Here is a 122,564-nt window from a genome sequence, read left to right as displayed (position 1 = left end):
TTTTTCCAACAATTGTTTACAGACAGATTATTTCACTTATAATTCACTGTATCACAATTCCAGTGGGTCAGTAGCTTACATACACTAAGTTGACTGTGCCTTTAAACAGCTTGGGAAATTCCAGAAAATTATGTCATGGCTATAGAAGATTCTGATAGGCTAATTGATAGAATTTGAGTCAATTGGAGGTGTATCTGTGAATATATTTCAAGGCCTACCTTCAAACTCAGTGCCTCTTTGTTTGACATCATGGGAAAATCAAAGGAAATCAGCCAAGACCTCAGAAAAAAAATTGGAGACCTCCACAAATCTGGTTCATCCTTGGAAGCAATTTCAAAATGCCTGAAAGTACCATGTTCATCTGTACAAACAATAGTACGCAAGTATAAACACCATGGGACCACGCAGCAGTCATACCGCTCAGGAAGTAGATGTGTTCTGTCTCCTAGAGGTGAACGTACATGGGTAAGAAAAGTGCAAATCAATCCCAGAACAACAGCAAAGGACGTTGTGATGATGCTGGAGGAAACAGGTACAAAAGCATCTATATCCACAGTAAAACGAGTCCTATATCAACATAACCTGAAAGGCCGCTCAGCAAGGAAGAAGCCACTGCTCTAAAACCGCCATAAAAAAGCCAGACCATGGTTTGCAACTACACATGGGACAAAGATCGTACTTTTGGATAAATATCCTCTGGTCTGATGAAACAAAAAGAGAACTGTTTGGCCATAATGACCATCGTTATATTTGGAGGAACAAGGGGGAGGCTTGCAAGCCAAGAACACCATCCCCACCGTGAAGCACGGGGTGGAAGCATCATGTTGTGGGGTGCTTTGCTGCAGGAGGGACTGGTGCACTTCACAAAATAGATGGCATCATGAGGTAGGAAAATTATGTGGATATATTGAAGCAACATCTCAAGACATCAGTCAGGAAGTTAAAGCTTGGTTGCAATTGGGTCTTCCAAATGGACAATGACCCCAAGCATACTTCCAAAGTTGTGGCAAAATGGCCTAAGGACAACAAAGGCAAGGTATTGGAGTGGCCATCACAAAGCCCTGACCTCAATCCCATAGAACATTTGTGGGTATAACTGAAAAAGCATGTGCGAGCAAGGAGGCCTACAAACCTGACTAAGTTACACCAGGTCTGTCAAGAGGAATGGGCCAAAATTCACTCAACTTATTGTGGGAAGCTTGTGGAAGGCTCCCCGAAACGTTTGACCCAAGTTAAACAATTGAAAGGCAATGCTACCAAATACCAATTGAGTGTATGTAAACTTCTGACCCACTGGGAATGTGCTGAAAGAAATTAAAGCTGAAATAAATTATTCTCTCTATTATTATTGTGACATTACACATTCTTAAAATAAAAAGTGGTGATCTTAACTGACCTACAACGGAGTATTACTTGGATTAAATGTCAGGAATTGTGAAAAACTCAGATTAAATGTATTTGGTTGTGAATGTAAACTTCCGTCTTCAAATATATTTATTATTTTTTAAACAGGCCAAATCTGAGAAGGCATGAGCCCCTTTGCCCCATATGGGAATGACGCCTCTGGATGAGGTTGCAGGTTTTCGAGCACCCCCTACAAGGGTTATCAACTCTTCAACCCCCAGGATAAGATGGGCATCAGGGCCACGTTCAGTAGCCGAACATTGCAGATAGAAATGCCACAAAAAGAGCCATTGAGATTCCTTATTCTACATGTCTTAGGCATGTTTGTTCTAAATAGTATATTTCTATTTGAATGTTTAAAATGTTGCCTACTGCTGAACGCGACCCAGGTGTACCTCTATTACACATTATAAACTGGGTGGTTCGAGCCTTGAGTGCTGATTGGCTCACGGCCGTGGTATTTCAGACCGTATTCCATGGGTATGACAAAACATTTATTTTTACTGCTCTAATTACGTTGGTAACTAGTTTATAAAAGCAATAAGGCACCTCTGGGGTTTATGATATATGGCCAATATACCACAGCTTAGCCGTGGTATATTGAGCATATACCACACCTCCTCGGGCCTTATTACTTAATTATACAACATTTATTTAAACCATTTCTCCTTTCACCCCTGCAATGCAGTACAATCATGTAAATGTGCTACTTGCAAGTACAAACTTGCTATTTGCTCGTTGAAAGAAACATTTTCACTAACAGAAGGCTAAGTGTTTTAGACATACTATGTAATGGACATTCAGTTTATCTTGTAAATAAATATATTTATCTGATCAACACTGTGGAATTGGAGTTTACACAAATTGAAATCATAGACTAACATCTGTTTTTCCACAAGTCAACACCAGAGGGAACTGATCAGCTACAAAAATTCTCCACTACTACACAATCAAGAGATACTGAACAAAAATATAAATGCAACATAAAAAGTGTTGGTCCCATGTTTCATTTAAAATATCTCATAAATGTTCCATATGCACAAAAAGCTTATTTTTCTTAAATTTTGTGCACAAATGTTTTCATCCCTGTTAGTGAGCATTTTTCCTTTGCCAAGATAATCCATCCACTTGACAGGTGTGGAATATCAAGAAGCTGTCTAAACAGCGTGATCATTACACAGGTACACCTTATGCTGGGGCCAATAAAAGGCCACTTTTTGTCACACACCACAGATGTCTCATGTCTTGAGGGAGCATGCAATTGGCATGCTGACTGCAGTAATGTCCACCTGAGCTGTTGCCAGACAATTTAATATTAAGCTATCTACCATAAGCCACCTCCAACATTGTTTTAGAGAATTTGGCAGTATGTCCAACTGGCCTCACAACTGCAGACATTGTGTATGGCGTCGTATGGACGAGCGGTTTGCTGATGTCAATGTTGTGAAGAGTGCCCCATGGTGTTGATGGGGTTATGGTATGGGCAGGCATAAACTATGGACAACAAACACAATTCTATTTTATCAATGGCAATTTGAATGCATAGAGATAGCGTTATGAGATCCTGAGGACCAATGTTGTGCCATCACCTCATGTTTCAGCATAATGCACAACCTCATGTCACAAGGATCTGCACAAAATTCCTGGAAGCTGAAAATTTCCCACTTCTTCCATGGCCGACATCCATACCAGAAATGCCACCCATTGAGCATGTTTGGAATGCACTGGATCGACGTGTACGGCAGGGTGTTCCAGTTCCCGCCAATATCCATTAACTTCGTACAGCCATTGAAGAGTGGGACAATATTCAACAATCAACAGCCTGAGCAACTCTATGCAAAAGAGATGTCACTGCATGAGTCGAATGAATGGTGGTCACACCAGATACTGACTGGTTCTCATCCATACCCCTAGCTTTTTTTAAAGGTATCTGTGACCAACAGATGCATATCTGTATTCCCAGTCATGTGAAATCCATCCAATAGGGCCTAATGCATTTATTTCAATTAACTGATAAATTGTAACTCAGTAAAATCTTTGAAATTGTTGCCTGTTGCATTTATAGTTTTGTTCAGTGTATATATTTTTATTGTTTGCAGTGAAGCATTTTACATTTGTTGCATTTACGATGTACAACCATAGCAAAACCATGTACAGAAATAACTCATTTCAAAGCCATTCATTACCTTCAAACTGATTTAAAAAAAATCTTAATTCAAATTGTATGTGTAGTTGTGTAAAGTACTTAAGTAAAAATACTTTAAAGTACTACATAAGTATCTGTACTAGTATGTATATATTTCTGACAACTTTTACTACATTCTTAAATAAAATAATGTACTTTTTACTCCATAGTCTCCATGACACCCAAAAGTACTCATTACATTTTGAATGCTTAGCAAGCAGGACAGGAACATTGTGAAATTCACACTTACCAAGAGAACATCCCTGGTCTTCCCTTCTGCCTCTGATCTGATGGACTCACTAAACAGACATGCATTGTTTGTAAATTATGTCTTGAGTGTTGGATTGTGCCCCTGGCTACTCTTTAAAAAAAAAAAAAACAATTACATTACTTTAGCAATTACATTTACTTAAGTATATTTAAAACCAAATATTTTTAGACTTTTACGCTTGTAGTATTTTACTGGGTGAATTTCACTTCAGTCCTTTTCTATTAAGGTATCTTTACTTTTACTCAAGTATGACAACCGGGTACTTATTCCACCACTATTTATGTATGTGTGTGCGTGTAGGTTGTTCTGTGTTATGAGTCGTGACTGTGAAATCAGACCATGATAGCGAGCCATCACAACGCTACCCTAGCCGTCCGATTGATCAAATAGGAAACTTTCATTCTGCAGTTCAGTAAGAACATCAACTTTAGATCAGACAAATCCATCCTTAATCTCCAACCTAAACAGGTTATCACCAACCATACAATTCCACACAATCTAGAGGAGATTACTTGAACTGAGTGTCCTACAGTTTGTTTCCACAACAAAGAGAAATCAATACGCCACTGTTGGTTGTTTAAAAAATGAAAAGTTGACGAAGTCAGCCAAGCTTCAGACCTCTTCTTCAGTAGTATGGCCTCCTTGGGTTGTTCTGAGAAGAGAGACAGGCGTATTACTCCAAACTCTTGCCGGTGCAAGGTCATCTAAACAGAACAGCTTACATGTTATGTAGTAGTTACCAGTGGGTTGGGCCTGAAGCGGTAGGCCAGCATCATCCTCTTTCTGAAAGCATCATACCCATCGTCCTGTCCTGAGAGCACAGAGGGCCGGTCCATGCCAAACCCTGCCCCGTCAACAGCCGTGGTTCCCCTGGAACAAACACACCACATCAGCTGGCTAGGTGTATGTCTGTGAGTGTGTGTGTGTAAGCTGTGTAGAAGACCTTGTATCAGACAATAGTGTGTGTACTCATGTGAAGTGTTTGTGTCCATGTCTGAGTACAAATGCGTATACATTTACATTACATTTAAGTCATTTAGCAGACGCTCTTATCCCGAGCGACTTACAAATTGGTGCATTCACCTTATGACATCCAGTGGAACAGCCACTTTACAATAGTGCATCTAAATCTTTTAAGGGGGGTGAGAAGGATTACTTTATCCTATCCTAGGTATTCCTTAAAGAGGTGGGGTTTCAGGTGTCTCCGGAAGGTGGTGATTGACTCCGCTGTCCTGGCGTCGTGAGGGAGTTTGTTCCACCATTGGGGGGCCAGAGCAGCGAACAGTTTTGACTGGGCTGAGCGGCAACTGTACTTCCTCAGTGGTAGGGTGCGAGCAGAGGTGGATGAACGCAGTGCCCTTGTTTGGGTGTAGGGCCTGATCAGAGCCTGGAGGTACTGAGGTGCCGTTCCCCTCACAGCTCCGTAGGCAAGCACCATGGTCTTGTAGCGGATGCGAGCTTCAACTGGAAGCCAGTGGAGAGAGCGGAGGAGCGGGGTGACGTGAGAGAACTTGGGAAGGTTGAACACCAGACGGGCTGCGGCGTTCTGGATGAGTTGTAGGGGTTTAATGGCACAGGCAGGAAGCCCAGCCAACAGCGAGTTGCAGTAATCCAGACGGGAGATGACAAGTGCCTGGATTAGGACCTGCGCCGCTTCCTGTGTGAGGCAGGGTCGTACTCTGCGGATGTTGTAGAGCATGAACCTACAGGAACGGGCCACCGCCTTGATGTTAGTTGAGAACGACAGTGTGTTGTCCAGGATCACGCCAAGGTTCTTAGCGCTCAGGGAGGAGGACACAATGGAGTTGTCAACCGTGATGGCGAGATCATGGAACGGGCAGTCCTTCCCCGGGAGGAAGAGCAGCTCCGTCTTGCCGAGGTTCAGCTTGACGTGGTGATCCGTCATTCACACTGATATGTCTGCCAGACATGCAGAGATGCGATTCGCCACCTGGTCATCAGAAGGAGGAAAGGAGAAGATTAATTGTGTGTCGTCTGCATAGCAATGATAGGAGAGACCATGTGAGGTTATGACAGAGCCAAGTGACTTGGTGTATAGCGAGAATAGGACCTAGAAGGGCCTAGAACAGAGCCCTGGGGGACACCAGTGGTGAGAGCGCGTGGTGAGGAGACAGATTCTCGCCACGCCACCTGGTAGGAGCGACCTGTCAGGTAGGACGCAATCCAAGCGTGGGCCGCGCCGGAGATGCCCAACTCGGAGAGGGTGGAGAGGAGGATCTGATGGTTCACAGTATCGAAGGCAGCCGATAGGTCTAGAAGGATGAGAGCAGAGGAGAGAGAGTTAGCTTTAGCAGTGCGGAGCGCCTCCGTGATACAGAGAAGAGCAGTCTCAGTTGAATGACTAGTCTTGAAACCTGACTGATTTGGATCAAGAAGGTCATTCTGAGAGAGATAGCGGGAGAGCTGGCCAAGGACGGCACGTTCAAGAGTTTTGGAGAGAAAAGAAAGAAGGGATACTGGTCTGTAGTTGTTGACATCGGAGGGATCGAGTGTAGGTTTTTTCAGAAGGGGTGCAACTCTCGCTCTCTTGAAGGCGGAAGGGACGTAGCCAGCGGTCAGGGATGAGTTGATTAGCGAGGTGAGGTAAGGGAGAAGGTCTCCGGAAATGGTCTGGAGAAGAGAGGAGGGGATAGGGTCAAGCGGGCAGGTTGTTGGGCGGCCGGCCGTCACAAGACGCGAGATTTCATCTGGAGAGAGAGGGGAGAAAGAGGTCAGAGCACAGGGTAGGGCAGTGTGAGCAGAACCAGCGGTGTCGTTTGACTTAGCAAACGAGGATCGGATGTCGTCGACCTTCTTTTCAAAATGGTTGACGAAGTCATCTGCAGAGAGGGAGGGGGATTCAGGAGGGAGGAGAAGGTGGCAAAGAGCTTCCTAGGGTTAGAGGCAGATGCTTGGAATTTAGAGTGGTAGAAAGTGGCTTTAGCAGCAGAGACAGAGGAGGAAAATGTAGAGAGGAGGGAGTGAAAGGATGCCAGGTCCGCAGGGAGGCGAGTTTTCCTCCATTTCCGCTCGGCTGCCCGGAGCCCTGTATACAATGTGTTTGTGAGTATTTGACAGCCCCCAACCTGTGGACCGGAGTCTTGATGCCCTGTCTGCCAGAGCCAAGCCCATTGCCCTCCTTCCAGCCCATCTTCATGAGCATCTGGAAACCAAGGTTCTCCACCGTCAGCTTAAACTCCTTATACTCCGAGTAGTCTGGGTCACGGCCCTCCTGCAGAACACAAGGCAAGAACATGTGTTTCACAGGTAATTCCTTTTGGGCAGAGGCTAGACAACAAAGGGGTCAAGGACCAAGTGGTGGAGAGAACAGATGGGGAGTGGACCGACCTTGAGTGCCTTGAAGGTCTCCATAAACTTCTCCAGCTCCTCCGGAGGTAGGAAGTCACCAATGAAGTGCTTCCCCTTTCCCATGTCAGTCAGCGACTCCGCCCACTCTGGAGGAAGACACAAGCAGCCATTTCCATAAACACAAATCACTTCAGGGCCGTGGCCAGCAGGACACAATGTATTGGAACTTTCAGATTAAACATGGCCCATGTTATTATGACAGAGTTCATCTCAGAGTAGATTCATGAATAATAGTAATAACAAACTGATCTTTTGAAGAATGAAATCTCACATTCAAATGGACGAAGTTGAAAAATGTTGACAATTCCCTTCATATTCATCATCTCCAGCACCACCCCAACATTAACATATGTGATAATTGTGCATTTCTATGTTTTGTAGCAAAACAGATAGAGGAATATAAGTGTTTCCAATGTCATCATTGGTGTGCATCGTGTCATTTTAACCAATTATGAGGAGGCATTGCCTACTAATTGGTTGATGTTATTGTAAACACTTATCTTTTTAACTACAGAACATTAAAATGCAATGTTGGGGTGGTGCTGGAGATGATGAATATGAAGGTGGATTTTTTTTTATCCCTTTAAAGCCTTTTCACTTGAACAGAAGCAAATCGTTCCACATTGCAGCTGACTTGAAAGGCGAGTTAAGACTGACTGATCTAAAATCAACTTGCATCATAAATAACTACTCAATATGATTTGTAGATCAGTCAGTCAGTCATAATTTACCCATGATACATCACAGTTCTGAAAATCATGAACACTGTCTTCATGAATCTTACCACGTGTTTTCTCCATCTCCATGTGCCGGAGGCGGTGCTCCCAGGTGCCAGCCTGCTGGTCCACTTCCTCATCACTGTCGTACTCATGGGAGTGGTCCTGCACCGCCTTCTCCCACATCACCTGCATCTCCGCCATCGCACGCTTATGCTTCATGATCATGTCAAACATCTCCTGCATCTGCGGTGGGAACACAGACACACCACACACACGCATGTGCAGGCCGGACACACACCTCAGGCAAGGTTTCAGGGACAGATTGCAAGGTGGTTGAGAACGAACACAACCAAGCCCATCTGATTTTGTTAAAGGTTTGAAGTATGCTATGCACCCCCATACCAAACCAAGGATTAACACCGCCCAGTCCCCGACAATTCAAACTGGGAAAGTACAATGTGCTCCCATAGTCTATTGTGCTGTCTGTCTGTCAGTCATGTAGTACCTCCTGTTGCTCTTTGAGCTGTTTCTTCTGGTCATCTGAGAGCTCAGTCACTCCCACCAGGCCCATAGGCTTTCCTTCTTATAGCCCAGATCCCTCAGTTCATTAACTGAAACACACACACCACAAACACAGGACATACCTTACAAACACTGTTTTTAGTCTTATACTATAACGTCTGTCTCTGTGTGTGTTATACAAGAGAGGCTGAACATACACTGAGTGGACAAAAAAAAAAAAATCAGGAACACCTGCTCTTTTTATGAGAGATTGACAAGGTGAATCCAGGTGAAAGCTATGATTCCTTATTGATGTCACTTGTTCAATCCACATCAATCAGTGTAGACGAAGGGGAGAAGACAGGTTAAAGACAGGTTAAAGACGAAGGGGAGAAGACAGGTTAAAGATGAAGGGGAGAAGACAGGTTAAATTATGATTTGTAAGCTTTGAGACGTGAGTTGTGTATGTGTGCCATTCAGAGGGTGGATGGGCAAGACAAAAGATTTCAGTGCCTTTGAACAGGGTATGGTAGTAGGTGCCAGGCACACTGGTTTGAGGGTGTCAATAACTGCAAGGCTGCTGGGTTTTTCATGTGCAACAGTTTCCCGTTTGTATCAAGAATGGTCCACAACCCAAAGGACATCCAGCCAATTGACACAACTGTGGGAAGCATTGGAGTCAACATGGGTCAGCATCCCTGTGGAACGCCTGACACCTTGTAGAGTCCATGCCCAAACAAATTGAGGCTGTTCTGTGGGCAAAGGGAGGTGTAACTCAATATTTGGATTGTGTTCCTAATGTTTTGTACACTCAGTGTATGTGTGTTTGATTACCAGAGAGACACGGGCTGGGCTCTGGCTCCTCCTCCTTGGGAATGATGATGGGTTGCAGTGACAGATCCACCTTGTCGTCCTCCGACCCCCAGCGGCTCTTCCTCTTCCTCTTCACCACGGGCGGACCTGACACTTCCTGTTTTATCCCCAGACCCGGCTCCAGCTTTACTTGACCCACCAGGTAGGGGTAGTGAGGGGGAGGAGGAGGGGGAGGATAGATCAGGGGAGGGGCGGCCGGTCTCTTGAGCTCTACACCAGGCTCCTGCTTAATCATTGGAGGGGGGCTCTGGGCATTTTTGGCCTGGCGGTACTCCTCCACCTTCTCCTTGTAGAAACGGTGGGCGGGGCTTTGGAGGTCATATAGAAAACTGAGAAAAGGAAGTAGAAATATGCTGTCTTTTGTGGTACTTTATCCAATTTACATGTTAGCATTACTTACTTTATTTTATTCAAAGCTTATGACAAATCAATGTCTTCTTAAGCAACAATAAAATACAATTGAATGAATACATTAAACGCTCTCGTTACAATATCTGAGACTGTCACTAACCTGAAGGCGGGGTTTTCCTGGTTGTGCTGGGCGGCGATGGCTTCCACCTCGGGGCCACCATCGGCCACAAACATGGCCAGCTTCTCAGCCACCCTCTGTGTCTCCTCGTCCACTGGGGGGGAGACTTTAAGCAGCCTATCAGTACTGGGGCTCAACTCACACTACTACCGTACCGTACTCAACTGGCCCTGACACACCTGCCTACAGCCAGTAGGGGATAGGAAGAGGGGGGAAGGAGGAGGAGGAGCAGGGGGACACGGTGGTGATTGGGGAAGTGGATTTTATGGATTTGATAATGGAATACAGACCTAATCTTAAAATTGGTGAACAAATAACACCATGAAATGTTGTGGGTAATCATAATGTGTCGTGAATGACTTGTATCATGGTTAAAGTATTCAGTAAATAATTGTGTATCTTCGATCCTCATCCTTTTTTTGTTTTAATGGTTACTTTCAACATAAACTAAAACTCTCCAAGGAGGGCAATTATATTTATCTCACATATGACTCGTTCACATGTGTAAATATAGATTACAGATTAAAAGAACACCATCAGTCTTTGAGAGAGTGAGGAACTGTGTGTGGTAGAGAGAGAGAGACAGATAAGAGTGAGAGAGAAACTGATATAGGTAATCTTACCATGAGAACGTGATGGCGTCTCAGGTTTTGAGTGATCCTTTCGGAGTTCAGCAACTCTCTTTCGGTAATAAAGATAATCCCGGCTGTTATCATACAAGAATCTGTAAGGTGGAGGGAAAATATATTTATATCAGGACTAAAAGAGGCACCATTACATACACTATATACTAGCTATAGATTTAACATGCTGTTCGTAGCTACATCCATAGACTTATACTTACGAGAAAACAGGGTTGTCCTTGTAGTCCTCTTTGGCCTTCCGCTCTAGCTCAGGCCCTCCCTCAGCCACAAAGGCCGCCATCTTGTCCAGAATAAGTCGTGTGTCTGGGTCTTCTGGGGGAAAGACTTTAAGAGGACTATGAGTACATTACCTTTACTCTACTGTAGAAGGCTATGAGAATTCAGGCAAAGCATTAGTCTCAGGAAGCAGCTACTCTGCAACTGAAATATACAGTTAATGACATGGGTGAAATGACAACATGTAAGAATAGGACAGAATCTGACTTGCACCCAGGCTCCTGGCAGTTCTTTGATATTTAAAAACACAGATCATGAATTACCTTTGATTTCTAGGAAGCTTGAGTCATCAACTTCCTCCTCATCATCATCATCTTCATCTGGGGAGCTGAATATGCTAGGTCTTTGGGGGCGAAGTAGGTTCTTCTTGGCCTGGGAGTAGTTCTTAAACTGGTTCAGCATGCTGCTGATCCCTAGACCAGGGCGCTTGCCGATGAGAATGCTCTTCATCTGGGGCTGAGACACTCCTGACGACGGACTGGGGGTGGATGATGACGGGGCTTTGGTGTCACTACTGGAGCCTGTAGAGGGTACACAACTGGGTTCAGTAAGTATTCAGTAAATAATTGTGTGTCTTCGATCCTCATCGTTTTTTTTTTTGTTTTAATGGTTACTTTCAACATCAACTAAAACTCTCCAAGGAGGGCAATTATATTTATCTCACATATGACTCGTTCACATGTGTAAATATAGATTACAGATTAAAAGAACACCATCAGTCTTTGAGAGAGTGAGGAACTGTGTGTGGTAGAGAGAGAGAGACAGATAAGAGTGAGAGAGAAACTGATATAGGTAATCTTACCATGAGAACGTGATGGCGTCTCAGGTTTTGAGTGATCCTTTCGGAGTTCAGCAACTCTCTTTCGGTAATAAAGATAATCCCGGCTGTTATTATCATACAAGAATCTGTAAGGTGGAGGGAAAATATATTTATATCAGGACTAAAAGAGGCACCATTACATACACTATATACTAGCTATAGATTTAACATGCTGTTCGTAGCTACACCCATAGACTTATAGACTTACGAGAAAACAGGGTTGTCCTTGTAGTCCTCTTTGGCCTTCCTCTCTAGCTCAGGCCCTCCCTCAGCCACAAAGGCCGCCATCTTGTCCAGAATAAGTCGTGTGTCTGGGTCTTCTGGGGAAAGACTTTAAGAGGACTATGAGTACATTACCTTTACTCTACTGTAGAAGGCTATGAGAATTCAGGCAAAGCATTAGTCTCAGGAAGCAGCTACTCTGCAACTGAAATATACAGTCAATGACATGGGTGAAATGACAACATGTAAGAATAGGACAGAATCTGACTTGCACCCAGGCTCCTGGCAGTTCTTTGATATTTAAAAACACAGATCATGAATTACCTTTGATTTCTAGGAAGCTTGAGTCATCAACTTCCTCCTCATCATCATCATCTTCATCTGGGGAGCTGAATATGCTAGGTCTTTGGGGGCGAAGTAGGTTCTTCTTGGCCTGGGAGTAGTTCTTAAACTGGTTCAGCATGCTGCTGATCCCTAGACCAGGGCGCTTGCCGATGAGAATGCTCTTCATCTGGGGCTGAGACACTCCTGACGACGGACTGGGGGTGGATGATGACGGGGCTTTGGTGTCACTACTGGAGCCTGTAGAGGGTACACAACTGGGTTCAGTAAGTATTCAGTAAATAATTGTGTGTCTTCGATCCTCATCGTTTTTTTTGTTTTAATGGTTACTTTCAACATCAACTAAAACTCTCCAAGGAGGGCAATTATATTTATCTCACATATGACTCGTTCACATGTGTAAATATAGATTACAGATTAAAAGAACACCATCAGTCTTTGAGAGAGTGAGGAACTGTGTGTGGTAGAGAGAGAGAGACAGATAAGAGTGAGAGAGAAACTGATATAGGTAATCTTACCATGAGAACGTGATGGCGTCTCAGGTTTTGAGTGATCCTTTCGGAGTTCAGCAACTCTCTTTCGGTAATAAAGATAATCCCGGCTGTTATTATCATACAAGAATCTGTAAGGTGGAGGGAAAATATATTTATATCAGGACTAAAAGAGGCACCATTACATACACTATATACTAGCTATAGATTTAACATGCTGTTCGTAGCTACATCCATAGACTTATAGACTTACGAGAAAACAGGGTTGTCCTTGTAGTCCTCTTTGGCCTTCCTCTCTAGCTCAGGCCCTCCCTCAGCCACAAAGGCCGCCATCTTGTCCAGAATAAGTCGTGTGTCTGGGTCTTCTGGGGGAAAGACTTTAAGAGGACTATGAGTACATTACCTTTACTCTACTGTAGAAGGCTATGAGAATTCAGGCAAAGCATTAGTCTCAGGAAGCAGCTACTCTGCAACTGAAATATACAGTCAATGACATGGGTGAAATGACAACATGTAAGAATAGGACAGAATCTGACTTGCACCCAGGCTCCTGGCAGTTCTTTGATATTTAAAAACACAGATCATGAATTACCTTTGATTTCTAGGAAGCTTGAGTCATCAACTTCCTCCTCATCATCATCATCTTCATCTTGGGAGCTGAATATGCTAGGTCTTTGGGGGCGAAGTAGGTTCTTCTTGGCCTGGGAGTAGTTCTTAAACTGGTTCAGCATGCTGCTGATCCCTAGACTAGGGCCCTTGCCGATGAGAATGCTCTTCAACTGGGGCTGAGACACTCCTGACGACGTACTGGGGGTGGATGATGACGGGGCTTTGGTGTCACTACTGGAGCCTGTAGAGGGTACACAACTGGGTTCAGTAAGTATTCAGTAAATAATTGTGTATCTTCGATCCTCATCGTTTTTTTGTTTTAATGGTTACTTTCAACATCAACTAAAACTCTCCAAGGAGGGCAATTATATTTATCTCACATATGACTCGTTCACATGTGTAAATATAGATTACTGATTAAAAGAACACCATCAGTCTTTGAGAGAGTGAGGAACTGTGTGTGGTAGAGAGAGAGAGACAGATAAGAGTGAGAGAGAAACTGATATAGGTAATCTTACCATGAGAACGTGATGGCGTCTCAGGTTTTGAGTGATCCTTTCGGAGTTCAGCAACTCTCTTTCGGTAATAAAGATAATCCCGGCTGTTATTATCATACAAGAATCTGTAAGGTGGAGGGAAAATATATTTATATCAGGACTAAAAGAGGCACCATTACATACACTATATACTAGCTATAGATTTAACATGCTGTTCGTAGCTACATCCATAGACTTATAGACTTACGAGAAAACAGGGTTGTCCTTGTAGTCCTCTTTGGCCTTCCTCTCTAGCTCAGGCCCTCCCTCAGCCACAAAGGCCGCCATCTTGTCCAGAATAAGTCGTGTGTCTGGGTCTTCTGGGGGAAAGACTTTAAGAGGACTATGAGTACATTACCTTTACTCTACTGTAGAAGGCTATGAGAATTCAGGCAAAGCATTAGTCTCAGGAAGCAGCGACTCTGCAACTGAAATATACAGTCAATGACATGGGTGAAATGACAACATGTAAGAATAGGACAGAATCTGACTTGCACCCAGGCTCCTGGCAGTTCTTTGATATTTAAAAACACAGATCATGAATTACCTTTGATTTCTAGGAAGCTTGAGTCATCAACTTCCTCTCTCATCATCATCATCTTCATCTGGGGAGCTGAATATGCTAGGTCTTTGGGGGCGAAGTAGGTTCTTCTTGGCCTGGGAGTAGTTCTTAAACTGGTTCAGCATGCTGCTGATCCCTAGACCAGGGCGCTTGCCGATGAGAATGCTCTTCATCTGGGGCTGAGACACTCCTGACGACGGACTGGGGGTGGATGATGACGGGGCTTTGGTGTCACTACTGGAGCCTATAGAGGGTACACAACTGGGTTAATCTCACATTCATTGTTTAATGAATCCAAAAGAAAAAAGTAATTCATAAATTATTATTGTGTTATTACCATTTTATTGAATCATTTCTGTACCATTAAAATAAAGTTATATTGAAACCAATTAAAGAGCTCGCTATCTCACCAGAGTCAGAGCTGGGTTTGTCCTTCTGAAGCTTCATAAACTGCTGCAAGAAGCTTCCATTGTTCACATACTTGTTGTTGTTCGAAGAGTGTCCCTGTAAACTGTGTAAACTGTGGGGATAAGAAGTCAAAAATCAATGGCTACAGTCAAGTGGGCCAGAATCAAGTACTTCCAGCAGGGATTGAGCAGAGTTTTGATGAGAGGTATTTGTAGTGTTTCAGAAGACTAGGATATACTGTACCTTGGTGGCAGTGGCTTGTTGGGAGTCTGAAGGCTCTTTTTCTTGGCCTGCTCTGCCATCTTAGCCTCGATCTCCCGCTTCTTCTGGGCGATCAGCTCCTCCTGACGGAGAATGTTCACACTCGTCCTGTTCTTCTTGGCTGGCCGGAACTTTTTGTTCCTGCCTCCTCTCCCTGCAGTGGGAATAAAACAAACAGTGGAAGAGTTGGGTGCAGTTGTTATTGGTGTCCTACTACCAATAATGTTAGTCACAAGAGGTCATCTCGTTTGTAATTGCTCTAGCTATCTTCGTGATTATTTTAGTAAAAGTCGTACGTGACTAGCTATCTATATCTTATGAAGAGTAAACGACCCTGAATGTTAGTAATGTGTAGACATGTCAGGGACTATATCTTGCTGCATTGAGGATGTCTCCATTCCCTTTGATTATCTTTGTTGCCACAGACTTGAGAAGCAGCCAGCAGGCCAGGGTTGGTAAAACATTTTTTTCTAAAACTGGCTAGTTAACTCGCTACAAGGTGGCATCAAGACGTTTGCAATAAATAGCTAAAATACCAAACTACAACTAATTATGTAATGAATTTGACATTATGTGGTTGATTCTGATTGTGGCTACTGATTTTTTTGATGTATCAACTACAAATCCTGTTGATGGGCGGTGGTAACTAACGTTAGCTAGCTAAGTAGCTAACGCGTTGGTTATGTAGCGCAAAGAACCACATTTGATGAGGCAATAGTTTATTGTTAAGCATTTTAAAATAGTTACTATATTAAGGTATGCCATTTAAATTATTTCGAGCGTTTACCTGTATCTCCGGACCCCATAGTTGCCGCTAACCAGATCTGTATTCCCTGATACGAGCTATCTGTTGCTAAGCTAGGTAGCGCTTCGCTAGTTTCCGCTTCCTGTTCGTCTCGCAAATCGATTAATTTTGTCGTTTGTCGCTACCCGTACACGTTCCCTCTCGGTTGTCTGGTAGAGAATCCGAAGATGGCTGAAGCTCCCCCACGGTCCTGTCGGTTTTTCTGTCACCGATGTTCAGCAGAGATCAACCCCCGTCTCCCGGTAAGCATTCCAGAGAGGTTTTTGTTGTTCACGAAAGGAAACCATGGCCAGCTAAGTGGGGTTTGTATTATTTTATCCACGATTTCCTCTGGCTGAAGCATGACAGCTAGCTAACGTTAGCTTGTAGCTAGTGGAACGTTCACGTTGCCAATCATTTGACAGCTATAGTTTCGTTTGTATTCTAGTCAGCTACTAAAATAGCTTGTAGTTTGCCTGTTAGGATGTTTCGAGATCATGCCTCTGTGACTTGTTGGATTAGCTAAGGAGTTACACACTGTCACTGTAAAACATGGGTATGTCTCTTTTTATGATATGAGACCTGTTCATGATAATGACAGCTTGCCGGCCCCTAGCACCTCCAAAGTTAGATAGCTACCTAACTTTAAAGCTGAAATCAGCAGTTGAAACAATAACAAAGCGACTGTCCACCACTGTTTCATGTCTGGAGAAATGTAGCCACTCTCAAATTCAAAGCTATAGATGCAAGAAATTACCATCCATGTTATCAAAACTATAGTTTAACCATGCTTTTAGGATAAATCGTATTTGTTTACATTTACTTTGTTTACAAACAGTGGATTAAATAAACTTATATTTTGGGCTCTGATGGGGTAGGACAGTTGAATTTATTACAAGTTCTATTCTTCAAGAATCAATGGGTACATATAATTCATTTATACATCCACAAATGGATGAAGCAACTGCTGATTACCCCTTTAAGCTATGATCTCACAAAGTGTGACTTTCAAAAAACACAATCATTAGACTATGTACACCACCAACTCATTTCCATAGCTGCAACAACCTGTTTTAACATGCCTGTTGTTGTATGGTCATTCATAGGAAGCTTCTTGAATTGTACAGTGCAGTAGCTTTCAGATATCTACCTGCATGGAGAGCCTTTGCAAAGAGCTAATGGTACTCAACGATCTCTCAATAGCAATGGATTGAATGGATCATCAGCTATTGTTAAAATGATCAACTCTGTGAATGGAGCTACAGCGGGTCAAAGTGTGAGGTCAATAGCTAACTTGTTTGATTTTGAATTCAAGCCACAACTGGTTGAAGCTATCTAACAACCTTAATTCCCAGGTACATACATAGCCTACATAGGCAAGGTTTTTGTTTTGCTTCAGATCAAATGAAAACATTCAAGTTTATGAGACTGACAGATGACAATTATGATTATGTTATAAATGAGATGTATCTCTGCTTTCCTGCAGGAGTACACATGTCCGCGGTGTGAATCTGGCTTCATTGAAGAGCTATCAGTGGAGAGAAGGTAGCCTACAGTATCATCTGCCTGTCTATCAGAGTTTAAAGCCCTTTCAGCAGCACTTCTCCATTGACAATGCTATATTTGTCTGCGAAACAGGCTGTCGGTGTTTAGGCTCATTTCTATCACATTGGTTCATAGTTGAAGATTAGATGAGAACCTGCCATTTTTTTGTGTTTTATTTATTTTCCAGCACTGAAAATGGGTCCAGATCCACTGCCTCCACCAGCGATCAGAACCGTCCGACTTTTGAGGTTAGTGACACAGAACTCCTTTGTTCCTCAACTCAACAGTTGGTCCTCGTGAACTCATGCACCTTGGTTGGACTGCAAGTTAGTGACAGTATATGTTTCACTCTTTGTCCTTCCTAAGAGTATGGACCACCAGCACATGTTTACATTTCCGCCCGGATACGGCCAGTTCGCTCTGGGGATTTTTGACGAGAATTTTGACCTCCGAGCGGGGCTGCCAGCAGAAGACAACCGCGAGACGGAGAACCGACGGGAACGGGAGATGGCGTCACGGCAACGGTACAGTGCTCGGCAACCACAGGGACGACACATGCCACGGCGACCGGGACAGAGACACGAAGGAGTGCCCACATTAGAGGGGTAAGGAACACTTTCCAGCTTGCTTGCCCAATGAAACATTGTTTGCCCTGTAGGAAAGAGATGAAAAGGAATTATGAAAGGAATTCATACACTAGTTGTGTAGTGACATGACTCAGTTTTCTTCAGGAATAATTCAAGAAGTCAAATCAAATGTTATTTGTCACATGCACCGATTACAACAGGTGTAGACCTTACAGTGAAATGCTTAAGTGACTGAGATATTTTTCATTGTCCCTCTGCAGAATCATCCAGCAGCTAGTGAATGGAATCATAGCACCCACAGCCATGCCAAACATTGCAATGGGACCATGGTATGTGCACAGTGTTATTATATAATTACCAGGAAAATCGATGTTGTGTCTGTAAACGTACTAGTTACTGTGTGTTTCTAGTCATTTCTTGGAATTCTCTTGATAGGGGCATGCTGCACTCAAATCCAATGGACTACGCTTGGGGTGCCAATGGACTTGATTCTATCATTACCCAGGTATACCAAAATCCTCTAACATTTCACAAGGGATTCAATTACAAATTCTGGTGACACATTTGCACAATCTAATGAAACAACTTTACCTTTCTCCTCTGTAGTTATTAAATCAGTTTGAGAACACTGGTCCTCCTCCTGCTGACAGAGAGAGGATAAAGAACCTGCCCAGCATCCAGATCACAGAGGAACATGTGGGTGAGTCAACAACAACAACTTTTCACAGTCCCTCCAGGATTCTGGGATCACATTTTTTGGGTGCAAAAGCAACAATTCCCTGCATATTATACAAGGGCTTGCAAATTTAACCAATCACTGCACCATTTCCACATAAAAAAGTAAAATAATCGCATATTATCGCATTACAGAAAGAGGGCTCGCAATTTCAACCAATCACTGCACATCTACTGTATAATATGCTTCAATCAAGCCACACGTCAACAAACTTTTCCCCATGTCAGCGCATTGTCACGACAAATTGGACAAAATCATTGCATTTTGCCATGCAAAATGTCAGAATTGCCACAGCAAAATCAAGTGGAATTTTGGAGGGACTGATCACTCAACCACAAAATATTGTATTTTATTGCAGGTTCCAGTTTAGAATGTTCTGTGTGCAAGGAAGACTACAGTGTAGGGGAGACTGTGAGGCAACTTCCTTGCAATCACCTGTTTCACAATGACTGCATAGTACCATGGCTGGAACAGGTATGTGCGTTTTCACCTTCGTTTAATTCCTTTTAAATGCAGTGGTTTGCATGTTAATGTGTTCCCATTGTCTAAGCTGAACCTCGTTTCTGTGACCCACTCTCCCTCCCTCAGCACGACACATGTCCAGTGTGCAGAAAGAGCCTCAGTGGACAGAACACAGCCACAGACCCCCCGGGACTTTCAGGAATGAACTTCTCCTCTTCCTCATCCTCTTCCAGCTCCCCCAGTAATGAGAACGCTGCCAACAACTCCTAGATCTCCATCACCATCATACCTCGATCACACCACCTGCACACAAACAACACCTCACCCCCACCCCAGGCAGACTTTCACCCCCGCTCTACCACTGGCTCATGAGAGTCTGGAGGGCCGCCCCTCTCAGTGCTCTCTTTTAAGGCCCACTGGGAGAAGCTGCTGGGGAGATGACTCTACTCTGGAAGTGAAACGATAAACACAATATGGACTATGAGACGTTATTTTTATTTTATTTTATCCCCTTTCTATTGTGAACTTTGAACACACGATCATTCCTTCCCATGTGTGAGGACTGGAGTGGATGCCGTCACCAGTATTGTTGCGATGCTTCTGTAAAAGGAGAGAGTGAAGATGAAACTGGAGAAGGATCCGAACAGGTTGTGGTGTATAATAGTATCCACGTTTGGACCGCAGTGGACTGCGACTTGACTGAGACATTATCATGTCTTTTTGCCATAAGATGGGGACACACATTTTATATTTAAAGAGAAAATGTTAAGTTTTTAAAGTTTTTTTTTACTCAACTGTGGTGGTACAGACTTCCATGCCGAAGGAGAGAGATATGTGTACATAGAGGTATTCATATTTAAGAACATTAACAAGCAGGTCAGTCACTGTACAGCCAACTGAAGAATACAGAGAGAACTAAGAGAGAACTGAGTGTAATGCATCTGATTTTAGAATGATTTATTTGCACTTTTCTGTTGCACTACATTCTGTTTGGTTTCAGGATTGGGAATTTTGGGAAACTACAACTGAACAAAAATGTTATTGCATCTCTGAACTTTTCCTCATTAATTTTAATGCTCATATTATCGTTCTCACATTAAAGTCTCAATTTATCAGCATTTTTCCAAAATGTTTTGTATTCTCTAATTTCTTGTAGGCTACTATCAAAAGTGACAAAAATTCTCACTCTGTTTCCTCGAATGTCCCATACAATGAATTTCAGTTCAATACATTTTTATATACCTATTCTATTGTAAGTTAATAATTTGTTAGGGTAAAATAATAATACAACACCAAACCTGGACGATACTGCAGTTTTGATGATAGCGCTATACTATGCCAGTAAGTAAGTAGAACATGGATTTATTCTAGACGATTCTAGAACGTTCTGCTGTGTGTTTTTTTTTATTTTTATGGTGAAATATGAGGTGTCTGGAATTATCTGCCTTGTTCTAATACTTTAGAAATGCACCCTTCCTTCCTCCCTTGTACAACATTCTCACTAATTATTCCTGATGGGAGAGGTGAAGTGCTACAGTAGCACCAGTATAGTCATGTCAGCTCAGTAGTTAGTTACTTCAAGGAAGGAAGGTAGGTAGGAACTAGGAATGGTGGATTTCTGAAGTATTTAAACCGGGCGCTGAACGATAAGCAGGGGCTGAAAACCATTATACATGAAACTATTATATACTATCGGCTAAGTGGTGCCATGCTGATTAGTAATCACCTAATAACCCAATCAACACAGTTTAATTATGAGCACAGCATAGGAGCCAATCATAGCTCTGCTCCCTCAGGAGCCCTGTCCTGAAGGAGGAAATGGAGAGAGAATTCTGTCTCAGTCTCTGGAGACAGATGGCCGTGGTACACTTCTCACTGTCTCAGGCAGCAGGCTCTGGAGACAGATGGCCGTGGTACACTTCTCACTGTCTCAGGCAGCAGGCTCTGGAGACAGACGGCCGTGGTACACTTCTCACTGTCTCAGGCAGCAGTCTCTGGAGACAGATGGCCGTGGTACACTTCTCACTGTCTCAGGCAGCAGTCTCTAGAGACAGATGGCCGTGGTACACTTCTCACTGTCTCAGGCAGCAGTCTCTGGAGACAGATGGCCGTGGTACACTTCTCACTGTCTCAGGCAGCAGTCTCTAGAGACAGATGGCCGTGGTACACTTCTCACTGTCTCAGGCAGCAGTCTCTGGAGACAGATGGCCGTGGTACACTTCTCACTGTCTCAGGCAGCAGTCTCTGGAGACAGATGGCCGTGGTACACTTCTCACTGTCTCAGGCAACAGGCTCTAGAGACAGATGGCCGTGGTACACTTCTCACTGTCTCAGGCAACAGGCTCTGGAGACAGATGGCCGTGGTACACTTCTCACTGTCTCAGGCAACAGGCTCTGGAGATTGATGGCCGTGGTACACTTCTCACTGTCTCAGGCAACAGGCTCTGGAGATTGATGGCCGTGGTACACTTCTCACTGTCTCAGGCAACAGGCTCTGGAGATTGATGGCCGTGGTACACTTCTCACTGTCTCAGGCAGCAGGCTCTAGAGACAGATGGACATGGTACACTTCTCACTGTCTCAGGCAACAGGCTCTGGAGATTGATGGCCGTGGTACACTTCTCACTGTCTCAGGCAGCAGGCTCTAGAGACAGATGGACATGGTACACTTCTCACTGTCTCAGGCAACAGGCTCTGGAGACAGATGGACATGGTACACTTCTCACTGTCTCAGGCAGCAGGCTCTGGAGATTGATGTCCGTGGTACACTTCTCACTGTCTCAGGCAGCAGGCTCTGGAGACAGACGGCCGTGGTACACTTCTCACTGTCTCAGGCAGCAGTCTCTAGAGACAGGTGGCCGTGGTACACTTCTCACTATCTCAGGCAGCAGGCTCTGGAGACAGACGGCCGTGGTACACTTCTCACTGTCTCAGGCAGCAGTCTCTAGAGACAGATGGCCGTGGTACACTTCTCACTGTCTCAGGCAGCAGGCTCTAGAGACAGATGTCCGTGGTACACTTCTCACCCTGCTATGCACACTCCATTTCACTACTCATATTTGATCGACTTTTCAAATATGGTACCTGATGTTGTTTTATTAATTCTTTATGTGCATCGTAGGAAGATGGAGGGTGTGTTCTGTGTAGTCCAGCCTAACTATTCCCCTAACCCCTACACTTGGGTTAGGGGAATGGATCATTGGAACATTGAAGGGGCCAATGTCACTGAAGGGATCATTAGAACATTTCAATGTGTTTCTTCCCAAGCAATGTGCCGATAGTTAAGGTTCAAGCATGTTTTAGTCTGTGTGGCCCCTAACCAAGTCATGTACAGTCAGGTCCACAATTATTGGCACGCTTGATAAAGATCGGCAAAAAAACTATAAAATAAATAATACAAATAATGAGCTACAAAACATGGGGAAATTATATTATTTTATATTAATACAATTGTTCAGAGAAAAATATTTTGTTTAACAAGTAATACTTTTTTGGGGGATAAACGGCATTGGCACTTGGATTTGGTCAGATGACATGAAATGTATGTTCTAGTCTATGTGGGGCCCTCACCCAAGTCATGTCCTGCTGGTCCTGTCACTTCTCTCTCTACTGCTGCAGCCCTATCAGCCTAAACACATGAGGACCCATTTAGAGCTGCCTTGTCTTTCTTTGTGTGTGTGTGTGTGTGTGTGTGTGTGTGTGTGTGTGTGTGTGTGTGTGTGTGTGTGTGTGTGTGTGTGTGTGTGTGTGTGTGTGTGTGTGTGTGTGTGTGTGTGTGTGTGTGTGTGTGTGTGGGGGGAAGAAAATAAGAGAGGGAAGAAAGGGGTGGGGGAGAGAACCAAAACAGAGAAAGAGACCACCTGGCTTTGTTGATTAGCTTTCTGAGAATAACAGGCGGTTACTGTGTCTTTCACTAAACCTTCTGTGCATGACTGAAATGCTTATTGTTACCCTATAAATATGTTATAGCCAGTCCACATACACCTGGGATGTCATTGTGGAAAAAGGGTAGTTGAGGTTTTAGCACAAGGTGGACAACTACAGATTTAGGACCAGATTATGCTAACCCCAATGTTAACCTAAACCATTAGAGGGTTGAACGAATAACTGACCCTGTGTAAGTGGTTATAGCTGCAACTTCAAATTCTCATACAGCAATGATGAATGTTGACACTGCCAGTATACGCTGCTCTCAGGTTAGTTCCACCAGACCACCCAACAGCAGCATCTGTTCAACCAGCCTGACACTCTGCCTCTCTCTGGGATTCCTCGTAGCTCGTTGGACCTCGTCCAAGATCAATTAGGCTTTTTTATATTTTGGAACTGGAACTCTGCCTTTTATGCAAATGAACCCAGAGCATCATTCTTCTAATGTGTCATCATACCAGGAAGTGGAATTGAGGCAGGCAGCCTCTGCAGAGCGAGAGACACACTCCATCTGCCAGCTCAGACTGGACCCGGCATCTCACTGTGAAAAGGTAAGAGACCTGCGGCAAGTAGACTCAGAACAGTCACGACAACCCCATTGACCCCTGGGAAACGGAGTTTAACATTGCTGCATGGATGTTTAAGACAAGTTCAGTGATTGCAGACAACCTCTGAATGTCATTGACACAGACTGTGTGCAATCAGCGTCAGTGATTCTGAAGGCTGTGTGTGTGTGTGTGTGTGTGTGTGTGTGTGTGTGTGTGTGTGTGTGTGTGTGTGTGTGTGTGTGTGTGTGTGTGTGTGTGTGTGTGTGTGTGTGTGTGTGTGTGTGTGTGTGTGTGTGTGTCCTCATGTAGGTCTCACTGGTTCAGTGGTCAAGGTAAAAATTCAGATCATATATACAGTTTGGCCTGGATTATCATGTGTATGAGGTAGATATGGATGAAATAGGACTTGGCAATATAAAAATACTAGGCACGTTTTTCCTAACCAAATGCATCCTTGTCCTATATCAGATCCAACAGTGTGTCTGGGACTTTGGGTCCTTTGTCAGGGCTGTTCGTACATATCCTACTGCTGGTCTGATTTGATTCAATTGATTCAATTTCAGTATGCTCACCGGTTGTGAATGCTTGGGTACACTTAGTGATGGACTAAACATTGTTTCTGTCCTGTAAAGGGGTCCTGAAATAAGCATGTTGTTACAAAAAGCTACATGTACCTGTTGATGGAGGTAACAGCAGACTAGAACCGGAGATAGAATGGAACCATACCAGCAAGAATCATTTGGTGCTTGCCTGCACACATTACTGTATCTGTTCTCTCATTTTTTTATCTAATTTTTGGGTGACAACAATTCCAAAACATAATTTGATCCTTATTACAGTCCCATTTGGATTCTTGGAATGTTTGGTGTAAATTGAAAGCTCTATCTTTGAGGAGAATCTTTAATGAAAATCCAAACAGTTCGATTCAAGGACATGATGCTTATAAAAGGTCAATTTCGATAGCTGTGGCCTCCTCCCTTCATATCTTCATTGTCATCCACTGATATGGAAAAATGCCACAGGGGAGAGTATGGTGGATGCCTATTGGAAAGTTACTGTTGCTGTGGAAGTTTACCTGCTCAGCTATTTCACATCAGTGCAGATGATGAGGTAAAGGAAACAGACTATTGCTTTGAGATCTCATTCTCTGTATTCCACCTGTATGGACAGTAGAGGGCGCTACGCGCCGGTTTGACATCTTGTCATTGAAAACACCCTCTAAAAAATGACATCATTGCTTCATTACTTTCATGCCGTTTTAATTGAGCATTTGAAAGCTGTATGAGTCATTGACCCTACCTGATTTCACACGAATTTAGATGATATCTTGTTGAATATTTTGGGAGTTGGATTGATTAGAATGTAATTGAAAGTTCATTTAATAAGGCAATAGGTTTACATTAGCCTATGTTTTGCTGAATGGGACTTAATCACAGAGCAACTGCCACTAAACGTGTTATTAGATGTGATAAAATATAAACAATGGGGAAGTGAAGCTTACATGATCTCTGAAAGTGAGTACAGATACCTACTCTTGTAGTTTGCAAAGAAGTCACGTCCACCCCCTCCTCTCTCTCCTTTCTCTCTCTCTCCACTCTCTCTCTCCCCCACTCCTCTGTCCTGATCGGTTTTCACTAAAGATAATTGGAGGCAACATTTGATATGGACAAGAATGAGGTTCCACCAGGCTCATCTGCTGCGACCATGAAAAAGAAGGCGGCAGGCGGTAGCGGATGTAGCCACATCAGCGCGCCCAAAGCTGCCACGTCCAATTGTACGAGAAGCAAAAGCAGCAATTGTGTTGAGTCTGCCCCCGCTGCAGCTGCCAGCCAGAGCGCCCCGAATGTGAAGCACCCCGGTGTGGCCAGTAACGCTGTCATAGACGGTGCGGAGGACGGTGAGGACGAGTCCAAGTTTCAGTATCCGAGGCTGCGCCGAACCGGGGGGAGCGGCAGTGGCGGTGGTGGTGGAGGCGGTAGTATCAGGATGAAGAACTTTACGCCAGGAGGTGGAGCCGCGGCCACGGCTACCAGAAAGAACTCCACCAACAACGAGTCCATCCTACTGCAAACAGAGGGTGCGCCTGCTGCTACTAAGCCCACTGTAGCATCCAAAGCGACTGATACCACAACCTGTCCGGGAGATGCTGCCGGGCGCTGCGAGACCAACAGAGCGGCAGGGGCGGAGGCGTCTGGAGCAGCGGTCGCAGTAGAGGTTTTAAACGCGACAGCAGGTGCTTGTAACAACAGCACCGCTCCAATTTCAAGAATGAAATGCAACAAAAACGGAGAATGCAGGAGGGACTCCGGCACCGGGAGCCTGCGCTCGATCATCTCCAACAAGACTGCCGGGGCGGGGAGGGCCGAGGACGGGTCCCTTAGGCGTGGTGCCTGTAACTCAGCCAGGGCCAGCATGGATGGCTCCGCGACAGGCTCCATGACGCAGGGCCAGGGGGAAGGTAGCGCAAACCCCAGCGTCACCCCTGTTTCCACCGGCGTCCCCGAGAAAAAGGACTCCAGGGTGTCCTTCTCCAACGCGCCAAGCAGGAAAGCCTCCTCATCGCTGCACGGATCGACCCAGACCCAGACGACCCAGCAGCCTAGAAACTCGGTCACCTTCCAGAAGCCGGAGGATGGATCCCAGATCCAGGCCGAGGATGCCGACACTGACGGAAGCACCTTCATGCAACGGCAATTCAGTGCCATGCTGCAGCCTGGAGTTAACAAATTCTCCTTACGCATGTATGGGAGTCAAAAGGCGGTGGAGAGGGAGCAAGAGCGGGTTAAATCAGCGGGCAATTGGATTATCCACCCCTACAGTGATTTCAGGTAAGAATTATGCTATGTATGTATGTGCATGTTGACAATGTCATGGAGGGCCTTGGTTTGGCCCCATAGCCTCATCAACAAGTTATACTGAGAATCCAGGAGCCCAGCAGTAGAATGCTATTGTCATTGTACATTGTGTAACACATCCATTGTCATTAGTTATTCTAAAATATACATTTTACCCCTTTTGTTCCACAAGTTCTGGCTGATATTTTAGCCACTACATGTATATCACATTTTAATGAATGAAGCCCATCTATGCAGTGCTTTTCATTAAACAAGGGGCCATTGACAAAGCAGGTTTTTTAGAAATGCTTTTTAGAGGATTTCAAAGACAACCTGTGCGCAAAGCTCTCTGCATAGGCTTTATGAATAACGATGCCCTTTCAAGGTTGTAAACACTAGGTAGTCTGTTGAATGTCCTGGATACCCCAACCAAGCCTCGCGTTTGTTTCAATTCGTGAATAAATTCGCATCGATCGCATTCAGAACAATAGGCGAATCTTGGCCCACAATCATTAAATTCCGTAAATTACTAGGCTATTTACCGTTGGGGCTAGATTAAAAATGATTTGTTTTTGTTTCGAGTCGAGGTTAGCGTAGTGGCCTATGGCTGTCGGCCAGATCCTTGGCTGATAGGACTGCCGGGGTGTGTGATGCACTCAGTAATTGAATGTCACCTTGAGCCAAGTGTGCTAAAACCTCAAGCATGCTCATTCGAGACATATCCGCCTCTATTACTCTATGACTCCCCGGATCAGGCATTTTAATGAGGGGTTTTCTTTACCCGTTCATCACGGTTTTATCAGCGATAAGGCTACTTGACTTCTCACGCCGTTTGTCACAATATAGGGGTTCACTCGCGTTTGAGAGGGTCATGTTGATTATGAAATGCTTTATTTTGGTGAATTGGGCCCTGTCTCTGAGTGATATGCCATTATTTACATGGTCGTGAAATTGCATCTTTGCGTCACTGGATTTCTTGATAGACACATGGGCGCTACCTTCCTCTTTCAGCACCACTCGTCACAAGTGGACAGCTCCCGCCTAACGGAAAGTGGAGCCGGCAGAATGATCAACTCTGTAGCTTACTTTCGATTCACAAATCACACCTCGTGCTTATTTTCGACTCCGCTCATCTTAACGAATGGAATCAAATAATGTTGACTCAGAACAAGACATATAATACTAGGGCCTAGGAGACCTTGGCGCAAAGTAACAATTTCAGTATTTTGCTTCTTTATGAAATTGTTATTTGAGTTTGTTTATACAAACTACGTACATATATCTCAGATACCATTACACACTGTAACCTGGCTACGTTTCTAGGACATACCAGACGTTTATAATTCAACCCGAAAGTGGTGGAAGGTAACATTTTACAATTAACCCCGTAGGCGGTAGTCTTCAATGGTAAACATTTGGGGTAATTTAAACATGTTCGGATGTTAAATTGATATTTGGATATAAATACACTAAATTGCCACTTTTTTCATAATTTCATCGAGTCATATTGACTAAAAACGGAGTAGCCATGTTTTAGAGCGATTCTCTTAGCTGTACTGGCAAACTTGATGTAAATAAGTGCTATTTTATATCATTATTTAAATGTCTCTAAATACCATTGAATTTGAGGTAATAGGTTAATTGTAACAAATGTTACAATGTATCCCCATTACAAATCTGAGTCTAATCCGAGTATTGTGACAAAATCCAACAATAATTATTGGCATCAACTATACCAATCAAAAAATCTATTCTATCTGATAAAACATGATATGATTAGATACATGTTTCACAGGTCAATAATCAAAAAAGGGAGGTGACAAGAATATTTAGAATTTGTCCTGTCAATATATATATTTTGATTGTATGGATTTGAGCAACATTTCCTAGGCATGTATATACACTAACCAATTATACGCACATTAAATAAGACCTTTCTAAGGGGCTTCTAATCTGAGTTATTTAGCTGTTACTTAGTGCCCTGTGTTACTTAGTGCCCTGTGTTACTTAGTGCCCTGTGTTACTTAGTGCCCTGTGTTACTTAGTGCCCTGTGTTGCTTAGTGCCCTGTGTTACTTAGTGCCCTGTGTTACTTAGTGCCCTGTGTTGCTTTGTGCCCTGTGTTACTTAGTGCCCTGTGTTACTTAGTGCCCTGTGTTACTTAGTGCCCTGTGTTGCTTTGTGCCCTGTGTTACTTAGTGCCCTGTGTTACTTAGTGCCCTGTGTTACTTTGTGCCCTGTGTTACTTAGTGCCCTGTGTTACTTAGTGCCCTGTGTTACTTAGTGCCCTGTGTTACTTAGTGCCCTGTGTTACTTAGTGCCCTGTGTTGCTTAGTGCCCTGTGTTACTTAGTGCCCTGTGTTACTTAGTGCCCTGTGTTGCTTTGTGCCCTGTGTTACTTAGTGCCCTGTGTTACTTAGTGCCCTGTGTTACTTAGTGCCCTGTGTTGCTTTGTGCCCTGTGTTACTTAGTGCCCTGTGTTGCTTTGTGCCCTGTGTTACTTAGTGCCCTGTGTTGCTTTGTGCCCTGTGTTACTTAGTGCCCTGTTTTACTTAGTGCCCTGTGTTACTTAGTGCCCTGTGTTACTTTAGTGCCCTGTGTTGCTTAGTGCCCTGTGTTACTTAGTGCCCTGTGTTACTTAGTGCCCTGTGTTGCTTTGTGCCGTGTGTTACTTAGTGCCCTGTGTTGCTTTGTGCCCTGTGTTACTTAGTGCCCTGTGTTACTTAGTGCCCTGTGTTACTTAGTGCCCTGTGTTACTTAGTGCCCTGTGTTGCTTTGTTCCCTGTGTTGCTTTGTGCCCTGTGTTACTTAGTGCCCTGTGTTACTTTGTGCCCTGTGTTACTTTGTGCCATGGTCTCCTCTATCCAATAACTCTTGAGTGTACACACACTAACAACACCTGCTCTTTCCATAACATAGACTGACCAGGTGAATCCAGGTGAAAGTTATATGATCCCTTATTGATGTCACTTGTTAAGTCCACTTAAATCAGTGTAGATGAAGGGAAGGAGAGCGGTTAAAAAATGATTTTTAAGACATGAGACAATTAGGACATGGATTGTGTCCATGTGACATTCAGAGGGTGAATGGGAAAGACAAAACATTTAAGAGCTTTTAAACAGGGTATGGTAGTAGGTGTCAGGTGCACCGGTTTGTGTCAAGAGCTGCAATGCTCAACAGTTTCCCATGTATTTCAAGAATGGTCCACCATCCATAGAACATCCAGCCAGCTTGACACAACTGTGGGAAGCATTGGAGTCAACATGGGCCAGCATCCCTGTGGAACGCTTTCAACACCATGTAGAGTCCATTCCCCAATGAATTGAGGCTGTTCTGAGGGCAAAAGCAGGTGCGGGTGGGGGGGATACAACTCAATATTAGAAAGGTGTTCCTAATATTTGGTCAACTCAGTGTATGTAATTTGAGCATATAGTTTTCAGGAGAGTTATGCAACACAAGAAATACAAGTCTCATAGGAGTTGGCATGCCATAGTTCTCACAAATAACATGACTAACAGGGTTTATTCACACCTTGTTGCTTCAGTCGCAGTGTAATGACTCAGCGTTGCACCTGCAGTGAGCCCTCTCTGACTGTGTGGATCTGAACACTCACTAGCCTACCTCTCCCTTCTGCCTCTACCTCTCCCTCCCCTCTGCCTCTACCTCTCCCTCCCCTCTGCCTCTACCTCTCCCCTCTACCTCTACCATTACTCTCTACCTCTCCCCTCTACCTCTACCATCTGCCTCTACCTCTCCCCTCTGCCTCTACCTCTCCCCTCTGCCTCTACCTCTCCCCTCTACCATCTGCCTCTACCTCTCCCCTCTGCCTCTACCTCTCCCCTCTACCTCTCCCCTCTACCATCTGCCTCTACCTCTCCCCTCTGCCTCTACCTCTCCCCTCTGCCTCTACCTCTCCCCTCTGCCTCTACCTCTCCCCTCTACCATCTGCCTCTACCTCTCCCCTCTGCCTCTACCTCTCCCCTCTACCATCTGCCTCTACCTCTCCCCTCTGCCTCTACCTCTCCCCTCTACCATCTGCCTCTACCTCTCCCCTCTGCCTCTACCTCTCCCCTCTACCATCTGCCTCTACCTCTCCCCTCTGCCTCTACCTCTCCCCTCTACCATCTGCCTCTACCTCTCCCCTCTGCCTCTACTTCTCCCCTCTACCTCTCCCCTCTACCATCTGCCTCTACCTCTCCCCTCTGCCTCTACCTCTCCCCTCTACCTCTCCCCTCTACCTCTACCATTACTCTCTACCTCTCCCCTCTACCTCTACCATCTGCCTCTACCTCTCCCCTCTGCCTCTACCTCTCCCCTCTGCCTCTACCTCTCCCCTCTACCTCTCCCCTCTACCTCTACCTCTCCCCTCTACCATCTGCCTCTACCTCTCCCCTCTGCCTCTACCTCTCCCCTCTGCCTCTACCTCTCCCCTCTGCCTCTACCTCTCTCCTCTACCATCTGCCTCTACCTCTCCCCTCTGCCTCTACCTCTCCCCTCTGCCTCTACCTCTCCCCTCTGCCTCTACCTCTCCCCTCTACCATCTGCCTCTACCTCTCCCCTCTGCCTCTACCTCTCCCCTCTACCATCTGCCTCTACCTCTCCCCTCTGCCTCTACCTCTCCCCTCTACCTCTCCCCTCTACCTCTCCCATCTGCCTCTACCTCTCCCCTCTGCCTCTACCTCTCCCCTCTGCCTCTACCTCTCCCCTCTGCCTCTACCTCTCCCCTCTGCCTCTACCTCTCCCCTCTGCCTCTACCTCTCCCCTCTACCTCTCCCCTCTACCTCTACCATCTGCCTCTACCTCTCCCCTCTGCCTCTACCTCTCCCCTCTACATCTCCCTTCTACCTCTACCTCTCCCTTCTACCTCTCCCTCCACTCTGCCTCTACCTCTCCCTTCTATCTCTACCTCTGACTGTCATCAGTAGCACCCAACCGTTTAACCTGCTCTTTACACCTCAGCTAAATGGATTGTATGTACTGACAATTGAGAAATCATTTAACTAAATAAAAAGAAGAAGAAAAGGTACGATGAAACAAAGATACATTCTATAAAGAATGATTGTAAAAAGCTTTGGAGGACCTTAAATACAATTTTGGGCAAAAATAAGATGGTTCAATTCACACAATTTGTAATTCTGTTAAAGTGAGTGTGGAAGAGGTGAACAACGATTGTTGTCAATGACAAGTCACCTGCGTCTGACAACTTGGAGGGAAAATGTCTAAGGATGATGGTGGACTACAAGGCTTTCAGAAAGAATTCACATCCCTTGACTTTTCCCACATTTCGTTGTGTTCCAGCCTACATTTAAAATGGATTAAATTGAGATTCATGGTCACTGACCTACAAACAATACCCTGTAATGTCAAAGTGGAATGATGTTTTTTACATTTTTGCAAATGAATTAAACGTGGAAAGCTGAAATGTCTTGAGTCAGTAAGTATTCAACCCCTTTGTTATGGCAAGCCTAAATACGTTCAGGAGTAAAAATGTAATTAACAAGTCATATAATAAGTTGCATGGACTGTGTGCAATAATAGTGTTTAACATGATTTTTGAATGAGTCCCTCAGTGCTTGTAAGTAAGTATGTCACTGTAAGGTCTACTACACCTGTTGTATTCAGCGCAAGTGACAAATAAAATGTGATTTGATTTGATCTCTTTACCCTCAGACAAGCTACCTCATCTCTGTATCCTCAGTCGAGCAGTGAATTTAAAACTAAGACCAGGAAGGTTTTTCAATGCCTCGCAAAGAAGGGCACCTATTGGTAGATGGGTAAAAAGAAAGCAGACATTGAATATCTCTTTGAGCCTGGTGAATTTATTAATGAACCTTTGGATGATGCATCCATACACCCAGTCACTACAAAGATACAGGCATCCTTCCTAACTCAGTTGCCGGAGAGGATGGAAACCGCTCAGGGATTTCACCATGAGGCCAATGGTGACTTTAAAACAGTTACAGAGTTTAATAGCTGTGGATCAACAACAATACTAACCTAATTGACAGAGTGAAAAGAAGGAAGCCTGTACAGAATAAACATATTATAAAAACATGCATCCTGTTTGCAACAAGGAACTAATGTAATACAGCAAAGAATGTGGCGAATCAATTAACTTTTTGTCCTGAATACAAAGTGTTATGTTTTGTGTAAATCCAATGCAACACATTACTGAGTACCCCTCTCCACATTTTCAAGCTTAATGGTGGCTGCATCACGTTATGGATATGCTTTTAATCATTAAGGACTGGGGAGTTTTCGAGGATAAAACATAAATGGAATGGAGCTAAGCACAGGCAAAATCCTAGAGGAAAACCTAGTTCAATCTGCTTTCCACTAGACGCTGGGAGCGGAATTCGCCTTCCAGCATGAAATTACCTTAAACACAAGGCCAAATATACACTGGAGTTGCGTACAGAGAAGACAGTAAATGTACCCGAGTGGCCGAGTTACAGTTTTGATTTAAATCTGCTTGAAAATCTATGTCAACACTTGAAAATGGTTGTCTAGCAATGATAAACAACAAATTTGACAGAGGTTGAAGAATTTCGTGAAGAATAATGGGCAAATATTGTACAATCCAAGTGTGCATATCTCTCAGAGATTTACCCAGAAAGATTCACAGCTGTAATCTCTGCCGAAGGTGATTCTAACATGTACAGTTGAAGTTGGAAGTTTACATACACTTAGGTTGGAGTCATTAAAACTAGTTTTTCAACCACTCCACAAATTTCTTGTTAACAAACAAATTTCTTGTTAACAAACTTGCCAAAAGTTTTGGCAAGTCGGTTAGGACATCGACTTTGTGCATGACACAAGTAATTTTTCCAACAATTGTTTACAGACAGATTATTTCACTTATAATTCACTGTATCACAATTCCAGTTGTTCAGAAGTTTACACACACTAAGTTGACTGTGCCTTTAAACAGCTTGGGAAATTCCAGAAAATGATGTCATGGCTATAGAAGCTTCTGATAGGCTAAGTGCCTCTTTGTTTGAGATCATGGGAAAATCAAAATAATTCAGCTAAGACCTCAAAAAAAGAATTGTAGACCTCCACAAATCTGGTTCATCCTTGGGAGCAATTTCCAAACGCCTGAATGTACCACGGTCATCTGTACAAACAATAGTACGCAAGTATAAACACCATGGGACCACACAGCCGTCGTACCGCTCTGGAAGGAGCGTTCTCTCTCCTGGAGTTGAATGTACTTTGGTGAGAAAAGTGCAAATCAATCCCAGAACAACAGCAAAAGACCTTGTGAAGATGCTGGAGGAAACAGGTACAAAAACATCTATATCCAAAGTAAAACGAGTCCTATATCGACATAACCTGAAAGGCCGCTCAGCAAGGAAGAAGGCACTGCTCCAAAACCACAATAAAAAATCCAGGTTACGGTTTGCAACTGCACATGGGGACACCGATCATACTGTTTGGAGAACTGTCCTCTGGTCTGATGAAACAAAAATATAACTGTTTGGCTATAATGACCATCGTTATGTTTGGAGGAAAAAGGGGGGGCTTGCAAACCGAAGAACACCATCCCAAACGTGAAGCACGGGGGTGGCAGCATCATGTTGTGGGGGTGTTTTGCTGGTGCACTTCACAAAATAGATGATATCCTGAGGAAGGAAAATTATGTAGATATATCGAAGCAACGTCTCAAGACATTAGTAAGGAAGTTAAAGCTTGGTCGCAAAGGGGTCTTCCAATGGACAATGACCCCAAGCATACTTCCAAAGTTGTGGAAAAATGGCTTAAGTACAGCAAAGTCAAGGTATTGGAGTGGCCATCACAAAGCCTTGACCTCAAACCTATAGAAAATTTGTTGGCAGAACTGAAAAAGCGTGTGTGAGCAAGGAGGCCTAGAAACCTGACTCAGTCACACCAGCTCTGTCAGGAGGAATGAGCCAAAATTCACCCAACTTAAGCTTGTGGAAGGTGACCCGAAACGTTTGACCCAAGTTAAACAATTTAAAGGCAATGCTACCAAATACTAAATGAGTGTATGTAAACTTTTGACCCACTGGGAATGTGATGAAAGAAATTAAATCTGAAATAAATCATTCTCTCTATTATTATTCTGACATTTCACATCCTTAAAATAAAGTGGTGATCCTAACTGACCTAAGACAGGGAATTTTTACTAGGACTAAATGTCAGGAATTGTGAAAAACTGAGTTTAAATGTATTTGGCTAAGAGGTATGTAAACTTCCGATTTCAACTCTATTGACTCAGGGGTGTGAATACTTATTTAAATTAAATATTTCTGTTTTTAATTTTCAATATATATGCTTAAATGTCTAAAAACATGTATTTACTTTATCCTTGTGGGGTATTGTGTGTTGATGGGTAGGATTATATATATATTTTTCCCCAATTTGAATTCAGGCTGTAACACAACAGAATGTGGAATAAGCCAAAGGGTTTGAACACTTTCTGAAGGCTCTGTATATTGCCACTCCTTTTTGCCATCTTTTCAATCTAAGCCTACAGGAACGTGTGCCCTCAGGCCTGGAGGGAAGGAAAAGTCATTCGGCTACCCAAGAATATCAAAGCATCCCTTACTTGCTCTACCGATCATTAGTAAACTTTTAGGAAAAATTGTGTTTGACCAGATACAAGGCTATTTCACAGTAAACAAATGATCAACTGACTATCAGCACTTACACAAATGACTGATGAGTGGCTGAAATAAATTGATTATTAGAAAATTGTTGGAGCTGTATTGTTAGACTTCAGTGGAGATTTTGACGTTATCATCATAATTCAGTGGAGATTTTGACATTATCGTCATAATCTGCTGCTGGAAAAACGGATGCGTTATGGCTTTACATCCCTGCTATAGCGTGGTTCGAGCGTTCTGTCTAACAGAGCACAGAGGGTGTTTTTTTTTAAATGGAAGCCTCTCCAACATAATCCAGGTATAGTCGGGCATTCCCCAGGGCAGCTGTCTAGGCCCTTTACTATTTTAAATCTTTACTAATGACCTGCCATTGGCACTGAGTAAAGCCTGTGTGTCTATGTTTGCTGATGACTCCACACTATACATCAGCTACCACAGCAAGTGAAATCACTGCAACACTTAACAAAGAGCCCAGTCAGTTTTAGAATGGGTGGCAAGTAATACGCATTGTATTTGGGACAAATCATTCACTAAACCCTAAACCTCAACAAAAACTTGTAATGAATCATGTGGAAATTGAGCGGTGAGGATACTCAACTGCTTGGAGTAACCCTGGATTGCAAACGGTCATGGTCAAAACATATTGATACGATGGTAGCTAAGATGGGGAGAGGTCTGTCCTTAATAAATGACCTAGTTTTGTTGTACCTGGACTATTGCCCAGTCATATGGCCAAATGCCACATAGGCAAATTACAGTTGGCCCAGGACAGAGCAGCACAGATGGCACTTAAATGTACTCGGAGAGTTAACATCAATAACATGCATGTCAATCTCTCCTGGCTCAAAGTAGAGGACAGATTTACTTTATCACTACTTTTTTTTGTGGGGGGCATTGACATGTTAAATGCACCAAGCTGTCTGATCAAACAACTAGCACACAGCTCAGACACCCATGCATACCACACAAGACATGCCACCAGAGGTCTCTTCACAGTCCCCAAGTACAGAACAGACTCTGGAAACACACAGTACTAAACAGAGCCATGACTACATGGGACTCTATTCCCCATCAAGTAACTCATGCAAGCAGTAAAATCTGATTTGAAAAACTGATAACACTTTATGGAACAATGTGGACCGTGAGGACACACACACTCGCACACACACGAACACACGCATAGGCCTATGTTTACTACAATAATAATAGGTTAATATTTTTTACTAAAACAATGATTTACAACAATCATACTCATTTTACTTCATCAATAGTAATTAGCTTAATATTATCCTTCACCCTCATCTATTGTAGGTCTATGTAGTTTGTTTCCACTCTCACCAGCCTTTGTTAGGATGTCTCCTCTGCCTGTCAGCTTCGCTGTCTGTTCTCGCTCACTCTGTTTTTGTCCTCTACTCCACCCCTTTCCTCCTCCTCTCGATTCTCCCTTTCCTGCCTACACACACTCACACGCACGCACACACACACACACACGCGCACACACACACACACACATACGCCGGCACGCGCGCACACACGCACGCACGCACGCACACACACACACACACGCCGGCACGCCGGCACGCACGCACGCACGCACGCACATACACACACACACACACACACACACACACACACACACACACACACGCCGGCACGCACGCACGCACACACACACACACACACACTCGCGCGCGTGTGCTCTCTCTCTTCCTCTCTCTCCAGGTTCTACTGGGATTTCACGATGCTTCTCTTCATGGTGGGTAACCTGATTGTCATCCCGGTGGGCATCACCTTCTTCAACGATGGGACGACCACTCCCTGGATCATCTTCAACGTCATCTCCGACACCTTCTTCCTCATGGACCTGGTCCTCAACTTCCGCACTGGCATCATCATCGAGGACAACTCTGACATCATCCTGGACCCCAAGACCATCAAGAAGACGTACCTGAAGACCTGGTTCATCGTGGACTTTGTCTCCTCCATCCCCGTGGATTATATCTTCCTGATCGTGGAGAAGGGGATCGACTCTGAGATGTATAAGACGGCCAGGGCCCTGAGGATCGTACGCTTCACTAAGATCCTGAGCCTGCTGAGGCTGCTGAGGTTGTCCCGGCTCATCCGCTACATCCACCAGTGGGAAGAGGTAGGACCCCCCCCACCCCTAAACGCTACATCAACCAGTGGGAAGAGGTAGGACCCCCCCACACCCGCCCCTAAACACTACATCCACCAGTGGGAAGAGGTAGGACCCCCCCCCCACCCCTAAACGTTACATCAACCAGTGGGAAGAGGTAGGACCCCCCCACCCCTAAACGCTACATCAACCAGTGGGAAGAGGTAGGACCCCCCACACCCGCCCCTAAACACTACATCCACCAGTGGGAAGAGATAGGAGCCCCACCCCCACCCCCCACCCCGCCCCTAAACACTACATCCACTAGTGGGAAGAGATAGAACCCCCACCCCTGCCCCTAAACACTACATCCACTAGTGGGAAGAGATAGGACCACCACCCCCACCCTCGTCCCTAAACACTACATCCACTAGTGGGAAGAGATAGGACCCCGCCCCGCCCCTAAACACTACATCCACTAGTGGGAAGAGATAGGACCCCCACCCCCACCCCCGCCCCTAAACGCTACATCCACTAGTGGGAAGAGGTAGGACCACCACCCCACACCCCCACCCCCGCATCTAAACGCTACATCCACTAGTGGGAAGAGGTAGGACCACCACCCCACCCCTAAACACTAAATCCACTAGTGGGAAGAGATAGGACCCCCACCCCCGCCCCTAAACACTACATCCACTAGTGGGAAGAGGTAGGACCACCACCCATACCCCCACCCCCGCCCCTAAACGCTACATCCACTAGTGGGAAGAGATAGGACCACCACCCCCACCCCACCCCAAAACACTTCATCCACTAGTGGGAAGAGATAGGACCCCCACCCCCGCCCCTAAACACTACATCCACTAGTGGGAAGAGATAGGACCACCACCCCCACCCCGCCCCTAAACACTACATCCACTAGTGGGAAGAGATAGGACCACCACCCCCACCCCGCCCCTAAACACTACATCCACTAGTGGGAAGAGATAGGACCCCCACCCCCACCCCGCCCCTAAACACTACATCCACTAGTGGGAAGAGATAGGACCACCACCCCCACCCCGCCCCTAAACACTACATCCACTAGTGGGAAGAGATAGGACCACCACCCCCCACCCCGCCCCTAAACACTACATCCACTAGTGGGAAGAGATAGGACCACCACCACCCCCCACCCCGCCCCTAAACACTACATCCACTAGTGGGAAGAGATAGGACCACCACCCCCACCCCGCCCCTAAACACTACATCCACTAGTGGGAAGAGATAGGACCACCACCCCCACCCCGCCCCTAAACACTACATCCACTAGTGGGAAGAGATAGGACCCCCACCCCTGCCCCTAAACGCTACATCCACTAGTGGGAAGAGATAGGACCACCACCCCCCACCCCGCCCCAAAACACTACATCCACTAGTGGGAAGAGATAGGACCCCCACCCCTGCCCCTAAACGCTACATCCACTAGTGGGAAGAGATAGGACCACCACCCCCCACCCCGCCCCTAAACACTACATCCACTAGTGGGAAGAGATAGGACCACCACCCCCCGCCCCTAAACACTACATCCACTAGTGGAAGAGGTAGGACCACCACCCCCCACCCCTAAACACTACATCCACCAGTGGGAAGAGGTAGGACCACCACCCATACCCCCCACCCCCGCCCCTAAACACTACATCCACTAGTGGGAAGAGGTAGGACCACCACTCCACACCCCCCACCCCCGCATCTAAACGATACATCCACTAGTGGAAAGAGGTAGGACCACCACTCCACACCCCTAAACACTACATCCACTAGTGGAAAGAGGTAGGACCACCACCACTGCTCGACCTCGCCTCATACACTATTTGTGGTCATGGTGAAAGGATGAATGATTGTAATGATAGTAGACATAGAGCACCATTCACTTGGACTCTTAGAGCTTGTAACATGGAAACTCATCTCATCCACTATTAATCTGTAGTGCCCACTCACAGCATCATGGCTACATGCTACATGGTTTAAGATAGTCACTATAGATGGAAATGCTAATAAAGCTAGATGGCTATTAGTGATGAGGAGGAAAAATCGATAGTTACACGTCCAGTATTTTCCCTTCATAGCTTGTTCTCCATTTTATTTTTAAGTAGGGAGACAATTTGTTTTCAGCACTTTTATTTCCTTGATAGATTAAAACTAATTCTCATGGCTTTCTCTTGTCCGTCTGCGGCAAACATATGTTGAGCAATATGTTTGGAACATCGAATTGCAATAAAATCACAGTATTGAGTAAGATGGATCCGGAGGATATACGGCTCGCTCGGGAACAGGCCCCGACCCCAGTCATCTGCGTGAAGAGGAGAAGGAGAAAGAGACGCTGGAGAGCGGGCAGCCTTCTGAGAAGTCGGAGGCGATCGAATAAACCCCCACTTCCCTCAATTCTGCTAGCAAACATGCAATCCTTGGACAATAAAATGGACGAGTGACTGGGAAGATTAAACTACCAATGGGACATTCAAAACTGTAACATCTTATGCTTCACGGAGTCATGGCTGAACGACGACATTATCAACATACAGCTGACTGGTTATACGATGTACCGGCAGGATAGAACAGCGGCGTCTGGTAAGACAAAGGGGGGCGGTCTATGTATTTTTGTAAACAACAGCTGGTGCACGATATCTAAGGAAGTCTCGAGCTGTTGCTCACCTGAGGTAGAGTTTCTCATGATAAGCTGCAGACCACACTACCTACCGAGAGACTTTTCATCGATATTATTTGTAGCTGTTTACAGAGCATAGTCAATGGCTGGCACTAAGATAGCATAGAATGAGTCCAGAGGCGACGTTCCTAGTAGCCCGGGGACTTTAATGCAGGGAATCTTAAATCAGTTTTACCAAATTTCTATCAGCATGTTAAATGTGCAACCAGAGGGAAAATAACTCTGGACCACCTATACTCCACACATAGAGATGCATACAAAGCTCTCCCTCGCTCTCCATTTGGCAAATCTGACCATAATTCCATCTTCCTGATTCCTGTTTACAAGCAAAAATTATAGCAGGAAGAACCAGTGACTAGATGAATAAAAAAGTGATCAGATGAAGCAGATGCTAAGCTACAGGACTGTTTTGCTAGCACAGACTGGAATATGTTCCGGGATTCCTCCAATGGCATTGAGGAGTACACCACATCTGTCATTGGCTTCATCAATAAGTGCATCGATGACGTCGTCCCCACAGTGACTGTACATACATACCCCAACCAGAAGCTTTGGATTACAGGCAACATCCGCACTGAGATAAAAGGCTAGAGCCTCCGCTTTCAAGGACCAGGACTCTAACCCGGAAGCTTATAAGAAATCCCGCTATGCCCTCCGATGAACCATCAAACAGGCAAGCGTCAATACAGGACTAAGATCGAGTCGTACTACATTGGCTCTGACGTTCGTCAGATGTGGCAGGGCCTGGAAACCATTACAGATAACAAAGGGAAGCACAGCCGAGAACTGCCCAGTGACACAAGCCTACTGGACGAGCTAAACTACTTCTATGCTCACTTTGAGGCAAATAACACTGAAACATGCATGAGAGCACCAGCTATACCGGAAGACTGTGTGATCACACTCTCCGCAGCCGATATGAGTAAGACCTTTAGACAGGTCAACATTCACAAGGCCGCAGGGCCAGACAGATTATCAGGACGTGTACTGCGAGCATGTGCTGACCAACTAGCAAGTGTCTTCACTAACATTTTCAACCTCTCCCTGTCCGAGTCCGTAATACCAACATGTTTTAAGCAGACCACCATAGTGCCTGTGCCCAAGAACACTAAGGTAACCTGCCTAAATGACTACCGACCCATAGCACTCATGTCCGTGGCCATGAAGTGCTTTGAAAGGCTGGTCATGGATCACATCAACACCATTATCCCAGAAATCCTTGACCCACTCCAATTTTCATACCGCCCCAACAGATCCACAGATGATGCAGTCTCTATTGCACTCCACACTGCCCTTTCCCGCCTGGACAAAAGGAACACCGATGTGAGAATGCTATTCATTGACTACAGCTCAGCGTTCAACACCATAGTGCCCTCAAAGCTCATCACTAAGCTAAGGACCCTGGGACTAAACACCTCCCTCTGCAACTGGATCCTGGACTTCCTGACTGGCCGCCCCCAAGTGTTAAGGGTAGGTAACAACATATCCGCCACGCTGATCCTCAACACAGGGGCCCCTCAGGGGTGCGTGCCCAGCCCCCTCCTGTACTCCCTGTTCACTCATGACTGCACGCACAGGCACGACTCCAACACCATCATTAAATTTGCCAATGACACAAAAGCCTGATCACCGACAAAAACAAGACAGAGACCTGGCTGTGTGTTGCCAGAACAATAACCTCTCCTTCAACGTGATCAAGTGAATGCACCAATTTGTAAGTCGCTCTGGATAAGAGCGTCTGCTAAATTACTTAAATGTAATGTAAATGTAAATCAAGACAAAGGAGATGATTGTGGACTACAGGAAAAAGAGGACCAAGCACGGCTCCATTCTCAGCGACGGGGCTGCAGTGGAGCAGATTGAGAGATTCAAGTTCCTTGGTGTCCACATCACCAACAAACTAACATGTTCCAAGCACACCATGACAGTAGTGAAGCGTGCATGATAAAACCTATTCCTCCTCAGGAGACTGAAAAGATTTTGCATGGGTCTTCAGATCCTCAAAAGGTTTTACAGCTGCACCCTCGAGAGCATCCTGATGGGTTGATCACTGCCTGGTATGGCAACTGCTTGGGCTCCAACCGCAAGGCACTACAGAAGGTAGTGTGTACGGCCCAGTACATCACTGGGGCCAAGCTTCCTGCCATTCAGGACCTCTATACCAGGCAGTGTCAGAGGAAGGCCCTAAAATTGTCAAAGACTCCAGCCATCTTAGTCATAGACTGTTCTCTCTGCTAAATAACAGGACAAGCTGTACCGGAGCGCCAAGTCTAGGTCTAAGAGGCTTCTAAACAGCTTCTACCCCCAAGCCATAAGACTCCTGATGTTGTCAAATGGCTACCAAGGCTATTTGCATTGCCCCCCTCCACACCACTGCCACTCTCTGTTGTCATTTATGTATAGGCATGTACATACTACCTCAACTAACCGGTGCCCCCGCACATTGACTCTGTACCGGCACCCCCTTGTATATATTGTTATTTTTTTACTGTTGCTCTTTAATTACTTGTTAGTTTTATCTCTTATTCTACACCTGTTGTATTTGGCGCATGACTAATACAATTTGATTTGATTTGATATAGAATCATGAGAATCATGAGAATCGAAATACATATCGTATTGGCACCTAAGTATAGTGATAATATTGTAGTTTGAGGTCCCATACGATTCCCGGCCTTAACTTAATGGCTATGCTAGAAAAGTACAATTATTGTCAGAGAGAAGGTACAGTAGGGAGGTAGGACAGCATTACACAGAAGTCATTTATAAACAATGAGATAAATGTCCTATGGCAATAATTATAATGGATTGGATTTTTTACCACGCTTTCCACTGTAGGTCTAAAGTGCTTTACTCCAGGTGTAGTGAGGGGTAGTGAATTGTAGATAGTGAATTGTAAATAGTGAGTTGGGCAGTGAGGGGTTGTGAATTGGGTAGTGATGGGTAGTGAATTGTAGATAATGAATTGTAGATAGTGAATTGGGTCGTGAGGGGTAGAGAATTGAAGATAGTGAATTGTAGATAGTGAATTGGGTAGTGAGGGTAGTGAATTGTAGATAATGAATTGGGTAGAGAGGCGTAGTGAATTGAAGATAGTGAATTGGGTATTGAGGGGGTAGTGAATTGTAGATAGGGAATTGGGTAGAGAGGTGTAGTGAATTGAAGCTAGTGAATTGGGTATTGAGAGCTCGTGAGAGGTATTGAGGGGGAGTGAGGGGTAGTGAATTGAAGCTAGTGAATTGGGTATTGAGAGCTAGTGAGAGGTATTGAGGGGGAGTGAGGGGTAGTGAATTGTGCTAAAGGTTGTCTAGACAAGTTGTCTAGGTAGACAATCATAGAATGCTCTGTCAAGCATAGAATATTCAACCAGCACACCACACTGTTCTGTAACCAGGAACTCTTGGTCCCCAATCTATTTGGACTTCTGCATAAATGAATAAAAAAGCAGATCTGTTTATAGGTGCTGTTAGGTCACTGAGTTCCTTCTCAGACATTTAGTTGTTGGCTGATGCCCAATAAGCTGTGAGACAGATGATCAGTCTGGACCCGGCCCTGTCTGCAAGCTGCATATGTTAGTTTTCTCCCAGTCGTTTGTCAAGGGCCAGGAGGTTTGCTTTGCTGTTCTCACTGAAATATGTGTGATGTTGTTGGCAGGATGGTTTAAGCTTTTAAACACACTTTGCATCCTAATCACCTGTCGTCACCGTCTCCCCCTTTGACCTGTGAATCCCAGAAGGTGTCAGCTCGTCTTCATAGGCAGCATTTTAGAGATGCAAACACATTTAATCAATTAAGACCCCTGAGGAGGTGCAGGTGGGGTGGAGGGGTGATAATATGGTACACCGGAGGGGGTGCTCACTATGATCATACTGTATGTCTTGCTAATTGTTATTATTACCAACCTATAATTCAGTTAGGCTAGCGTTCCTCGTATGGGTTTAATTGTGTTTCCATACATTTTCTGTCTCTTTGTTGGCTTCGGGAATGGATTTCTGATTAGCTGTTTTTTCCTTCGGCCTTCATATCTAGTTATTTGTTCATCTACAGTACATACAGTATATGCCTCTGCTCGATTCATTTTTTGAAGGGGTACTTTGTGCTTGGTTGGGCCCCTGGTGTGGATGGCGGATGGTGGATGGATGCACTGGGCCCTGTGTGTGCACATGACCTTTGGATAATTGGATTTTCTGAAGACATTATGCGACAAACACACAGAGCGGTGCATGATGGGTAGAGGAGGATACTTGGCATGCATGGAAGATGAGTGCTAAGATGGGCTGGTGTTAAACAGGCAAAAAAGATATATGGTACTCAGTCGGGGTCTCAACTTACTATTGAGAGTTAGAATAATAGAATACACCATTTCTATATTTGGTTGTGCGTCAGCATTCACTCAATTAGCCCATATCACCAAATGGTTTTTATATTGGTAAGTTAGTCTAGCGGCCAGCTATCTAAACATGTTGTAAGCATGATCGAATTACCGAGTGGCATGGGGCCCATTGATCATCAGTTATCATATTAAGAACTGCAAATATTTTCCTCCAGCTCCTATGGGGACTGCCGAAGAACCCTTTCTAAGAGTGTGGAGTGGAGTTTTGAGAGGAAGTGTTAAGTATGTTGCTAGACGTGCTTCTCCTCTGTTTAGGGTTGTGAGTGTTTGTGCCAGTCACTTTGCTGACAGCTGTTGCACTGCGCTGGGCTGTGTTTACTGGCATCAGAACAGAGCAACTTTGTTTAGATCATTGTTTAGAAAGCAGGAGCAAAAGTCACAAAATAAACCTGATTTGGTTTTCTGCAAATATATAAATACCATGGGAGTCTTACTTTTGGGAACTTTACAGTCCTGTTGATCAAACAACCAACAGGGGGGCTATCTCTCCCTTGGTTGGATTCTTCCTGGTTCATTCTGAAATCCATCTATATAACACAAGACACTGCCACACATCATCATCCCTCAATAACATCAAGGGAAGACTGGGGTTCAGCCTGATGAACCAAACTACTCAGTAATCTCCTCCATATAGCCTAACTCTCACACACTCACATCCACACAATGCACCCACACATTTAAACAAAACAGTATATATATTTTCGTCATTACTGATTGATTTATACATGTATAATTAGTAGGTTTTGTTATCATTTTTAAACAAACCTTAAAAAAAAACGTATTTATTGTATATTGTTTGTTTGTGGTGTGGTTTTCCTATAAGCCCTTGGGCTTCCAACCACACCTGCACACTGTTTTCTTTGATGAAAATAAATATATATATACACAAATAAATAAGTAAAGTTGCCTACGCACAATAATAACAACAAGGTTATCTAGCCTGAGCCCGATGTGCTAAAGTCTAGCACAGTGGGTGGTAGGCAAACCCTCAAACTTTTTCAGTTCGTAGCCAAAACTGCACTGTGAATACGATGAGGAAGCCTGCTCAGCCTCTTGCAGCCTGCCCCCAGTCCCATAATAACCCACAAGTGAATGGGGTTTCAGAGCTTGCCTGCCTGCTCATTTGATCAATGCCAAATACATGAGTAGCTTAGTGATCCTAATAGCTGTAGCCACCGAGGCTGAAAATTAAACATTGGGGGAAAGTCTTCCACTCACACACTTGTCCAGGCGATAACATCACATCCTTCCAGCAGCTAGCTAGCGAGCTACGGTACAAGGCTCTGTGTCAGTTTAGGTTCTAGCTAGCTGTCAAGCCATATAGCTAGCTTGCTAAATAAGAAGGCCTGCATAAATAAATAATCTAGCTATAGCACTAGCCACGTAACAGGACTGCATAGCTAGATTTATTGTGTTGAGATTCCCAATCACTGCCCTTTTCAATCCGTTTTTGTGCAAAGCATTGGGTCATTGAAACTGAAGCAGTTCATCTCCTGAATGGCTGGAGGCAGTTAACAATGTGCTAGCTGTGATTTACAACCTGATATAGCAATATTTATTAGACTACCTAGCGATTTATTGGTGAATTTTATTAATCACGCATTGACTGCATACATTTAATTCTGCCAACAATGACTTACTCTAGATCATTTGAATTTTGAGTCGAAAAATACCCTATTTTAGACCTCTTATAAAGATGGGTTTGAAGCATAAAGTGCACATTTTATATTTTAGACCGATATAATGACTAGCTGTTTGTTTCATTTCTACAAAGTAGTTCCACTTCAAACTAATGGGAATTGCCATGGCGACATAACTGTTTGTGTTGTAGTTAGTAGCAGTTTGCTTTTGCCGTTGTTGTTGTTGTTGTGCTTGTTGTAGTAGCTGCTATTCACTCCTCCAATTGATTATGTGAGTGTTTATTGTTTCCCACACAAAAACAAAATGTTGGTTTGAAGACTTGAGGGTCTAATTGAATGAGTAATTTTGGTGATTACATTTTCACACAGAATTCCAGAGAATCTGCCTCAAAATGTGTCCAATTTCTGCTTCTCTTTGGTTCACTATTTTCAGATTTCTCATAACGCCATAAGAACCGCGGTCCATGGTGCCTCACTAGAGCCATACAGTTGTCCAATCAGTCCTCCATGTTGGCACCAAACGTTCCATGACAGAAACATTCTAATCGGTATTCTCTGTAGAATGTAATTCTCTTGGAACCTTTGTTACCAACATGACACCCATTCTGATTCTGTCTTAAACTAAGTTAGCAGAACTCTGCATACTGTAAATATTGCTCTGGTATTGTGACTATCTCCTCTCCTCCTCAGCATTTCACTAATCATAAGTGACATGTTGACTCTATAAATAGATGTGCTGAAGTGCAGTATTTTGTAAGTTGCCAGGTCATATTAGAAACCAACTATCAGAAGCCCCAAAAGGTTAAAGTGGCATTAAGAAAGATCAACTGGTGATTCATGTCCAATCACAGCCGTGGTAGAGATCGTGTATGATGTCATCAGTCAGTGACTGTAAATTAGCAATGCACCATACTCATTTACATTTACATGCAAGTCCTTTTATCCAGAGCAACTTACAGGTACATTCATTTTAAGATAGCTAGGTAGGACAACCAAATATCTCAGTCATAGTAAGTAAAATTTTCCTCAATAAAGAATCTATCAGCAAGTAGGAAAAAGTCAAGTGTGAAAGACAAGGGTGCTGTTTTATTAATTTTTTTAGTGGGGGGAGGAGGGGGTGCTATGGGATTTTTTAAGATGCTCTTTGAAGAGGTAGGATTTCAGATATTGGGCAGGGACTCTGCTGACCTGGCATCAGGGGGACTCTGGTTCCACAATTGGGGTGCCAGGACTGAGAAGCATTTAGTCTTCCATCTTGTATTTTACTAATACCTCCTCAGGGATCATTGAAAGATGATTGTCCTTGTGGCCAGTTTGGTTTCTTGCTTAGGGCTCAGAAATGCATATGTTTTGGGGTGAATTTTATCTGGTTGGGTTTAGAGAAGCATACCCCTTTTATCTGGTTGGGTTTAGAGAAGCATACCCCTTTTATCTGGTTGGGTTTAGAGAAGCACACCCCTTTTATCTGGTTGGGTTTAGAGAAGCATACCCCTTTTATCTGGTTGGGTTTAGAGAAGCACACCCCTTTTATCTGGTTGGGTTTAGAGAAGCATACCCCTTTTATCTGGTTGGGTTTTTTTAAAGTATTTTACTAGGCTAGTCAGCTAAGAATACATTGTTATTTAGAATGACATCCTAGGAACAGTGGGTTAACTGCCTTGTTCAGGGGCAGAATAACAGATTTTTACCTTGTCAGCTCGGGGATTTGATCTTGCAACCTTTCGGTTACTAGTCCTAAGCTCTCACCACTAGGCTACCTGCCGTGTATATCCAGCTGTGCCTACAGACTTGTGTACCTGTATGTGTTTGAGTGGGAGTGAGTGAGGGAGTCCTGTCGTGTGTGTTACAGTTCTGATTCATGTGTTGTATCTGGCTGTAACACATGTCTGCTCTGTTCCTGCTGTGTATCTGATGGCCGACTGATGGGAAGCTGTCTTCCCCCTCTCATTAATCGTTCTTAATTCGGTCCAAAGGAACAGCAGGCAACATGGTTCTGCTGACTGTAGTCTTCTCCTTTAATCCTGCTTCTAGGGATTGTCATCTTGATCACTAGAGAATCTTGCAGCAAATTAAACAGGAAATCTTGAAGAATTCTGTGACTGTGATTCTCTCTCTATTTTTTCTCTCTCTCTGCTTCTCTATATCTCAATGTCTCTCTCTCTCACACACACGCACGTACTCTCTCACACACACACACACACACACACACACACACACACACACACACACACACACACACACACACACACACACACACACACACACACACACACACACACACACACACACACACACACACACACACACACACACACACACACACACACACACACACACACACACACACATCCTTCCTCTCCGCCTTAACTCATTCCTTGTCTCTCCATCTCTGTTTTTAGATCTTCCATATGACCTATGACCTGGCCAGTGCAGTAATGCGTATCTTCAACCTGATTGGTATGATGCTGCTGCTGTGTCACTGGGATGGCTGTCTGCAATTCCTGGTTCCCATGCTGCAGGACTTCCCCCAGGACTGCTGGGTCTCCCTCAACAAGATGGTGGTATGTGTTTGATTCATTACATGTTTTACATTCACAAGTAAAACTGGATAAACAGAAAAAAGGCTCTGCACACTTCCAGTTCGATACAAAGTTATTTTAATTGTAGCTAAGCTTTCGTTCAATTGACCTTCATCAGAGCATATTATACACAGTGACGCACAGTTATGCTCTGATGAAGGTTGATTGACCGAAAGCTCAGATACAATTAAAATAACTTTGTATCGGACTGGAAGTGTGCAGAGCCTTTTTTCAGTTTATCCAGTTTTCAGCACCTTCAGTAATATATTTTGGGTGTGCGGGGGATTCAACCTGTTATATACGTTCATAGTTAGAACTAGCGACTAGAGCGGAAAAAGGAAGCCATTCATTAATCAATGCTTGGTTCCTAATCAATAAGAATAGTCTCCCACAGGTACACAAAAACATCTATCAGATACAGATTCTGTTGTTGATTTATCAATAGAACAAAAGACCTTCATCATATTGCTCGTGATGAAGGCTTTGTGAAGAAGGCCTATTGGGAAAACACATCAATGTGTTTTAACTAGAAATCAGTCCAGTGATTAGTACTATTGATGGTTGTTTGAACCGTCTACTGTTAGAACAGTCAGCCAGTGAGCCAGACACAGCCAGCACAGCCATCTGAAGACGAGCGAGGGAACGGTGAGAAAAATAACAAGTCAGGCAACACGATTTATGCACACCTACGCATCCCTCCCTTCATCTCTCTCTCCCTCCACATCCCTCTCTCCCTCCGCATCCCTCCCTTCATCTCTCCCTCCATCCATCTCTCCCTCCCTCCACATCCCTCCCTCCCTCCACATCCCTCTCTCCCTCCGCATCCCTCCCTTCATCTCTCCCTCCCTCCACATCCCTCTCTCCCTCCGCATCCCTCCCTTCATCTCTCTCTCCCTCCATCCATCTCTCCCTCCCTCCACATCCCTCCCTCCCTCCACATCCCTCCCACCCTCCACATCCCTCCCTCCCTCCACATCCCTCTCTCCCTCCGCATCCCTCCCTTCATCTCTCCCTCCCTCCACATCCCTCTCTCCCTCCGCATCCCTTCCTTCATCTCTCCCTCCCTCCACATCCCTCTCTCCCTACGCATTCCTCCCTCCATCTCTCCCTCCCTCCACATCCCTCTCTCCCTACGCATCCCTCCCTCCATCTCTCCCTCCCTCCATCTCTCCCTCCCTCCACATCCCTCTCTCCCTCCGCATCCCTTCCTTCATCTCTCCCTCCCTCCACATCCCTCTCTCCCTACGCATTCCTCCCTCCATCTCTCCCTCCCTCCACATCCCTCTCTCCCTACGCATCCCTTCCTTCATCTCTCCCTCCCTCCACATCCCTCCATCTCTCCCTCCCTCCACATCCCTCTCTCCCTACGCATCCCTCCCTCCATCTCTCCCTCCCTCCATCTCTCCCTCCCTCCACATCCCTCTCTCCCCCCGCATCCCTACATCCCTCCCTCTCTTTTTCTCATCAGGGAGGGGCGATGGCAGGAAAGATTAAGAGGGAAAGGGAGGAATGGGAATGTGCCCGGGCAGCAGGCTCCTTTGTTCTTGTCTCTTTTCTCTGGGAGGTAAAAGCTGAGTGTTTATAGGTCCATCCGTCAGTCCGCCCTTTTACATGCCCAGGGAAAACCGCTCCGTCTCCCAGCCTCTGCCCTACCCACCAGGCACAGCTCCAAATGGGTTTTTAAACGGATTGGGTTCTGCTCCTCTGCTGTCATTGGGCCTACCACCACGTCACGTAAATGTTCCGTTATTTTTACATTTTCCTGCAGGGCAGATGTTGACGTGTGTTCCTTTTTATCGACGTACAGAACTAATACCCCATCAAATGAGTCCCCCGGTGGGCCTAAAGCAATGAAATGGAGAAAGCAGATTAAAGTTTTCCTTTTATCTGTAATGAAGGGACGAATCCCTCTTGGTTTGTGATATCCAATTGAATTAGACTAGACTGTCAAGACTGTCATCTGAGCTGTGTTTCCAGCTGTTTTGTGTCTCAAGATTTGTTTATATCAGGTCAGCTGAGAAAGGAGAAAACTACCTTGGCTCTGCTTCCCAATCTTACGACCTTGGGAGGTATTGCAGGGGTGAGGTGAGGGTTCAAGTGACCAGAACAGATATTAGTTGATTTGTTGATTGATCAGGTAACAATGCTAATATGAAAGGCATGTTTGAGAATGTGATAACAACAGTGGGACTCGTGTGGATTTCCCAGGACACTCTCTCTAATGCAAGGTGCTGAACATCTCCACCTCTCAGGAGTGTGATTGTCATTTCCCATAAGTGTGATGTCAGACTGTAATAAACCTCTTGACCTTCTCTGACAGGTACAGGCATTCTGACAGGCCACCTCAAAGTAAAAACCTTATCCTTCTATAATAGACACCTAGGGGTTCTGAATACTTTATAGTGTACTGTATAAACTCCCAAACTGACACTCTCTCTCTGTCAGGCCATTGACTTCCCCCTCTTCCCTCTTCCCCCTTTCCCTCCCCCTCTTCCTCCCTCCCGGTGTATAATCAAGGGCAACATCTCTCCAGAGGGCCGTCACTCTGAAGCGAGCGGCCCAGGCCACCTGAGACCTCCCCGTTATTCAGTGGCTGACAACTCGTAACATTAGCCACCGTGTAGCAGCCAGGACATCCATCATCACTACTACACCTACACAAGCTATAGTACAGGCCGATGGAGGAGTCAGGAGTCCCCACAGGCAGTAACTCATGGAGGGCAACGTGAGGCGGACGGGGGCAAACCTTTAGTGGTGAACCTATAGACCTTTAGTGGTGAACCTATAGACCTTCAGTGGTGAACCTATAGGCCTTCAGTGGTGAACCTATAGACCTTTAGTGGTGAACCTATAGGCCTTCAGTGGTGAACCTATAGGTCTTTAGTGGTGAACCTATAGGTCTTTAGTGGTGAACCTATAGGCCTTCAGTGGTGAACCTATAGGTCTTTAGTGGTGAACCTATAGGCCTTTAGTGGTGAACCTATAGACCCTTCAGTGGTGAACCTATAGGCCTTTAGTGGTGAACCTATAGGCCTTTAGTGGTGAACCTATAGGCCTTTAGTGGTGAACCTATAGGCCTTTAGTGGTGAACCTATAGGCCTTTAGTGGTGAACCTATAGGCCTTTAGTGGTGAACCTATAGGCCTTCAGTGGTGAACCTATAGACCTTCAGTGGTGAACCTATAGGCCTTCAGTGGTGAACCTATAGACCTTCAGTCGTGAACCTATAGACCCTTCAGTGGTGAACCTATAGACCTTCAGTGTGTGACAGGTTAGTATAGTGGTGAACCTACTGTATAGACCCTTCAGTGGTGAACCTACTGTATAGACCCTTCAGTGGTGAACCTATAGGCCTTTAGTGGTGAACCTATAGGCCTTTAGTGGTGAACCTATAGGCCTTCAGTGTGTGACAGGTTAGTATTGTTATGCAGGTGAATGAGGACCCAAAAGCAACTTGGCGAAAACAGAGTCTTTAATCCAGTAAAGTAAATCTACAATCATAAAGCATAATTCCACTCGTAATGACGAGAACAGACTGGAGACTCGATCATGAACTGCAGGTTGCCTCGGGAAGGCACTTGAACGTAGCAGACTCAGACACCTGCTCACCACGCAGCATCTGAGGGAAACACGACACGACAGGGCGATACACAGACACAGCACGGTGAACAATAGACAAGGATCCGACAGGGCAGAAACGGAAAACAAGGGGAGAAATAGGGACTCTAATCAGGGGGAAAGATAGGGAACAGGTGTGGGAAGACTAAATGATTGATTAGGGGAATAGGAACAGCTGGGAGCAGGAACGGAGCGATAGAGAGAAGAGAGAGAGGGAGGAAGAGAGAAAGAGGGGAACGAACCTAAAAAGACCAGCAGGGGGAAAACGAACAGAGGGAAAAGCAAAATGACAAGACAAAATAAGACAAAACATGACAGTACCCCCCCCACTCACCGAGCGCCTCCTGGCGCTCTCGAGGAGGAACACTGGCGGCAACGGAGGAAATCATAGATCACAAACGGTCCAGCACGTCCCGAGAAAGAACCCAACTCCTCTCCTCAGGACCGTAACGAAAAACGATAAAAAGGGAAACTAGGGTACTACTCTAAAAAAAAAAATGAGACACGGGTAGAGAACTGAAAGCTTTAGAGCAAACAGGACCAAACAGGCCAGGAGAGTAACAACTAGGGACAGACTGAGACACAGCAAGGGCAGGAACAAGAACAGGAGAGATGCGATGGCAGGGAACAGACTGAGACCCAGCAAGACCAGGAGCAGAAGCAGAAAAAAAATTACCAGACTTCTGCGCGCAGTCTGAACACGCAGCCACGAAACGGCGCGTGTCACGCTCCTGAGTAGGCCACCAAAACCGCTGGCGAATAGAAGCAAGCGTACCCCGAACGCCGGGATGGCCAGCTAACTTGGCAGAGTGAGCCCACTGAAGAACAGCCAGACGAGTAGAAACAGGAACGAAAAGAAGGTTACTAGGACAAGCGCGCGGCGACGCAGTGTGCGTGAGTGCTTGCTTAACCTGTCTCTCAATTCCCCAGACAGTCAACCCGACAACACGCCCAACAGGAAGGATCCCCCTCGGGATCGGTAGAAGCCACAGAATAACTAAAGAGACGGGATAAAGCATGAGGCTTGGTGTTCTTAGTACCCGAGCAATAAGAAATAACGAACTCGAAACGAGCGAAAAACAACGCCCAACGAGCATGACGCGCATTCAGTCGTTTGGCATAACGGATGTACTCAAGGTTCTTTTGGTCAGTCCAAACGACAAAAGGAACGGTCGCCCCCTCCAACCACTGTCGCCATTTGCCTAGGGCTAAACGGATGGCGAGCAGTTCGCGGTTAGCCACATCATAGTTACGTTCCGACGGTGACAGGCGATGAGAAAAATACGCACAAGGGTGGACCCCATCGTCAGTATCGGAGCGCTGGGACAGAATGGCTCCCACGCCCACCCCGACGCGTCAACCTCAACAATAAACTGTTTAGTGACGTCAGGTGCAACAAGGATAGAAGCGGATGCAAAACGCTTCTTGAAGAGATCAGAACAACAATCATACGACCGGTGAGGAGGAAGGGAGTTGGTTCTGGACCGACTGAAGACCGTGCGCAGACCATGATATTCCTCCGGCACTCCTGTCAAATCACCAGGTTCCTCCTGAGAAGAGGGGACAGAACAAACAGGAGAAATAGCAGACATTAAACACGTCACATGACAAGAAACGTTCCAGGAAAGGATAGAATTACTAGACCAATCAAAAGAAGGATTATGACACACTAGCCAGGGATGACCCAAAACAACAGGTGTAAAAGGTGAACAAAAAATCAAAAAAGAAATGGTCTCACTATGGTTACCAGATACAGTGAGGGTTAAAGGTAGTGTTTCATATAATATACTGGGGAGAGGACTACCATCCAAGGCAAACATGACCGTGGGCTCCCTAACTGTCTGAGAGGAATGTCATGTTCCGCGCCCAGGCTTCGTCCATAAAACAGCCCTCTGCCCCAGAGTCTATTAATGCACTGCAGGAAGCTGCCGATCCGGTCCAGCGTAGATGGACCGGTAAGGTAGTACATGTACTTGACGGAGAGGACCGTCTAGTAGCGCTTATCAGTCGCCCTCCGCTTACTGATGAGCTCTGGCCTTTAACTGGACATGAAATGACAAAATGACCAGCGGAACCGCAATAGAGACAGAGGCGGTTGGTGATTCTCCGTTCCCTCTCCTTAGTCGAGATGCGAATACCCCCAGCTGCATGGGCTCAACACCTGAGTCAGTGGGGAAAGACGGTAGTGTCGGAGAGAGGGGAGACACAGTTAACGCGAGCTCTCTTCTATGAGCTCGGTGACGAAGATCTACCCGTCGTTCAATGCGAATAGCGAGTTCAATCAAAGAATCCACGCTGGATGGAACCTCCCGAGAGAGAATCTCATCCTTAACCTTAGCGTGGAGTCCCTCCAGAAAACGAGCGAGCAACGCCTGCTCGTTCCAGTTACTGGAGGCAGCAAGAGTGCGAAACTTTATAGAGTAATCCGTTATGGATCGATTACCTTGACATAGGGAAGACAGGGACCAGGAAGCTTCTTTCCCAAAAACTGAGCGATCAAAAACCCTTCTCATCTCCTCTTTAAAGTTCAGATAATTGTTAGTACACTCAGCGCTTGCCTCCCAGATAGCTGTGCCCCACTGCCGAGCCCGACCAGTAAGGAGTGATATGACGTAGGCAATCCGAGCTCTCTCTCTTGAGTATGTGTTGGGTTGGAGAGAGAACACTATATCACACTGGGTGAGAAAGGAGCGGCACTCAGTGGGCTGCCCAGAATAACATGGTGGGTTATTAACCCTAGGTTCCGGAGGCTCGGAAGAACCGGAAGTAGCTGGTGACACGAGACGAAGACTCTGATACTGTCCTGAGAGGTCGGAGACCTGAGCGGCCAGGGTCTCAACGGCATGCCGAGCAGCAGACAATTCCTGCTCGTGTCTGCCGAGCATCGCTCCCTGGAACTCGAGAGTAGAGTAGAGAGAATCCATAGTCGCTGGGTCCATTCTTGGTCGGATCCTTCTGTTATGCAGGTGAATGAGGACCCAAAAGCAACTTGGCGAAAACAGAGTCTTTAATCCAGTAAAGTAAATCTACAATCATAAAGCATAATTCCACTCGTAATGACGAGAACAGACTGGAGACTCGATCATGAACTGCAGGTTGCCTCGGGAAGGCACTTGAACGTAGCAGACTCAGACACCTGCTCACCACGCCGCATCTGAGGGAAACACGACACGACAGGGCGATACACAGACACAGCACGGTGAACAATAGACAAGGATCCGACAGGGCAGAAACGGAAAACAAGGGGAGAAATAGGGACTCTAATCAGGGGGAAAGATAGGGAACAGGTGTGGGAAGACTAAATGATTGATTAGGGGAATAGGAACAGCTGGGAGCAGGAACGGAGCGATAGAGAGAAGAGAGAGAGGGAGGAAGAGAGAAAGAGGGGAACGAACCTAAAAAGACCAGCAGGGGGAAAACGAACAGAGGGAAAAGCAAAATGACAAGACAAAATAAGACAAAACATGACAAGTATAGTGGTGGACCTATAGGTCTTCAGTGTGTGACAGGTTAGTATAGTGGTGAACCTATAGGTCTTCAGTGTGTGACAGGTTAGTATAGTGGTGAACCGATAGGCCTTCAGTGGTGAACCTATAGGACTTTAGTTGTGAATCGATAGGCCTTCATTGGTGAACCTATAGGCCTTTAGTGGTGAACCTATAGGCCTTCAGTGGTGACAGGTTAGTATAGTGGTGAACCTATAGGCCTTCAGTGGTGAACCTATAGGCCTTTAGTGGTGACAGGTTAGTATAGTGGTGAACCTATAGGCCTTCAGTGGTGGACCTATAGGCCTTCAGTGGTGACAGGTTAGTATAGTGGTGAACCTATAGGCCTTCAGTGGTGACAGGTTAGTATAGTGGTGAACCTATAGGCCTTCAGTGGTGACAGGTTAGTATAGTGGTGAACCTATAGGCCTTCAGTGGTGACAGGTTAGTATAGTGGTGAACCTATAGGCCTTCAGTGGTGAACCTATAGGACTTTAGTGGTGACAGGTTAGTATAGTGGTGAACCTATAGGCCTTCAGTGGTGAACCTATAGGCCTTTAGTGGTGAACCTATAGGCCTTCAGTGGTGACAGGTTAGTATAGTGGTGAACCTATAGGCCTTCAGTGGTGACAGGTTAGTATAGTGGTGAACCTATAGGCCTTCAGTGGTGAACCTATAGGCCTTCAGTGGTGACAGGTTAGTTATAGTGGTGAACCTATAGGCCTTCAGTGGTGACAGGTTAGTATAGTGGTGAACCTATAGGCCTTCAGTGGTGACAGGTTAGTATAGTGGTGAACCTATAGGCCTTCAGTGGTGAACCTATAGGCCTTTAGTGGTGAACCTATAGGCCTTTAGTGGTGAACCTATAGGTCTTCAGTGTGTGACAGGTTAGTACAGTGGTGAACCTATAGGCTTTCAGTGTGTGACAGGTTAGTACAGTGGTGAACCTATAGGCCTTTAGTGGTGAACCTATAGGTCTTTAGTGGTGAACCTATAGGCCTTTAGTGGTGAACCTATAGGTCTTCAGTGTGTGACAGGTTAGTACAGTGGTGAACCTATAGGCTTTCAGTGTGTGACAGGTTAGTACAGTGGTGAACCTATAGGCCTTTAGTGGTGAACCTATAGGTCTTCAGTGTGTGACAGGTTAGTACAGTGGTGGACCTATAGGTCTTCAGTGTGTGACAGGTTAGTATAGTGGTGAACCTATAGGCCTTCAGTGGTGAACCTATAGGCCTTCAGTGGTGAACCTATAGGCCTTTAGTGGTGAACCTATAGGCCTTTAGTGGTGAACCTATAGGCCTTTAGTGGTGAACCTATAGACCTTTAGTGGTGAACCTATAGGTCTTCAGTGTGTGACAGGTTAGTATAGTGGTGAACCTATAGGTCTTCAGTGTGTGACAGGTTAGTACAGTGGTGAACCTATAGGCCTTTAGTGATGAACCTATAGACCTTCAGTGTGTGACAGGTTAGTATAGTGGTGAACCTATAGCCCTTTAGTGGTGAACCTATAGGTCTTCAGTGTGTGACAGGTTAGTACAGTGGTGGACCTATAGGTCTTCAGTGTGTGACAGGTTAGTACAGTGGTGAACCTATAGGCCTTCAGTGGTGAACCCTTTAGTTGTGAAGATAGGACCTTAGTGGTGTTAGTTGTGAATCGATAGGCCTTCATTGGTGAACCTATAGGCCTTTAGTGGTGAACCTATAGGTCTTTAGTGGTGAACCTATAGGTCTTCAGTGTGTGACAGGTTAGTACAGTGGTGAACCTATAGACCTTCAGTGTGTGACAGGTTAGTATAGTGGTGGACCTATAGGCCTTCAGTGTGTGACAGGTTAGTATAGTGGTGGACCTATAGGCCTTCAATAGAGAAATCATGAGAGTAGCCTCCACAATCGCAAAGCACGTGAAATATATTCTCATGCTCGCCGCTCACATAGTCGAGTTTCAGCAGAATATAATCTGCGGGCACCAAGAGTGTGCAGCTGTCAACTGGTTTTGGCATGGAGCAGCTCACAGAAGAATGACATCGGTAGCCGGTAGGGTAGGAAAGACGTTTCAACGTATGATATCTACCAGTGAATGCTAACTAAGGCAACAATGAGTATGCAAACTAGGTATTGAAAAAGTTTAATCTGAGGTGTTGGTTTTTAGGATAGTAGGATTTGTGATGCGCAATTGTGATCAGGGGCGTAGACATGGATGTGCCTTTGTGGACAGAGGCCCACCCACTGGGGAGCCAGGCCCAGAGAGGCCCACCCACTGGGGAGCCAGGCCCAGAGAGGCCCACCCACTGGGGAGCCAGGCCCAGAGAGGCCCACCCACTGGGGAGCCAGGCCCAGAGAGGCCCATCCAATCAGATTGATGATTGAAGCTTTGTTGTGGACTTAGACCATCACATTTTTTATTTACAGTAACAGTCAAAAGTTTGGACACACCTACTCATTCAAGGGTTTTTCTTTATTTTTACTATTTTCTATATTGTAGAATAATAGTGAAAGACATCAAAACTTTTTAAAAACACACATATGGAATCATGTAGTAACCACAAAAGTGCTAAACAAATCTAAATCTATTTCATATTTGAGATTCTACAAAGTAGCCAACCTTTGCCTTGATAAAGTAGCCAACCTTTGCCAACCTTTGCACACTTTCTCCCCAGTGACCAGCAAAGCAAAATCCTGATTGGATCTTTTTGTCTCTTCAGTGTTAACCCTTTCCTTTTCATCATAAACTGAAGAGATTCAATCAAAACATAATTGAAAATAATAATATAATTATCAATATTATTATATTATTATAATCATTATTTTATAAATCCTTAGCCCTTCTCTGAAGGCATAGAAGGCTCATTGTTCCCCACTGTGTTTGGCTTAGTAATAATTTGTAGAGTGGTTCTATCTTCCCCCAGCATGCATTTATTCTATCTGAATGTCTAAAGAATCCATATGTTGTTCTGAAATATGTACACATAAATACTGGACATTTTGAACTGTTATTATGGTGGGTAATTTGACAAAAATTTCAATCATGGTCTTGAATTGGACTCGCATTTTTCTGGTCTCATTCTTGACTCTGTCTCGGTCTCGATCTTCAATCAAATTGATCCATAAAGCCCTTTTTTACATCAGCAGATGTCACAAAGTGCTTTACAGAAACCCAGCCTAAAACCCCAAACAGCACGGTGGCTAGGAACAACTCCCTAGAAAGGCAGGAACCTAGGAAGAAACCTAGAGAGGAACCAGACTCTGAGGGGTGGCCAGTCCTCTTCTGTCTGTACCGGGTGGAGATTATAAGAGTACATGGCCATTTAAGGCCAGATTGTTCTTCAAGATGTTCAAACATTTATAGATGACCAGCAGGGTCAAATAATAATCACAGTGGTTGTAGAGGGTGCAACAGGTCAGTACCTCAGGAGTAAATATCAGTTGGCTTTTCATAGGTGAGCATTCAGAGGTCGAGACAGCAGGTGCAGTAGAGAGAGAGAGTCGGAAACAGCAGGTCCGGGACAAGGTAGCACTCCCGGTGAACAGGTCAGTGTTCCCCAGCCTCAGACAGAACAATTGGAACTGGAGCAGCAGCACGACAAGGTGAACTGGCGCTAGCCAGGAGTCATCAGCCCAGGTAGTCCTGAGTCATGGTCCTGAGGGCTCAGGTCCTCCGGGAGGGAGTGAGGGAGAGAGATAATTAGAGGGAGCATACTTAAATTCACACAGGACACCAGATAAGACAGGAGAATTACACCAGAAAGAACAGACTGACCCTAGCCCCCGGCTCATAGACTATTGCGGCATAGATACTGGAGACTGAGACAGGAGGGGTTGGGGGACACTGTGGCCCAGTCCGACGATACCCCTGGACAGGGCCAACCAGGCAGGATATAACCCCACCCACTTTGCCAAAGCACAGCCCCGACACCACTAGAGGGATATCAACAGACCACTGACTTACTACCCTGAGACAAGACTGAGTATAGCCCATGAAGATCTACTCCACCGCATGAACCCGAGGGGGCACAAAACTGGACAAGAAGATCACGTCTGTGACTCAACCCACTCAAGTGACGCACCCCTCCTAGGGACGGCATTGAAGAGCACTAGTAAGCCAGTGACTCAGTAATAGGGTCAGAGGCAGAGAATCGCTGGGAAGAGAGGGGAGCCGGTCAGCCAGCAAGGGCAGTTTGTCGCTCCAGTGCCATGCCGTTCACCTTCGCACCCCTGGGCCAGACTACACTCAATCATAGGACCTACTGAAGAGATGAGTCTTCATTGAAGAATTAAAGGTTGAGACCGAGTCTGCATCTCTCACATGGATAGGCAGATCATTCCATAAAAATGTAGCTTTATAGGAGAAAGCCCTGCCTTCAGCTGTTTGCTTGGACATTCCAGGGACAATAAGGAGACCTGTGTGTAGGTATGTACAGCAGGACCAAATTGGAGAGATAGCTAGGAGCAAGCCCATGTAATGCTTTGTAGTTTAGCAGTAAAACCTTGAAATCAACCCTAGCCATAAAAGTAAGCCACTGGAGTAATATGTTACCTTTTTTGAGCTCTAGTCAGGATTTTAGCAGCTGTGTTTAGCACTAATGAAGTTTATTGAAGGCTTTATCCGGGTAGCCAGGGAGTAGAGGATTGAAGTAGTCTAAGCTAGAAGTGACAAAAGTAATTGATTAGCTTTTCTGTATAAATTTTGGACATAAAGTTTCTGATTTTTGCAATGTTACGAAGATGGAAAAATCTGTCCTTGAAATATTCTTGATATGTTTGTCAAAAGACAGATCAGGGTCCAGAGTAATGCTGAGGTCCTTCACAGTTTTATTTGAGACGACTGTAAAACCATCAAGATTAATTTACAGATCCAACAGCAGATCTCTTTGTTTCTTGTGACCTAGAAATAGCATCTCTGTTTTGTCTGAGTTTAAAAGTAAAACATTTGCCTTCCTTATGTCTGAAACACAGGCTTTCAGGGTAGGCAATTTTGGGTCTTCACCCTGTTTCATCGAAATGTACAGCTGTGTGTCGTCCGCATGGCAGTGAAAGTTGACATTGTGTTTCTGAATGACATCACCAAGAGGTAGAATATATAACCCTATTTTGAGATGTGAGATCACAATTTCTTTCAATAATGACAGGAATGGAAAGGTCTTAATTCCTCTGAAATTGCTATGTCAAACATCGCCATGTTTTGTTTTCCAAGTTCGAGGTCGAGGCACTGACATGTTCTCAATGGGATAGCTGAGGTGACTACACTGACTGTGCTAGTGGCAGACTCCACTAAGCTGGAAGTTGTGAAGATGGCGCCGGAGGGGATGGCTGCCGTTTTATTGGCTCTTAACTAACCGTGCTAATTTGTTTGTTTTTTCACATTGTTTGTAACTTATTTTGTACATAATGTTGCTCCTACCATCTCTTATGACCGAAAAGAGATTCTGGACATCAGAACAGCGATTACTCACCTTGAATTGGACAAAACTTTTTCTTTAATTAGTCGGACGGGAACGATATACTCCAAACACCCGTAAAGTCCCTCATCCCCCATCATTCGCTGCAGAAAGAAACTGAGAATTTGAGGAAAGAGATGTGCCTTGTGAGGATCAGTGGCTAATCTGGCTTCGCCACCCGTACTGTTAGCAAACGTTCAATCGATGGAAAATAAATGAGACGAACTGAAAGCATGCAAATCATACCAACGGGACATTAAAAACGGCAATATCTTATATTTCAGAGTTGCGGCTGAACGACAACATTAATAACATACAGCTGGCGTGTTATACAGTCTATCGGTAGGATAGAACAGCAGCCTCTGGTAAGACACGGGGCAGGGACCTATGCATATTTGTAAACAATAGCTGGTGCACGATATCTAAGGAAGTCTCAAAGTCTTGCTCGTCTGAGGTAGAGTATATCATGATAAGCCGTAGACCACATTATCTAGCTAGAGTTTTCATCTGTATTCTTTGTAGCTGTCTACATATCACCACAGACCGATACTGACACTCAGCGTTCAACACCATAGTGCCCTCAAAGATCATCAGTAAGCTAAGGACACTGAGACTAAACACCTCCCTCTGCAACTGGATCCTGGACTTTCTAACGGCCCGACGCCAGGTGGTAAGGGTAGGTAACAACACGTCTGCCATGCTGATCCTCAACACGGGGGCCCCTCAGGGGTGCATGCTCAGTCCCCTACTGTACTCCCTGTTCACTAATGACTGCATGGCCAGGCACAACTCCAACACCATCATTAAGTTTGCCGATGACACAACAATGGTAGGCCTGATCACCAGCAACGATGAGACAGCCTATAGGGAGGAGGTCGGAGACCTGGCCATGTGGTGCCAGGACAACAAACTCTCCCTCAACGTGATCAAGACAAAGGAGATGATTGTGGACTACAGGAAAAGGAGGACTGAGGTTGCCCCCATTCTCATCGACAGGGCTGTAAGGAAACAGGTTGAGATCTTCAATTTCCTTGGCGTTCACATCACCAACAAACTAACATGGTCCAAGCACACCAAGACAGTCGTGAGGGCACGACAAAACCTATCCCCCCTCAGGAGACTGAAAAGATTTTGCATGGGTCTTCAGATCCTCAAAAGGTTTTACAGCTGCACCCTCGAGAGCATCCTGATGGGTTGATCACTGCCTGGTATGGCAACTGCTCGGCCTCCAACCGCAAGGCACTACAGAAGGTAGTGTGTACGGCCCAGTACATCACTGGGGCCAAGCTTCCTGCCATTCAGGACCTAATATAATATATAATAATATATATAATATATGCCATTTAGCAGACGCTTTTATCCAAAGCGACTTACAGTCATGTGTGCATACATTCTACGTATGGGTGGTTCCGGGAATCGAACCCAGTACCCTGGCGTTACAAGCGCCATGCTCTACCAACTGAGCTACAGAAGGACCTCTATACCAGGCAGTGTCAGAGGAAGGCCCTAAAAATTGTCAAAGACTCCAGCCATCCTAGTCATTGACTGTTCTCTCTGCTACCGCACAGCAAGCAGTACTGGAGTGTCAAGTCTAGGTCCAAGAGGCTTCTAAACAGCTTCTACCCCCAAGCCATAAGACTCCTGAACATCTAATCAAATGGCTACCCAGACTATTTGCATTGCCCCCCCCCCTTCTACGCTGCTGCTACTCTCTGTTATTATCTATGCACAGTCACTTTAATAACTCTACCTACATGTACTTATTTTTTCGGCTGGTGGAGGTCCTGTAGAACCATGTCCAGATAAAGTGTCCGGGGTGAAAAAGTTTAACGAAAAAAGTAGAGCGAGAAAAAAACTAAGATGTAGTAAATGTATTAAAAGTAAAAACCAACAAGTTTATCTGATAGCCAAGTAGCAACAAACAGCACAACAGCACTGAGACTGGAAGTTGTGGGCGGAGCGATTGATTCGTGATGGAAATAAAAGGTCTTGACTCGGATTTGATTTGCTCCGGTCTTGGTCTTGAATTGGTCTCACTTTAGGTGGTCTTGAACACAACACTGATGCTAATAATTCAATCATGAACCGTAGAAATCAATAATAGACCACTGGTAAGGATGGATGTCTGAAACTCACTCTAAAGGTTGATTGCTGTATATAGAATGGACCAAACCCCTCAGGCCATGGATTGGTGAGTGGAAGAGGAACAGCCAACATGGCCAACATGATAGTGAGGCACAGTTGCAGTTGCCATTGTTGCACGTGAGAAAAGTACCACATTCTAAATAGGGCTGGGAATTTCTAGGGACCTCACAATACAATATTATCTTGATACTAAGGCGTCAATATGATATGTATTGCGATTCAATACTGTGATTTTAATAGGATTTGATGTTCTGAACTTATTGCTCCTTATACATGTATATCTGCTGCAGATCGAAAAGAGAGCGCATAAGACAATTTATTTAGATCATTAATGGAAATTAAAGAGCTGAAAACAACTTGTCTCACTTGGAGTCAAAGTATCGATATAATACCGTCCCAAATAATATTGCCAAATGTACCTGTATCCATTTTTTTCCCATCACATATTTTTTATGTAGCACAAAAGAAGTTAGTATGGCAATTAAGCATCAATTAATTAAACATTCTAAATGGCCAGCTATTACAACCACCAGGGAATGATGATCAATGCTAGTCCATTCTATCAAGTTTAATTCTACATTGGGAGGATTGTGGATTAACAGTGAGAGAAAGAGAGAGTTTTCCTCACCAGAGGAGCCATGTGTCACAGGAGTGAAGGGCTAAATGGATAATGACATAGGCAGCAGCAGCTACTAACAGACAGAGTCAATGGTTAAAGGACTGTAATTATTGGTGTTAACTAAATGCTTCTGGATTAAAGACCGTAAAGAATGCAGAAGTGCTTCAGTCAGACGACTGGAGGAGACACACAGAGACTTCATTAGAGAAACAGCTTCAGTCAGACGACTGGAGGAGACACACGGAGACTTCATTAGAGAAACAGCTTCAGTCAGACGACTGGAGGAGACACACAGAGACTTCATTAGAGAAACAGCTTCAGTCAGACGACTGGAGGAGACACACAGAGACTTCATTAGAGAAACAGCTTCAGTCAGACGACTGGAGGAAACACACAGAGACTTCATTAGAGAAACAGCTTCAGTCAGACGACTGGAGGAGACACACAGAGACTTCATTAGAGAAACAGCTTCAGTCAGACGACTGGAGGAGACACACAGAGACTTCATTAGAGAAACAGCTTCAGTCAGACGACTGGAGGAGACACACAGAGACTTCATTAGAGAAACATCTTCAGTCAGACGACTGGAGGAGACACACAGTGACTTCATTAGAGAAACAGCTTCAGTCAGACGACTGGAGGAGACACACAGAGACTTCATTAGAGAAACAGCTTCAGTCAGACGACTGGAGGAGACACACGGAGACTTCATTAGAGAAACAGCTTCAGTGAGTCATAAGTCTCTGCCACAGGGGGCTGGTGAAAGGGAGGATGGCTCATAGTAGTGGCTGGAATGGATGAATAGAATGGCAGCAAACACAGAGAAACCATATGTTTGACACCTGTACATTTATTCCATTCCAGCAATTACAATGAGCCTGTCAACATATTTAAGTGACACCAGCCACCACTGCCCTCTCCCCTCTATTTGTACTACATATACAGTCGTGGCCAAAAAAATTGAGAATGACACAAATGGTCATTTTCACAAAGTCTGCTGCCTCAGTATCTTTAGATCATTTTGTCAGATGTTATGGAATACTGAAGTATAATTACAAGCATTTCATAAGTGTCAAAGGCTTTTATTGACAATTACATGAAGTTGATGCAAAGAGTCAATATTTGCAGTGTTGACCCTTCTTTTTCAAGACCTCTGCAATCCACCCCGGCATGCTGTCAATTAACTTCTGGGCCACATCCTGACTGATGGCAGCCCATTCTTGCTTCATCAATGCTTGGAGTTTGTCAGAATTTGTGGGTTTTTGTGTGTCCCCCCGCCTCCTGAGGATGGAACACAAGTTCTCAATGGGATTAAGGTCTGGGGAGTTTCCTGGTCATGGACTCAAAATATCAATGTTTTGTTCCCCGAGCCACTTAGTTATCAATTTAGCCTTATAGCAAGGTGCTCCATCATACTGGAAAAGGCATTGTTCGTCACCAAACTGTTCCTGGATGGTTGGGAGAAGTTGCTCTCGGAGGATGTGTTGGTACCTTTCTTTATTCATGGCTGTGTTCTTAGGCAAAATTGTGAGTGAGCCCACTCCCTTGACTGAGAAGGAACCCCACACATGAATGGTCTCAGGATGCTTTACTGTTGGCATGACATAGGACTGATGGTAGCGCTCACCTTGTTTTCTCTGGACAAGCTTTTTTTCCGGATGCCCCAAACAATCAGAAAGGGGATTCATCAGAGAAAATGACTTTACCCCAGTCCTCAGCAGTCCAATCCCTGTACCTTTTGCAGAATATCAGTTTGTCCCTGATGTTTTTCCTGGAGAGAAGTGGCTTCTTTGCTGCCCTTCTTGACATCAGGTCATCCTCCAAAAGTATTTGCCTCACTGTGTGTGCAGATGCACTCTGCCAGCTGCTATTCCAAGCTCTGTACTGGTGATGTCCCGATCCCGCAGCTGAATCAACTTTAGGAGATGGTCCTGGAGCTTGCTGGACTTTCTTGGGCGCCCTGAAGCATTCTTCATAACAATTGAACCGTTCTCCTTGAAGTTCTTGATGATCCGATAAATGATTGATTTAGTTGCAATCTTACTGGCAGCAATGTCCTTGCCTGTGAAGCACTTTTTGTGCAAAGCAATGATAATGGCACGTGTTTCCTTGCAGGTAACCATGGATGACAGAGGAAGAACAATGATTCCAAACACCACCCTCCTTTTGAAGCTTCCAGTCTGTTATTCAAACTCAATCCCCATGACAGAGTGATGTCCTGCCTTGTCCTCGTCAACACTCACACCTGTGTTAATGAGAGAATCACTGACATGATGTCAGCTGGTCCTTTTGTGGCAGGGCTGAAATGCAGTGTTTTTTGTGATTCAGTTCATTTGCATGGCAAAGAGGGACTTTGCAATGAATTGCAATTCATCTGATCACTCTTCATAACATTCTGGATTATATACAAATTACCATCATGCAAACTGAGGCAGCAGACTTTGTGAAAATTAATATTTGTAATTCTCAAAACTATTGGCCACGACTGTACACTACCTACTCTAGTGGACTAGTATGAACTATTTAGGTGGGCTAAAGTAGATTTAGTGTTTTAAAGCTCATATCCAGCTCTAAGTAATTAACTGTGATCAGATCCCCAACAGTTACTGAGTGGAAACAGTCGTTAGAGCTCAGTGAATTGATAAGGCAAACTAAGGCGTTTTTTTCTCTCTCACTTTTGTCTGAGAGAGACGAGAGACAAAGGAAAGGAAGGGATCATCTCCAGCCCAGTGATCTGCTCTGGCGTTGGTGTCCCTGAATGAACACCACGGGGTCTATTGTAGCCAACATATGATCAGCTCTGGGGTTGGTGTCACTGAATGAACACCACAGGGTCTATTATAGCCAACATATGATCAGCTCTGGGGTTGGTGTCCCTGAATGAACACCACAGGGTCTATTATAGCCAACATATGATCAGCTCTGGGGTTGGTGTCCCTGAATGAACACCACGGGTCTATTGTAGCCAACATATGGAGAAGAGGGTTTTCCAGAATCATTAATGCAGGGGAGCAGACACCTCAGCAGACACCTCAGCAGACACCTCTGTAGATTCCCTTTAGACTATATTTATCATATACATCAGTGGAGGCTGCTGAGGGGAGGACGGCTCATAATAATATCTGGAGTGGAGTCAATGGAATGGCATCAAGCATATGGTTTCCATGTGGATGATACCATTCCATTGTCTCCATTCCAGCCATTACTCTGAGCCGTCCTCCCCTCAGCAGCCTCCACTGATGTTTATGATAAACATAAATACATGGCCAAACAAATGAATCGCATACAGAGAAAGGTTCCTCCGTTGCATGTGGAACTCAGTCATGTTATGGTAATGACTTCTCTCTGGCCTTATCTGCTGTTGTGCAGCTCTTCATGGAATCTACGCCAAACCCATAGACCTATTCATCAGAGGAGCTGTTTCCCTTCCAGTACAGGCTTTATGAGAAAAGACCAAACGTGCCCAGACCCCAACACTACAGACCCCTCCATCATCATCATGGCAGAGGTAGAGACAATTAAAATCAGATGCCACTGTTCCTCTGGTGCTGGGAATGAATGTGCCGAGGAAAGACAATGTCTGTTCAGAGATTTAAGACATATATTTCAGCGTTGTGTTCTCCTCCCAGTGGTGTTGATGGATGAAGAGCGATGAGGCGTGGAGACGGGGCGTGGGGAGAGAGAGAGAGCGAGAGAGAGGTGGAGAAAGAGAGATGGCCTGTCTGTCAGTATGTCTGTGGCTGGTCACTGTACATTTAGACAAGCTAGTGCAAACAGAGCCTGTGGCTGCAGACGGCTTGATATCTGCTGATATTTGCTCAGTTCATCACTCCGCAGTTAGACGTGTCGATCGTCTCTCATTGGGTGTCTCTAAGTACTCTGTTCACAACAGAAGTACACTCTTGCATAATTTGGTCAGCTGCGTGATTAATTGATGTATTCATACTTACAGTATTAGAAATTGCGAGTTCCACCACCTCTCCACCCTCACAAAAGGAAACTCTCAACCAAAGCTCCCCCCATGCCGATTGGTGTGGGCACACGCACAATGCACTCGAGGCGAAGCAGTTTAAGCACATCTTCCTAATAACCAGTACATCCAAATAACCAGTGACAAAACCCCCAAAAACGTCTGCTTGATCTCACGCATCCCTTTCAGTTCTGACAGATTCTCTCGGTCTATACACAGAATCTGGCTACGGGAGATTACTACGTGCCTATCATGGCCAAGCAGAGCCCTGGCTTCCCATTTTTGTTCTGAGAAAGGAAACAGTTATGAGACTGTGCTGGTGCAAACATAGCCTACTGTCTCTGTGTTCTGGCTTTTTGTGTTTGCCTGTGTTGGCTGTGACCGCGTTATTTTGCAGTGAGGTCGACTGTACTGATCGGGTATAGCTCATGTATGGTCTGGACATACTACTTGTGTACAGTGAGCCAGCAGAGAGTCTCAAAGAAAGGAAACCATACAAACATCGGGACACAGCTTCTAAGGATTCAAGGAGACCCGACGTCATCCATGACATCCTGTTCTCCTCTACCTGCTGCTGTACCTCCAAGCCAGGCTCTGAAAACCTGAGCCCCTAGCCTTGTATCAATGAATGGTTTTCAGAGCCTGGCTTGGAAGGAAACAGCTTGGTTAAAAGCAATATGTGGGAAGATATATACGCTCCCCGGGTCTCACAGGGTGAGGTATAGCATCACTTTCATAGGTGAACCACCTGTACATGGGTTTTGAGCCTGTATGCTCCGGTGTGGATAACCACTCAGAGAATAGACTGCCTCGCTCTCCTCTTCTCTCTCAATATCTCCCTCTCTCTCTCTCTCTCTTTCTCTAGCTCTCTCTCTCTCTTTCTCTCTCTATCCCTCTCTCTTTCTTTCTTTCTTTCTTTCTATCTCTCTCTTTCTCTCCCTTTCCCTCTCTCTCTCTCTCTCCCTCTCTCTCTAGCTCTCTCGCTCTCGCTTTCTCAGTCACCTGGGTTATTTTCGAGCCAAAGTGCTCATCGTTCATTCATTATTCACTCTCTATCCCTCTACTGTTTCTGTTTTCTGTTCCATCATTTAGCCACAGCCCCCTCGGTGTGGCCAATGGTTATTTAACACATCTCTATTCCTTCTCTTTTATTGCCGAAGTAAAACTCTCCCTTCTTCCACTATAACAATTTTATACAGTAAATCCTAGATATGGACCAGGCAGTGCCCAGGGCACTGTATGTTGTTTCAGCGTGGTATATGTGGTGTGGCCAATATACCACGAGTGTACCTGTAGCTGTCTAGAACCAAGAGGAGAAACAGAATTATCTTCTCCTCCATTTAACCCTGCACCAGTGAATGCCGTCTGGAGGGGAGAGTAGGACAAAGTGGAAGATGTTGACTTCAGCCTCTAGCTGGAAACCTGCCTTGCTCTGCTCTTCTCTGCTGTGTGTCATGTTGTGGGCGGTAGAGGAGGGGTGGAATGTAATCTATGGAGACCTTGACTATGTGCTGTACACTACACCAGAAGAGGTTGGTGGGAGGAGCTGTAGGAACACCATCCTCCTATAGCTCCTCCCACAGCCTCCTCTGCAGAACATTGTGATTGGTGGAACTGATTCTCAAAGGAACTGCTTCTCACAGTGTGGAAGAAAGTGTTTTTGACATTAGATGTTTCCTGGATAGGGGCTATGTTCCAACACTATCAGATGGTCCCAATTTGCTCCCTAGCCCTTCCCCTTGGCCATAACCCTTTGGTGCTTTGGGAAAGGGGAAGGGGGATACCTAGTCGGTTGGACAACTGAATGCATTCAACTGAAATGTGTCTTCCACATTTAACCCAACCCCTGACAGATGGAAGGATTGTAGAGGTTATCACTGTCTGTTCAACTGCCAACTAAATTCGTCCCCAGCTTTCAACAAGGAGAGCAGACAAGGAAAGGAAGCTATCCAAAAGTATTAGGACTTGGCTAGGCTATTTGAACTTGTCATTTCATTGCTTCCGTCCTGGACATTTTCTGTTGACTAGACAGCTCTCACTGCAAGAAATTGCTGTGATTGTACCAAAAACTAACAGCACCATTTCATTACATTACTACAAAATGAGTTTGTAATACTGCTCCTATGTTCCTATAAATTATCGGTGCCATAAAACGGACGTCATTAAAAAATAATCTTCTGCAAGGTTTTGGGGTCTTTAGCACAGAGAATGCCACCCTGTGTGTGTGTGTGGATTTATATTACGATTTGTGAAAGGGCATATTTAATGACCTCTCATTAAAGTCTCTCTCGGTGGAAATCAGCTCAGAACCTTCTCTACCTCTCACTGATTAGGCCTCACAGGATTTCCCAATCTCTCTCTCTCTCTCTGTCTCTCCCTGTCTTTCTCCTCCCTCTCCCTTGTCTCTCTCCCTTGTCTCTCTCTCTCTCTGTCTCTCCCTCTCTCTCTCTCTCCCTCACTGTCTCAAACCGCTCTCTCTATCTCTCTCTCTCTTCCTCTGTCTTTCCCCTCCCTCTCCCTCGTCTCTCTCCCTTGTCTCTCTCTCTCTCTCTCTCTCTCTCTCTCTCTCTCTCTCTCTCTCTCTCTCTCTCTCTCTCTCTCTCTCCCCCACTGTCTCAAACCGCTCTCTCTATTACTCTCTCTCTTCCTCTGTCTTTCCCCTCCCTCTCCCTTGTCTCTCTCCCTTGTCTCTCTCTCTCTCTCTCTCTCCTCACTGTCTCAAACCGCTCTCTCTATCTCTCTCTCTCTTCCTCTGTCTTTCTCCTCCCTCTCCCTTGTCTCTCTCCCTTGTCTCTCTCCCTTGTCTCTCTCTCTCTCTCTCTCTCTCTGTCTCTCCCTGTCTTTCTCCTCCCTCTCCCTTATCTCTCTCCCTTGTCTCTCTCTCTCTCTGTCTCTCCCTGTCTTTCTCCTCCCTCTCCCTTGTCTCTCTCCCTTGTCTCTCTCTCTCTCTGTCTCTCTATCTCTCTCTCTCTCTCCCTCACTGTCTCAAACCGCTCTCTCTATCTCTCTCTCTCTTCCTCTGTCTTTCTCCTCCCTCTCCCTTGTCTCTCTCTCTCTCTCTCTCTCCCTCACTGTCTCAAACCGCTCTCTCTATCTCTCTCTCTCTTCCTCTGTCTTTCTCCTCCCTCTCCCTTGTCTCTCTCCCTTGTCTCTCCCTCTCTCTCTCTCTCTCCCTCACTGTCTCAAACCGCTCTCTCTATCTCTCTCTCTCTCTTCCTCTGTCTTTCCCCTCCTCTCTCTCCCTTGTCTCCCTCTCTCTCTCCCCCTCACTGTCTCTAACCCACTCTCACTCTCTCTTGCTTTCTCTCTCCCCCTCTGTCTCTCACCCTCCCTAATTATTGTTCGTGCCATCTAACTCTCTCCTCTTTATCTCCCCTGAGTCCTCATTTAAACAACTTCCTCTCCTTGTCTCCTTTGTCCCTAATGCTTTCTGCCTTGTTCCATCCTCTCTATCTCTCCACATCTCTCTACCCTCCTCCCTATCTCCCTACCATCCTATCTATCTCCCTACATCTCTCTTCCCTCCTCTCTATCTCCCTACATCTCTCTACCCTCCCCTCTATCTCCCTACCATCCTATCTATCTCCCTACATCTCTCTACCGTCCTCTCTCTATCTCTCTACCCCCCTCGCCATCTCCCTACATCTCTCTACTCTACTCTCTATCTCCCTACATCTCTCTACCCTCCTCTCTATCTCCCTACCCTCCTCTCTGTCTCCCTACCATCCTCTCTATCTCCCTACATCTCTCTACTCTCCTCTCTATCTCCCTACCATCCTATCTATCTCCCTACATCTCTCTACCTTCCTCTCTCTACCCTCCTCTCTATCTCTCTACCATCCTCTGTCTCCTTACCCTCCTCTCTCTCTCTCTCTCTCTCTCTACCATCCTCTGTCTCGCTCTCTCTCTCTCTCTCTCTCTCTCTCTCTCTATCTCTCTATTCTCCTCTCTTCTCTTTATCTCTCTATCCACCTCTCTCTCTACCCTCCTCTCCATCGCTCTACCCTCCTTTCTCTATCTCTCTACCATCCTCTCTATCTACCCTCTTCTCTCTCTACCATCCTCTCTCTCTCACTCTCTCTCTACCCTCCTCTCTTTCGCTACCCTCCTCTCTATCTCTCCACCGTCCTCTCTATCTCCCTACCAGCCTCTCTGTCTCCCTCAACCATCCTCTCTCTCTATCTCTCTACCCTCTTCTCTCTATCTTCCCTTCTCTCTCTCTTTCTACCCTCTCTATCTCTGTAACCCCCCCTCTCTCTCAATTCAATTACATCTCTATCTCTCCATCCCTCCTCTCTCTATCAATTCAAACTCTCTATCTCTCTACCCTCTTCTCTCTCTATCTCTCTACCCTCGTCTCTCTATCTACCCTCCTCTCTCTATCTCTCTACCCTCCTTTCTCTATCTCTCTACCCTATTCTCTCTCTAACTCTCTACCCCCCTCTTTAATTCAATTCAATTAAATTCAAGGGCTGTATTGGCATGGGAAACATGTGTTAACATTGCCAAAGCAAGTGAGGTAGATAATATATAAAGTGTATATATAAAGTGAAATAAACAATAAAAATTAACAGTAAACATTACACATACAGAAGTTTCAAAACAATAAAGACATTACAAATGTCATATTATATATATACAGTGTTTTAACAATGTACAAATGGTTAAAGGACACAAGATAAAATGAATAAGCATAAATATGGGTTGTATTTACAATGGTGTTTGTTCTTCACTGGTTGCCCTTTTCTTATGGCAACAGGTCACAAATCTTGCTGCTGTGATGGCACACTGTGGAATTTCACCCAGTAGATATGGGAGTTTATCGAAATTGGATTTGTTTTCAAATTCTTTGTGGATCTGTGTAATCTGGGGGAAATATGTGTCTCTAATATGGTCATACATTGGGCAGGAGGTTAGGAAGTGCAGCTCAGTTTCCGCCTCATTTTGTGGACAGTGTGCGCATAGCCTGTCTTCTCTTGAGAGCCATGTCTGCCTACGGCGGCCTTTCTCAATAGCAGGGCTATGCTCACTGAGTCTGTACATAGTTAAAGCTTTCCTTAATTTTGGGTCAGTCACAGTGATCAGGTATTCTGCCGCTGTGTACTCTCTGTTTAGGACCAAATAGCATTCTAGTTTGCTCTGTTTTTTTGTTAATTCTTTCCAATGTGTCAAGTAATTATCTTTTTGTTTTCTCATGATTTGGTTGGGTCTAATTGTGCTGCTGTCCTGGGCCTCTGTAGGGTGTGTTTGTGTTTGTGAACAGAGCCCCAGGACCAGCTTGCTTAGGGGACTCTTCTCCAGGTTCATCTCTCTGTAGGTGATGGCTTTGTTATGGAAGGTTTGGGAATCGCTTTCTTTTAGGTGGTTATAGAATTTAACAGCTTTTTTCTGGATTTTGATAATTAGTGGGTATCGGCCTAATTCTGCTCTTCATGCATTATTTGGTGTTCTACGTTGTACACGGAGGATATTTTTGCAGAATTATGCGTGCAGAGTCTCATTTTGGTGTTTGTCCCATTTTGTGAAGTCTTGGTTGGTGAGTGGACCCCAGACCTCACAAGCATAAAGGGCAATGGGCTCTATGACTGATTCAAGTATTTTTAGCCAGATCCTAATTGGTATGTTGAAATGTATGTTCCTTTTGATGGCATAGAATGCCCTTCTTGCCTTGTCTCTCAGATCGTTCACAGCTTTGTGGAAGTTACCTGTGGCGCTGATGTTTAGGCCAAGGTATGTATAGTTTTTTGTGTGCTCTAGGGCAACAGTGTCTAGATGGAATTTGTATTTGTGGTCCTGGTGACTAGACCTTTTTTGGAACACCATTATTTTGGTCTTACTGAAATTTACTGTCAGGGCCCAGGCCTCTCTCTATCTCTCTACCCTCCTCTCTATCTTCCTCTACCCTCCTCTCTATATCTCTCTACCCTCCTCTCTATATCACTCTACCCTCCTCTCTATATCTCTCTACCCTCCTCTCTATATCTCTCTACCCTCCTTTCCATCTCCCTCTACCCTCCTTTCCATCTCCCTCTACCCTCCTCTCTATATCTCTCTACCCTCCTCTCTCTATCTCTCTACCCTCCTCTATATCTCTCTACCCTCCTCTCTCTATCTCTCTACCCTCCTCTCTATATCTCTCTACCCTCCTCTCTATATCTCTCTACCCTCCTCTCTATATCTCTCTACCCTCCTTTCTATCTCCCTCTACCCTCCTCTCTATCTCCATCTATCCTCTTCTCTCTGTCTCTACTCTCCTCTGTCTATCACTTCTTCTCAGTCTCTTACTTTGAGTCACCAACTCAAAAACTTTCAAGACTTTCCTCTTTTTGTTTCTTCTCCTCTCCTCCCCAAATGTGTTTTCCTCTGTCTTTCATACATATTTAATTTCATTTTCTCTTTCATTTTTCTCTTTGCAGAATGACACATGGTCTGAGCTGTATTCATTTGCAGTGTTCAAGGCAATGAGCCACATGTTGTGTATCGGCTACGGTCGGCAGGCCCCGGAGAGCCTGTCTGATATCTGGCTCACCATGCTCAGCATGATCGTAGGGGCCACCTGCTACGCTGTGTTCATAGGCCATGCCACCGCACTCATCCAGTCCCTGGACTCGTCCCGACGACAGTACCAGGAGAAGGTAAAAATACTTTATCCCTTTATTCCTCTGTCTTCATCCTTCTCTCCCTGATCCCTCTCTCCCTCTGTCTTCATCCTTCTCTCTCTCCATCCCTCTCTCCCTCTGTCTTAATTCTTCTCTCCCTCTGTCTTCATTCTTCTCTCCCTCTGTCTTCATTCTTCTCTCCCTCTGTCTTCATTCTTCTCTCCCTCTGTCTTCATTCTTCTCTCCCTCTGTCTTCATTCTTCTCTCCCTCTGTCTTCATTCTTCTCTCCCTCTGTCTTCATTCTTCTCTCCCTCTGTCTTCATTCTTCTCTCCCTCTGTCTTCATCCTTCTCTCCCTCCATCCCTCTCTCCCTCTGTCTTCATTCTTCTCTCCCTCTGTCTTCATCCTTCTCTCCCTCCATCCCTCTCTCCCTCTGTCTTCATTCTTCTCTCCCTCTGTCTTCATCCTTCTCTCCCTCTGTATTCATCCTTCTCTCCCTCTGTCTTCATTCTTCTCTCCCTCTGTCTTCATCCTTCTCTCCCTCTGTATTCATCCTTCTCTCCCTCTGTATTCATCCTTCTCTCCCTCCATCCTCTCCCTCTGTCCTCTTCTCTCCCTCTGTCTTCATCCTTCTCTCCCTCCATCCCTCTCTCCCTCTGTCTTCATTCTTCTCTCCCTCTGTATTCATCCTTCTCTCCCTCTGTATTCATCCTTCTCTCCCTCCATCCCTCTCTCCCTCTTCTCTCCCTCTGTCTTCATCCTTCTCTCCCTCCATCCCTCTCTCCCTCTGTCTTCATTCTTCTCTCCCTCTGTATTCATCCTTCTCTCCCTCTGTATTCATCCTTCTCTCCCTCTGTATTCATCCTTCTCTCCCTCTGTCTTCATTCTTCTCTCCCTCTGTATTCATCCTTCTCTCCCTCTGTATTCATCCTTCTCTCCCTCTGTATTCATCCTTCTCTCCCTCTGTATTCATCCTTCTCTCCCTCTGTCTTCATTCTTCTCTCCCTCTGTATTCATCCTTCTCTCCCTCTGTCTTCATTCTTCTCTCCCTCTGTATTCATCCTTCTCTCCCTCTGTATTCATCCTTCTCTCCCTCCATCCCTCTCTCCCTCTTCTCTCCCTCTGTCTTCATCCTTCTCTCCCTCCATCCCTCTCTCCCTCTGTCTTCATTCTTCTCTCCCTCTGTATTCATCCTTCTCTCCCTCTGTATTCATCCTTCTCTCCCTCCATCCTCTGTATTCATCTCCTCCCTCTTCTCTCCCTCTGTCTTCATCCTTCTCTCCCTCCATCCCTCTCTCCCTCTGTCTTCATTCTTCTCTCCCTCTGTATTCATCCTTCTCTCCCTCTGTATTCATCCTTCTCTCCTCTGTATCCATCCTGTATTCATCCTTCTCTCCCTCTGTCTTCATTCTTCTCTCCCTCTGTATTCATCCTTCTCTCCCTCTGTATTCATCCTTCTCTCCCTCTGTATTCATCCTTCTCTCCCTCTGTATTCATCCTTCTCTCCCTCTGTATTCATCCTTCTCTCCCTCTGTCTTCATTCTTCTCTCCCTCTGTCTTCATCCTTCTCTCCCTCTGTATTCATCCTTCTCTCCCTCTGTATTCATCCTTCTCTCCCTCTGTCTTCATTCTTCTCTCCCTCTGTCTTCATTCTTCTCTCCCTCTGTATTCATCCTTCTCTCCCTCTGTATTCATCCTTCTCTCCCTCTGTCTTCATCCTTCTCTCCCTCTGTATTCATCCTTCTCTCCCTCTGTCTTCATTCTTCTCTCCCTCTGTATTCATCCTTCTCTCCCTCCATCCCTCTCTCCCTCTGTCTTCATCCTTCTCTCCCTCTGTCTTCATTCTTCTCTCCCTCTGTCTTCATCCTTCTCTCCCTCTGTATTCATCCTTCTCTCCCTCTGTATTCATCCTTCTCTCCCTCCATCCCTCTCATCCCTCTGTCTTCATTCTTCTCTCCCTCTGTCTTCATCCTTCTCTCCCTCCATCCCTCTCTCCCTCTGTCTTCATTCTTCTCTCCCTCTGTATTCATCCTTCTCTCCCTCTGTCTTCATCCTTCTCTCCCTCTGTATTCATCCTTCTCTTCCTCTCTGTCTTCATTCTTCTCTCCCTCTGTCTTCATTCTTCTCTCCCTCTGTATTCATCCTTCTCTCCCTCTGTATTCATCCTTCTCTCCCTCTGTCTTCATCCTTCTCTCCCTCTGTATTCATCCTTCTCTCCCTCTGTCTTCATTCTTCTCTCCCTCTGTATTCATCCTTCTCTCCCTCCATCCCTTCTCTCCCTCTGTCTTCATCCTTCTCTCCCTCTGTCTTCATTCTTCTCTCCCTCTGTCTTCATTCTTCTCTCCCTCTGTCTTCATTCTTCTCTCCCTCTGTATTCATTCCTTCTCTCCCTCCTCCATCCTTCTCTCCCTCTCTCTCCCTCTGTCTTCATCCTTCTCTCCCTCTGTCTTCATCCTTCTCTCCCTCCATCCCTCTCTCCCTCTGTCTTCATCCTTCTCTCCCTCTGTCTTCATTCTTCTCTCCCTCTGTCTTCATCCTTCTCTCCCTCTGTCTTCATTCTTCTCTCCCTCTGTATTCATCCTTCTCTCCCTCCATCCCTCTCTCCCTCTGTCTTCATCCTTCTCTCCCTCATCCCTCTCTCCCTCTGTCTTCATCCTTCTCTCCCTCTGTCTTCATCCTTCTCTCCCTCTGTATTCATCCTTCTCTCCCTCTGTCTTCATTCTTTCTCTCCCTCTGTATTCATCCTTCTCTCCCTCTGTCTTCATCCTTCTCTCCCTCTGTATTCATCCTTCTCTCCCTCTGTCTTCATCCTTCTCTCCCTCTGTCTTCATTCTTCTCTCCCTCTGTCTTCATTCTTCTCTCCCTCTGTCTTCATTCTTCTCTCCCTCTGTATTCATCCTTCTCTCCTCTGTATTCATCCTCTCTCCCTCTGTCTTCATTCTTCTCTCCCTCTGTCTTCATTCTTCTCTCCCTCTGTCTTCATTCTTCTCTCCCTCTGTCTTCATTCTTCTCTCCCTCTGTCTTCATTCTTCTCTCCCTCTGTATTCATCCTTCTCTCCCTCTGTATTCATCCTTCTCTCCCTCTGTATTCATCCTTCTCTCCCTCTGTCTTCATTCTTCTCTCCCTCTGTATTCATTCTTCTCTCCCTCTGTCTTCATTCTTCTCTCCCTCTGTATTCATCCTTCTCTCCCTCTGTATTCATCCTTCTCTCCCTCTGTCTTCATTCTTCTCTCCCTCTGTATTCATCCTTCTCTCCCTCTGTATTCATCCTTCTCTCCCTCTGTCTTCATTCTTCTCTCCCTCTGTCTTCATCCTTCTCTCCCTCTGTCTTCATTCTTCTCTCCCTCTGTATTCATTCTTCTCTCCCTCTGTCTTCATTCTTCTCTCCCTCTGTATTCATCCTTCTCTCCCTCTGTATTCATCCTTCTCTCCTCTGTCTTCATCCTTCCTCCTCCCATCCTCTCTCCTCTGTATTCATCCTTCTCTCCCTCTGTCTTCATTCTTCTCTCCCTCTGTATTCATCCTTCTCTCCCTCTGTATTCATCCTTCTCTCCCTCTGTATTCATCCTTCTCTCCCTCTGTCTTAATTCTTCTCTCCCTCTGTCTTCATTCTTCTCTCCCTCTGTATTCATCCTTCTCTCCCTCTGTATTCATCCTTCTCTCCCTCTGTATTCATTCTTCTCTCCCTCTGTCTTCATCCTTCTCTCCCTCTGTCTTCATCCTTCTCTCCCTCTGTATTCATCCTTCTCTCCCTCTGTCTTCATTCTTCTCTCCCTCTGTATTCATCCTTCTCTCCCTCTGTCTTCATCCTTCTCTCCCTCTGTATTCATCCTTCTCTCCCTCTGTCTTCATCCTTCTCTCCCTCTGTCTTCATTCTTCTCTCCCTCTGTCTTCATTCTTCTCTCCTTCTGTCTTCATTCTTCTCTCCCTCTGTATTCATCCTTCTCTCCCTCTGTATTCATCCTTCTCTCCCTCTGTCTTCATTCTTCTCTCCCTCTGTCTTCATTCTTCTCTCCCTCTGTCTTCATTCTTCTCTCCCTCTGTCTTCATTCTTCTCTCCCTCTGTCTTCATTCTTCTCTCCCTCTGTATTCATCCTTCTCTCCCTCTGTATTCATCCCTCTGTATTCATCTTCTCCCTCTGTATTCATCCTTCTCTCCCTCTGTCTTCATTCTTCTCTCCCTCTGTATTCATTCTTCTCTCCCTCTGTCTTCATTCTTCTCTCCCTCTGTATTCATCCTTCTCTCCCTCTGTATTCATCCTTCTCTCCCTCTGTCTTCATTCTTCTCTCCCTCTGTATTCATCCTTCTCTCCCTCTGTATTCATCCTTCTCTCCCTCTGTCTTCATTTCTTCTCTCCCTCTGTCTTCATTTCTTCTCTCCCTCTGTATTCATCCTTCTCTCCCTCTGTATTCATCCTTCTCTCCCTTCTCTCCCTCTGTATTCATTCTTCTCTCCCTCTGTATTCATCCTTCTCTCCCTCTGTCTTCATCCTTCTCTCCCTCTGTATTCATCCTTCTCTCCCTCTGTCTTCATTCTTCTCTCCCTCTGTCATTCATCTTCTTCTCTCCCTCTGTCTTCATTCTTCTTCTCCCTCTGTATTCATCCTTCTCTCCCTCTGTATTCATCCTTCTCTCCCTCTGTATTCATCCTTCTCTCCCTCTGTCTTCATCCTTCTCTCCCTCTGTCTTCATCCTTCTCTCCCTCTGTATTCATCCTTCTCTCCCTCTGTATTCATCCTTCTCTCCCTCTGTATTCATCCTTCTCTCCCTCTGTCTTCATCCTTCTCTCCCTCTGTATTCATTCTTCTCTCCCTCTGTCTTCATTCTTCTCTCCCTCTGTCTTCATTCTTCTCTCCCTCTGTATTCATCCTTCTCTCCCTCCATCCCTCTCTCCCTCTGTCTTCATCCTTCTCTCCCTCTGTCTTCATCCTTCTCTCCCTCCATCCCTCTCTCCCTCTGTCTTCATCCTTCTCTCCCTCTGTCTTCATTCTTCTCTCCCTCTGTCTTCATCCTTCTCTCCCTCTGTCTTCATTCTTCTCTCCCTCTGTATTCATCCTTCTCTCCCTCCATCCCTCTCTCCCTCTGTCTTCATCCTTCTCTCCCTCCATCCCTCTCTCCCTCTGTATTCTTCTCTCCTCTCTCTCCCTCTGTCTTCATCCTTCTCTCCCTCTGTATTCATCCTTCATTCTCTCCCTCTGTCTTCATTCTTCTCTCCCTCTGTATTCATCCTTCTCTCCCTCTGTCTTCATCCTTCTCTCCCTCTGTATTCATCCTTCTCTCCCTCTGTCTTCATCCTTCTCTCCCTCTGTCTTCATTCTTCTCTCCCTCTGTCTTCATCTTCTTCTCTCCCTCTGTCTTCATTCTTCTCTCCCTCTGTATTCATCCTTCTCTCCCTCTGTATTCATCCTTCTCTCCCTCTGTCTTCATTCTTCTCTCCCTCTGTCTTCATCTGTCTTCATTCATTCTCTCCCTCTGTCTTCATTCTTCTCTCCCTCTGTCTTCATTCTTCTCTCCCTCTGTATTCATCTTCATTCTGTATTCATCTTCTCCCTCTGTATTCATCCTTCTCTCCTCTGTATTCATCCTTCTCTCCCTCTGTATTCATCCTTCTCTCCCTCTGTCTTCATTCTTCTCTCCCTCTGTATTCATCCTTCTCTCCCTCTGTCTTCATTCTTCCTTCTCTCCCTCTGTATTCATCCTTCTCTCCCTCTGTATTCATCCTTCTCTCCCTCTGTCTTCATTCTTCTCTCCCTCTGTATTCATCCTTCTCTCCCTCTGTATTCATCCTTCTCTCCCTCTGTCATCATTCTTCTCTCCCTCTGTCTTCATCCTTCATTCTTCTCTCCCTCTGTCTTCATTCTTCTCTCCCTCTGTCTTCATTCTTCTCTCCCTCTGTCTTCATTCATTCTTCTCCCTCTGTATTCATCCTTCTCTCCCTCTGTATTCATCCTTCTCTCCCTCTCCCTCCATCCCTCTCTCCCTCTGTATTCATCCTTCTCTCCCTCTGTCTTCATTCTTCTCTCCCTCTGTATTCATCCTTCTCTCCCTCTGTATTCATCCTTCTCTCCCTCTGTATTCATCCTTCTCTCCCTCTGTCTTAATTCTTCTCTCCCTCTGTCTTCATTCTTCTCTCCCTCTGTATTCATCCTTCTCTCCCTCTGTATTCATCCTTCTCTCCCTCTGTATTCATTCTTCTCTCCCTCTGTCTTCATCCTTCTCTCCCTCTGTCTTCATCCTTCTCTCCCTCTGTATTCATCCTTCTCTCCCTCTGTCTTCATTCTTCTCTCCCTCTGTATTCATCCTTCTCTCCCTCTGTCTTCATCCTTCTCTCCCTCTGTATTCATCCTTCTCTCCCTCTGTATTCATCCTTCTCTCCCTCTGTATTCATCCTTCTCTCCCTCTGTCTTCATTCTTCTCTCCCTCTGTCTTCATTCTTCTCTCCCTCTGTATTCATCCTTCTCTCCCTCTGTATTCATCTCTGTATTTCTTCTCCCTCTGTATTCATTCTTCTCTCCCTCTGTATTCATCCTTCTCTCCCTCTGTATTCATCCTTCTCTCCCTCTGTATTCATCCTTCTCTCCCTCTGTCTTCATTCTTCTCTCCCTCTGTATTCATCCTTCTCTCCCTCTGTCTTCATTCTTCTCTCCCTCTGTATTCATCCTTCTCTCCCTCTGTATTCATCTTCTCTCCCTCTGTATTCATCCTTCTCTCCCTCTGTATTCATCCTTCTCTCCCTCTGTATTCATCCTTCTCTCCCTCTGTCTTCATCCTTCTCTCCCTCTGTATTCATCCTTCTCTCCCTCTGTATTCATCCTTCTCTCCCTCTGTATTCATCCTTCTCTCCCTCTGTATTCATCCTTCTCTCCCTCTGTATTCATCCTTCTCTCCCTCTGTCTTCATCCTTCTCTCCCTCTGTATTCATCCTTCCCTCTGTATTCATCCTTCCCTCTGTATTCATCCTTCTCTCCCTCTGTATTCATCCTTCTCTCCCTCTGTATTCATCCTTCTCTCCCTCTGTATTCATCCTTCTCTCCCTCTGTATTCATCCTTCTCTCCCTCTGTCTTCATCCTTCTCTCCCTCTGTATTCATCCTTCTCTCCCTCTGTCTTCATCCTTCTCTCCCTCTGTCTTCATCCTTCTCTCCCTCTGTATTCATCCTTCTCTCCCTCTGTATTCATTCTTCTCTCCCTCTGTCTTCATCCTTCTCTCCCTCTGTCTTCATCCTTCTCTCCTCTTCATCCTTCTCTCCCTCTGTATTCATTCTTCTCTCCCTCTGTCTTCATCCTTCTCTCCCTCTGTCTTCATTCTTCTCTCCCTCTGTATTCATCCTTCTCTCCCTCTGTATTCATCCTTCTCTCCCTCTGTATTCATTCTTCTCTCCCTCTGTATTCATTCTTCTCTCCCTCTGTATTCATCCTTCTCTCCCTCTGTATTCATCCTTCTCTCCCTCTGTCTTCATCCTTCTCTCCCTCTGTATTCATTCTTCTCTCCCTCTGTATTCATTCTTCTCTCCCTCTGTATTCATCCTTCTCTCCCTCTGTATTCATCCTTCTCTCCCTCTGTCTTCATCTCTCTCCCTCTGTCTTCATCCTTCTCTCCCTCTGTATTCATCCTCTTCTCCCTCTGTCTTCATCCTTCTCTCCCTCTGTCTTCATTCTTCTCTCCCTCTGTCTTCATTCTTCTCTCCCTCTGTCTTCATCCTTCTCTCCCTCTGTATTCATCCTTCTCTCCCTCTGTATTCATCCTTCTCTCCCTCTGTATTCATTCTTCTCTCCCTCTGTATTCATCCTTCTCTCCCTCTGTATTCATTCTTCTCTCCCTCTGTATTCATCCTCCATCCCTCTCTCCCTCTGTCTTCATCCCTCCCTCTCTCCCTCTGTATTCATTCTTCTCTCCCTCTGTCTTCATTCTTCTCTCCCTCTGTCTCCCTCATTCATCTTCTCTCCCTCTGTCTTCATTCTTCTCTCCCTCTGTATTCATCCTTCTCTCCCTCTGTATTCATCCTTCTCTCCCTCTGTCTTCATTCTTCTCTCCCTCTGTATTCATCCTTCTCTCCCTCTGTATTCATTCTTCTCTCCTCTGTATTCATCCTTCTCTCCCTCTGTCTTCATCCTTCTCTCCCTCTGTATTCATCCTTCTCTCCCTCTGTCTTCATTCCTTCTCTCCCTCTGTCTTCATCCTTCTCTCCCTCTGTCTTCATTCTTCTCTCCCTCTGTATTCATCCTTCTCTCCCTCTGTCTTCATTCTTCTCTCCCTCTGTATTCATTCTTCTCTCCCTCTGTATTCATCCTTCTCTCCCTCTGTCTTCATTCTTCTCTCCCTCTGTATTCATCCTTCTCTTCATCCTTCTCTTCTCCTCTGTATTCATCCTTCTCTCCCTCTGTCTTCATCCTTCTCTCCCTCTCATCTCTCCCTCTGTATTCATCCTTCTCTCCCTCTGTCTTCATTCTTCTCTCCCTCTCTTCATCCTTCTCTCCCTCTGTATTCATCCTTCTCTCCCTCTGTCTTCATTCTTCTCTCCCTCTGTCTTCATCCTTCTCTCCCTCTGTATTCATCCTTCTCTCCCTCTGTCTTCATCCTTCTCTCCCTCTGTATTCATCCTTCTCTCCCTCTGTCTTCATTCTTCTCTCCCTCTGTCTTCATCCTTCTCTCCCTCCATCCCTCTCTCCCTCTGTCTTCATTCCTTCTCTCCCTCCATCCCTCTCTCCCTCTGTCTTCATCCTTCTCTCCCTCCATCCTCTCTCCCTCTGTCTTCATCCTTCTCTCCCTCCATCCCTCTCTCCCTCTGTCTTCATCCTTCTCTCCCTCCATCCCTCTCCCTCTGTCTTCATCCTTCTCTCCCTCCATCCCTCTCCCTCTGTCTTCATCCTTCTCTCCCTCCATCCCTCTCCCTCTGTCTTCATCCTTCTCTCCCTCCATCCTTCTCTCCCTCTGTCTTCATCCTTCTCTCCCTCCATCCCTCTCTCCCTCTGTCTTCATCCTTCTCTCCCTCTGTCTTCATCCTTCTCTCCCTCCATCCCTCTCTCCCTCTGTCTTCATCCTTCTCTCCCTCTGTCTTCATCCTTCTCTCCCTGTATTCATCCCTCATCTCCTCTGTCTTCATCCCTCTGTCTCTCCCTCTGTCTTCATCCCTCTGTATTCATCTCTCCCTCTGTCTTCATCCTTCTCTCACCTCCATCCCTTCTCTCCCTCTGTCTTCATCCTTCTCTCCCTCCATCCCTCTCCCTCTGTCTTCATCCTTCTCTCCCTCCATCCCTCTCCCTCTGTCTTCATCCTTCTCTCCCTCCATCCCTCTCCCTCTGTCTTCATCCTTCTCTCCCTCCATCCCTCTCCCTCTCATCTTCCATCCCCTCCCTCTCTCATCCTTCCTCCATCCCTCTCCCTCTGTCTTCATCCTTCTCTCTCTGTCTTCATCCTGTCTCTCCCTCCATCCCTCTCTCTGTCTCTGTCTTCATCCTTCTCTCCCTCTGTCTTCATCCTTCTCTCCCTGCATCCCTCTCTCCCTCTGTCTTCATCCTTCTCTCCCTCTGTCTTCATCCTTCTCTCCCTCTGTCTTCATCCTTCTCTACCTCCATCCCTCTCTCCCTCTGTCTTTATTCTTCTCTCCCTCCATCCCTCTCTCCCTCTGTCTTCATCCTTCTCTCCCTCCATCCCTCTCTCCCTCTGTCTTCATCCTTCTCTCCCTCCATCCCTTCTTCTCCCTCTGTCTTCATCCTTTCTCCCTCCATCCCTCTCTCCCTCTGTCTTCATCCTTCTCTCCCTCCATCCCTCTCTCCCTCTGTCTTCATCCTTCTCTCCCTCTGTCTTCATCCTTCTCTCCCTCCATCCCTCTCTCCCTCTGTCTTCATCCTTCTCAAAGTTCCTCTGTCTTCATCCTTCTTCCTCCATCCCTCTCTCCCTCTGTCTTCATCCTTCTCTCCCACTGTCTTCATCCTTCTCTCCCTCCATGAGAATATTCTCCCTCTGTCTTCATCATTCTCTCCCTCCATCCCTCTCCCTCTGTCTTCATCCTTTGATTTCTCCCTCCATCCCTCTCCCTCTGTCTTCATCCTTCTCTCCCTCCATCCCTCTCCCTCTGTCTTCATCCTTCTCTCCCTCCATCCCTCTCTCCCTCTGTCTTCATCCTTCTCTCCCTCCATCCCTCTCTCCCTCTGTCTTCATCCTTCTTTCCCTCTATCACTCTCTCTCTCTGCCTTCATCCTTCTCTCCCTCCACCCCTCCCTCTCTCCTTCCATCCCTCTCTCTCTCACCTCCATCCTTTACTGTCTACCCTAACTCTTGTCTAATCCCTGTACTCCTCCTAATGGGAAGGTAGAGTCTCTGCTATCTCTCTATCTATCTATCTATCTATCTATCTCTCTCTCTCTCTCTCTCTCTCTCTCTCTCTCTCTCTCTCGCTCTCGCTCTCGCTCTCCCTCTTTCCTGCAACAACCTAACCAGGTCCATGCACAGACCTTTCTCAGAGGGCATGTGCTCAAAATAAAAGTAATTTTGAACATAGGCCTATTTATTTCTGCAACAACACATTCAATCATCATCACAAACTGTAAGCAAGCTAGTTCCAGTGCCTCCTAAAGACAGTGACATCAGGAACAAGGGGTAGGGTATCAGCTGATCATTGATGTCGATGATTTATGTAAATCTGCTGATTAGCTAGCTTGACTTATTTTACTGCTTGTGATTTGCCTCTCTATGCCTTTCTGTGTCTCTCTGATGCGAGTATCAGCCAACCAGACTCAATATTCATGATGATGTAGACTAAATGAAGTGTTTTCAAGTGTTAAAAATGATGAGGCAGTACCAGGCACATGCACAGACAGGACTCTACCTGTGCAGAGAAAATGCCTCTTCCAGTCTCCAAAGTTCCTTTGTATTTCTTTGTTCCTTTGTATTTTTGGTCAATTTTCTTCTGAACACACCAACATGTTTTATTTAGCTTAATGAGAATATTGATGCAAAAGTGTTAACAAGAGGGAAACATTTTCATTTTTTAGACTGTTTTGCTTTATGATTTGTCAACTCACATACAATAATGTATCTGTCGTTCATGTCATAGTAGGTTCTTGTGTGTGTCTTGACCAATCAGATTCACAGAAATCACAGGTTGTGCGGGCCGGCACAAGGCAAGTCGTCCAGTAAAGCACAATGAGCGCTCTCCTCTTTCCTCCGGTATTTATTTAGCAAGTGTGATAACACCTCACTCCCAACAGACACAAACAAAAACCCTTCACAGAAATGTTGCAGCAGCCTCCACCTTAACGTTATCAATCTGACATGCTGTATGGGATGGAAATTAGATGATTTTTCAGACGGATCAACTTTAGGCTACGGATAACAACCACAGCTTCATATGCTACAGCCAGGGTCATATCCGGGGAGAGTAAACAGGGTAAAGGGTAAACAAAGGAATATTGTTAGTGTTATGCATTTATAACCCATTTATTTGTGTAAATTATTATAAATACATAAATATATTTTCTGAAAATGTTAATATGACCAAATTTGGTTCCGTTGGCTAGGCTACCTTGACCTTTTCAATCCAAAATGATGAGCCTACCTGAAATGAACAACACAACGCTAGTGATGACAGACTGTGAGTTACTCTTTTAATTATAGTTGCATAGGCCTACACGATACAAACCTGCATAAAGCAAAGCTCAGCCCTTTGAATTCTATTGTACAGGTGTTGTCTGTGTAAACACCCCTCACAGGTTAGTCTAATATAAAAGATATCATATATTATATGAACAAGGTTGCTGCCCTAGGCCCAGGAGTTTTTCCAGGAGTTCTTTTTTAAACCATGTGACCTAATTAGAAAAACTCTGGTCCCATCATAGCCCAAACAAAGCCTTTTTCCAACTGATTAATCAGTGTCCTACCCGATATGGTCTGGATTTATACCTGGTTAGGTTACCAAATCAGGAAAAATTCTGTCCCCCAGGGAAAGAAAATGGATCCACACCTCTGGATCCCTGTTACATGACCATAGAGTCATTTTGACACATGAAATTACTATTAAATTACATGATTATAAAATTATATTATGAAGTTAGACTGTTATGGGTGTTATATTATCAAGTAATGTTTTTAAGAGCATTGGTGATAAAACACAATCTGTAAAATAAAATGACTAGTAGCTAGCCACGGTAGTAGTATTAATATAATAACAATGGATGCCATTTAGCAGGCACTTTTATCCAAAAAGACTTACAGTCATATGTGCATAATCAAAGCCACCCTGACACATCTCCACCCTGATACATCTCCACCCTGACACATCTCCACCCTGACACATCTCCACCCTGATACATCTCCACCCTGACACATCTCCACCCTGATACATCTCCACCCTGACACATCTCCACCCTGATACATCTCCACCCTGACACCTCTCCACCCTGACACATCTCCACCCTGATACATCTCCACCCTGACACATCTCCACCCTGACACATCTCCACCCTGACACCTCTCCACCCTGACACGTCTCCACCCTGACACCTCTCCACCCTGACACATCTCCACCCTGACACATCTCCACCCTGACACATCTCCACCCTGATACATCTCCACCCTGACACATCTCCACCCTGACACATCTCCACCCTGATACATCTCCACCCTGACACATCTCCACCCTGATACATCTCCACCCTGACACATCTCCACCCTGACACCTCTCCACCCTGACAGGGACACATCTCCACCCTGACACCTCTCCACCCTGACAGGGACACATCTCCACCCTGACACATCTCCACCCTGATACATCTCCACTCTGACACATCTCCACCCTGATACATCTCCACCCTGACACATCTCCACCCTGACACCTCTCCACCCTGACAGGGACACATCTCCACCCTGACACCTCTCCACCCTGACAGGGACACATCTCCACCCTGACACATCTCCACCCTGACACATCTCCACCCTGACACATCTCCACCCTGATACATCTCCACCCTGATACATCTCCACCCTGACACATCTCCACCCTGACACATCTCCACCCTGATACATCTCCACCCTGACACATATCCACCCTGATACATCACAACCCTGACACATCTCCACCCTGACACATCTCCACCCTGATACATCTCCACCCTGATACATCACAACCCTGACACATCTCCACCCTGATACATCACAACCCTGACACATCTCCACCCTGACACATCTCCACCCTGACACATCTCCACCCTGATACATCACAACCCTGACACATCTCCACCCTGATACATCACAACCCTGACACATCTCCACCCTGACACATCTCCACCCTGACACATCTCCACCCTGACACATCTCCACCCTGACACATCTCCACCCTGATACATCACAACCCTGACACATCTCCACCCTGACACATCTCCACCCTGACACATCTCCACCCTGATACATCACAACCCTGACACATCTCCACCCTGATACATCTCCACCCTGATACATCTCCACCCTGATACATCTCCACCCTGATACATCTCCACCCTGATACATCTCCACCCTGATACATCTCCACCCTGACACATCTCCACCCTGACACATCTCCACCCTGACACATCTCCACCCTGACAAATCTCCAACCATCACAAACGTGTCTGTCCTTTGAAGTGTTTGTTTGATGTCCTTTGGGCATGTGTTTTGCTCCCCAGATGAGTGGCGGTTTTAAATGTGCTGCTTCCAGAATGTGACGACAAAGCGTTTTAATGATGATACTGATTACTGCAGTGATACAACAACAATCAGTTGTGTTCTAACTATGGTGATGATCATGTTGCCTGAAACGTGCAGTGAAATTATAGCTTCATTTCCTGCGTATTAGTAGTACTACTAAATGAATGAACTACCATTATTCCTTTACTGCTAGGCTATTCTTTCCCGTCATATTACTTCTGCTATGCATAATAATTCACAAATGATAGGCTATGTAACAATGACATCGTAAAATGTAGTGATTTATAAGTAAAGTAAGAATTACTTAATTTTATTATTGAACCACTAGGCATCTTTTGGTTGTAACTAGTTGGTAGTAAGCTGGCCTACAAACTGATCTTTGACATAGGTACCAGATAGAACCTGTTGTATAGCAGTATAACACCATATAGTTTCTCTGTAGATCCCAGGTAGATACCTGCAGAGCCCAGCCAGCAAGCTGTAGTCTAGTGCTAATGAGTAGTGTTGCAGTAGTGTCGCCTGGTGTTAGCAGCAGCGTTAGCAGCACAAGTCATGTCTCCTGTCTCCAAGCAGAGTCTCTGTTGTTGTCGTGCTGGGGCAGTGTTCCTACATCTCAGCAGCCAATCGGAGTGAGCGGGTGTGTTCACCCAGGTAGAGCCGCGTTGCCGCGGGCTGGGGGTATCAGGGGGGTTAAGGGAGGGAGATGTGGAAGAGGAGGGAAAGGTGGAGTGGGAGATATGACGTCCCTCTGGGCAGCAGCAGAATTGATGAGGCAGCAGACCTGCTGCCAATGTCGTCCTGAAGGTGATGTCCCCACCATGGCCCTCTCTCTCCCTTTCCCTGCCTCTCCCACCCAATCTCCCTCTCTCCCTTTCCCTGCCTCTCCCACCCAATCTCCCTCTCTCCCTTTCCCTGCCTCTCCCACCCAATCTCCCTCTCTCCCTTTCCCTGCCTCTCCCACCCAATCTCCCTCTCTCCCTTTCCCTGCCTCTCCCACCCAATCTCCCTCTCTCCCTTTCCCTGCCTCTCCCACCCAATCTCCCTCTCTCCCTTTCCCTGCCTCTCCCACCCAATCTCCCTCTCTCCCTTTCCCTGCCTCTCCCACCCAATCTCTCTCTCTCTCTCCCTCTCTGTCCTCTCTCTCTTTCCCTGTCCTTCTCTCGCTCTCTCTCTCGGACCTTCTCTCCCCCCCCCTCTCTCTCTCTCTCTCTCTCTCTCTCTCTCTTTCTTTCTCTCTCTCTCTCACACTCTCTTTCTCTCCCTGTCCTTCTCTCGCTCTTTCCCCTTCTCTCTCTCCTTCCCTCTCTCTGTTGGCTGTGTCCTTGAGAGGTGCAGTGCTAACTGACCGCTACAGGGAACCGAGCGGGGGGGGAGACTTATGAGCTATAGATGGTCTGAAGTCTCTTGCCTCTTACCTTTTCTATGCGATTTTGGGCCATAGTCAGAGATGTCAGGACAATAATAGTCATGTTTGTCTGGGAATATCCTCTGTTACAGCAATGCTACTTTTCATTTCATTTCAAGGTCTTTCCTATGAGGAGCGAAATGTAATTACCTAGTTGTAAATCATGTTGGATCACATTTTGTTACCAATCCTACTCGTTGTATTTCACCTCTATTAGATCTGCAATGAGACGGTTCTCCATTACCTTTCATCCTTCTTCTCGTGCCCCTGGCAACGGGTGCTAAAAGTTCTCTGTGTGATACACGGTGTGTCTCATCGGTGAGGAATGGTGTCTCCCAGGGAGAGATGAACAACCTGCCAGGTATCTGGTTTTACAGCAGACAGTGACTGGTTTTACAGCAGAGAGTGGCTGATTTTACAACAGAGAGTGACTGGTTTTACAAATACAATCTTATCAGAATATTGGTGTTCTAGAACTTCTTGAACAGGTGAATGGAATCATTTTATCCTACCGAATCAAATGAAGGAGGATTAGGCATCCATGTCAGACTGCACTTGGAGTGTAATGGAACTCTTCTCACTGAATGGAACTGAAAGAGTTGTAATAGTTTGTCTCTCATTTGTATTTCCTGGTCTCTTTAATAACTCTAATCCATTTTACCACTCCACCATGCATTGCAGAGAGGCCAAGTCAGTACATTCCAATAGAAACTTTCTACTCCTCATGATCTGCTGTCAGTTTTTCCAACGACTCTGCTCTGCTAGGGATTATGGTTTCTGAGCTGAGGACCACTGTATGTTTATTAAAACACCCAGAAAAGAAACTGTCAGTCCAGTGAAGCTGCTCTCGGCTGGAGGGATTCTCTATGCCTCCAAATATTACTAAGTGTCATTTAAACCTTCTGCCCCTGATGAGAGTGGAGTCAGTCTGTCTCTGTGGGTTCACACTGTAGCACAGGGGGATGGCCACCAGCCAATCTTGGTCCTGGACAGATGAAGTGGGTGCATGGCCCAGCATTGAAACACCTAATCCAATGAATCAGCCGAGAGTCATTGGATTAATCAGGTGTGTTAGTGCAGGATTGGTCACCCTAAAGGCTGGACAGTATCGTAGCTCAGTACTCAGCAGACGTCTTTCACAGCCCAAGCTGCGTTGCCTGAAGCATGTAGGAGGATGGCGTATTGTTTACATGTCGGCCACAGAAGTGATCTCCACAAAAAATGACTATAGTATACTATGGTATAAATACTATAATATTCACTGCAGTGTTTTTGCATACCTTACTGTTGTATTTACTGTAGTACACTGTAGTATTTGCAGTTAATTATAGTATAAATGATGTATTAAAAGAAAACTGTAGTATATACCATAGTAATTCATGTAATATCTTTGCTGACTGTAGTATACTGTAGTATTTACAGTAATGTTTTTGCGGACATTACTGTAGTATTTACTGTAGTGTTTTTGATTGATTGTCTTGACATAGAAGTGCCGTCTTTCTCCTTCAGGAAACCTACTGAAGAAATACTAAAAATGCAACATTTCCATAACCTGTAGGTAGGTAGACTGGGGTCTAAACAGATGCTTCAGCGCTTCTGCACTTTTCTATAAACAGTAGAGAACACAATACATGAGCTGTGCTCCAATACCCATACTAACATACTGTATACTACATACTTAATGAGTATATACTGCATAGTATATACTATTAGTTCATTTTAGTATTCTGTAAACAGTATGCTTTTAGTTGAGCGTACTAGCTCTTCACCTGTCTACCAGAAGTTAATGCTGTTGCTATGCAACCTCTTGCTAGCTAGTTAGCATAACACATGACTAGTTAGACATTTTACGACATTGGGTGTGTTCATTCAATGTGGAGTGCCAGTGTGCACTTGTAAATTCAGAGCCTTGTCAGATTGTCCGTTTGTTAAATTCAGGGTGTTTCGTTCTCGCAGCGCACACTGGACGCTCTGGCCCAGGAGTTGGGTTGATTTGAGCGTTCTGACCTTACAACGGCAGTCAAGCACCCAAGCTAACATTGGCTAGCTTGCTAGCTACTTCCAGACAAAAATGAGATCACTCTGACCATTTTACTCGCCCTAGCAGAGCTGGTTAGGCAGTTTTCATGTTTTTCAGAGCGTTGGTGACTGTAGCTGTGCTGCTGGCAACAATTTAATTACGCTTTTTTACCGACGTTTACTGACACCGGCCACATTCAACTGGTGTTGATCACTCATAAATTCATTATTCTGCGCTCTGGTACACTCAAACGAGAGTGCTCTGAAATCGGAGTAGATTGCCAGAGCGAATTTACGACAGCACCCGAATGTCTGTTGAGAACTGCTATACCATTTAGCTAAACTAAGAATGATGGAAATAACGGAAATGGATGAGATGGCCTCCGTTTTACGGTCTCCTAACCAATAGTGCTATTATGTGGGTTTTTTCACGATATTTGTAAATTATTTTGTACATAATGTTTCTGAAATCGTATCTTACAGAAGAAAAGAGCTTCTGGATATCAGGACACCTCGGATTAGACAAAGATTCCTTCAACAACAACAACAACAACAACAAGCAGGACTCACACGATATCCTCCAAACACCCCGCAGGGTAGACATGCCAATTGTTCGCAAAAGGAAGCGACGCAGAGGAAGAAGAGTTGGATGCCTCGTCTGAACCCGCAGAAGGAAACTAGGGAAGCTGCCGTTACCGTCAATATTACTCGCCAACGTGCATCATTGGACAATAAACTAGACGAGGTACAATCACGAATATCCTACCAACGGGACATCAAAAACTGTAATATCCTATGCTTCAGGGAATCGTGGCTGAATGACGACGTGGATATTCAGCTGGCAGGATACACGCTGTACTGGCAGGATAGAACAGCACACAGTAAGACGAGGAGGGGGGCTGTGCATATTTGTAAACAACAGCTGGTGCACGTAATCTCAGGAAGTCTCTAGATTTTGCTCGCCTGAAGTAGAGTATATTGTGATAAATTGCAGGCCACACTACTTGCCTAGAGAGTTCTCAGCTATACTTTTCGTGGCTGTTTATTTACCACCACAGACAGATGCTGGCACCTAGACCACATTCAGTCAGCTGTATAAGGAAATAAGCAAACAGGAAACCAATCACCCAGAGGCGGCGCTCCTAGTGGCCGGAGACTTTAATGCAGGGAAACTTAAATCAGTTCTACCAAATCTCTATCAACATGTTAAATGTAACCAGGGAAATAAATCAGTTCTACAGAGACAAATCTCTATCAACATGTTAAATGTGCAACCAGAGCCCTCCATTCTAGATCACCTGTACTCCACACACAGAGACAAAGCTCTCCCTCGCCCTCCATTCTAGATCACCTGCACTCCACACACAGAGTACAAAGCTCTCCCTCACCCTCCATTCTAGATCACCTGTACTCCACACACAGAGAACAAAGCTCTCCCTCACCCTCCATTCAACTCTATCCTCCTGATTCCTGACCACAACTCTATCCTTGACAAGCAAAAATGAAAGAAGGAAGCACCAGTGACTCGGTCTATAAAAAATGGTCAGATGAAGCAGATGCTAAACTACAGGACTGTTTTGCTATCACAGACTGGAACATGTTCCCGGGATTCTTCCGATGACATTGAGGAGTACACCACATCAGTCACCGGCTTTATCAATAAGTGCATTGAGGACATTGTCCCCACAGTGACTGTACGTGCATACCCCCAACCAGAAGCCATGGATTACAGGCAACATTCGCACTGAGCTAAAGGGTAGAGCTGCCGCTTTCAAGGTGCAGGACTCTAACCCGGAACCTTACAAGAAATCCCACTATGCCCTGCGACGAACCATCAAACAGGCAAAGCGTCAATACAGGGCTAAGATTGAATCATACTACACCAGCTCCAACGCTCGTCGGATGTGGCAGGGCTTGCAAACTATTACAGACTACAAAGGGAAGCACAGCCGCGAACTGCCCAGTGACACGAGCCTACCAGACGAGATAAATCACTTCTATGCTCGCTTCGAGGCAAACAACACTGAGGCATGCATGAGAACATCAGCTTTTCCGGACGACTGTGTGATCAAGCTCTCCGTAGCCGACGTGAGTAAGACCTTTAAACAGGTCAACATACACAAGGCTGTGGGGCCAGATGGATTACCAGGACGTGTGCTCCGGGCATGTGCTGACCAACTGGCAGGTGTCTTCACTGACATTTTCAACATGTCCCTGATTGAGTCTGTAATACCAACATGCTTCAAGCAGACCACCATAGTCCCTGTGCTCAAGAACACAAAGGCAACCTGCCTAAATGACTCAGACCTGTAGCACTCACGTCCGTAGCCATGAAGTGCTTTGAAAGGTTGGTAATGGCTCACATCAACACCATTATCCCAGAAACCCTAGACCCACCCTAATTTGCATACCGCCCAAACAGATCCACAGATGATGCCATCTTTATTACACTCCACACTGCCCTTTCCCACCTGGAAAAAAGAAACACCTATGTGAGAATGCTGTTCATTGACTACAGCTCAGCGTTCAACACATGAACCTGGGACTAAACACCTCGCTCTGCAACTGGATCCTGGACTTCCTGACAGGCTGCCCCCAGGTGGTGAGGGTAGGTAGCAACACATCTGCCACGCTGATCCTCAACATTGGAGCTCCCCTGGGGTGCGTGCTCAGTCCCCTCCTGTACTCCCTGTTCACCCACGACTGCATGGCCAGGCACGACTCCAACGCCATCATTACGTTTGCTGACGACACAACAGTGGTAGGCCTGATCACAGACAATGACGAGACAGCCTATAGGGAGGAGGTCAGAGACCTGGCTGGGTGGTGCCAGAATTAACAACCTATCCCTCAACGTAACCAAGACTAAGGAGATGATTGTTGTCTACGGGAAAAGGAGAACCGAGCACGTCCCCATTCTCATCGACGGGGCTGTAGAGGAGTAGGTTGAGAGCTTCACCGACAATTCCTCCAACAACAAACTAGATTGGTCCAAACACACCAAGACAGTCGTGAAGAGGGCACGACAAAGCCTATTCCCCCTCAGGAAACTAAAAAGATTTGGCATGGGTCCTGAGATTCTCAAAAGGTTCTACAGCTGCAACATCGAGAGCATCCCGTACGGTTGCATCACTGCCTGGTACGGCAATTGCTCGGCCTCCAACCGCAAGGCACTTCAGAGGGTAGTGCGCATGGCCCGGTACATCACAGGGGAAAAGCTGCCTGCCATCCAGGACCTCTACACCAGGCGGTGTCAGAGGATGGCCCTAACAATTATCAAAGACCCCAGCCACCCCAGTCATAGACTGTTCTCTCTACTACCGCATGGCAAGCGGTACCGGAGTGCCAAGTCTAGGACAAAAAGGCTTCTCAACAGTTTTTACCCCCAAGCCATAAGACTCCTGAACAGGTAATCAAATGGTTACCCAGACTATTTGCATTGTGTGCCTCCCCAACCCCCCTTTAATGCTGATGCTACTCTCTCTTTATCTTATATGCATAGTCACTTTAACTATACATTCATGTACATACTACCTAAATTGGCCCGTCCAACTAGTGCTCCCGCACATTGGCTAACCGGGCTATCTGCATTGTGTCCCACCACCCGCCAACCCCTCTTTTTACGCTACTGCTACTCTTTGTTCATCATATATGCACAGTCACTTTAACTATACCTACATGTACATACTACCTCAATAAGCCTGACTAACAGGTGTCTGTATATAGCCTTGCTACTCTTATTTTCAAATGTCTTTTTACTGTTGTTTTATTTCTTTTCTTACCTACACACACACACACAAACATACCTTTTTTTCCCGCACCATTGGTTAGAGCCTGCAAGTAAGCATTTCACTGTTGTATTCGGCGCACGTGACAAATAAACTTTGATTTGATTTGATTTAAGTACTACACATGGTCAATGGATACTACAGTGAGTGTATAAAACATTAAGAAGACCTGTTAGTTCCATGACATAGACTGACCAGGTGAAAGCTATGATCCCTTATTGATGTCACTTGTTAAATCCACTTGATATCAGTGTAGATGAAGGAGAGGAGACAGGTTAAAGAATTAATTTTAAGCCTTGAAACAATTGAAACATGGCTTGTGTATGTGTGCCATTCAGAGGGTGATTGGACAAGACAAAATATTTAAGTGCCTTTGAACGAGGTATGGTTATAGGTGCCAGGTGCACTGGTTTGAGTGTGTCAAGAACTGCAACGCTGCTGTGTTTTTCACACTAAACAGTTTCCTATATGTATCAAGAATGGTCCACCACCCAAAGGACATCCAGCCAACTTGATACAACTGTTGGAAGCATTGGAGTCAACATGGACCAGCCTCCCTGTGGAACGCTTTTGACACCTTGTAGTCCATGTCACCTTGTATTCCTTGTAGTCCATGGGCAAAAGTGGGTGCAACTAAATATTAGGAAGATGTTGCTAATGTTTTGTACACTCAGTGTAGTTTTCTACAGTTTACTACAGTTTATTATAGGATTCTAAACTGTAGTCTTTTTTCATGTGGGCTGTCTTCTCTCAGACACAAATCAAGTCTCTGACCACCTCCATTACTCAGACTGAGTTAGGATCTACTGTGGCCACCATTAGTTCTTACTGTATATAGAGGTTTAAATATCAATATGTACACTTTAAAAAAAAAGGTGCTATCTAGAACCTAAAAGGGTTCTTCAGCTGTCCTCATAGGAGAACCCTTTGAAGAACCCTTTTGGTTTCTAAGTAAAAAAACCTTTTGGGTTCCCTGTAGAACCCTTTCCACAGAGGGTTCTACATGGTACCCAAAATAGTTCTACCTTAAACCAGAAATGGTTATCCTATGGGGACAGCCAAATGATCCTTTTGGAACTCACTTTTTTAAAGACGGAGCTCATAGATGTACGTAAACGTATTCAGACATTCAATGGAGGAAAATATAAAACAAAATGTAAGACTTGCACAGGCCAACATCCCGTGGACATCCCGTGGACATTAGGTCTCTCAGAGTCAATCTCAGTGTGTTTCTGATTCCGTATAAATCCAATTAACACAGCAGTAGTGACTTTGATGTTGTTTTACCTCTGCTCTGGCGGGATGGGAGACAGAGAGACAGGGAGACAGGCTTTGACTTGGCTGTCACCAGCCTCTCACTCACTGCTAGATGTGCTATGTATTATAATGAAGTGATTTAAGCCGGAATGCAGTGAATTAATTATATATCTGAAAATGCTGTCCGCACTGAACCCAAATTAGAATTCCTCATGGTGAGGAGCGAGGACTGAGGGGAGAGGAAAGGGTAGAGAGGAGAGGGAAAAGGGAGGCCATGGGGGGGTTGAGATGAAACAGCTTTAAAGATAGATGCTGCAGAGACGTATAAGTGTCACTGATGTCACTTGTGTCACTGAAGCAGACCGGGGGGTGGTGTTCAGCGTCAACATGATGAGTGATGAATTGATAATCGCTATGACATATCTATTTCCATTTACTTTCATTGGATTTTTACTATTTTTGTGTTTAGCTGTAAGGGATAAATAGTGTCAGACACAGTTTGTACCCCATTATATGCCTCTGGGTAGAAGTACAAGTGATAGAACATTGTCCATCATGCTGTCAATAGTGAATGGAGAACTATTCCACCACCAAGTGCTAAACAGAAATCCATGAATGCCAAAGTTTAGGCTACATCTCTCACACTGTTTAGCTGCAGCATATGGACCAATCAACGTGACACAGAAAATGGGTGTCATTTTGATCCTCTTTGGATGTTTGTCAGTCCCCCTCCGAGCGCTGTGGCTCATTGGCTAACCCTTTCTCTCATTTCTCAAAAACATCGGAGTGCTGTCAGGTTGTGAAAATCCATCTGGCACCTGGACATGTTTTTCAAAAGCAGGTAATTAAACCGCAGCTATTTAAGCCAATCAGCAGCCAAACAGATAGTGTTTTGTCGCTTCATTCTCCTGTACTTAAGAGTCTAAATCCCTGGGGATAGGTTTGACCCATGACCTCTACATCACCCACCAATCAGAGAAGGCAAAGAGGGATATGGTTGATGCTCAAACTGGGAGTAGCAGTAGGTGTGGGTATTACAGTACCATTATCCACTTCAATGTTATGCTGGTGAATGAGGACCCAAAAGCGACTTAACGAAAACAGAGTCTTTATTCCAGTATATGACAAAAGTAATAATCCTGGAAAAATCAAGAAGAAAACAAAACAGGAAAAAACTTAAATCCACTCGTAGTAACGAGGACAGACTGGAGACTCGACCATTGACTGCAGGTTGTATCGGGAAGGCACCGACCGTAGCAGACTAAGACACCTGCTAACACGCAGCATCTGAAGGAGACAAAACACGACAGGGCGAGACAAGGACACAGCACAGCGAACATCATACAAGGATCCGACAAGGACAGAAGCGGAAAACAAGGGGAGAAATAGGGCTCTAATCAGAGGGCAAAATAGGGGACAGGTGTGAAAAGAGTAAATGAGTGAGTTAGGAGAATGAGGAACAGCTGGGAGCAGGAACGGAACGATAGAGAGAAGAGAGAGAGGGAGGGGGAGAGAGAGGGATAGAAAAAGGGAACGAACCTAATAAGACCAGCAGGGGGAAACGAACAGAAGGGAAAGCACAAGGACAAGACAATATATGACAAAACATGACAGTACCCCCCCACTCACCGAGCGCCTCCTGGCGCACTCGAGGAGGAATCCTGGCGGCAACGGAGGAAATCATCAATCAGCGAACGGTCCAGCACGTCCCGAGATGGAACCCAACTCCTCTCCTCAGGACCGTAACCCTCCCAATCCACTAAGTACTGGTGACCACGTCCCCGAGAACGCATGTCCATGATCCTACGTACCTTGTAAATAGGTGCGCCCTCGACAAGGACGGGGGGGGAGACGAACGGGGGCGCGAAGAAAGGGCTTGACACAGGAGACATGGAAGACAGGATGGACGCGATGAAGATGTCGCGGAAGAAGCAGTCGCACAGCGACAGGATTGACGACCTGGGAGACACGGAACGGACCAATGAACCGCGGAGTCAACTTACGAGAAGCTGTCGTAAGGGGAAGGTTACGAGTGGAAAGCCACACTCTCTGGCCGCGACAATACCTAGGACTCTTAATCCTACGTTTATTGGCGGCTCTCACAGTCTGCGCCCTGTAACGGCAAAGTGCAGACCTCACCCTCCTCCAGGTGCGCTCACAACGTTGGACAAACGCCTGAGCGGAGGGAACGCTGGACTCGGCGAGCTGGGACGAGAACAGAGGAGGCTGGTAACCCAGACTACTCTGAAATGGAGATAGCCCGGTAGCAGACGAAGGAAGCGAGTTGTGAGCGTATTCTGCCCAGGGGAGCTGTTCTGCCCAAGACGCAGGGTTTCTAAAAGAAAGGCTGCGTAATATGCGACCAATCGTCTGATTGGCCCTTTCTGCTTGACCATTAGACTGGGGATGAAAACCGGAAGAGAGACTGACGGAAGCACCAATCAAACGACAGAACTCCCTCCAAAACTGTGACGTGAATTGCGGACCTCTGTCTGAAACGGCGTCTAACGGGAGGCCATGAATTCTGAACACATTCTCAATGATGATTTGTGCCGTCTCCTTAGCGGAAGGAAGCTTAGCGAGGGGAATGAAATGTGCCGCCTTAGAGAACCTATCGACAACCGTAAGAATCACAGTCTTCCCCGCAGACGAAGGCAGACCGGTAATGAAGTCTAAGGCGATGTGAGACCATGGTCGAGAAGGAATAGGAAGCGGTCTGAGACGACCGGCAGGAGGAGAGTTACCTGACTTAGTCTGCGCACAGTCCGAACAAGCAGCCACGAAACGGCGCGTGTCACGCTCCTGAGTAGGCCACCAAAACCGCTGGCTAATAGAAGCAAGTGTACCTCGAACGCCGGGATGGCCAGCTAACTTGGCAGAGTGAGCCCACTGAAGAACAGCCAGACGAGTAGAAACAGGAACGAAAAGAAGGTTACTAGGACAAGCGCGCGGCGACGCAGTGTGAGTGAGTGCTTGCTTAACCTGTCTCTCAATTCCCCAGACAGTCAACCCGACAACACGCCCATAAGGAAGAATCCCCTCGGGATCGGTAGAAGCCACAGAAGAACTAAAGAGACGGGATAAGGCATCAGGCTTGGTGTTCTTATTACCCGGGCGATAAGAAATCACAAACTCGAAACGAGCGAAAAACAACGCCCAACGAGCTTGACGTGCATTAAGTCGTTTGGCAGAACGGATGTACTCAAGGTTCTTATGGTCAGTCCAAATGACAAAAGGAATGGTCGCCCCCTCCAACCACTGTCGCCATTCGCCTAGGGCTAAGCGGATGGCGAGCAGTTCGCGGTTACCCACATCATAGTTGCGTTCCGATGGCGACAGGCGATGAGAAAAATAAGCGTAAGGATGGACCTTATCGTCAGACTGGAAGCGCTGGGATAGAATGGCTCCCACGCCCACCTCTGAAGCGTCAACCTCGACAATGAATTGTTTAGTGACGTCAGGAGTAACGAGGATAGGAGCGGACGTAAAACGCTTCTTGAGGAGATCAAAAGCTCCCTGGGCGGAACCGGACCACTTGAAGCACGTCTTGACAGAAGTAAGAGCTGTGAGAGGGGCAGCAACTTGACCGAAATTACGAATGAAACGCCGATAGAAATTAGCGAAACCTAGAAAGCGCTGCAACTCGACACGTGACCTTGGAACGGGCCAATCACTGACAGCCTGGACCTTAGCGGGATCCATCTGAATGCCTTCAGCGGAAATAACAGAACCGAGAAATGTGACAGAGGAGACATGAAAGGCGCACTTCTCAGCCTTCACGTAGAGACAATTCTCTAAAAGGCGTTGGAGTACACGTCGAACGTGCTGAACATGAATCTCGAGTGACGGTGAAAAAATCAGGATATCGTCAAGGTAGACAAAAACAAAGATGTTCAGCATGTCTCTCAGTACATCATTAACTAATGCCTGAAAAACAGCTGGAGCATTAGCGAGACCAAACGGCAGAACCCGGTACTCAAAATGCCCTAACGGAGTGTTAAACGCCGTTTTCCACTCGTCCCCCTCTCTGATGCGCACGAGATGGTAAGCATTACGAAGGTCCAACTTAGTAAAGAACCTGGCTCCCTGCAGAATCTCGAAGGCTGACGACATAAGGGGAAGCGGATAACGATTCTTAACCGTTATGTCATTCAGCCCTCGATAATCCACGCAGGGGCGCAGAGTACCGTCCTTCTTCTTAACAAAAAAAAACCCCGCTCCGGCAGGAGAGGAAGAAGGCACTACGGTGCCGGCGTCAAGAGAAACAGACAAATAATCCTCGAGAGCCTTACGTTCGGGAGCCGACAGAGAGTATAGTCTACCCCGAGGGGGAGTGGTCCCCGGAAGGAGATCAATACTACAATCATACGACCGGTGAGGAGGAAGGGAGTTGGCTCTGGACCGACTGAAGACCGTGCGCAGATCATGATATTCCTCCGGCACTCCTGTCAAATCACCAGGTTCCTCCTGAGAAGAGGGGACAGAAGAAACAGGAGGGATAGCAGACATTAAACACTTCACATGACAAGAAACGTTCCAGGATAGGATAGAATTACTAGACCAATTAATAGAAGGATTATGACATACTAGCCAGGGATGACCCAAAACAACAGGTGTAAAAGGTGAACGAAAAATCAAAAAGGAAATGGTCTCACTGTGGTTACCAGATACTGTGAAGGTTAAAGGTAGTGTCTCATATCTGATACTGGGGAGAAGACTACCATCTAAGGCGAACATGGGCGTGGGCTTCCCTAACTGTCTGAGAGGAATGTCATATTTCCGAGCCCATGCTTCGTCCATAAAACAACCCTCAGCCCCAGAGTCTATCAAGGCACTGCATGAAGCAGCCGAACCGGTCCAGCGTAGATGGACCGACATGGTAGTACAGGATCTTGATGGAGAGACCTGAGTAGTAGCGCTCACCAGTAGCCCTCCGCTTACTGATGAGCTCTGGCTTTTACTGGACATGAATTGACAAAATGTCCAGCAGAACCGCAATAGAGGCAAAGGCGGTTGGTGATCCTCCGTTCCCTCTCCTTAGTCGAGATGCGAATACCTCCCAGCTGCATGGGCTCAGTCTCTGAGCCGGAGGGAGGAGATGGTTGCGATGCGGAGAGGGGGAACACCGTTGACGCGAGCTCTCTTCCACGAGCTCGGTGACGAAGATCTACCCGTCGTTCTATGTGGATGGCGAGTGCAATCAAAGAGTCCACACTGGAAGGAACCTCCCGGAAGAGAATCTCATCCTTAACCTCAGCGTGGAGTCCCTCCAGAAAACGAGCGAGCAGCGCCGGCTCGTTCCAGTCACTAGAGGCAGCAAGAGTGCGAAACTCTATAGAGTAATCGGTTATGGATCGATCACCTTGACATAGGGAAGCCAAGGCCCTAGAAGCCTCCCTACCAAAAACTGAACGATCAAAAACCCGTATCATCTCCTCTTTAAAGTTCAGATAATTGTTAGAACACTCAGCCCTTGCCTCCCAGATAGCTGTGCCCCACTCTCGAGCCCGACCAGTAAGGAGTGAAATGACGTAAGCAATCCGAGCTCTCTCTCTTGAGTATGTGTTGGGTTGGAGAGAGAACACAATATCACATTGGGTGAGAAAGGAACGGCACTCAGTGGGCTGCCCAGAATAACATGGTGGGTTATTAACCCTAGGTTCCGGAGACTCGGAAGACCAGGAAGTAGCTGGTGGCACGAGACGAAGACTCTGAAACTGTCCTGAGAGGTCGGAAACCTGAGCGGCCAGGGTCTCAACGGCATGACGAGCAGCAGACAATTCCTGCTCGTGTCTGCCGAGCATAGCTCCCTGGATCTCGACGGCAGTGTTACGAGAATCCGTAGTCGCTGGGTCCATTCTTGGTCGGATCCTTCTGTTATGCTGGTGAATGAGGACCCAAAAGCGACTTAACGAAAACAGAGTCTTTATTCCAGTATATGACAAAAGTAATAATCCTGGAAAAATCAAGAAGAAAACAAAACAGGAAAAAACTTAAATCCACTCGTAGTAACGAGGACAGACTGGAGACTCGACCATTGACTGCAGGTTGCTTCGGGAAGGCACCGACCGTAGCAGACTAAGACACCTGCTAACACGCAGCATCTGAAGGAGACAAAACACGACAGGGCGAGACAAGGACACAGCACAGCGAACATCATACAAGGATCCGACAAGGACAGAAGCGGAAAACAAGGGGAGAAATAGGGCTCTAATCAGAGGGCAAAATAGGGGACAGGTGTGAAAAGAGTAAATGAGTGAGTTAGGAGAATGAGGAACAGCTGGGAGCAGGAACGGAACGATAGAGAGAAGAGAGAGAGGGAGGGGGAGAGAGAGGGATAGAAAAAGGGAACGAACCTAATAAGACCAGCAGGGGGAAACGAACAGAAGGGAAAGCACAAGGACAAGACAATATATGACAAAACATGACATTCAAATACTCATTGCAATTCACATGTTTAGCTCTGGGATACCACTATTCAAGTTGTTCAACTGAATATCATGTTTTATTTGTATAATCTGTACATGGTACCATAGAAATCCTGTAAATAATAGAACTACTGGTTTCTATGTTACAACTACTCCATTCTACTTCTTCCATTTCTATGTTCTCACCACAATGGGAACAGTGGCTGTGTCTAAAATGGCACCCTATTCCCCATATAGTGCATTACTTCTGACCAAAGCCCTATGAGCCCTGGTCAAAAGTAGTGCACTATATAGGCAAAGGGTACTATTTCAGACACAGGCAATGACTGATCCATCTTCACCAGGTCCAGTTGTTATGATGGTTAGCCTATCAGCATCACCATCAGATTCTGTTGTTATGATGGTTAGCCTATCAGCATCACCATCAGATTCTGTTGTTATGATGGTTAGCCTATCAGCATCACCATCAGATTCTGTTGTTATGATGGTTAGCCTATCAGCATCACCATCCGATTCTGTTGTTATGATGGTTAGCCTATCAGCATCACCATCCGATTCTGTTGTTATGATGGTTAGCCTATCAGCATCACCATCCGATTCTGTTGTTATGATGGTTAGCCTATCAGCATCACCATCCGATTCTGTTGTTATGATGGTTAGCCTATCAGCATCACTATCCGATTCTGTTGTTATGATGGTTAGCCTATCAGCATCACCATCCGATTCTGTTGTTATGATGGTTAGCCTACCAGCATCACTATCCGATTCTGTTGTTATGATGGTTAGCCTATCAGCATCACCATCCGATTCTGTTGTTATGATGGTTAGCCTATCAGCATCACCATCCGGTTCAGTTGTTATGATGGTTAGCCTACCAGCATCACTATCCGATTCTGTTGTTATGATGGTTAGCCTATCAGCATCACCATCCGATTCTGTTGTTATGATGGTTAGCCTATCAGCATCACCATCCGGTTCAGTTGTTATGATGGTTAGCCTACCAGCATCACTATCCGATTCTGTTGTTATGATGGTTAGCCTATCAGCATCACCATCCGGTTCAGTTGTTATGATGGTTAGCCTATCAGCATCACAAGCAGGTTCAGTTGTTATGATGGTTAGCCTATCAGCATCGCAAGCAGGTTCAGTTGTTATGATGGTTAGCCTATCAGCATCACAAGCAGGTTCAGTTGTTATGATGGTTAGCCTATCAGCATCACCAGCAGGTCCTGGGCTGTTTCTACGTCAGCAACACCCCCCCCACACACACACACTACGTCAGCTACACCCTCCCCCGCACACTACGTCAGCAACCCCCCCACACACCCACACACACTACGTCAGCAACACCCTCCCCCACACACCCACACACACTACGTCAGCAACACCCCCCACACACACACCCACACCCACACACACTACGTCAGCAACACCCTCCTCCCCAAACACCCACACACACTACGTCAGCAACACCCCCCCCCACCACACACCCCACACACTACGTCAGCAACACCTACCTATGCCACCACAGCTTCAGTTCAGCCTGCCTGTCTGAGAGCAGCAGCACTGACGCAGCATCTCATTATGTAACAGCATAAGTTAGGGAAGCAAAGCTTTCATCACCCATGGGAGACTTCACTTCTTTATTTTGCCTTTGAATTAATCAACCGAGCTTGTTAGAATTATATGGCTTCTTCTTGGTGGATGTGGCAGAGATGAAAGCGGAGGGTCAAATGGGGTATGGTAAACCTGTATGGTGCTCTTGTCTAGTAGTAGATCATGAATAAGGCAGTTATTAACACTATTACTAGACCTTAGTATGTAGCTTAGTTGGTAGAGCATGGTGTTTGTAACCCCAGGGTAGTGGGTTTGATTCCCTGGACCACCCATATGTTAAATGTATGCAGGCATGACTGTAAGTCACTTTGGATAAAAGCATCTGCTAAATGGCATATATTATTATATAATTCAATCAGTAAGGTGTTTGTAAGTGTTCACATTCCAGATTTGCATAGTTTATACTATTTTCTCTGAAATTATGAGAGATTCTGTTTTTGTAAATGTTTAATGGTTTGAGAAAGAAGGGAAGGAAAACAGTTAATTTGTCTGTCTGTCTGTCTGTCTGTCTGTCTGTCTGTCTGTCTGTCTGTCTGTCTGTCTGTCTGTCTGTCTGTCTGTCTGTCTGTCTGTCTGTCTGTCTGTCTGTCTGTCTGTCTGTCTGTCTGTCTGTCTGTCTGTCTGTCTGTCTGTCTGTCTGTCTGTCTGTCTGTCTGTCTGTCTGTCTGCCAGTATGTGTGTGGGTTCTGACGTGTCAGTGCCAGTTAAGACCCAAGCCTGTGTTGTGTTTGTGAAGGCTTTATGAGTGCTGTGTGGAGTGACATGTTTACGAGACAGCTTCCCTGTTTGACGTGGGCTGAACTGCACGAATGCTGACATAAAAGTGCACAGAGGAATCTCTCCATCTCCCACAGCTCAACAGCTTTACAACCACATCTATTTCTTCCTGACTGGCAGACTGGCATCCTGAGGAGGGTTGGGATCAAACACCATGCCAGTTATACACCACCTGATCCATTGCATTGATTTAGTAATGCATAGCTTTCGGAGCTGATTTCCCAGACAGAGTAGACTTAGTCCTAGCCTAAAAATCGCTAGTCCTAGGCTAGAAAAATGCTCCATTTAGCATGTTTTTTAGTCCAGAATAGACTTAATCTTTGTCTGGAAAACCAGACCTTAGTTTTCACTGTGGCCTGTCCACCATCCACTTTAGTAATGGGTCTCCCTTTTTTTCATGATGGAATGGTTGAACCACTCCATAGAGTCAGTCTAAGCTCTACACTCTTAGATACAAATAGTTTATCACCTGTCCCCATAGGACAACCCTTTTTGGTTCCAGGTAGAACTATTTTGGGTTCTATGTAGAACCCTCTGTGGAAGGTGTTCTACTTGGAACTCAAAATGGTTCTACATGGTACCAAAAAGGGTCCTTCCAACGGTTCTCCTATAAGGAGGGTTCTCAAAGGGTTCTCCTATAAGGATAGCCGAATAACCATTTTTGGTTCTAGATAGAAACCTTTCTGTTTCTAGATAACACATATTTCACATATTTTCATATTTTATTTATTTCTCTCTACAGTACAAACAAGTGGAGCAGTACATGTCCTTCCACAAGCTGCCATCCGACTTCCGACAGAAAATCCATGACTATTATGAGCACCGGTACCAGGGGAAGATGTTTGATGAAGACAGTATCCTAGAGGAACTGAACGAACCACTCAGAGAGGTGGGTCTCTGAGTTCCTACCTAAACAGGGACGTCATGAACACACACAACCATTTCAAAACATTTCAAGTATTTCCTTCCAAAACGATATATATCCATTTTCAGAAATGCTGGGAAATGAGCTTTTATTGTTGAAAGAAATTATGAAAGAGATTGGTGTGTTTTTTCTCTATCTAATCATCTAATCATCATACATGACAGACATGTATTTGTTTAAAATCCATCACTTGATGGTTTTATTTCAGAGAGACATATAATCATGTTTTTTTTGTTGCAAAATGCTATATATCCGCCTCACTCTCAGAAAAATAAGTAGTACTGCTAGGTTTTACACAGTCAAATGCTAAATGTATGACATCAATATAAAACATTTATATATGCTTACATTTCTAGCTCCAACACTGAAATAATACCTGCCATTACTAAACAATACACACAAATCCCCCAAATTCTAAGAAATGAACGAAGAAATCTATAAATGTTACAACGATATTATAAATGCAATAATGTGAGACCTGTATGTGTAACATTTGACATTTTAGTCATTTAGCAGATGCTCTCATCCAGAGAGACTTACTATAAGTGCATTCATGCACAGGTCAAATATACAGGATACAAACATTCCATTCCAGCTAACCAATGGTATAAAACATTTTCATACACATCGAATATCTTATGAATAAAAAATATGAGAACAGTAATATTTTACACACACATGAATGTACCCATAAGCAATAATTTCTAAAGAAAAAACAGCAATGTGAATAATTGGTGGATATAGCATTCTTGAAATATTTTACTAACAAACTTTGTCTATCCAATCATCAGGAAATTGTCAATTTCAACTGCCGTAAGCTGGTGGCGTCCATGCCGCTGTTCGCCAACGCAGAGCCCAACTTTGTGACAGCCATGCTGATCATGCTCCGCTTTGAGGTCTTCCAGCCTCGTGATTACATCATCAGAGAGGGCACCATTGGCAAGAAGATGTACTTTATCCAGCACGGAGTCTGTAACGTTATCACCAAGGGAACCCTGGGAATGAAGCTCTCTGATGGCTCCTACTTTGGAGGTATGGGCCTGAACCACAATACACACAGACTTTCATTTAATTCAGTGAACAATTAATATTTAGACATAATGAGATCACTGGAGTATTCTGCAGCAGAATACCCACTGCTTTGTGGGTTTTCATGTGTGAAAACTAGCACAACTTTATTGGAAGTGTACCACAATCCCAAACAACTGGTAGTGGAACATATAATGGATGGTTTCTATGGTATATTTTACAGATAATGAAATAGAACATGAATATATTGTATCTCTGAGACATTTTTCTCTATCTCTGTGTTACCTGACCCTGTCTCCCTCTATCAGAGATCTGTTTGCTGACGCGGGGTCGGCGTACGGCCAGCGTCAGAGCGGAGACATACTGCCGTCTCTACTCCCTGTCTGTGGACAACTTTAATGAGGTGCTGGAGGAGTATCCCATGATGAGACGGGCCTTTGAGACCGTGGCCATTGACCGACTGGACCGCATAGGTACTGAAGAGAGCTCTGGGCCCTGTACTAATGCACCTTCTTCACTCCCTGCCTTAGAGTAATCACTGAACTGACAGTAGTAGATCCGTGAACTTTCAACAATCCATTTGTGTTAGATCAGTGATTACTTCCCAAGGGAACTAAGAAAGAAGGATGCATTTTAAAGTAGTCAAATAGGGCCCTAGTTGTCCTGCTTCTCTTCCTAGAAAGAGAAACTACCTGTGTGATAGTAGTTTTCCGCGCTAGTGGTACCCAGGTGGTTCCACAGATGCTGCATTCCCCACTGTTTGCCAGACACAACAGTGGTCCAATCAATAGGGACTGGGCCAGATTTATCAAGTGGTTGCACCTGTTATTTTCACAGGGGATTAGAGGATAAAACCAGACTTCAGGCGTGACACTGTCTTTATTGAGAATTCATCTTCACATCTTACCCTAATATTATGTATTGCTATCACATAAACACATCTTTATTTGACCTTTTATGTTGGACTCCCTCTTAGAAATAGCAGATGCAAACTTATCTATGAAAGATCTTAACAGGACAAAGGAAAGACTCACCCATTTTGAATGTTATTTAGTTATTTATGTGCGATATTCATTATATAATGCAAAACTTGTCATACTGGCTGTATTTCTACCTGCTTAAACGACAAGAGCTCAGGGACACACAAAAACATTAAATGACCCCGGAATCGATAGAACATCGCTCGGAGATGCATAAAATTATATAACATTCAAAATGGGTGACTCTTTTCCTTGATGAAGTGACACTGCTTCTTTTGCTTCTTGCAAAAACAATATACCTAGTTTGAAGGATAGAAAATACTGTCAGGGTTCCTCCTCCTCCTCCCTTGTTCTCCTCTTCCTCTACCTCATCCTCATCAAGTTCTGCTTTTATCCTCCTCCTCACTCCATCACAGGCAAGAAGAACTCCATTCTGATGCACAAAGTGCAGCACGACCTCAACTCCGGCGTTTTCAACAACCATGAGAATGAGATGATCCAGGAGATTGTTAAGTACGACCGTGAGATGGTCAAACTAGTGGACCTTCAGAGACCCCGCACCATGTCCATGACATCCTCCGTCCCTGGGGGCATGTTCTCCCCCGCAGGCCCATCCGGAGTCGGGGCCCTCGCCAGCCTCCAGCAGGCTGTGGCCATGAGCTTCTGCCCCCAGGGGATGGGGCCGATGGGGGGAATGGGGATGGGGCCGATGGGGGGAATGGGGATGCCGGGGATGGGGCCGATGGGGATGGGGATGGGGCCGATGGGGATGGGGATGGGGCCAGGTCCGATAGCACCAGGGTCAGCGTCTGGGTCAGGGTCAGGGACGCTGCAGTCCCCCCGTATGTTGCGGAGGTTCCAGGTGGTCCATAGCCTGTCACAGAGCCCTGTTTCCGCATCTCCTCTCCAGTCCCAGCCACCACAGATGGCCCATGCAACAGGAGTGTTTGGGTCGGCTATTTCCAGCCCACCAGTCCAGAGCCCTCTGGCTCATCCAGGACGGACATTCCAGTACATGGGGGGAGTGGGGCCGTCTGGGTCTCAGCTGTCCCTGGTGCAGCACCACGTCCCCAGCCCCACGCACACCATCCAGAGGCCCTCCTCACAGAAAAGCACCCACTCGCTCCACTCAGGCACCCTTAGCCAAGATGCCCGTGTCCTCTCCGCCTCCCAGCTCTCCCTCCCTCAGGATGGAACCCCTCCTGCCGGCCCCAGCCCTCCCCAATCTACCCACCCATCCACCCATGCCTCCTCCACCTCCATTGGCCCCCCTCAGCCCACTCACCCCAGCCAGCCTGGGCCCTCTGGGGTGGGGGTCCAGGTTGGGGGGAGACCCGTGGGAGTTCCACAGCGGGTGGCCTTCGCCTCCACTCCTCCCCCAGGAGGAGCACCCGGCATGGGAGCGGCTGCAGCAGCGGCTGGGTCGGGGCTCCCGGCCCCTGGAGCTCCTAAGAAGGATTCGATCGTTAGCATACCGGAGTTAGACTCAGCCCGGAACCGGCTGTCTTCCAACTTGTGACCCTATGAGAGCTGCTGGAGAGAGGCCTTCTTCACATGGATGAATCTAAACGTCTGTTTATCTCTGTCTGGATGACCTGACTGGTCGGCTTCCTTACTGACCTGGCTGGCTTCATATGGGGCCACACCGGCAGTCATTCTAACTGAGTGTCCTGTGTGTCGGTCGGAGTCAACAAAGAGGAAAGAGGAACTCTTTGGTTCGTGTGACTTGGAGAGTCGAAACAATTAAACTAGTTTAACAAAGGTGGGACTGGACTATTCTACTATGCCAGCACCTGTAGTCTTAGTATCACCCCTTACACTCTGCTTCCAAACACCTATATTGCTGTCTTTATTGTAAAGATATTGAGAAACAACATCATTAATGTAACTGTTGCATACTGTGTAGAATCCATACAATGCAATCTAGCAGGAGCTGGACTTAAAAACGCAAAATCAGGGACTTGAATCAAATGACAATGATGACATTTTACGCTTTCAGAATGTGTTTTTAGGTGTCCTTTTTTCTGTAAACGCTGTTGTAGCAAAATAAATACATGGCTCTTCATATTGTTTAAAATAGTAGTGAAGGTAGTGTTTTAGACTGCTGGTCGATCTTACATCGATGTGTAAATAGTTAAAATAGTAAAGAAAAAAAAATACCGAAAGGTAATATCTTCATTGTAACTACTCCAAACCAAAGTTGAGCTTAAACACAAAGTTTGGTTGTGTCTGTATCAACTAAAAAAGAAATATAGAAGAAAATGCCATTTATTCAACTGCCTTGATTCCAAGTTTAGAAGCCATATATTTGGTTTTGTGTGTGTGTGTGTGTGTGTGTGTGTGTGTGTGTGTGTGCGTGCGTGCGTGCGTGCGTGCGTGCGCGCGCGTGTGTGTGTGTGTGGGCGCGTGTGCGCGTGAGTTGGTATGAATGTTTTTGGTTCCATTCTGTTTTTCCAAGAGAGCTGACTTGTGTACTCATATCTTTACACTGCGTTGTCAGGCCTGGTTGGTTGGTTTTGCTGGCAATGGCACAGGCAATATTTCCCAGCTTCTCTGTCCAACTAAATGTGTCTGGAAAGATATCCACTTGTCATGCCAGCAGAAATATACTGATTGTGACCCTGGAGGCAAAAATGGTGGTAAATCATCTGAGCTTTATCAAAAAGAACCATCGCAAACAACCCATACTGTATACTTGCTTGTTTTCGTCCAGGTTTATTAATTAATACATGCAATATAATTCTGCAATACTTTTACCCCGCCTATATATTTAAATATATATATAAAATGTATATACATATGCTGTACAGGTAACTAATTTCTTTATTTTTACTGTGAAACCTTAAAGAATCCAGCAGCTGCCGTGGCTTCACATGTTGTGTTATTGTAATCCAGTGACCACGTTGTTATCTTAACCAAAAATATCAGAGGAAGTGAGTGGATGTAATTATTGTGTTGATCAAATGAGGCAAACTGGTTTCAAACTGGTTCATGGTCACCTGAGGATTCCGGAATGGAGTTATGGAAATCAACTCCCCCAAACTGTCACTTTAAAGTCCATTTAAAGTAATATTGTATGTTGTAAAGAAAGACTAAGTAATTGACAGAATGCATGCCAATGGGAAATGTTGTGGGGCAGAGGAGGAAAGTATATCTTCACCTGTGTGTTTTTGGTGTAGTATGTGATACAGCTCCTTCGAATCTCAAACTCTACGAATGTCTGTACGAAAATTATTTATTCTTCAACAACCCTATTTAGTTCTCAAAATTCATGGTTGTGGCGGGTTGTGACATTGATTATAAATATTCTAATGATTCTAATCCTGGTGTACTTCAAAGCCTTCTCTTGCTGAATGTATGCCATATGAGGGGGAAGACAGCTAATCAGAAATAAACTGCCATGTAAATACAAGGACCGAAATTATTCTGGGTGACGATGCGAAGGGAGATTGTGTCGCTGAATGTTTGTGCAATGTTTCTTAGGTTTATTGCTTCTCTGGTCTGGGTGTGTTCTTTATGTAAACTGTGTGTTACCCCATTCTCTGTTCTATGACAAGACAATACACTTTTTTAAATGATTGGATGTAGGACAGAGAGTTGAAACCATTTTCAGTTTGTCACTGAGAAGCAAAACAGCAACACAGCAAAATTGAGCTCAACATTAAGCACATTGTGTCACATTATGACCTTTTAATGCAAAGGGGAAATCACAGCTTGAGTCTTTTACAACGGTCACGTCTGGTTAATCTAATAATGTCTTTGTGGAAAATCTGGGAGAAAATTGGCAGCTGAGTTGTCGTACCATTTCTGACTTTTGAAGCTTTGAACTTTCATGATGATGGACATTTCACTCAGGTTTACCACCTTTCCGGAAAGATATACAGATCTGCTATCTTAATTTGATCCCACTGTTGTCGCAGAGAATATTCCTGGGCAACAGGAAATGCAAATTGTAGTGTATTCAAGGTTTAAAAATACTTCTAAAGTTTGTAATTTCCACTTTAAAATTTCAGACACAATTTTCCCTAACGAAAAACACCTACAAAAAATCCATTAATTATAATACACATAATAATTACAATTTCGTGTTGCTGAATGATTATTTTCCTGCTGTGAGAAGCAGGGTCAAATTAAGATACCACATCTGTATGCTTTTATTGATCCCTTCTTGGTTCACTATTGATTTGACCTAGCTACAGTTACTGTACATCTGTATGCTTTTATTGATCCCTTATTGGTTCACTATTGATTTGACATAGCTACAGTTACTGTACATCTGTATGCTTTTATTGATCCCTTATTGGTTCACTATTGATTTGACATAGCTACAGTTACTGTACATCTGTATGCTTTTATTGATCCCTTATTGGTTCACTATTGATTTGACCTAAATTTCACATAAGCTCTGGATCACTCGATAGCAATTATTATTATAGACAAGTTTATCACTTATATTCTGAGCCACATCAAAATCTAATGCTTTGAGCCTATCATTTTTAACTGTCACATATTTGAAGTCAGATCATAGTCCCCAACATATTACTATAATGACTGCTTGTTTTCTCCAATGGGAAAAGTGCATGGCAAAATGCCTATACAATTATGAAGGAGTTAAGTCCAAATGAGTGAACTCCAGTTGTGCGCTTCAATGCTGTGTCACTGCAATCAATTGGTCCTCTTACCTATTCCTTGTATGTGTTAATACCCAAGTTTGCCCTACTAAGCTGCTATAAGGACTGTGCTGATATCATTTGTAAAGATTTGAATGATTGTCCACCTGCAGTGAAAAAAAAGAAGGGCAGAGAAAAAATTGCTATGTTCAGGCAATATCATCTCTGTTTCCGTGCAAGAGTTCCCATGCACCCAGCATGACTCTTGATCAATGAATGGCACCTCAGTGAATTCTCTTGAGTCCCTTGCATCTGTTATGTATAAGACAGTGTTATGCAGGTTTTAAGATGGCGTATTCAAGTAAAGTCTTACTGTTCATTTACTGTTGCTTTTGTTCTCTGTGAAAAAGAGTCTTGCAATGGGAATGCAAGTGAGATTCCCCACATATGCTTGAAACCAACCAACGATTATTGAGAGACGGTTATCTCAGTTTAAAATCTCAAATTCTTGCCGTACCAGATATGAAAGATATTAAGGGTACTGAATACCTTAGTGTTGATGTCTTAGCATATCAGTGTATTTTATGTTTCTGTTTCCATAAGTCTTTTTTGTTTGTTTGTTTTGTTGTTGTTTTTGTTTACAGTTTGCCCCAATGCACATGGACAGCATATACTGTACCTTGTGCCTTGTATATCTAGTTTCCACATAGTCTATTTTTGTGGTATGTACATGCTTGTAGAAATGCAAATATGTGTTTTTATTTTCAACTTGCAATATATGTACAAATGTTAGCTAAAGACTAGTACTGCTGAATTAAAATGACAATGTCAGTATATATCAATTTCCCTGGTTTGGGAAACACAGAATGACACATTTTTGCTGGTTTGACTCTTCAAACACCATGCGCTCTGTACTCTACTCATCTACTGTATGTGTGACATACACAGAGTTATGGAGGCACATTGTCGTGTTTGTACCACAATCTGGTGTAATCCAAACATTTTCTACAATGAGAGGGTGAACTCAAAACAAGCTCTTTCGTGGAGTTTACGCAGTCTAGATATCACCTCAGACAACAAACAGTGTTTGTGGACAACTGAACTCAAATCAAGAATCATTCAAATGAAAATGGACACCCCAAAACTGTTCATCTGAAGACCATGGGAGCAGCAGCAGGACCAAGCTTGATTCCTGTTTCTCATATCTGTCTGTTTGACTAACCAATGTATTTGCTTCTGACCTAGAGGGGATGTTTGGTTGATAATTCCTTGTGGGACCTTCAAATCTAGACATTTCTGTGTAACCAACTACAATTATTTAAAATGTCAACTAGTCTGACAATTATTATATCTTAGTGTTGTAGCTACTGTAGCCTTCTTATCTAAGCCTTCTCTCTGCTTTAGGACTCTCTGTATAGTGTGTGTGTGTGTGTGTGTGTGTGTGTGTGTGTGTGTGTGTGTGTGTGTGTGTGTGTGTGTGTGTGTGTGTGTGTGTGTGTGTGTGTGTGTGTGTGTGTGTGTGTGTGTGTGTGTGTGTGTGTGTGTGTGCATGCGCGCGCGTGCGTGCGTGCGTGTGCGGGCGCGTGTGTGTGTGTGTGTGCGCGCGTGTGTGTGTGTTTGTGCGTGTGTATGTGCACGTGTGTGTGTGCGTGTGTATGTGCACGTGTGTGTGTGTGTGTGTGTGTGTGTGTGTGTGTGTGTGTGTGTGTGTGTGTGTGTGTGTGTGTGTGTGTGTGTGTGTGTGTGTGTGTGTGTGTGTGTGTGTGTGTGTGTGTGTGTGTGTGTGTGTGTGTGTGTGTGTGTGTGTGTGTGTACCTGTGCCTTTCCTTCTACATTGTTGGTCCCACTTGAGATCACCAAGCTAGATCTTCAGGCCCACTCAAGCAGAAACAGACACAATTGCAATCTGAGAGCTGCCATCTGAAAAAGCAGTTTATTTTGGAATCTTTTGACAAAAGAGATTCTAGATCACTGCAGCTTGCCTTCCTAACAGGGGTTCCAGTACAAAGGTTCTCAGAACTCAAGTGGAATTCTATATTCCAGCCACTGTGGGTATATCCTCATCTGGCAATGAAAAAACAAAACAAATTTCTCTCGTTGTCACTGAATGTTTGTCGCTCCCCATTGAGGTTGTCTTAAAGCCCCTCAGGTTCAGCTTGTGTTTGGGTCTGTAAGGGTTCAAGTATTTTAACACTCCACTGAACTCCATACTGCACTCTGTCTGAGCTGATATCTAGCTGTCCAACCCCAAACTGACCAATAACCCCTACTCCTAAGTACTTCACATATAGTGACTATCTGCAAGGAGTGGATAGATGTACTCAATATGGTAATAGCTCCACTCTTTCCTTTGATAGGCTTGCTGGAACTTCCACCACAATACTTCCACCTACCCAATCCTTTCAGATGAACATACGTGCAATAGGGGTAGGACCTAAAGGTGGCTTTGGGACAGGGTATACGGCTGTCCTACTCTCTCTCTCTCTCAGCTGGTCCAGAACTCAGAGTCAGGCGCTGGTCTCTCTCAATAAGCTGGTCTGTCGGTTGGTGGAAATGTTGTTAAAGCGTTCCTAACAAAATGAGTCATTGTTGTGCAATAAAAAGATGAGCGCATTGGCAGTCATGTCCCTTCATTGATTCGTGTGTTCATATTCTGGGTATACCTGAACCCTTTTTTATTCACACTTCACTTAAAGTGTTTTTCAACTGTTGGGGTGGTCAGGTTATCTCTACGTTATCTTATCTCTACATTATCTCTACAGCCTAATAGGGTCCAAAATTACTTGTAGTTAATATCTCAATGAATACCCGAGGAAGAACACACAGGGGCACAGTTACCCACCACAAAAGGTTGGTGGCACCTTAATTGGGGAGGACGAGCTCGTGGTAATGACTGAATGGGAATGATTGGAATGGTATCAATACATCAAACACCTGGGTTCCATGTTGTTTGATGCCATTCCATTTGCTCCGTTCCAGACATTACTATGAGCCGTCCTCCCCTCAGCAGCCTTCACAGTCAGCCTCCTACTATAGGTGTTTGATGCCATTCCATTTGCTCCGTTCCAGACATTACTATGAGCCGTCCTCCCCTCAGCAGCCTTCACAGTCAGCCTCCTACTATAGGTGTTTGATGCCATTCCATTTGCTCCGTTCCAGACATTACTATGAGCCGTCCTCCCCTCAGCAGCCTTCACAGTCAGCCTCCTACTATAGGTGTTTGAATTTAAAACCATTGCTGTGAAACAAATGTTTTGTAGATGACACCTACAGTACACATATAGCCTGAACAATTGTATGGCCTTTGATTTGCTGTTACAAAACAGATGCAAACAAGCACACAGACCCAGTTAATCACAGAAGCGTCGAGTCTCTTTCCTCGCTTTGCCTCAATAGAAAATCTCTCTCTCTCTCTCTGTCTGTCTCTGTAGACAGGGGCTCTGCTGCATCCCTGATGAGCTGTCTGAGACTGGAGCCTCCTATCACTGCTTGCGTGTGAGTGTGACGAAGTGATGGTGTGTGCTCATACTTGTGTATGTGAGAGTGAATGAACGATCGAGTGTGTGTGTGAGTGTGTCTGTGTGCGTTTGTTTGTGCGTACGTCAGAGACGAGGGCAGCCCAAGGGCACACTCCTCTGGCGAGGCCCTGGAGCAGCTGGAGCACAGCTCCCACCCTCTCTCACTCTCTCTATCTCTCCCACCTATCTACCCTCTCCTCTTCACCCTCTCCCTTTCCCACCCTTCTCTCTCTCATTCGTCCCTCCTTCTACCCCTCTGTCTCGCTCCCTCTTCCCGCCATTCCTTTCTTCCCTCCAGCCCTCCACCTTTCAGCCCTCCATCCCTCCATCCCCACTCAGGACACACAGAGTGCAGTGATCCGGGCTGGAGCAGAGAGAGACACTAGGGAGAGAATAACCGGAGCAGTATTATATCTCATAAACACCTATGTTGTATAAAGTGTATAAAGACACATGCATTGTGTGTGTAGCTGTACCTATGTTTGTACAGTAGTGTCCTTCATTCCTTAATATGTTTTATCTACTGTATGAAACATATTAAGCCACTCTTGAAGGAAAATGGCAATTCAATAAATGTTTCTTTACAGATGTTTGATCTTATGCACACATGACTGTAAGTCGCTTTGGATAAAAGCGTCTTCTAAATGGCATATATTATATTATTATTATTAATTCCCACAGCAGGAAAATAATCCTGCAGCAACAGGAAATGTGAATTATTGTGTGGATTATAATTAATGGATATTTGTGTAGGGGTTGATACATTTTTAGTTAGGGAAATTTAAAGTGGAAATTACAAACCTTAGTAGCTTCAAGCAAATGATATCCTGCATCTGTACAGATCGTATTTGTTTATCGTTATAAAGCAACACATGTAAAACCTTATGAAATGATAAAACATTCAAAGCCAAAGCCAGGGTACAGTACACATACTGTTCCTACAGTATTACAGTAGTAACACATCCCCTTTGAGGATTTATTGGCCTATGAGGAGTATTCTGTCGACCTTTAAATGCTTCTGTAGCGGTGGAGTGGGACAGCTGTAACGGCTGGTGAACGGGGCCAAGCGTTCTGTTACTTTCAGCCCACCTGGGAGTAGGGTACAGAGCACAGCACAGCACACAGGAACCAGGGCACAGACTCCTGGAAAATGGGGACAGATGAGGTCTGGGTACAATTTATCTTAGTGTTGTTGTGCTGCCTTCCTGGTTTGTTTCTGTTATGGAAGAATCAATAAACATATAAATGGCAAGAATTAACCCTCTACTCAATTGAGTGAGTTTATTTTGGAATTGAAATGAATGTTTTTACTGGCGTGACCACTCCTTTACCACTCCTGTTAACTCCTAGGCCTTACGATTATTCTTTAGCTCAGTGGGCTAACAAGTCACTGAGTAACGTAAATTAACTGAGATTGACATTTGCTCAATGTTCAGTTCTTAAACCCAAAACTTCTTCACTGATTTTTCACCTTGCATCCCACCTTACAGCGTATGTATACTGAACAAAAATATAAATGCAAGGCACTGGTCCCAGAAATCTTCCATATGCACAAAAATATTATTTATTTGAAATGTTGTGCACAGATTTGTTTACATCCCTGTTAGTGCACATGTTATCCTTTGTCAAGATAATCCATCCACCTGACAGGTGAGCCATATCAAGAAGCTTATTAATCAGCATTGTAATTACACAGGTGCACCTTGTGCTCGGGACAATAAAGGCCACAATCTTTTGAGTATTTCTGTCTGAAATAAAGCCCTTTTGTGGGGAAAAACTCATTTTGATTGGCTGGGCCTGGCTCCCCAGTGGGTGGGCCTATGCCTTCCCAGGCCCACCCATGGCTGCACCCCTGCCCAGTCATGTGAAATCCATAGATTAGGGCAGAATTAATTTCTTTAAATTGACTGATTACCTTGTAAATTAGGAAAAAAATAAACGTCCCTTTTCAGTACCTTGTCTTCAAAGATAATGTGTAAAAATCCAAAATAACTTCACAGATCTTCATTGTAAAGGGTTTAAACACTTTCCCGTGCTTGTTCAATGAACCATAAGCAATTAATGAACATGCACCTATGGAACGGTCGTTAAGACACTGAAAGCTTACAGACAGTAGGCAATTAAGGTCACAGTTATGAAAACGTAGGACACTAAAGGGGCCTGTCTACCCTGAAAAACACCAAAAGAAAGATGCCCAGGGTTAGATGCCCCTACTCATCTGCGTGAACGTTCCTTAGGCATGCTGCAAGGAGGCATGAGGACTGCAGATGTGGTCATGGCAATAAATTGCAATGTCCGTACTGTGAGACGCCTAAGACAGCGCTACAGGCAGACAGGACAGACTGCTGATCGTCCTTGCAGTGGCAGACCATGTGTAACAACACCTGCACATGATCGGTACATCCGAACATCACACCTGCGGGACAAGTACAGGATGGCAACAACAACTGCCCGAGTTACACCAGGAACGCACAATCCCTCCATCAGTGCTAAGAATGTCCGCAATAGGCTGAGAGAGGCTGGACTGAGGGCTTGTAGGCCTGTTGTAAGGCAGTTCCTCACCAGACATCACCGGCACAATGTCATCTATGGGCACAAAACCACCGTCGCTGGACCAGACAGAACTGGCAAAAAGTGCTCTTCACTGACGAGTCGCAGGTTTTGTCTCACCAGGGGTGATTGTCGGATTCGCGTTTATAGTCAAAGGAATGAGCATTACGCCGAGACCTGTAGGTGGAGGGTCAGTCATGGTCTGGGGCGATGTGTCACAGCATCATTGGACTGAGCTTGTTGTCATTGCAGGCAATCTCAAGGCTGTGCGTTGCAGGGAAGATATCCTCCTCCCTCATGTGGTACACTTCCTGCAGGCTCATCCTGACATGACCCTCCAGCATGATAATGCCACCAGCCATACTGGTCGCTCTGTGCGTGATTTCCTGCAAGACAGGAATGTGTTCTGCCACGGCCAGTGAAGAGCCTGGATCTCAATTCCATTGAGCACGTCTGGTACCTGTTGGATCGGAGGGTGAGGGCTAGGGCCATTCACCCCAGAAATGTCCGGAAACTTGCAAGTGCCTTGGTGGAAGATTGGGGTAACATCTCACAGCAAGAATTGGCAAATCTGGTGCAGTCCATGAGATGTACTGCAGTACTTAATGCAGCTGGTGGCCACACCAGATGCTGACTGTTACTTTTGATTTTGACCCCCCCTTTGTTCAGGGACACATTATTCAATTTCTGTTAGTCACATGTCTGTGGAACTTGTTCTGTTTATGTCTCAGTTGTTTAATATTTTTATGTTCATACAAATATTTACACATGTTAAGTTTGCTGAAAATAAACGCAGTTAACAGTGAGAGGACGTTTCTTTTTTTGTAGAGTTTATGAACTGTAATACAGAACAATCTTTGAAATTGTTGCATGTTGTGTTTATATATTTTTTCAGTATATGTATGAACAGTAGTGGTAGGGTCAGTAGGGTCAAGTCACTGAGGAAGCCAAGCCAGTAAAAAAAAAGCCATATTACAACCTATGTTGTAATAATTGCATTGTTTGCTCTATGACCCATTCATTGATATGCCACCGTGATATACAATAAGGTGTGACAACAAAAACACAACAGTGACACAGTGGCAGAATAAATTCAACTACACACAATGTTTGTTTCATCACAAAACCAGAGAGCAGCATCTGTCAGGTGAAGTCCACAAAGCAAATATTGCATGTAGCAAACAGTTATATCACCTGCAGCATGGTCAAGCCAGTGAATGTTTCCGACAGTTTACTAAACAACGACTGTTTTAGTAGTTGGAAGTGATGGCTGTTGTTTTATGGGCTTCTAACCAGTTGTGCTATTTTGTGTGTTTTTTCACATTGTTTGTAACTTATTTTGTACATAATGTTTCTGCTACCATCTCTTATGCCCAAAAAGAGCTTCTGGGTATCAGAACAGCAATTGCTTCCTCTAACTGGACAAATATGTTTTCTTTAATGAGTCAGACACAAAGGTTTACTGCTGCTCGTGGACCAGGCCCAAACCTCAAGATAAGCTGTAGGCCACACTATCCACCAAGAGAGTTTTAATCTATATTTTTTGTAGCTGTATATTTAACACCACAAACCGATGAAATAACACAAACTTAAATCAGTTCTACCTCATTTCTACCAGCATGTCACATGTGCAAGCAGAGGGAAAAATAGCTCTAGACCACCTTTACTCCACACACAGAGACTCGTACAAAGCTCTCCCTCGCTCCCTCCCACCTACATGTACAGCACCAGTCAAACGTTTGGACACACCTACTCATTCAAGGGTTTTATTTATTTTTCCTATTTTCTACATTGTAGAATAATACTGAAGACATCAACACGATAAAATAACACATATGGAGTCATGTAGTAACCAAAATAGTGTTAAACAAATCAAAATATATTTTAGATTTTAGAACCTTCAAATAGCCACCCATGGTGTTCTCTCAACCAGTTTCACCTGGAATGCTTTTCCAACAGTCTTGAAGGACTTCCCACATATGTTGAGCACTTTTTGGCTACTTTTTATTCCCTCTGTGGTCCAAGTCAGGTGATTGTGGAGGCCAGGTCATCTGATGCAGCACTCCGTCACTCTCCTTGGTCAAATAGCCCATACACAGCCTGGAGGTGTGTTTTGGATCATTGTCCTGTTGAAAAACAAATTATAGTCCCACTAAGCGAAAACCAGATGGGATGGCATATCGCTGCAGAATGCTGTGGTAGCCATGCTGATTAAGTGTGCATTGAATTCTAAATAAATCACTGACAGTGTCACCAGTGTCGTGTCTTTGGCATCATTAAAACTGAAGACTTATTTTTATCAAATAACGCTGTAATTATTATTACATGATTAAACTAATTAATCATGTAACTGTAATTAACTAGGAAGTCGGGGCACCAAGCAAAATATTCAGATTACAAAGTTATAATTTTCCTAATGTAACTTTCAGATATTTTAATATCTGATCAATTAGTCTTTGAATTAATGAATTATTCTTTATGGTCTCTCCTAAAACCTTAGCCCCCTCATGGAAATCGGGGTAAACTGGTCTCTACTCAAACCTTAGCCCTCTCGTGGTTATCGAGGTAAGCTGGTCTGAAGTGAGAAAACCCAGGTGGGGTTTTTATTCGGAACAGGGCTGTCCCATGACGCCGGGTCCTGCCTGTGCTCAAGGGGGCAGTCCTCTGATTTAGTTCAACTCCAAAGGGAATTGGAGTTCCTTTATTAAACAGTCTAAAATACATTACATAGTTTCATAAACAGTTTCATCTTTATTCGTTCTTTTTAAACAACAATTAGATGTAAGCCTCATAACTGAGACTCTTGTATAAACAGGAGTATGGTAATGTGGCTGTATGGTCTCTCATGAGTTTCACAAAATTGTACCAAACGGACCAGTTCGTAGCTGAATTCTTCACCGATCTTTTATACATTCTCCAGAACATGAATATTGTTCAAGTTCTGTGAGGTGGAAGAAATTCCTTTGTTCTCTCTATGAAAACTCACTCTCTCTATATACTCTGGCCATGAGGAGAGGATCTCCTCCAGGAATTTGTATGACCTGTCTAACAGAGCCTGGTGTAAGGAGTATAGAGAAGGAGAGGGGGATGGTTCTCACTGTACCCAAAGAGGGCAATGTCATGACACCAGCAAATCATCCCCACACCATCACACCTCCTCCTCCATGCTTCATGGTGGGAACCACACACACGGAGATCATCCGTTCACCTACTCTGAGTATCACAAAGATGCTATAGTTGGAACCCAAAATCTCAAATTTGGACTCGTCAGACCAAAGGACAGATTTCCACTGGTCTAATGTCCATTGCTCATGTTTATTGTCCCAAGCAAGTCTCTTATTCATTTGGTGTCCTTTAGCAGTGGTTTCTTTACAGCAATTTGACCGTGAAGGCCTGATTGACAGTCTCAATTGAACAGTTGTTGTTAAGATGTGTCTGTTACTTGAACTATGTTAAGCATTTATTTGAGCTGCAATCTGAGGTGCAGTTAATAACTATCCTCTGCACCAGAGGTAACTCTGGATCTTCCTTTTCTGTGGTGGTCCTCACGAGAGCCAGTTTCATCATAATGCTTAACGGTTTTGTGACTGCACTTGAAGA

The 122,564-nt window shown here is 45.2% G+C and overlaps 2 protein-coding genes and 1 pseudogene across 2 annotated transcripts; 2 read left to right on the top strand and 1 right to left on the bottom strand.

Annotated features, from left to right (window-relative positions):
• Positions 1-8,049: 8,049 nt before the first annotated feature.
• On the bottom strand, positions 8,050-15,953 carry LOC124009379 (annotated as a pseudogene).
• On the top strand, positions 15,479-20,254 carry LOC124009380 (E3 ubiquitin-protein ligase RNF126-like). Its single transcript, XM_046321166.1, has 9 exons — positions 15,479-16,069; positions 17,293-17,351; positions 17,539-17,599; positions 17,718-17,956; positions 18,199-18,267; positions 18,374-18,443; positions 18,545-18,638; positions 19,033-19,148; positions 19,263-20,254. The coding sequence occupies exons 1-9, from the start codon at positions 15,995-15,997 to the stop codon at positions 19,404-19,406; spliced, it is 927 nt and encodes a 308-aa protein (XP_046177122.1). The 5' UTR covers positions 15,479-15,994; the 3' UTR covers positions 19,407-20,254.
• Positions 20,255-25,253: 4,999 nt separating this feature from the next.
• Positions 25,254-114,373, top strand: LOC124009160 (potassium/sodium hyperpolarization-activated cyclic nucleotide-gated channel 2-like). The gene is made up of 9 exons (XM_046320697.1): positions 25,254-26,439; positions 36,797-37,220; positions 48,330-48,491; positions 74,197-74,415; positions 106,095-106,241; positions 107,069-107,309; positions 107,615-107,779; positions 108,703-108,975; positions 109,102-114,373. Exons 1-9 carry the CDS (start codon positions 25,274-25,276, stop codon positions 109,803-109,805), a joined length of 3,501 nt encoding a protein of 1,166 aa, XP_046176653.1. The 5' UTR covers positions 25,254-25,273; the 3' UTR covers positions 109,806-114,373.
• The last annotated feature ends 8,191 nt before the right edge of the window (positions 114,374-122,564 follow it).

This window comes from Oncorhynchus gorbuscha, linkage group LG22 (genome assembly GCF_021184085.1).
Source record: "Oncorhynchus gorbuscha isolate QuinsamMale2020 ecotype Even-year linkage group LG22, OgorEven_v1.0, whole genome shotgun sequence".
NCBI classification, from domain to species: domain Eukaryota; kingdom Metazoa; phylum Chordata; class Actinopteri; order Salmoniformes; family Salmonidae; genus Oncorhynchus; species Oncorhynchus gorbuscha.
This window is presented reverse-complemented; position numbering and strand designations above follow the sequence as displayed.

What these genes read in the sequence shown, in the direction of transcription:
- LOC124009380 (XM_046321166.1), top strand. Translation starts at nt 15,995, where the DNA reads ATGGCTGAAGCTCCCCCACGGTCCTGTCGGTTTTTCTGTCACCGATGT. An exon ending in GGAGTGCCCACATTAGAGGG is followed by an intron (nt 17,957 to 18,198) that starts GTAAGGAACACT and finishes GTCCCTCTGCAG; the next exon opens with AATCATCCAGCAGCTAGTGA. An exon ending in GATCACAGAGGAACATGTGG is followed by an intron (nt 18,639 to 19,032) that starts GTGAGTCAACAA and finishes ATTTTATTGCAG; the next exon opens with GTTCCAGTTTAGAATGTTCT.
- LOC124009160 (XM_046320697.1), top strand. Translation starts at nt 25,274, where the DNA reads ATGGACAAGAATGAGGTTCCACCAGGCTCATCTGCTGCGACCATGAAA. An exon ending in TCTCCCTCAACAAGATGGTG is followed by an intron (nt 48,492 to 74,196) that starts GTATGTGTTTGA and finishes TTCTCTTTGCAG; the next exon opens with AATGACACATGGTCTGAGCT. An exon ending in TGATGGCTCCTACTTTGGAG is followed by an intron (nt 107,310 to 107,614) that starts GTATGGGCCTGA and finishes TCCCTCTATCAG; the next exon opens with AGATCTGTTTGCTGACGCGG.